At 44.2% G+C, this 116,602-nt stretch overlaps 2 protein-coding genes across 7 annotated transcripts; one reads left to right on the top strand and one right to left on the bottom strand.

Annotated features, from left to right (window-relative positions):
- Positions 1–4,657: 4,657 nt before the first annotated feature.
- Positions 4,658–19,964, top strand: FDX1 (ferredoxin 1). Of its 5 annotated transcripts, none has more exons than XR_015704997.1 (5): positions 4,658–4,964; positions 10,834–10,958; positions 13,797–13,926; positions 14,366–14,514; positions 17,763–17,899. XR_015704997.1 is itself a non-coding variant. In XM_087758636.1 (4 exons), exons 1-4 carry the CDS (start codon positions 4,792–4,794, stop codon positions 17,875–17,877), a joined length of 543 nt encoding a protein of 180 aa, XP_087614762.1. In that variant the 5' UTR covers positions 4,665–4,791; the 3' UTR covers positions 17,878–18,978. The 5 variants fall into 5 exon arrangements, 1 of the variants encoding a protein (XP_087614762.1); XR_015704996.1 differs by lacking the exon at positions 14,366–14,514 and adding an exon at positions 19,493–19,964 and having other exon boundaries at positions 4,665–4,964; positions 17,763–18,680; XR_015704995.1 differs by lacking the exon at positions 14,366–14,514 and adding an exon at positions 19,443–19,964 and having other exon boundaries at positions 4,665–4,964; positions 17,763–18,680.
- Positions 19,965–46,000: 26,036 nt separating this feature from the next.
- On the bottom strand, positions 46,001–108,916 carry ARHGAP20 (Rho GTPase activating protein 20). 2 transcript variants are annotated; one of them, XM_087757330.1, is made up of 15 exons: positions 108,740–108,916; positions 98,879–98,964; positions 79,584–79,754; positions 74,126–74,278; positions 72,178–72,219; positions 71,112–71,196; positions 68,190–68,267; positions 62,398–62,464; positions 60,268–60,450; positions 55,698–55,876; positions 52,610–52,771; positions 51,083–51,192; positions 49,907–50,096; positions 49,325–49,436; positions 46,001–48,065 (listed from the first exon to the last, which is right to left on the bottom strand). In XM_087757330.1, exons 1-15 carry the CDS (start codon positions 108,836–108,838, stop codon positions 47,005–47,007), a joined length of 2,778 nt encoding a protein of 925 aa, XP_087613456.1. In that variant the 5' UTR covers positions 108,839–108,916; the 3' UTR covers positions 46,001–47,004. The 2 variants fall into 2 exon arrangements, with proteins under 2 accessions (XP_087613456.1, XP_087613458.1); XM_087757332.1 differs by having other exon boundaries at positions 74,126–74,275.
- Between the last annotated feature and the right edge of the window lie 7,686 nt (positions 108,917–116,602).

Here is a 116,602-nt window from a genome sequence, read left to right as displayed (position 1 = left end):
CCAAGATGAAATAATGTGGCCCGCTGCTCTCCTGTCTTTTTGTGTGAGGGCTTAGTTGCACTCTTGTAATCAAAGAGAAACAGTAGCAAGAGGACTGAACTGAAAGAGTCATACCAAAAACCAGAGTGGGGAATCCTAGGATATCACAAATCATGCTACCTTAGAGAAGAAACTTCGGATGAGATGGTTCTGCTCCCATGCTGGCTAACAGGAGACGATCACAAAAGGAGAGCTCTCACGGACCACGGATCCTTTCCTTTCTCTGATCTCCTTGAGTATTTCAACTGAAAGGGATAATTTGACACAATTTGGCTTCCAAGAAAATCCAGGTTAAAACACATGTTCACACAGAACAGATAATGACCAGAAACGCTAACTGTACACATAAGTCTGATTACTTGGTGGATTTGTTATTTTAAAAATCTGTTTAAAACAGCTGGATTTGCATTTTGTAAATATGCATTCATGCCATGTCTCTCGTAGATAGAAAACCGGAACTCAGACAGATCATCTGTAGTAACTTATAGAAATTATCTGCTGATCATTGGTATACACATGCAATGTTTTTATCATCCTGAACCCTGGAATTGTACGCCTAGTAGAAGAATATGTGGTACCTTTGCTCAGCAGCATAAAACAATCCAAGCTGGGACTGCTGTTCTCCCAGAATACATTTTCTTGTTTTGCACAGGCAGCCTGTAGGCTGGTAGATGGAACTGAAACAGCTGAAAACCACTTACTTTCTTCTTTTTCCTTTCCTTTATTTTTCTTTTTTTTCCCCCAGGTGAGTTTTTGCATAGATCAGCTCTAGGAATCCACTCCACACCTGGGTCATGAACACTAGAACAGCAAAAGGGAGGGAGAAGCAGGGAGGAGCAGGACCATATCAGCTTCACTCCAGATTTCTATAAATTGCCATGGTACTACACTCCATGGCCTCAATGATGAAGCTGAGGACAGAAGATTGTGTGAATACCCGTGTATTATCTTGCTGAAATTGTTTGCCATCTAGTGGTTTGTTGGCTTCCTACAAATATAAACTTAAAAAATAGTAAAGCATTGGAGGACATAAGTATAAAAAAGGTTGTATTACATCTGTTCCCAATGTGCAAGAACCTATAGAAACACATAGGAAAGATGAAGCGCCTCTGGCAAAGTGTTTACCATTAGAATGAACATGCCATGGAGACAAGCAACAAAAACTTGCACACAACCAAGGTGAGATTCAGAGGGATGTTAGGTATGCGCTGTTTGTAATTTCTCTCTCTTTTATTTCACTCTGCTACTCTTATTTCATTGAGGTGTCCTGATCTAATTTGCTCTAATTCTTCAAGCATGCCCACCCAAACGCGTACATGATATAGAAATTATGAGGGAATTAGGAGGGTTCTGTGTTTGGGGATGGAGGATGTCAGGAAGCAGCAAGAGTTGGCTGCTCTGCAATGGAAGCTGTGCGGGGAGCCAAGGGCAATACCAAGGCGGGTGAAAGCAGTCACCTCACCAACAAGGAGCCAGGATGCAGAGCAGCAAGACAGGGTCAAGACTGGGTTGAGAGACAGTGGTCAGGGTCAGACATGGTCCAGTGGTTGGCCAGCAGGGCCGCAGTGAGGAGGCAGGTCCCAGGCCAAGCCAGGACGCCAAGTCAGCGACCCCGGGTCAGGGCCAGACTCACGGAGACGTGAGATGGTGCAAAGAGAGCTGCTGCCTCAGCTTAAACGTGGCTCTGAAGGGAAGGGAGAGGCAGGCCCTTGCTGCTAGCTTTTTTCATAACTGCTCTTATCAGTGAAGGAGCTGACCTTGGACTCTGCCAACTAAACTTCTGCAAGGGGGTAACGTGCTCAGGGCCATGGCAGTCTGAGGCCTGGAACAGAGCTATGGAACACATCCAACACAGGGATGAAGTTGGTTAACGGAAATGGCCATATTCATTAAAATGGTGTATGAATGAAAATCCCACATGAAAGTAGATCGAAGCAAAGTTCAAAGAGCTTACAGTGTTCAGTTTGGGGGAACCAAGAACTCTTGCTGTTAACAATGGCTTTGTCAATGAGAAGCAACAAGGGACATTTGGGTTATTAACTGATCACAAAATTATTTGAGGCTACTAATTTGATGTGTACATGAAAAAAAATCAAATGCAATCCTAGGATGTATCAGGGCCACGTATTTCCATTAGAGACACTGTAGTGAGTGTACTAACCAGTCACCCACGTTTAACAAGGATAAATTCAAACTAAAATACACACAAATGACTCAGTGGGATAATGAGGAGAATAGTTAGAGTTTCCTGTCTTATGAAAGGAGACTAGTAACAACAGAGGCTAAAATAAAAGGGCTGGAAAGGGTACAACAAATAATGGGTGAACATCACAAAGAACAAAACTATTTAAACTCATGGCCAACATTGGCCAAGGACAAATCGGTATAAATAATGCTATACTAAGAATTAAACTAATAAAATAAATTATTTAAAAATTAATAATTAGACCTTCTACCCTTCCTAGGAGTGGAATTTCGGGGCTGTTTTTTCAGTGCATTTAATACCAGCAAGAAAACTTCAAGAAAACTTCAAGAAATAGATAAATACTTCTATATTTAGTTACTTGAGTTGCATGTGACAGCAAAGGTTTACATTAGAAGGTCCAGAGGATCCCTTTCACATTTATTTCCTGCATTAACCATTAATTTATGACAAGCAGCCTTCTGGTTTTAAGGTCAGACTAGATTATCTGATGTGCTCTTTTGGCTTTACAATATAAAGCTGTATATATTTAGCTATATACTGCCTTGTGAGTATGCATATATGACCCTGTGCTGTAGTGACAATATTGAAATAAACTGTATTGTTTGTGGTAACATTCTCTTGTGTTGCAAAAGAGCGAAACCTAATGAAAGAGAGCTCAGCGTGGGTGAGGGGATACCAGTATACTAGGAGAGGATCTGGCCCTCAGAGTATTTATTTCAGTGACTGCTCTATGATATATCCACATGTTAACTGCATTTATATTAATATACGATTTAATAAACATATTGAGTGCATTGATTTCAGTTATATTTAAAAAATATTACTCTACGAACGGTATATTTGAACAAGTGCAATTATTTTGCTAGTAATCAAAGAACCACTGAAAGCTATTCTGCCTGTACTACAGAGTGGCGACCTGTGTAAAGTTACTGCAGCCTCTGTGACAGGTACAGCTTTTAAGGAAATTGCCTAGAAAAAATGGTCAACCTCATGTCAGCTGAAATTCAGAGATACACTGTGCATCTAGGTAATTGTAACGCTTTTAAAATCCTGTGCCAAATCTAGATGGACACAGCAGTAAATTTGTTTTTATGGAAAGAATACTGGATTGTAAAGGATAATGACATGAAATAAATTTGGTATAACAGGATTCATACAATGTAGGTGCTATAGAAGCTACTTTGACATAGCAATGATTGAAATAAAGCTTAAAAGACAAGATTCAGACTGTGTAAAATTTTACATTGGCCATATTTGTCACGGGTAAAGGGAATCCCTATAACGACATTGAGTCTAACTTAGAGGGTACGAGCTATATACCTGAAGCAGAGATAACTGGCACATGCAAGTCACTTTGTTTATGGCCAGACATTTTGGAGGCTCTTGACATTTCCACAACCTTCTCCTCTCCTTAAAGAAAATATACCAGTTTAAGTTACATAGTATAATGTTATCTCCCTCTTTGATCTTACTCTGATGCAACAAAACCACATTCCTAAAATCATAAGGCATCAGGAGTAATCTTAGCTACCTCAAGTGCATCAGAAGTAAACATGTCCTCCTTTTCCCCATTTATTTCCACTCCTGTTTGAATGAATTATTTTGAAGAAAATGCTCCATTTTTTCCTCATTCCCTCAGCACTCTCCAGTCTGGGTGTGGCAGAGTGAAGAGGATCTACATAACCATCTAATCAAAACTTGTAGAGCAATGCGTACATTGCAAAGAGCCAAATTAAGTCTACATATGCGGTCTGTAATTGCTCAGGAAATCTCAAAATTTCCTGTTGCACATACTGATATTTGAGCCATTGACCATGAATGCTCACCTCCTGTTAAAACCTCTGATAGCATCGCTGTCCCTTTGCTGATGCCTGAGCTTTAGAAGTTGATCTTCTGTCATGAGAAACAGTAATGAGGACCTGGGCATGTCTCGGTGGCCATGCCTGGACAGCCCGGCGGGCAGCCGAGACCCCCGAGCTGCCAGCGCCACTTCCCTGGGGCCGGGCTTCTTGCCCTGCCTGGAGCCAAGGAGCCCAGTCCCTCACAGGCCAGGCCTCCCAAAGGGGCCTTTGGGATGTAGTGCCGACTCCTTGGGCACAGCCTCCACAGCCTGTGTCAGGGACTCCACCGGGGCCCAGGCAGGCTGAGCAAGAAATCCCTCGCAGCCCCAGCCGGGGAGGGAGACGGGGCGTGCGGGGCTCCATGGGACCACCTTCCCGGGAAGACTAGGGATAAGGCTTGGATTTGGGAGCCACAGAGCTTTCACCGGCCTACAGCGTGGTCTGAGGGAGCAAGAGGGAAGCTGACGGGAGCCCCGCGAGCGAGCTGCGTCCTGCGCCTTTTCCGTAAGGCCCGGCCCCTTCCCTCAGCGCACCGCTGCGCACTTTGCGTAACCCCGCTCTTCCCGTCAGGGGGCGGGAAGTGCGCTACGTAGACGGCTGCGAGAATCGCCGCAGCTCGCGCCGGAGGCGTAAGCGCCGGGACTTTGCCCCCGCCCCTCGCCCGGTGCCGGCCCAGAGGCCCCGCGCTCCCGTGCCGCCGCCGCCATGGCCGCCCCGGGGCCGGCCCGGCTCCTCCGGGCCGCCGCCGCTTCCTCCCGCCGCTGGCTCTTCTCCGCCTCGCCGGCAGCCGGGACGAGGCCGGGCTGCGGCAGCGCCGCCGCCGTTGCTGCCGTGAGGGCAGCCCGGCTGTTCAGCCTCTCTGCCCGGGCGGTGCTCAGGTAAGAGGGTCGGAGCCGCGAGGCGCCGGGCGGGCGCCTCACGGCGGCGGCCGCCTTCCCGCCGCGGCAGCGCCGTGCCTTCCCGGGCCGCTGCCTGGGCCTCGGCGCTGAGGGCACCCGGGGCCAGCGGCCGCCTGTGGCACGGGCTGCCCGGGCGGGGGCGGCCGGGCCGGGCTGGCGCTGCCTGACCTTCCCCCGGTCGCTCGCCGTGCCGCGGCCCGCGGTGCCCCGTTGTCCCGGGCCCGCCCGGGGCAGGTCCCGGCCTTCTCGGCCCTCTCGCCGCCGCGCTTCGCCCCGGCTCTCGCCGTCCCGCCTGCGCCTGCCGTGGCGGTGGCACCGAAGCGCTCTGCGGGGGGACCTTCCACCCGCCTCCCCCCGGGGTGGCGCCGGGCGCCCTCGGCCGTGGGGCGGGCTCTGCCCCGCCGGGCTGTTCGCTGGCGGTGCCTGTGGGCCGGCCCGGGCTGGGCACCGCACCGACCCCGCGGCGTGGTTAAGCCACAGGGCCTATGCGATCTGGAACCCCGTTGACACAACTTAGAATCTTATGGAAAGCCAAACTAGGGTTCCTAACATTCAAACTAGTTTTCTAAAAGATTGTGACCTTATCAGTGTTGCTTTTTTGTGCAGTGCAGTGCTTGCCTTTTTTTTTTTTTTTCTTTTTTTCTTTTTTCCTTTTTGTGGAAGCCTGGCTAGGCTTGTGGTAGAAATACAGCACACCAGAGAGAGCCCAATACTGAAGATCTCACCTCCCTTTAGTATAGTTTTCCTTTACTGAAGAGCACTTGTGCATCTAAGTGCACAGAGTCTCTCCTCACCAGTATATATGAGTAGGTGTTTCAAAATGCATTACATCTGTAGACATTTAATATTCCACGGCCCACAACTATAGATTTGCAACTTAGTACACGTAGTCAAAGACTGTGTTTATGCATGACCTTCTGACTTGTAGCTTGTGTACGCAAAGATAGGTCAGAGCCTACAGTTAACTTTCAGTATTTAAAATACAGAAGTCTTAAAAGCCTGATTTACTTCGTTGCAAGAGAAGTTTCTTTGACTCAGAACAGGACCCATGATCAGCTGTCTGACATCAGTGGTGTAGCCTAGCCTGTTCCCAGAGGGTTCAGTAGTGCTCTTGCCATCAAAGCTGTTTCAATAGTTCACTTTTAAACTCTCCTCTAGGTGCTGTTTTACTTTGTTCCAGCAGATACTTTTAATATGGAGAGACGAACTAACTTTTTATTCTAGGGCTCCCATGTGAGACAGGTAAGTTCTAGTTTAGATCTCTCAGTGTCCCTGCTGAGTGTCTTAAAAATAAGTCTCCACTGAGTGAGTGCCCTGACCATCAGTTATTTTGAAGTCCCTGATTAGCAGTTTTTCATTCAAAAAATCAAAAAGTTTTTGTAAAGTATTGTCAAATTTTTAAAAGTTCCTAAAAATTATTTAACAGGGTATAATGGGAGGAAAAAGAATACTAAAAAGGGAAACATTTCATTACCTAATAGTAATGTAAAACTTGTAATCCCCCACTTCTTTCACAAACAGACTACAAGTTGGAATTTATCCGCATTCATTGCGCAAGCATACCAGCAAAAAAGCTCACGCAAGCAAGTATTTCAAATGCATTGTTTATATACTCTATGTCATAGCCTGGCTGAGTGAGACGGGAGAAAAGGAAAATCCTTGTTTCTTTCATATGTTAGTGTTTTCTCCACTTCTGTGCAAGTTATTTTCTTTAGTCCTACCATTTCTGGATGTCATATTATTTGAGACCCAGTTCCTGAACTTTATGCAGTCAGTCAGTGTTATTCCGGTAAAAAGATACATCATTGTTTGTGTATGTAAAATTAGCTGTATTTGTGCCTGGAGGATGAAGACCTAGCTGTATAAATCATCAGCTGAGGTGATTCTTATGAGTAGAAGTTACCAAGGGTTTTAGTGAAGCTTCAGGTGTTACGCTTTCATTTCCATTTCATTCTTTCTCTTGCTCCTTTTTTTTCCATTATCCTCCCTTCTGATTTCATGGTGAACAGTAGTTATCTCCGAATTCTTTTATACCAGCTTAGATAGCTGTACAATGTTTTTGGTGCACAACGTAATTACTACCTGTTTTAAAGATTAATTCAGATTTACAACTTCCATATTTTAATTGAGGCCTGTATAATAGTTTCATTCATTAAACTCTTCAGGCAATTAGGTAAGGCTGTTAGATTTACCGTTTAATAGAAGATCTGGAAATAATGGAGTTGGTCTCGCCATGTGCAACACCAGACTACAGTTGTTATCTTTATGCTTTCTTTGGAGGAATGCAAGAGGTGATTCTTAACTTGGAAGTAATAGCCAAAGATTCAAAAGGATGCTTCTTTTAAGGGGAAGAGGTAGCTGCCAGGATTGTTGCAGTACTTACTCTTTGTCCCTCCCATGGAAAAATGAGCAGCGTTTACAGTTCTCTGGTGCTCTTCTGTGCATTTGCAGTATGCTTAATTTAGGGTATCCTGGGGAAGCTTGATAACAAAGCTGATAGTACTGTGGCAACCATATGAAGAAATTAATTGTATTTTACATCTGGTGAAAAGGGTTCATTTGAGCGTGAATTGGGATATTTATGCTTTATGCATAAATATGTTTTGTTCTTCCTGATGATCCTGAGGCTAGCTATACTTGCATAGACCTGTCACGTGTTTCATACTAATTGCCTATGACTAGTTCACAGTATGGTGGTGTTTGTTTTTTGGTTTGTGTTGGTTGCTTTTTTTTTTTTCCTTCACGCAAACAATGTCTGGGTAGACAAAAGCCATGTTACTTCAAATTTATAAAGCCTAAATATTGTTTCATGCAGGTGTGATTATAATTATTTTTTTAATGGTATCTCCTAGTCATTGAAAAGATGTGCAAAGTGTGTGTTTCGAATGTCAGACTAGTCTGATTATTACGTACGTGCACTTCTGAAAGTATTTTCACTGCTCATGCTCATGCACAATAAAGCCCTGGTGATTTTTTTTAAATTAAACATTTTGGCTATGTGAAGAGTGGTAAAGATGGCAATAGCAGAAAAAAGGATCCTACTGGAAAGCTTAAGAAAGCTATCTCTAGCTTTATTCTGGAACTAAAATTTATTTATTTATTTATCAACCAGGGTGGATTAGGTCCCGTTAATTACTGTAGTGATCTTTAACAAAAGTCAGTGGCTTAGTGGTGGTACTTTGGTTTGTCCCCTTGCTGCATGACGCAGCAGTTAGGCACGCACAGCCACGGTGCAGTCCCACAACTGGCTGAAGCTAATGTAAGATTGTTACTACTGAAAACAGGATCCAACTCCTGTTTCCTCATTTTTGTTGTGGGCAGTGGCGCTTCTGTCAGTTTTGCTTGCTGGTTCAGCTGGGACTGGTTTTATGGTTGATTTTCAGCCAGACTAACAAAATGAGTTGACTTGTGGCAATACCAGTGTAAGGATGATGGCAGGGCGATTTGGAGTGGGGATCACCCAAAACCACATTCTTATATTAGAAATAGATTGGTTTAAGCTGACTGTGAAGCTTAGATTGTGTTATTGCATCAGAAAGTTGCAGTAACACAATTGTTTTAAACTGACGTAAATCTCCTATAACGGGCAGATCTGTGTACCGGTTCTGACATTCATATGGCCACTGACCTATGAAGGCTGGGTTTCAGCCAGTTTTGTTTGCAGACCTAGTTTACTGCGTGACAGTGTGAGTGCTGGAGATAGAAGGAACAAAGGAGGGAGGCCAGGACCGTTCTTTTTTTCCAGATTGAAGTGTAATCACACGTGAAGACAGTTTCAGGTGTGTTTTGAAAACTGGGAGGGAGATGACTTTGTCTTTTACAAAAGTTCTGGTGGTCTAATGGAGGGCCAGACATCTTGCTGTTTGGTCCATGTTACTTGTGATTGCCTCATCCTATAATAGAGGAAAAGGTATGGTTTGGATATTGAACAAATATTTAGTACTTGCTGTGTCTATGCCTTGAGCAGAGGATGCCCATAAATACAAGTACATCTTGTGTTGTGGCTCCTGTCAGGGTTGTGTTTGTCATGTTGACAGAAATATTTCACTAAATGAGAGTGTATTTTGGTGAGCTCTGGAAGGGCTTTTTGAAGCAGTTTAAAATTACACTGTCAGTGGTTTACTTTGGCTGTCAGAAAGTGAATCTATACCTTTCCAGATGCAATCTAAACCCATCGGTCTTAAACTTCCAGTGAAGGTGGTGAATTTTTTACTAGTATATCTAAGAAGTGGGTGCTTGTTCCCTTAGTTGTGCTGTGGGAGGTGTTAACACAGCAGAGGAGCAAAAAGAAGAGCCGAGTGGTAACTTAAACCCCTACAGAACGGTTTGCTGGAGGTGGTCCTTTGATATCACAGGTGACCGTGAAACATTAATTGTATTTTGTAAAGCTAGATCTTCAAGATTTCTGAATTTTATTGTAGTGCATGCTTCGGTTGCATTCTGCAGATCAGCAAGGTCAATCCTTCATTATCGATTATAATTTTGGAATGAATTTATAGTTAATAGTAGCTTGCGGCTGCCTTCTGGAGAATGGACTGGGGGATGATATGACAAGAATTGAACACGACATCATAATGAATCACGGCATGTACTGCTGCCAACTGAGCTTACAGTTGTGGCGAGTATATTAAGTGTACAGCAACAAACATTTGTTGTTTTTCAAAACAAGCTAGGACTCAGATTGCTAAAGCCACGTTTTCTTTTACAGCCAGTTCTAAGAATAAGCTGTTTACTGATGTTTCAGTATGGCCACTTGCAAATTTTTGCTGTAATATTCAGCTCTGCAGATTAGAGTTTTCCAGGGAGTGACTTGATTTTCAAGCTTGTATGCTTTCCATATGATAGATCACTGAAAGACCAAATTACGAAAAAGATTAAAGGTAATGTTAAGCATGCTGTTGTTAAACATGGATTTCACATTGAAACATAGATTTTTGCATTAGCTTCCAGTTGTTTTATTTGTATCTCTCATCTCTTGGCAGGTTTCTTTGCAGTCCATCCAACAAGTTTTTCTTGTTTTACTCACTTTCTATAGGAAAGAAAATAGTTTAAAAACAAACAAGCTGTATTTTAGTTATTAGTATTTTAACAGCTTTTCTTTAATTTGCATGTGAAATGACATAATATGGAACCATCAAAAAATATTTTTTCATAATAAAATATTAGGCTTAAGAAATTTTTATGCAGACTGCAAGAGAAATTTTTCTTAAGTAAACATAATTGTCTGAAAAGCAAAACCTTATTTCTTTGAAGCCAATGTCAAAACTTTGAACTTCACTGGAATTAATATTTACAAAGTAAATTCCTAAGAGAATCTGTGCTCAAAAAAAAAGCAGAATGCTTTTGGAGGATTTTCATTCTTGGGAGGAGAGGATAATCAAATTTTGGAACTAATAAAGTAAAATGCCTTAAACTCTAAGCAGAAATGGGAAAATTTTAAAATTTGTCCTAAATGACAACAATGAGAACAATTAAAATTTTATAAATACACAGGAAGAAAGGAGTGAAGCATTTAAAATGACCTCTTTTATTTGGTAAAAATACAAATATTGTGCCTAAATAAAATAGCTCCGAGTCTCTTCAGTGAAAAAGCAGCAGGATCCTATATAGCTTCTAGTGACAAAACACAAACCAAGTTGGTTTTTTTTTTTCTTATTTTTTTCATGGTCTCTGTTCAATGCAGAGCAGTAAATGCCTGTACCTGTTACAGCTTTTAAAAGCCAGTAACTGAGGTTTTTGTGCTCTTAGAGTTGATAGTGATTACTGGTTTAGTAGTATTCAATCAATTTTAAAGATTTAAAAAATTCTATAATTCTTTCTTTAATTCCATTATGTACTTTTTTTTCAGCTCAGAAGATAAAATAACTGTTCATTTCATAAATCGTGATGGTGACAAACTAACAGCCAAAGGAAAACCTGGGGATTCCCTGCTGGATGTGGTTGTTGATAATAATCTAGACATAGATGGTTTTGGTAAGTAGATTCACTGAATACTGTATTCAGTATCTAGAAATTATGTTCTATTACCAGTTTATTCATAAATATTTATAGAATCATAGAATCATTTAGATTCGAAGATCATCCTTAAGATCATCAAGTCAAATTCATAAATAAATATTCATTCACAGTTGATTTATAAAACCTAGTTGTACTTTATTTGGATTTTCTCTCCTTTTTTTTTTTTTTTTTTTTCCCCTGCAGGTGCATAGAATATTTTGGGTCAAGTTCTAAAAAAATATTTGGGGTGAGCCTTGCTTGAATGTTAAAGGAGGGGGATGTGGGAGTGCTGTCAAGGTGGAATCTGAAAGGTGCCACCTGCAGACGCTTCTGAGCTGAAAGGTTCTGGAGGCAACACAAAACTGGTGTATTTCTGGCAGTGTCTGGTTACTTCATTATTGCCATACTGTCTCAATTCGTTATCAGGCTTTTTGTAGCACAAATTGCTGTAGTACTTGAGTGCTAAGTGAAAGAAACAACCAAATCCATGTCAGTCAGCAGGGAAGAGCAAAAAGTTTAATTCTTATTAAAGGACTGGGGTAAAAGAGACCAATGTCCTAGTGAAATTCTAACTTGGTACAAGTTCTGTTTAAAATGAGAATAGGAGGAAGTTGTAACACCTCCCTATTCCTTCAAACTTTTGTACTTTCCATAGTTAGTTCCATTGAAGTTCTAGGATTCTGACCATGCAAAGCAGCGGTATTTGGTAATGGCAATTAAATACCTCCGGACAGGTATTTGCATGAACATGAGCTTAAGAATTAATAATACAAACTAAAGCAGAAGTGTAAGTACAATTTGCATGAGTGAATGCATACCATGGAGCGATTAGAGGGGAAAAAAAAAATAAGTAGGCTAGTGTAGCACAGTTTAAAATCTGAGGTGTGTTTTATTTAAATGCAAATAAATTTCACTGCTAGTAATAAAATGTTTCATAAGATTTTAAGTCTCAGACTTATGTCTGAGACAACTCTTATGTCTAGAGTTACATACATTTGGGGAAGAAAATTATCTCTTAAAAATCTGTAATGTGTTGGGATAAGTAGCTTTATGTATTACTTATTAAATGTGTCATATAGGCTTATGGCTAGTCTGCTTGTATTCCGCAGTAAATATTCTCTGTTTGTGTAAACATCAGCCACATTAAAGCATTGTGGTAAAGTAGGGGGGGAAAGGGGGAAGATAATGCTGTCAATAAACAGCAGCCAAACTAAAAATCGGAGTTACTGTAAATCTTTAATTACAATATATGCTAGTCCCATTTCAATAGTCATTTGCTAATGAAACATCATACTAGGGCAGAGAAATAATGCAGTATAAATAATGTAAAAATATATGTTCTGTGTTCAGAAAAAAAGTCATGAGGGAAAAACTGTAAAATGTAAATCTTACCTATTTACTTCTGTCACTAGGGGGCATCCCATGTGCAGTAGTAATAATAGAAATACCTTTGTGTAAGGACTTAAACTGTTGAATGATGCAGCTTCACTCAATTCGTTTGCTACTGCTAGCTTTACGGTTGCAGAAAGACCTTCCGCTGTTCAAATAGACTGGTCAGTGTTCTGTCTTCCTGCCCCCACCTCCCCCAACAATAAAACGCTTAAACTGCTGATACGACAAATTTTACATTTGGTACTTTATTTAAACTCTACTTTTTCACATGCATTTGTATGTACTAGAAGACTTCATATATTTTAAAAATCAAGTCTTTTAGTACAGTGTCATGCTCACTTTGCATATATGCTGTTGATACCATTACTACGTGTAATAGCACGGTGCTTTCAGTATGGTTCTTGTGGTCTGATGATGAATCCCACTGTTTCTTTTCATAGCAGTGGTTATACATGCAGCCTTGCTTCCCTTTGTTTCCATATGAGTACAAAGGTGATGTGGTCACAATAGTCTTGGTTCTGCTTTCCTGGAAATGAGTAAATAAATTAAACTTGGCTAATGTCTTACCTGCTTCTCTCTTAACAATTTAAATCAGAGGTGGGGGTTTGTGTGTCCCAACCCCGGTCTCCACACAAGTGTGAAGAGTTCAGCTTTCTCCTCCTCTTGAAGTTGCATGTTTCTTTTTCAGCAAAGTAGAGAACGTGGTGAAAGCCCTATACAGTGGCAGAGACGAATTTGTTAGTGTTCAAACTTTTGCTGTCCTGTGATGACCTGACTGCTCTAGCAGGTAGATGTAGTTGGTGGTTGTTCTGTTCAGCCCTAGCAAATTATTAGATCCTTGGCTCAGGCTGGATTGCCTAGTAGTACATGTAGGCCTCTAACACAGAGAAAACCATCTCTCTCTAGCCTCACTACCTTTGTTGCTGGGAATTAGTGTTCTGTTGAGTGAGAAGAAATACCAAGTATAAAACCCCACCTTCGTGTACTTCTGAGGAATTTTTTTGTATAGCAGGCATCTTCTGCTGAACTTCTTGAGGAGACCTTCTCAAAACCATGGGAAAAAGAGGGATAGAAGGATCAACCTTGGGAATAAATTAGTGTTGATTGACAGTGTTGTCTGCTTTTGCATTCTTATAGTGGAAAACTTTTCTCTCTTTAAATGGTAGAAAGGGAATTAGTTAAGTATTTTAAATAACTACAGCATTCAAGTAAACCTTAATGTTGTAGGAACTGTAGAAATACTATTGACAGTTGAATGCAGAGTTAGATATATGATTGAGGGAATATATGAAACATTTTATTAATCAGCAGAGATGGTTCTTGTATGAGACAAACACAGGATTTCTTCTGAAATTCTGCTGTAGTTCTGTAATTTGAAACTTGAATTTTCTGTTATCTTGATTTTTTTTTTTTTTTCTTTAGGTGCATGTGAAGGAACACTAGCCTGTTCAACTTGTCATTTAATCTTTGAAGACCATATATTTGAGAAACTAGATGCAATTACTGATGAAGAGATGGACATGCTGGACCTGGCATATGGCCTCACAGAAACGTAAGGCAATGTAACACTTCACTACCTCAAAGAATGGAAAGAAGGGTTTGCAGATGGGGCAGTCCAGTATTCTCAGAATGCCTTAATCAGCTTTTAAGGAATAGCTGGATTCTGTTACACAAATGGGACCGCCAAGTTTAAATATTGTTTATCTGAATTCATATTAAAAAGATGTCAGTACTGTTTTTGTAAACTGAAGAGTGGCACTTGCCATACTTGCTCTTCAGAGGTGTCCAACACAGAAGTGTCAGATACTGAAGTATGACCAAAAACAGAGTGCTTTCAACAATAACTTTGCCACTGCTGTCGTGTGTGAATTTTCTTGTTCTTGTTTACCTTTCCTTCTATTTTCTGTCTCCATTAGTCTGTAGCTAGTTAATGTATTTTACAAATGTGTTTACAATAGTATTTTAGTTTCGGTCAGATCTTCTTTTCACAGAATCACAGAAGGGTTGAGGTTGGAAGGGACCTCTTGAGGTCATCTGGTCCAACCCCCTGCTCAAGCAGGGCCACCTAGAGCCGATGCCCAGGACCATGTCCAGACGGCTTTTGAATATCTCCAAGGATGGAGACTCCACAACCTCTCTGGTATTTATGTATATAGATAAGATCCCCCTCCTGAGCCTTCTGTAGGATAAACAGTGTCCCCGCTTGTCATGCTTTGACTCATGTCAGAGTGCTCCTAGAGCACACAAGCCAGAGTCCCTTTGGGTGAAACTAATCCCAAAGTGTGCCCTAATGGGCATTTCGGTGCATAGGATTAGACTAGTGCTAGTCTAAAGTAACCCTCTGTTGTGCATCTCCCCCACCATCACACACATTGTAATTAGGGTGTCACATCCTCATCACAGACCCATTCTTAGTGGGCTGCACTACTTGCTGGTGTACACATAGCCTGCATCGTAGAACATACCCACATGAACAGTAGGCAGCTGTGCCTCACAAGGTTTCATAAGCCCTTTCCTTCATGCTTCAATAGAACTGCTTGTCAAAGTTTTTGAGAATCTTTCCAGTGATGTCAGAGGGCTTTATACCTGGCCTGTATAGCATAGGGTTTTTTATGTCTCTGCAAAGGAGTACACTGAATTAACTCGTTTATCTCCTTATACCAGTAATGGGAATCCTGTGCTAATCATTTCTACATGAGGGTACACTTTTTTCTCGCTTCAGCCAAATCTTAACTTTCCTGGGAGGTTGTAAAGGAAAAGAAGTCAAGCTATGAGAAACTTGTTTCAGCTGCTTTTGTTTTATCCTTTTTCCTGTCTCCCAAAAACATTTGCAATCTTGAAAAAAATCATAAGCCTACTAAGTGCGAATTTACTTCGCTCTTACCATCTGCCATGATTCTCCTACGAGTTTTTGGGTTCTGGGGCAAACCAGTTATCTGGTCTTCTGTGCTGATATAAACTTGTCTGATGGAGATGCACTACTAATGCTCTGTCATAAGTATAAGGATAAAAGCTCTTTCTTGTCAGTGACTCTTGATTTGGGAAGGTTTCAGCTACAGCTGCCATGAAAGTTAATGTTTTTTAAAATGAGGAGCTAATTAGAAAGGTTAAAACAAAATTGTTTTGAATAACTGCAGAATTGTTTTGAATAACTTTTTTATAGTGTCTATTAAATAATGGTAAGGAAAGAATTCAACAGAGCTTTTGTAGAGGGAAGTAACAGATATAGGAGTTCTTCAAAGGAGTCAAGGAGCATGAAGAAAGATCTTACAGTTCATATAGTACTTAGGCCCAGAAATCCTTTACTAAGTTTTGAATTGCAATGCGATAAGAGTAGAGGCCCTGTAAAGGATAAGTAATTGGTTAAAAAAAAAATCTTTTAACAAGGTAGAAGTATTTGGCTGTCTGTTAAGAGTATGCGATCAACAGTGTGATCTAAAAGTGATCGGTGCTAGGTTTTATGTAGAGAGCATATTTGTGAAAGACTTGGGAAAAGAGACTGAAGAGTAAGGTTTGTATATAGTGCTATGTTTCTCAGTGTGGTAAAATTGAAAACTCTCAGTGAAGACACGTGCAAGGATCTTGTGCCATTGAGTGATAGAAACGAAATTTGGTGTTAAAAGGAGCAGATAAATGCATATGGAGAGGTGAGTAGAACAGTGGTAACTTTGTATACTTGAAATAGGCTGTCAGCTAGCTAGTGTCTTTCCAGGAATGTCAGCGTAAGGTTTGGTGTAAAAAAACAAAACAAAACAAAAAAACCCACAACAACAACAAAAAAAACCTAAAAAAAAAAACCCTCAAAAAGGTAAATGGAACATTGGCAATATTAGGTAGGAACAGGTAGAAAACCAGAAAATACCATTATATGACAAAATGGGGATTCACCATATCTTTATGCTTGTGCAACTCTGACTTTCTGTTTTGTTGGTTTTTTTTAAAGTAGTAGAATTAGAGTAAATAAAGGGAAGGCCTATAAAAGTGGTTAAAGGTGGAATGGCTTTTATGCAGGGATTGATGAAGTCATCTTTTTTTGGGGTCCAAGCTTCTTCATCTTTAAGGGGTGGGGGAATCTGGTTAAATATCTATAAAATTGTAAATGCTGTGGCAGAATTTGAATAGGAGAAGGTAGTTTGTTTCTCGCAGTGCTATTCAGCGCTGCCTAGTTCTTTTTGTACTGCTGTGTAGCAGGCTTGAAACAAAGGCCAGTGTTATTTCACATGACGTGAATCCATTGCCACACTGCAGAGTACATATGCAATTAGCATTCGTCATTAGTGAAAAACAGACACTTCAGTCAAATTAAGCCTTACAGGCAATGCTACATATAAATATCAGCAATCACGTCTCTCTAATAGGTTTCATTTCTAAAGCTATTCTTACAGATTCATATTCATGAGATGAAATCTTCTGGTAGTGTATGTACTTACACATACATTCCAGTAATTTGAAGTTGATGTATACAGTCATTTACATAAAAGTATTACTTTCGGGTGTAGTACTGAATTGGAAGCTTTAACAACTGTTGATCACTACACGCTTGAAAAACTTCTGTATAGATATTAGTGTAGTACCGTTTTTTATAATATCTCTGCCTACGTTCCTGTACGTAGTAATTATTCAACTGGTGCTACAGAACATTGCCCATTCTTGCTGACGTTTAAGTATTCTATACTTAAGTACCAAGGCATGGACATTGAATTAAAGATATCCCAGCAATAAAAGCGGCTTGTGGTGTCGGCAGAATTTTGTGGTGGTATTAAATCTTTTGATTTTAATTGCTCACAGAAGATTTTTTCATGTTGAATGATAGGTAAAAAAATGAAGGGTTGCATCTCCTCAGGTGCCATGAGTATTTTGTCCTTCTCCTTCCTGTGTTTCTTGTCTCTTTACTCTTACCTTTCTGGCTTAATGACCTAATCTTGAGTTGTTTAGTTTGAAAACATTGGGCTGTCTTCAGGCCCTGGATGGGTTAGGCTATGCTTGCTCTGAGGCTTTCATTCAGATTCATTGCCTTCATCTCTTCAGAGATGCCAAATGTCCATTGGGAGATCGTGTCATTCCCTGCACTTGACTGAACTATTAGTGAACCACTGAAAATGAAAGAGCCACCCTTATTATATGTTACCTCAGCAAGTAGGAAGTACTCAGTGTACAACTTTCCAATGTACTGAGCTATGTTCCTTAACGTAAATCATGTTTATTGCCACTTACATCTTTGCATCGATGTGTGCAATTCACTACTGGTCTTGATTTAGACCATGCACAAGGATGGCTGTTTCTAGATCATAATGTGTTTGGGATGGCCAAACGTTGGCGGCATAAGGAGTAAATGCTGTTAGATATATGATTGGCTAGAACTAATGACAATGTTGTATTTCCCTACAGATCACGTTTAGGCTGCCAAATCTGCTTGAAGAAATCGATGGATGATATGACTGTTCGAGTACCAGAAGCTGTTGCTGATGCTAGACAATCAGTAGATATGAGTAAAAACTCCTAAAAGAAAATATCGTAGGGGTTTTAAAGAAGCTTAATTATTTTTATAACTTATTTTTAAATGTGTAATTAAATATGGAAACTTTACATAATTGTGAGTTATTTTATATGACTATCAATATTAGATTAATGCTATTTTAATTTTCTTTATAGAACCTCCTATATTTTTACGCTTAAAATGCAATAATACTTCTTATAACTGATCATTGGATTATAAACGTTAGCAAGTGTATTACAGATTTCATACAACATTATTCTGCCAAAACCTTTAATGAAAACTGGATCACTTCTACAAGACTTCTAAAAACCCCTGGTCATTTCTAGGTTTCAGACCTGGATATGTAAGAGAACAAAACTTGTAAGACTGTATAGGGTCTTCTTAAAGTGTTGTCATTAAAGATGGTATACATTCAAGAGCCAATTCACATTCTCGGGAAATATGATACTTCCTCAGCAAATAGTGGATTTTCAGGGTAAGGATTTTCCAAACGTTGGAATCTTAATGAGATGTGGCAAATTTTGTCTTGCAAAAATACTGTTAAAACCATGAAATCTAGGGGCCAATACAGAATGTTGGCACCTGCAGCTTAATTGCTGCAGTGCATCTCTGTTGCCTAAATCAGAAGTCAGTAAACCTCAACTGTATTCACGTTTGACTACACCACAAATACGGGGATACGCATGACTTGGAAGAGTAAAGCCTCGGAGCTGTCTAACGGGAGAGCATAACCACTGGAGGTAGATGTAAATCCTTGCCATTCTCTGAAGATGGCCGAGCTGGGATTGAAGAGGGCAATGTTTGTCAATGTAAGATTTGTTCTGAAATCTTTATCCCTTACTTTTTCAGTTTGCTCTTGTTCAGGAGGCAGCCTGATGTTAGCTAAGGCATTCAGCTTGAAGAGATTGCTGGATTCTGGGCCTTGCTCTCAGGATCATTTCAATAATGGTTGATGTGAAATGACCAAGTAATTTATTCCATAAAGAGGGTAGGGAAGACCCCCATGGTGGGATAGCGTGTGGACTGACGATGAAGAGCTTTCAGTTGGATCTTGTTTTAGTCTTTCTAAAGTAGACCAAAATAAAATAATGTCTCTAAGATTCTTTATTATTCTCTCCGGTTTTTGTTGCCTGAATACTTAAATGGTTGTCACTAATATAATAGTTATTACCCTTATAAGGTTATTTTAATACTTTGGGGCATATTTATATATATAACATGTTTATTTACATTTGAATGATCTAATGCATTCATGAATGCCTTATTTGAACGGGTGACAATGACATCTAGACATCTTTTCTTGCATTATTGTATTTATGGGAGAGGGGAAAAATATTATTTTTCCAGTGTTGAATATTGGGATTATTTTAAGCTTTATAAAGAGGAAAAAAAAAAGTCCCTCTTTGTAATAAAAAGAAATATTTTCTAGAACTGTATTGAAAATGGTTCTAGTTGAGATTCTTTGATTTCTTCTCTGAGTAGCTATTACTTTTGTTTCCTGGTATTCCCTTTGGACTTTCCCCTAAAACAAGATATGCCTAATGTGGTCTGCTCAGAACTTAATCATACAGGGTTTTCAGAATACACTTCCTATCTCATCTCATTCGAAATGTGACTTCAGAGCTGAAATTTCCTGGCTTTTTGAAAGACGGAGAGAGCAAGGCCAGGGAGAAGGGTGGAAATAAATTGAAGAAATGTTCTGAAGATACTGCTGTCTTTCTCTTCAACTGCTGTGACTCTAACCATAATTTAGAGGTTACCCTCCCACAATCAGGCGCTAAGGTAAATCAATTCTCCCTTTGCATTGCCTTGAGTTCATTTATATACACTAATTATTATTAAATCTTGAACTTCTATATTTTACATGAGATTCAGGTCTTTAGCTTCCAAGAGAGGGAACTCAGGTCATAACCAGATGTACTGTGCATTGTTACATAGGAAAGAAATTGGAGGTTTCAGTACAGCTGTGGGGTTTGGGGGTAGGTGTTGGTGTTTGTTAGGTTTTGGGGTTTTCTTGGTTTTTGCTTTGGGTTTCTTTTGTTGGGGTTTTTTTTGGTTGGGTTTTTTTTGGTGTGTTTTTTTTTTTTTTTTTTGCTTACAGCACCAGGCACTTCTCCCTGTGGGAGTCTTGAAGCGCTTCACACTGTTAAACAAATCTGAAATGGCTCTCATGCGGCATTTTTCTTTCTAAGCCAAGGCTGTTTCATTGTGCATTCCCTGTGACGGCTTGTCATTACAAAGACTTTGACTCTCCTGTAGTGTGCCTGTGGAAGGAATTATTTAGCACAGCAAGGCAAAAAAGGACACTTCAAAGTTCACTTCGAATTCTAGAGGTATCCCATATTGCATGCAAATGGAAATCTCGGAAGGTGAAGGAACTGACATGTAATCCCCAAAATGCACAGCTCAGAGATACTTGTTTCCTTATTGTCAAAATGATTTGCAAATAAATCTTATTTTATACCACTTTCTGACACACCTTGTTTGTATTGATTTTTCTTCCTTTTTTCTCCCAGTCATTGAACGTATTTCTGGGTGCAAAATGGAACTTAACAGTTAATGATGCACATTCAAAAATAAGTGTGAATTATTGTGCAATGACACAAAAAACTAATCAAAACTAATCAAATATAACATCAAACATCAAAACTAATTAAATATATATGTATTTGTTTACTTCCTTGTCCAAAGAAAGATTATAGGTAACTCATTTTCTAAAGGCATTTCCTTTTTCTGTCAAAACGTGGAGTCACTGGGTCTCTTCTGCCTCTCTCCCCTCAAAAATGAGGAGGAAAATGAGCATTGCCTCTGTCAGTGCTGTACTTGTTAGTGCGCGGCGTGATGTCTGAGGGGGAAGGCAGGCGCTGCCTCGCGCTCCAGTGTCGCTGTGCCTCCTCCTGCCCGGGGAAGCCTCCGTCAGCTGGCCTGCGGGCTCCCACCGGGGAGAGGAAGAGACGCGGTCTCCGGGCAGTTTGTTACTCCTCGGTCAGCAAAACTTCTGCATCTGAAGTTCACGGCTTTTGGTTACAGGGCTCCCAAAGATTTAAGGGAGATACGTCCAAGCTTAGTCCACATCCCGGCTGGGGGCAAGCTGAAAAGGCCACGTCCAAAAAAGCGGCAGTGGAAGTGGCAGTGCTTCCCCCACTCGCTGGTCTGGGCGTGGAGAGGGTTCCCTACAACCTGACTTTGTTTTGCCCTTGCGGAGGACAGCGTGGTATACAAAAAGGTAGGGCAGCCTAAAAAATCCTCATCCCTTGAGAGGATAAAGAAGTAAATCTTGGACTAGAAGAGATGCTCAAGCTGAGTGACTGAGGTATCAGACAGTAGAAGCTGTTGGAAAGGGGCTGCAAGCTGCTGTAGACGACTCAGTGATTTCTCCTCAAGTGATCTGAAGAGATGCGAAAGGGGAACGGGGGTCTCCTGCGTGGTGGGGTCTGTTGCCACCGGGGGTGCCCGTGTAGATCCCCACGCCGCTGCGGGCCGTCCTGCCTCAGCGCTCTCCCCGTTGTGCTGCCAGGAGAGCAACAAGCGGGCTGGTTCGCATCTAAAACTACAGGCATTAAAAGCAATCCTCAGATTTACTTTCTAATCTCCTGGCCACCTCTTCTTTTTTTATGAAGTTAAATGGTTTTAGTTTTTTTTTTTTAACGTGAACCAATCCAAATTCAAAAAGGTCTTGTTAAAGTAATTTCTGGCCAGCAGTGGTTTATCACTTGCAACAGGGGCAAACTCTTCATCGAAAGACATGGCCCCATTGTGCAGAGAGAAGTATCTCTGGGGTCCCCCTCCATGCTTCTGGAAGCTCCCTTGCCCTCAGCCCGGCAGCAGGAACGCAATTTCGAGCATCGTCTAGCTGCCCGCGTGCTTCCGCGAGCGGTGTTATCTCCGTGCGGCCAGTGCAATCCCCTTGTTCCTAACCCCTTCCGCATCACGGCGCCTTCTTCCCCCAGCGGGCAGGAGGGTGCGCCTCTTGCATCTGCTAGAGATGAGAAAGGATAAAAAGGGGTTGGGACGGACTTGGTACAACTTTCTTTACACCCGCTTAGATACAGGAGAGCTTTCGCCTCCCCATTTCTGGCTCTTCTAGAGCGTGTCTGTGCTAGGAAAGAGGATACGGTCTGAAATCCAGCTGGTGCTGACCCCAGGTGGTAAATCCCTGCAGCACAGCGCTGGTAGGGATTAAAATTTGGGAGTGGGAACTGCGCAGCACGTTAAAGCAGCCGTGCAGGTGAGCCCAGCTCGGCTACAGCTTTCGGATGACGCTGGTTACTATGGAGCCAGCTCGGGTGTCTATAGCTGTGAAAGAAACCTAGGTTTGGTGTTCTAGTGGAAAATTGCTATTGCTGGATCAGGCCAGGCTGCCACAGCTCCGGCTATCCGTGCCCAGCTGGCGGCGAGGCTGAGCGTGTAGTCCCATAGACAGACAGACGTACAGACACACCTGCATCAGCCGTGCTGATCAATGCAGACAGAAAACACGGCACCAGCCATCTGCCTCGTGAGCCCCAGGCCCCTGCTGGCAGCACCCCCCTGCATCTGTGAGCCGATGGGGAGCGACTCCCCTTGCCCGCGGGGCTGGTGGCTCCCCGTGACAGCCCTGGCAGCAGCCCCTTCAGGGGCTCAGCCAGCTCTGGTGAGGTTACGGGGTTCCCCTGCCTGTCACGGTGCCTCTGCTCCTTCGTGTTGGTGGGGATGAGCCGTCACTCATGTAACCTAACACTGTTCAATGATGGGACAGGACTTCTGTGCTCCTGGTTTCTCCAGCAGGCAACAGAGGACACGTTACACATGAGAGGTGATAATGACATGGGGCACGGGTGCCGAGTAAGTAACCGTTTCCAGATGCTCCGGAGAGCTCTGTGGGTGCCTGCGGCAGCTGTACCTGGGTTGCAGCTACGGCTGGGTCGGTTTTCTTCCCTCTGGCACCAAACTGCCGCTGGCAGCTGATGGGCTGAAATCTCTGGGTTTGGAGAGCTCTGTCCTATCTCACTGAAGGAAATGCCAGGCCATAGATGGCATTTCTCCTTCAGGCTGTCTTTGATCAAAAATGGCTCTCCTTAATCCAGTTTTGAATCAAACAAATACCCAGACAAGTTGGAGGTTCTTACTCCAGCCAAGTGCATCTGAGCAGGTTCAGAGGCGGGTTAGTGGCTCATTAACCCTTCCTCACCTAACAGCCTGGCTTTGCATAGGTAAGCCAGCCCTAGCTTTTGGTCTGTGAACGTTCACAAGCTTTACTGGTAATGGTTTTAGAAGAAGGGCCTTGCCTTCCTAGAAAACTCTCACTGGAGGGGAGAAAGGGAAACAGAGCGAGGTGACGCAAGATCACGGTGATGCAGCTGCAGCCTCTTGGATCCAGGAGAGAGGCAGACATATACCACCCAGGGAGCCAGCGATGGGTTTTGGCTGGGGATAAAGGTAGAAGGTCTCATCTCAGAGGAATGTTTAACAACAGATGAAAATAGCTGTAAAAGAAAACAAATGGTGTCATAGAGACAAGGCATATGGTAGCTCAGAGTGATGGGGAAGCTCATTCAGGCTGTGGTTCAGTTCCAGGGGACTGATGAGTGTCAGGAGGGAGCACAGCAGGGGATGGCCGAAGCAGGAGAGTTTCTGCTTCAGATTTCAGCACTATTTTTTTTTTCTTCCGGCCTAATTGAGTTGTTATGATCATCACAGCCATTGGATTATCGTCAGAAATTATGAAAAACACATTCTGTCTTGGCATGGAGAAGAAAAAACAATCCATGTCCACTGCCTTGAAGTTTCCTGCCCTTCTGGGCCTATCCTTCAAGGAGAAGGGCAGCACAGGAGCCTCCGAGGTGAAGGCCTGGGGAAGCGGAGCAGAGCTGCCCCAAGGGTGAATGTTGTCCTGGCAGGGAAGCTCGGGAGACTGGGATCTCCCTCCACTGAGTGATGCATGCAGCAAATGTTGTGCTTCCAGCTCAAACAGCCCGCGTTTGAGCAGCGCATGTGAGCTTCACGTGAAAAATGACCTTAGTTAAAGACCTCATCGCCGGTCTTTATCCTCTACCATGTTTGCATTTTATTAAGTATTTGTCTCTGGATAAGAAGGAAGGGAAATGTTTCTGATTTGCCTGTTATAGTACTTATTTCAGAGGTAAAAATGTCTAAAGGAGGCACAAGATATCAGAGACCTTTACAGCAGCACACAGAAATGAAGGGGGAAAACCAATTACCAGGGAACAGGAGTTAATTCTTAGAATAAAAGTACAGAGTAACCGCAGGGTATTTGCTATGGTATTTCATTGCTTATATAACCGGTTAATCAGTGCTGCCAAGTGCCCAGCACTGGGCTGCTGCTGGTTTACCATAAAGCCCTGCCTTCACCATAAATAATACATTTAATCCATTTCTGCTTCATTTCAGCTGAACCGCCTCTATAATGGCTCTAGATCCCGGGAATTTTGTAACATTAACTTTCCTCTGAGGGTCAGGTGCCAGAAATTCTTACTCTCTGGCAAAATAATTTCCCCAAATCTTTTTGCTAGTGAGTGAAAAATGAATCCCAGCTCCAAGCCCGAAGTGAGCCTGAGCTGCAGCATAGTCAGTGCAAATACAACTACCCCGGCACTTGCCGTATTGCACAAGGCAGATGCAGTCAGCAGCTCGTGGTTTCTGCAATGAGATATTATTTACCAGAACGACAGAGCTTTTTTTGCTCCTTCAAATCTGGAGTGCATTCAGAAATACACAAGAAGGTCCTCTTGCTGAAAACTCGTGGTCACCTTTAAGCCTGGAAGGAGACCCACGTCATTTAAGGAGTTTATTCCTGGCAGCAGATTTGGGTGGATGCTGCTCTGACAGCAGGTCTGAGTCTGTAAACACTTGACCCAAATCCAGTAAGGGAAGAAAAAGAACCTTTAGCCGATCCTTGCCACTTGCTCCCCATCTCTCCAAAATAAACAGACCCGTATATTTTGGATTAGCAAAAATGTTGAAACAAATTACATTTGACACAAGTCACAGCACTATTTCCGAACTGAAAACAGCAATATTCCTTCCATAGCACGCGGAATATTTAGACATAAAAATAAGCCGCCTAGCCAGGCCTTGCTGGTGCATGCACTGAGCTTCCAGCCCTCTCCTCTTTTACTTCCTACGCTGCTCCTGCCGGAGAGCCCCTGATTTATCGGCTTTTTCCCTCCTGCCCTGTCGCCTGCAGCTCCTCGCTCAGATCCCATGACTTCAACTCGCTCAGCGGGTACATCTGGTTTGGTTTTTTCCTGCTCAGCTTCTGTCCTGTTTATTGTGTTGCTTTGTCAGAGAAACATCTGCAAAATGCAAAAATTTCCTTCCTACCGCGCAAGTCAATATTTGCATTAAATGCTAACTCTGCTCATTTCAGTCATCATGAAATTTTTCAGCTTTCTCTTACTTTCTGAGTAACCGCGATGCCTGGCATCCTGACGGGGTAAACTGCTGGCAGAAATAAAAGCCCCTCCAGGAGCCCAGGGAAAGGACACAGGAGCTGCATCCTTGTGTTTCGGTACTGCCTTGGCCCCTCTTCAGTTCCTGGGAGCTGTAGGGGGAACTCAGGGCTTGACCCCGGCGTAACGCTGAGGCACGGCTCAGTGCACGGGGCCGTAGAGGAGCAGCCAAAAGGAATTTGTGGAGCACGTGTGCTCAGAGCCATGCAATGCCAGAAAACCTTGCGTTTCTGCTGCGTGGCTTTCACCAAAGCTCCTTCTGCAAAGTGCTGAAGGCATGTTGGATGGCTGAGTGTACAGCAAGGGACAATTTAATTAGTGACTACTTAGAAACCTCGTGTCTGAACAGCTTCATCCGCCACTGCGTCCTTCGTATGCTGTCTCTGCCAGGCACGGCTCTCTCTTCTATTGCTATTAACTTTGATAGCCTCCTTAAAAAAAATGATCATAATTACTTCTGAAGAGATGAAGCAGCAGCAATCTCGAGCCTGCTTCCTCTGTTTTTTCCCAGGTTATCCACGGCTCTGATGCCATCTGTAATGTCAATGTGCTCTTTGTCTAATTTCATAGCCTTGATATTAGTGCTTTTGAAAAAAATCCCCATTGCTGATAACTTCTCGAGGACCTGGCTAGGAACTTTTTGACTTCCAAACTTAATTCCAAGCTACACTGTTTTCCCAATGACCACTTTTATTTTCTCATGGAAAATATGAAATAAACTGCTGAATAAAACAATTCTTTTTTTCTTGAAAAAAGTGTGAAATTTGAATATTTTTGTATTGCTCTTCATATAGTGCAAGCTGTTCATTTAAAAGGCATGGGCAGAAAATACATTCCATTGGTTTGCACATGATACCATTTAATTCTGGTAAGCTTGTTCATAATGTTTTCCAAATCCAATAATTACTGAAATTGTCTTTAAGTCTGTCTATAGCACAGTCTCTAAAAGATCTTTTCTAACATTACATTGTTTTCCAAAATGACAGGCACAGGGTTATAAACACGGGATATTCAGTTGAATTTAAAAATTTAAAATTTCTAGTGTATCCAGTATGTTTATTGCAGAACTTGTCCAGATTTTTTGAGGAATTTGATTGTATTGAAATTTGGTGTGTTTTCACAGACTTCAGACTTAACAGTCCGCTAAATAATTCCTGGTACATTATAGAACAGTTACCTTCAACATTTTTTTTTTAACTCAGTATGATACCAGGAGTATTGCTCACATGTGACATTGTCTCTATTTGATCTATAGGGGAAAAAAATTACACTTTTTTCCATTAAAAAAACAACAAGCAAACAAGTAAAACAAAAAGAAGTAGAGGAGTGGATTCAGTCTTCCCAGCCAAGGGTTCATTGGGGCTGAAGAGCCAGGGCGGAGTGGTTGTGAGTCCATGGCAGGTGGCCACGGTGGCCATTTGCCAACCCTTGGCTTCTCTGTAGGGTGACAGAGATTTAGCAACACGTTGGATGGTGTCTCCAGTGCCCTTGAGGGCATGAGCCACCGTGGGGACTTCTTGGTACCCACAGTCTGGAAGGGGCTTCTTAATGGTGTTTGTTCATAAGGAGACAGCGTACCAAGAAATACAAAATTTACCCTAAACTGTAGTCAGTAATTTTGTCACTAACTGGTTGATAAACTTGAAGTACTTTAGGCTATGAAAGTGGTTTTGTTGCTGTTTTTTTTAAACATAGTTCCCAGGTGTAAGGATTTCGTCAAAGAGTTAGTTCAAGGGTTATTCTTAGTGTAGAGCTTCTGGTGTGACGTCTGTGAGCCCAGTGTGTCCTACCCTGATGTGAGCAGAGTGGCCGTCACAGGAACATGTTGCTTTAGGAGGAAACACTGCTGTCTTAGCAAAAGAAAAAAATTCTGAAAAAGCTTTTCAGAGATCAAGGCTGAGAAGGAGAAATATTTGTTAGCAGACCACCCAGCTGGAAAAATAACCATGTTCGTGGAGTCCATGATATCAGAAGCCAAGAGTGAGAAATGGAGTGCTGTGAAAGCATGTCTCTCACAGGTAGCGTCATACTTCTGGGTCCTTACCAGCTCTCCCAGTTAGTCAGTTTTGGTGACTAATGGTCATTTTGTTTTCACCCAAAAAATTTCCACGAAAGCATTTTGGTTGAGCATGACTATCATCCCTGGCTTTTGGTGTTTCTATCATGAGGACGCATTGTAGAGCTGTATCAGCCTGTTTTGTATGTGCTTTGGCAAGATCTGTCTCCATTTGGTGTTTGTTGGACAGAGCTATCTTGCTTCTGGTGATGAGATTGGAATGGGTGGGACATGCCTGGAGGGCTAGAGGGGTTGTGGGTAAAAAGGTAGTTCTAAGAAAAGTTATTTCAAGGTATGGTGTTTCAGCTAGGTTGCAATTATCCAAGACTTGTCAAGATACTCCCCGAAGGAGGAGAAAACTTATGATCTTGGGTGGGAAGATGGGTCTTTTTGTTTTCCTGTCAGTCTGCATGAAGTATGTACATACTCAGATGCTATCATTTGTCTTGGGAAATTAAGGAAATTGGAGTGGGAGGATTAGAGACATTTTTAATCACCTCTGGTGCTGCATCCAAGGATTTTTTCGATGATTCATCTTCATCATGGGCAAGGAACTTCTCCGCTGGGCCTCAGAGGGTGCAAACCTCTGTGGCCGCATCACTGCAACTACATCTGCTTGCCGCCACTGAAGAGCTGACTCTTAACCTCTTCATTTGGGGATCTTGGGCTCTTTTAGTTGTCTGCATGTAGAGAGTTTGACGTTGTGCACCTCTGCTCCCAGGGCTGTGTAACCCCTCCCTGCCTGCACTGCCCTGCCTTGCCCTGACCGTCGTGGCAGGCTGCAGCTCAGGGACGGTGCGAGGGCTTGGTGCGAGGGCTTGCTGCCAGCCTTGTCACCACTAAGGCACCTATGTAAGACATGGTACATAGGTCCCTCCAACACCTTCTGTCTGGCAAAGTCCATAATGGCCATGCAAGATGAGGGGTGATCTGAGGAGCCTTTATGGTTCATATCTTTCCCTGTAATCTCTGGTGGCTGCCTACTTTTTTCTTTATTTTTTAAGGGGGGCATTTACAAAGGGTGATAATTAATTTAGGTCCAGCCTAGCACCTCACAACAGATTTTTCTGCTCCCTGGGGCTTTGCTGTGCCTGGGAGTGGCTTACGGTGGTTTTACATCTTATATTTGATGGATATCCATGCTCAAGATATTTACTAATCCCAGCTTTATCAGGGACTACGCAACCAGGTGCCTTAATACATCCTCTCTGCTTAATCATCTTTGTTGTTCAAATGGAATTTGAAACTCCACCCAAATTGACCTATAATCTCTTATTTTGTACAGTGTGCATTTTCAATTAATTTGTGAGGTCAGTGTGTGTATGCTGCTTTCTTCTTTTACAGGTTAGGACAGTCCCCTTCACAACAGAGACGCTTTCTGTCCTGGGAAATGATCTTGGAAGATGTCGTGAGAATGTATAAATACAATAGAATTGGAAACAGAAATGTGGCATTTATTTGTTGGGCCAAACATTAAGCAGCAAGCAGTAAAAAGGAGTAAAAAGGGTAATACAGTAATTGTGTTATTTAAACGTATTTAGTCGGTAATGCTGATGAGTGGTGAGGACATTATTGGAAAGCTTTTGTTACAGGGAAGGATAAAAATAGAACTAATAGCTCCTGCAGGCAATTACTCTTAAAAATCACAGCTTGTTCCTTGTCTCAGAAGCTCAGTGGGACGATGGAGCTCTTGCATAAGGCCAGAACGGACAAATATGAGAAAACCTGACCCTTGCTCCATGCCAGGTTTCTCCCTGAGAAACTCCCCCCACCCACCCAGACCTTGCTCTTACCTCTACAAGACCGAGAGAAGGTCTCCCCTAGGCAGCTGGAGGGGTTCAAAGGGCACCTACGCACACAGTAGCCACCTCGGTAGTTCAAAGCAGGGTTTATGCTGGTCGGTGGTGGCTGCCACTGCCAAGGGGTGGGCTGCAGTGCCAAAGGGGTCTCTGGCTTTAGGCAGCCTCTGGGATGTGCAATGCACAAAACCCCTCCTACTCCACTCCACCACACCCAGGTCATGTCTAGAGGGTTTGTGACTGCCCTTCAGTGCTCCTCAGATGGTAAAACAGAGGTAACCGTGGCTAGAGCTGCTCCTTCCAAATCCCACCTAAAATGGGATTTAACCTAAATTCCACCAAAAGGCACCTAAATTTCCCCTAAATCCTAGAGACCCACTTAGTCTTCTCTCTACCCCTAGGTGGCATGACACCTAATTCAGGAGATGTCTCCCTGCTTGAACTTCAGGTTTTTTGTGCCTGAAGTCAGGAGTGGGTGAACACTGGGATGCCCTGCTCCAGGGTGTCCTCTCCTCTCTAAGCTTACTGCAGTCCAGAAGGTTGACTGTAACTCTGAAAAAAACTCTCATCTTTTTAACAGAAGTCAACTATTTCCCTTGAGCAGAAAGAGGAGTGAATCCCAAAGAGGTGTTTTGCTATTTGTTGCCTGCACAGTGAACGAGAAAAGGTAGCACATAACGTAGCTGGCCTAAACTGCTCTCTGGAGGCACCTGAGCTGTGTGTATGGTGAACAGAGAGCAGCAGAGGCTTAACTTCTTGTGTCCTGGATTAAAGCCTGGAAAGTCCTCACTGGCTGTGTGGGAGCCTTGGTGTCCTGTCTCTCTGGGGAGCCTTATTATGGCTTTTCAACACTTAAAGGAGACTTAAAAGAAAGATGGGGACAGACTTTTTAGTAGGGCCTGTTGTGATAGGACAAGGGGTAGTGGTTTTATATTAAAAGAGGGTAGATTCAGATGAGATATAAGGAAGAAATTTTTCACAGTGGGGGTGGTGAAACACTGGACCAGGTTGCCCAGAGAGGTGGTAGATGCCCCATCCCTGGGAGCATTCAAGGTCAGGCTGGATGGGGCTCTGAGCAACCTGATCTAGTTGTAGATGTCCCTGCTCATTGCAGGAGGGTTGGACTAGGTGATCTTTAAGGGTGCCTTCCAAATCAAACCATTCTATGATTCTATGATTCTATGGTACCAGTTGGTTCTACTTGGAGGTACCTTCTCATGTACCTCCATTCATCTGGCAGTCAGGTGGTGGGACTAAATCAGTGGCCAAGGCTCCTTTTTTTGGGGGGTGGAGAAGGGAGCACTCATTTCACTGCAAAGAACGGCTTGGGGATGGGAGAAGGCACCTCTGAATGATCCTTCAGCTGTAGGGGAAACCCAGCACTGATCTCACAGTAATTCTTGGATGGCTTCAATCTCACCCAGGCTTTAGGACAGTGGGTCATCCCCTTCTCCTTCAGTTAGTAGCCTAAAATCCAGGTACATATCGGTGTAAGGTAGATGCCCAATGACCTGGTTCTGCAGGAAGAAGAAAGCAACAGCTGCATTTGGAAATGCCCCGCTATGAGCCTGTTTTTTCTCTGATGCAGGCACAGTTAAAGAAAATGGATTTTTGCATGTTTACTGGTTAAATGTTAAGGATATAACTAGCTCTTCTTTGGGACTGTCTGTGATTGTCCCAAACAAAATGAGTAATCGTTAGGGAGTTGTGAGTAATCACTGAGGAATGGGAGTCTCCTGTACCATTAAGGCCCAGGGAGTTGTGAGTAATCACTGAGGAATGGGAGTCTCCTGTACCATTAAGGCCCGTTCCTGGGTAGTCCTGAATGTCCTGTCTCTGCACTGGGGTCCCTGAGGCTGTCAAGCCCCTGCTTTACAGCACTTCCTTAGGCAGGATTCTCAGTAAAAATGGTGCAGGGTGGTTCAGAAGGAAATCTGAGGTGGCCATGACTGGATGGTCTGAAAAATGTGGAAATTATAGATGCACATGTCCTCATTAAGTCTCCAACATGAAGTACCTTCAGCAGCTTTGGCTCGTTTGTGTTGCAGTTCATATCCTCTCTATCACACACACCTTGTACTGAGCTCTGGGTTCTCCTACCATTACTCTCTGGTCTGTTCTGCCTAATTTTCTTGCCCTACATGCAAGAATCCTCAGTGAGGCCTTTTCCTTTTTGTAAACGTCTAGTCTAGACAGATAATGAGCCATGTTAGGAAAGACCTCTCCGCTGATGGGTGAACATCACTTCTGTCCCACATGTGGTGGCTGACTGGCGTCAGCCCAAGTTTAAATTGAAAGGGGTTAAGAAAGTCTGACACCCACAAAATCAATGGAGCTGGGAGAGAGGCACCCACCCTCCTCGCTCACTGCCCCTGAACCCCTGAGCTGCTTCCCTGGGCGTTAACGAGCATAGAAAGCATTTGGGCTACAGAGAGTCCCGCAGCCACCCCTAGAGAGTGAAATGTGCTCTTGGCCTAATGAGGGGACAGGCCGAAAGAATAGCAGCTTAATTTATTGTTAGCCTACAGCAGAGAGAGAGAGAAAGCCAGAGGTTTGCTTGGCGAACTCTCCAGGCAGAAGCCAGCGCGGTTTTTCTGGAGGAAAGGATCGGAGAAATGTAAAAAAATCAGACCAATGTGGTTAGTTAAGGGCGTGCTGTAGAAGCATTTGACGCTTTCCCTGGAATTACCTTCCTTTAGAAAACAAGACCTTCAGCAGTTGCGAAGACTGGCAGGCAGAGGAGTAAGCGGCTGTGCCTCTGCTGCTGGCTGTTTCCTCTGGCACAGCCGGACCACAGCAGCTACGACGCCAGCTCTTCCTCCCCTTCCCCTTCCCCAAACAGCACATAACCCTGGGTGGGGAGCTGCTGAGTAAACCTTGCAATGGAAATGTCTTTCCTGACACCCTTCAACATGTCCCCTTTTAGGGACATGGTTTAGAGGTGGACCAGGCACTTGGGTTAACAGTTGGACTTGATGATCTCAGAGGTCCTTTCCAACCTTAATGATTCTATGATTCTATGAACATCTAAGCAAAGGAGCTCTGAAATAGAAAAGAAGAATAGCGCATCATCTCAAGAAGGAGTATTAAGAGGCAAGGTCCCTATTTCTGCTGTACGTTAGCATCAGTTCCCCCTTCACTGATGGCTGAGCACAGCCCTTGCAGCATGGTGAAGTGTTCTCTTTTGTCATGCCATGCTGGAGTCCAAAGCTGTGTAACAAACCGCTTTAAAGTAAATACTAGTTAGAGAAAAACGTAGACTGGAACCAGTCGTTCAACTCCTTCAGCTGCAAGGCAGCTTTGCCTTGAGCCAGCTCATGAATCAGGGCTGTGGGCATCATTCCTGAGAGGTCCTACGGCTCTGTGGGACGCGTGGGGTGGCTGGGACGGGTGCCCTGTGCGAGGTGGGACCTGGCACTCAGCACGCCACTTGCTCTGGAGCAGGAACCTGCTGGGAGCCTGTGGTGTCGCAGGAACAATGGAGGGGCCTGAAGACCCCTCAGGAGATAACCATGAGTGCAGCATGCGGGTGTGCTCAGTGTGAGAAGAGCTATCCTCCATCCTGAGCTGGGCTGTGGTTATCTGTTCTTCACGGTTAATGAGAACAACTCCTCCAATAATTATTGCTAAAGCTGAATGGAGAGCTCTGACCTCCATGTTTTAGAGTACTGCAACATCAGCTTGGTTTGCTCTCCTCATCTGAGCTAATTTCTCTGATGCAGAGAGATGCTTGCTCTTCTTGCCCTGCTAGATGCTGTTCAGTGCGTCACTGGATGCTGAGGGCACAGACTAATGGTCATTGTTGAAGCATTTCCTCAATGGCCTAATTAAGGAGTAAGAGTTCATTTGATTACACAGAAATAATTAATAAAGCCTGAGCCACTGTTGTGATGAAGGGAAGAGTAATGATGGTTTTAGGAGCAGAGCAGCTCTCCTTGACTGAGCCCAGCTGAGCTCTCCAGCCCCATATGCACACATGTGCTGGCCAGGAGCCTTTCCCTCTCCTGCTCAAACTTTGCCCAATTCAAACACAGATGGGTATTTGAAAAACAATATCATTTGATTCAGAAAAATCTATTGTAAAAAATGCTTCTTGTCTGGCTCTTCTGCCTTCTCCTTAATTTCTTACTCTGACAGTCACCTGGATAAAAGGAGGTGGAGGAGGCAGTAGACACTCTACGTCTTAACTTCAAATGCCGAACAGCATGGCATGCTTACTGCAAACAGCGGAAATATGGCATGGACAAATAGCTGCATTTGGAGAGCAGTCACCAGCAGATGAGAGGCCCCGGTGCTGTCTGCACTGGAAGGGGCTCCGCAGGGGTCTGTCCTTCCCCACTTGCTTCTGCACCTCCAGACCATTTGGAGATTGGAGCTGAGAAGAGGCTTTGCAGACAATGCTAACGTAAAAGGGGTGGCAGGCTGGGATGCAGGCTGAATGTGGGCTCTTCGGGTGCCCACCAAGGTTTAGGGGTATATACATGGGTGTCCACACGTGAGCTAAGTCCTGAGCTCCATGGTATCTACTGGGGATCCAGTCAACGTGGTCAGCGGAGTCCAGAGGGTGACTCAGGTCACCTAAAGGAAGCACCAGGGAAGGATCTGACTGCCAAAGCATAGGTGTCTATTGCCACGTTGGAGACAGGCGACGCTGCTTGGTCTCCAGGTGCTGTCCCAGAGGATGAGGGATCCTGCACCTCCTGTATGGCATCTGCCAGCCCTGCACAGCTGCAGCCACTGTCCTAGGACATTTTGAATAGCAGCAAGTGCCCATATTTGGACAACGTATCTCACCTGCCAAACAGCTCTGCATGCCATTAGTCATTGACCAAATTGCTGTCTATGCTCTACTGACCATACTAACTGCAGTGGGAGCTGGGTTGCCTGGCACATGTGTAGACACTTGAAATTAGGGGTCTAAATCTTGAAGTGAATCCCAACAGGAAAATCTAAATTCAAAATGACCTGATGACACTGGAGTAATAACAAGACATCAGGAAGATGAGGTTCAGCCACAAGAGGCTGTAGGACATCCAGGGCTGGATCACAGCGCAGGAGGACTAGGTGACCACCTTGGACTCAGGACAGAGAGTTAGGGCCTGTTCTCCAACTATATCCTAGCCAGATATTTCTTCAATTAAAAATGGCATTTTACATCTCCCTGTCCTGCCCTTTGTCAGGGGCACGCTTCCAGATTCAGGATGGGCTGGCAGGTATACACTGTGATCGCTGACAGCTCTGTTCCCACTCAGCCACCCCATGTCCTCCTCCCAGCAGGCTCAAGGCTGCAAAGCCTTGGAGGTTTCTCAACAGAGAAGTTGAAGGAAATCACATGGAATCAAATGGAGCATTTAATTCAACCTGAGATATTGAATTTCTGACTTTTTTCTTGACTTGTCTAAAAGTATGTCATGAACTGAAGCACGATCTGATGTAGAATTTAATTTTGCTTTTTTCATCTAAAATATCAGAAGAATAAAGGGAACAGGGCTTCAGCACCTTTTAAATGGAAACAATTAAGCAAAATTGATGTGTGTTTATGAAATGTTTCAATATAACTTAAACCCTTGTCTTCCAACAGAAAAATATTTTGGCCAAAAATCTCCACTCAGCTTTTTTTGTGATCTACAATGTCACCTGCAAAGAGCATGATGTCACTGCTGAAGAAAAGCTCTGTAACCACCCAACAGAAGCCTGGTATCTCCCTTTTTGCTTGCAAAGAGCTGCTCTCTAGTCACTGCAGCAGTAATAATAATTGCCGATATTGCCAAGAATTTGCATTTCTGATTGTCCTAAAGCTTGGTATTTCAAATGAGGGACTTCAGAGAACTAATTAGCACATTGGCTCATTAAATGCTAAAAAACGTTCTCGCTGCCTAGGTAGATGGAGCATCCAGGCCCTTGACCCATTTCCCAAAGGCAAACGCATCTCTGCTTCCTTTAGCTTTATTCACAGCAATCTGAATTCTTTAAGCTGCGTACGCTCAGGGAATGCCAGTTTATACCATGTACTAGTTTTTGCATCAGTACTGGCAAGCCTGGATGCTGCCCCATGGCCATCACCGTCCCAGCCCGGCGCCGTGGCGGTGTGGGGCAGGACCCCAGGCACAGCCCTGCCGCGAGCAGCAAGGAGGTGATGGGTTCAGTGGTGCATCCCTCCCCGCTACGAGCAACCTGCCTGCGCTCCAGCACAGGGACGGTGTTGCCAAAAATGCTGTAGTGAGCCAAGCTCAGCCTACAGCCAGTCTGTGTCTGCGGGGAGAGAAAAAAGAGAAGGGAAATTATAGCAGCTCTGTCCTCACGTTCTCCTCTTTCTTACTCTTTCTCAGAACCTAAAGAAATGGCTGTGGCTCTGTGTGAAAGTTAATTAATGACAGTAAATAATATTCCTTTGTGCTAGGAGTGAATAGTGCCCTTTATTTGGGGATCTCAGTGTGCTTAATGCTCTGTATTTAATTCAGCTTCACAACAAAAGCTAGCTGAATTATTCATTGCAAATAAATTATCTGAAGAATACAGTCCTTTTTTTTTGCTGTTTGCGAGCCCAGCCTGCTTTCTTTGATGCCCTTTTCCATAGCCAGCAGTGTCTCTGCAATGATTTGGGCAACGGACCCACAGCGCACAGCTTGTTGTGCTCTTGCTAATTGTGAGAGTGTGTGTGCACGTGTCAGGGAGGCGGGAGAAGGGCGGCAGCCTCCAGGTCTTGCTGATGGGATGAGCGAACCTTTGAACGGGGGAGAAAGCAATAAGCAATGCTGAGCATGTTCCTCATCTGTGCACATAGATGAATACACACACATGCATATGTATATGTAGCTTTTCATAGGCATGCTGGTGTTCATGGAGTGCCCAGACTCCAGTTAAGACCAATCGCACATTGTAAGCCTACAAATAAGGGATTCAAATGGCAGTCTTCTGGACTGGTTTTGATATAAGGCTCAATGTAACCTACAAAACACATCCATTTCCTGATATTCAGGCAAATAAAAACCTGTTCCCCATACCCTCAACAAGTAAGAAACTCTGTATTGAAAAGCAGAGAGATTTAATTCCTCAAAGTGAGCATGAACCCCATTGCTTCAGGAAAAGCATCAGGAGGCTGTATGCGACCCGGCCTCTCGAGGAGGACAAGGTCCTGCAGTATGTAGGTTCAGACATGTCCATGGCTGGATCCCAGGGCTTTTTGGATGCCTTGGCCCTGGGGACACTTTGGTTGCGATGCCAGCCAGCTCTTCATCAGCACTTTGGCATGGCTGGCAGGTGTCAGACAAAGCCCCAGGATGCCTTTTTCACCCAGGCAGAGCTCAGCAGTGGACTCACTGCTACCAGCAGGTTTGAGATGCCAAAAGCTGGCATGAACCCAGAAAGCTTTTTGCCTAATTCACCTACACAGAAATGCGCAGGCGTCACTTGTGCAAGGAGTCAAAGGCCACCGCAGCTGGTCCCTCTCGCCCACATCTGCCCCTGAGGAGGGAGAAGGGAGGCAGAGCCAGCGCCAGCTCCAGCCCCAATGCTGCAAGGTGGCTCTTCTTCCATGGGTGGTCCCATCACCGAGCAGGTACGTGGGACAGCCCTGTCCTCACCTTGCCACTGCCAGAAAGAGTTGCTGCTCCAGGCAATTTTGTCAAAAGCATCAGTTCTGTCAGCATTTGATGTATTTCTATGTGTTCATGAGCAATGAATCACCCAGATGTGATGGCCGTCAGGAGCATCTCAAGGATAGCTCCCCACTGGGGATGTTAGAGCTGGGCTGGACATGGAAATTCCCTGGCCAACAGCTGAAATGCTGGGCACATGGCAAGATGTCACTAAATCTCTAGTTTAAGCCTCATGGTAAATAAAGGCGTGATTGACAATCATGAATATTCCAAGATTTTAACACAAAATTTTTGCTTGCTGTTTGTCGCTGTTGTTTTGCCTGCTTATTTCTTCTAAAGAGTAAGGTCACCTTTATAAGAAGGGCCTGCCTGCCTTGAGGCCCTTTCCTGCCTCAAACCTGATGCGTTATCTTGGGTTCATTGGGTGTTCACCTGAACGCCCTCCGTGCCGGGTGAAGAAAGCACTCAGACACCTTGGCTGGCGTCCAGCAGGAACGTGATGCTCAGGAGACGGTGAGAGCTGTGTTTCTCCACCCTGGGAAGGAGCCTCCTAAACATGCTTCATTCCTGAGGTCCCTTTGCTTTACACCCCTGTAGGATGTGAGATATTTTCATTTCCATTTTGACTTGCAGATGTGTGGAAATTCATGGTAAAATGGCTGTGCTTCTCCCCATGGACTTGCCTGCTGGAACCAAAGACCAACCCACTGGGTCTGGCACACGCAGTCACGTTGTGGAGCTGAGTTATTCCAGTGTCACCTGGGTAGGAGACAAATGGATGAGAGACTGGCAGAAATAAACCCAGCAGGGTGCTTGTAACAACAAAAGGACAGTGAGCTCTTCCAGTGAAGGTGACAAGTGTGATACTGGAGCCACTTTGTCACTGGAAATACAAGAACCATCAGGGGCTGGTGGTTTACACCACTAGTAAGTGATGACTCCAGGTGTGATAGACACTCTCTTCTACAAGGTAGATGATTCACATGCCATGAGACTGGTTCTCCCTCCCAGGGGTGGGATCTAGTCCCTCCCATGGATTAGGCATATTCTTTATTCGTGATTTTGGGAGACTAATGAATCATTCCTCCTGTAGTCAGTGCCTGTGTTCCCTCTATAGGCGTGGAGAGACGAAAGTGGCCTCAAAGCTCCTTGGAGGGAGCCTGTGTCTGCTGAATGGAGATGTCTAAATATAGGTGGAGAGGACAGACCAGGGTAGGGCAGACCAGTTCCCCCTTACATCTTATGTGGACTGCACATCTAAAGTACGGCCAGGAAAAAGCTCCAGGGAAGGAAGGGGATTGAGCACTTGAAGTCTTGCAGCAGGGTCAGGCAGAGCTGTGGACACAGCCCACCTGTATGCCTGCTCCTGATCTGATGCTCTGGCCCAGAGGAACTGCAGCTTGCAGCGAGATTAATTCCTTTTTTTTCCAGAAAATAGTTCAGAAGAAGGTGCTTTTGAACTGTTTCTCTATTGCAAACAAGCAGTGAAATGTCTCCTGGGATGCCTCAAGGATGGAGCAGCAGATCAGTGTTCATTCTGGACGTGGATCCAGGCTTCAGGTGTCCCTGTCCTGCTCTGGAGGGCTGTCCTTTCCCTGTCCCTCCTCAGGAGGCATTTTGCTTCCCAGCTGGGGACCCAGACCTGAAGAGAGGTGCTATTCCCTGCATTTGGGAGCTCAGCAGCTGATCCCACCTCCTCCCCTTCTCTGTGGTGCCCGTGCTGCTCCAGGACACCCGTGGGGCACCATGGCCGCTTCCCCAGAGCCGGCCATCGCCCTGCCCCATTGCATGGCCTCAGCATCTTCTCACCTCGTGGACACACAGAGCATTTTTATGCCTTAGTCCATGCCCTGACCATGGGCATCTTTCAGCCCTCTATGCACCCCGCTCATCTCCCAGCACTGCCATACTTACCTGCTCAGTTCATTGCAATAAACCTCAGTAAAACAAATGTATTTTAAAATAAATAAGTTTCAGGGCCTGATTCTCCGCCAGCTATGTAAGAAAATCAGATTTGAGAGCATCCATCCCTTTATGAGATGAGAGCCTATACATTCCTAACAGAAAGCTAAGTGAATTCATATGGGGACTGTATTAAGACTATAAATGCCTCGGAGTGATGGGCCTGGACTAACAACCCATTTTATAATGGGACCTGCTCTGCACCCACATCATGTGGGTCCCCTGACCACAAGGCAGGGCTGGAATTTTGTTCACAGAGTCCTGTTTGCAGAGTTGTGGCTTTTATGGCCTTTCTGAAGGCGAGAAAAGTGAAGAATTTATACACAGTAAAAATTCTTGGCAAAGTTGGAGCCTCCAGTTTCTGTGTAATAAACCAATTACTATACTGTTGAATTTACACACCTCAGACAAGTATACTGTAAACTCGTATCCCAAGGTAAAAAAAAAATGCAAAAAAGTCAGACTTTGGCTTTGCCAAACATTTTATTGGATAAATTCTTCATTTTTTTTTAAATCTAGACAGGACGCATAAGTACTGAATACTTTTTCTTAGTTCTTACACAATGAAAAAATATTTCCAAAGTCTCTACTTTATAAAATACTAGATAGATGTCTGTAATAGAAATTAAAATTGTAAATGGAAATTTGATAGGGAGAAATTTTTCAAGCAGTGTGGGAACATCTGGTATGGTTTCTAATTTATTTAGAAAATAGGCACGTGGGCTCCAGCCCAGTAAGGAATTTAAGCACAAAAATGATCTTCTTAAACTTTTCTGGGGCTATTTATGCATTTAGGCTAAGCCCAAGCCCAGGCACTCTGCTGAAGTTGACCTTCCAGACTCTTCATGCTATCTCTGCATGAAAAGTATGACATTATTCAGATGCTGCACATTTCTGCAAGTATTTGGATATTTAGTAGAGGGACAACAATGCCATGGAAGTATTCAGATGGGCATGAGCAACAAAGAGCATCTTTCAATGCCAACCTGTCCTCACTGATCTGATCTGTGGAGACCAAGCCCTGCTTGCAAAGGTGACTTTGGGGCATGAACTTCCTCGGGTCCCTGGTCACCTCAGGTTCCTCGAGTCAAAGGCGCTTGTGGACATGGGATGGTGGTGTCAGACATCCCTTTCCCAAGCAGATGGGCCAATAAAGCACCTGACCGCAGCCCTGCCTCCCTCCTACCACCAGCTCTGCTGGGGGAATGGGTCGTCTTGGTGCTTGCAATGGTGTTTCAGATAAAAACGGATTGTTCAGGTAAAACATTTTAAGTAGGCTGCTCGCATTAGCAAAGCTGCTATTGACTGCTGTGAGGTTGGGGGTCCACATGAGCTGCTCCCTTGTAGCAATGGCGACTGGCCCCTTGGTGGCTCCAGCTGGATGTGGGAAGATCATCCCTCTCCCGCTCTAAGTACTTTCAATACATTTTACACCACATCTTTTGTGCAAGCTGTCCATGGGGAACTTGACATTTAAAAAAACCTTCTTGTTCAAAACTGTTTGCTGACAATGTTGTAAGGTAGCTGCACACACACAGTGCTTGCACACACGTGAACAGCACGGGTGGCAGGTACTGTTCCTCTCTGGTTGCTTACGATTAACGTCTGCTAGTGAAATGCGTACCCACACATGGAAAACGGGTCTCTCCGGCAGCTGGCATTAGCTCCTCAGTCCGCCCCAGAGCTGGCCTCAGGCCCCGGTTTCCCCAGGTGCCGGCACCGGCGCCCTCCAGCCTCTGGGGTTCGTGGTCCCGCTCCAGTTGCTGGCACTCGGCTCTCGCTGCTGCCCACCAGTCTGGCTTGGAGGCTGCTGGTGGCCTCTCACACAAGGTCAGATTAGACGGTGTGCCTGCACAGAATGTGGATGGAAAGAATGTAAGAGTAATTATTATTAGCAGTAAATAATTATTTACATCATTCTATAAGAATATTTAGTAGGACTGTAGGGCTGGCTGTGGTGATGGGGTGCAGGCCCCGGTCAGACAAGCGTACTGACCAGCCAGCTGTTACCCAGGACCAGTGCCTCTTATCCCCTTTTCCCTCTATTTTCTCACACTGGTTCCTTCCCAGTCCACCTTGTTCCCTCCCTTTCCCTGCCGTTGATCCTTCCCCTAAACATCCCATAACAAGTCTTGCACATTCCCACAACCCCCTTAATACACCTTACAAGAAGTTGTACAACGTCCCCAAATGCTTTTTCCCTGCAGCCCCCCGTGAGCCCCACACCCCCGTCAGCCTGGGGAGGGGGTGGCCCCGCTGGCTCCTCGGTGGGGTTCGCCCAGGGACCGTGGGCTGACCCCTCTCCTCCGACGGTCCTAGGGAGCTGGTTGGTGCTCCCCTGGCACAGGTGGGGTGCCTGGGATCCTGCACCCAGCACAGACCTCTGATCCCTGGAACATCCCTTACGTTCCCACGGCCAGGCTTGAACACCAGCGGGTGCCCTCCACAGGTCGCGCTTGCTTCATCAGCCCCTGCCATGGGGGCTCCCTCTCTAAGCCCTCTACTGGGATCGTGTAGCCCCAGCTGTGTATGTCAGCAGTGTGGTCCTGTCCCGTCCCTCCCCGGCTGGCAGACCGCTGGCCACCCCCTGCCCATCCTGGCCCCTGGGGCAGCAGGAAACCCTGCAGAAGCTCCGGCTACCCAGGAGGAGGAGGAGGAGGTGGAAGAGGAGGAGGAGAAGGAGGACAGCCTTGCCTTCAATGGTCACATCAGAATTAAGCTGCTTCTGAGAGCAGTTTTGTAGCAGGTTGACAAAAATAGTTTGTGACAAGAGAATCAAGTGCAGAGAAATCATTTCTGTATTGAATACACCTCTCCTATGTAGGGTCACTGAATAGCTAAATTCTGAAATATTTAACTTAATGCAACTGGCAGCAGCTACTGGAGTACTTGTCCTCAAGGAACTGCTGACATTTGCAGTGAAGCCACTACGAAACCCAGACAAAATAAGGCCTGGAGCAAACATAGTATCAAGGAAAAATCGTTACAGTGCATTGTACATATTTATAAAACACAAATGATGCCCAAAACCTTTAGGCCCTGTGTGGCAACCATGTCCTAACAGAAATATTCAACACCTTTAACCAAAGAGTCTTCCCCTGTGGACAGTAGCGGGTCACTTAGTTTAGCTTGACGGTGGCCTCAATACAGAGACGTTGGTAACTAATCTTGAGAGTAAGTGAAATCATGCAAGCCTTTCTGTGAATGGGAGAGCTGGCGCACTTCCCTTGATGTTTATGTAGGGCTCTGCTTAGCCGGCAGACATCATGCTCCACTGCCCCTTCCACTTGGTAGGAGCGAAGGACTCTTCCAAGGGGAAGCGGCCTTGCACAAAGGCCAAAGATGAGGCTAAACACGGCCGCTCGCTCAGCCTCTCCCCACAGCAGCCCCTGGCGAGGGAAAAGCCCCCAGTGTGGGCAGCACCTTGGGTCCTCCTCTAGATGATTCCTCAACATGCTGTAAGTGCATGAGGTTATCCAGTGGTGTCACCGAGGCTATCTCCTTACATGTATTCAGGTATTTCGGATCCAGGATATGGGGAGATGTTAAATACTGAGGGAAAATGTGTATCATATAGTCTCTGCTCCCAATATAAAATGTTATTGGATAACCTGAAGATTGGGTGTAAGACTACTGCTTTTGCTGGTTCCTTAGGCATTTTCTGGGTTCTTTAAAAAATCATCATCATCATCATCTGTTCCAAAAGATTTTATTTAGCTGTCTGAGCTAGCTACCTTTTGCTAAATTTCTCCAGCCATGATGAATAGCAGTGAATCGCTGGAGTATTGCTATCCTTCTTCCAGACATGAGCTACATGGACGTGTAAGCCTGTGTCAGGAGGCTGGACGAGAGACCTCCTGAGGTCTCTTCCAGCACTAATTATCCCACGTCCCTGTGTTTTTATAGATGAAAGTGAGAGGAGGTTGATAGGTCCAGCTCACTGAGGTTGTCTTGGAAATGCTGTAGATGCACAGGTCAGCCCGCAAGGCATGTGAGGCAGGTCTGTGTGCCTGGGTCACGGCAGCCGCACCACGTGCACATATGTGTGACTGCACATGTGTGTGTGGTTCCCAAAAGCACTGGCCACCTCCTGATCTCCCAATCTCCGTCACATCTGGTTATGCATGGATGAAAGTGAAAAAGTCAGAATCTGCAGTTCCCTTTCAAGAGAGAACTTCTCACCACCGCCCTCCTGGACTTTGCATCCGTGAAGGAGGTTAGTTGAATGGGCACGGGCATGGCTGTGGATGTGGTAGAAAGTTAAATAACAGCTCCGTGCTACCAAACAACTTGGTTAGCAAGTTCCCCATCTAACACAGAGGTCACCACAGTCATAATAAACTCAGGGCTGTCAGCAGGTTTCACCCTGCTCCTTGTGCAACAGCACCGTTGCCCAGGTCCCACACACGCAGCACCCTGCCCTGGGCTGGGCGCTGGGCAAACACCAGCGGCCACCAGCCTGTCCCAGCAAACCAGGATATTTAAAGACTAGCAGTGCAAAACAGGGAGCGGAGGAGGCAAATAAGTTTGCCAAATGTCACACAGCAGCTCAGGAGCAAAGCTGGAAATGAGATGTCGACCACCAGGGCCTGGAGCCACTTATGTCCCCAGAACAAGACAGGAGTTGGACCAGCAGGTAAGCAGGTATTAACAGAAATCTGGTGATCTGGAGGCATGGATAGATGGCCACCTTCAGTTTAAAGGTCATGCTTCAGCCCCAGGACCTATAATCTGTTTTGCTTGAACTCTACAAACTAGTTTAAGCAGAAAATAGATGGGACATGTCTTCCCGCTTCTTGAATTGGGCTGTGCTGGAGAGATAAAGCTTGCAGGGACGAAGCAATAGCATGTACGAGACCAATAGAGAGAAATGAAAAAGCCCACAGCCCCCCCGCCCCAAAAAACCAAACCTTGACATTTCAGGCACATAAACCCTTTAGAGGGCTAAAAAAAAAAGGCGAAAACTTTAAATGCAGACTGAGAACAAATTGCTCTAAATTTTCATTATATTAATCTCTGACATCACCTGAAAGGAATGATGGTTGGTACTTGTGAAGCAGAGGCAGGATGCTCATTAACGATGAGATCATGAACCCCTGTGGGACAGAAAGTCCAAGTGAGAGAGCTAATTTGTCAGTTTGGTTCATTTTGTGTGCTTGACAGCAGTGAACGAGGAGTCATTGCCACTGTTTCTTCCCTAAGTCAGTCTTTTTTTTTTTTTTTTTTCTGTGAAGCTTTGCTACTCCAGGAAAGAAGAAAACATTTTGGAAACATCTTACCTACCATTTGTCCCTAAAACTCAGGCACCTTCTCCAAAGCAGTCGAGGCAGGCAGGTGGCTGGGGAAGACGTGGTGCCCTGCAGTGCCCGGGACCTGGGCAGGACCTCGCCAGGGACCCCAGCCTTTGGGGCTCCCAGCTGGAGCCGGGGCAGAAGCGGGGCTCAGCCCTCGGGGCCACCCTTACCCCAACACCTTCTCACAGAGCAGCAGCAGAGCCAAAAAAAAAAAGTTCCAGAACTTTAATATTGCCTGAACCAGAGACCCCATCCCGGCCCGTGGGGGTGCCCAGGGGAAGAGAGCAGCAGGGACCCCGGTATATTAAATGTTGGCCTCCCAACAACAGCATACCTGAAGCTGCTGCTTACTGCAGTCTTCAGAGTCGCTTCTGACACTCTGAAAAGGTTCAGTATAATTCATTTTGGATCTTAATAGCACTTCATTCCTTCAGTGAGGAGTTGCAGACAGTGATCGTCTCCATTAGCGCTCTTTTTTGTGGTTGTCACAGAACATGCCTCGTGCGGCAGTGGGGTGCGTCTCTTGTAAGACAGGAGTGCATTTTAAATTGTACAGGGTCTACATCCAGCTTGTTCACCATATGTTTAAAACTGAAAGCACTCTAGCACAGCTACAGCTCAAAAGCAGACACATAATTTGTTTCACATCGAAGCATTCTTGGATATACCTTTACTTCAGACCAGCAGAGATAAATGACTTGCTGGAAGATACCATTTGTAGGACAGAACATTTATATTGCAGAGACTAGGGATTTTTCTAAAGCTTTATTATTGTTGCAATGAATCAGCATTTGCTACTTGATGTAATCTTGGCAGCACGGCAATATGCTTTTTACCGTTTTGAAAAGAAATGCAGAGTAGCTGTTTTATTTCAAAATAGCATTTTGTTTTGTTTTGGTTTAGAGGAAGTGCCTATGTAGGGCTTCTAAATGACAGGTCTCAAAACACATACAAAGGATTTTACCTTTGGAAGGTGACTATTACAGATCAGATTCTGCATATGACCATTTTTATTAAAATAGCTGAATTTGAGAAAGATGAAAAAGAACAAATTGCAGTGAAGTCTTCAAGCCTGTGCACAATCATACATGCTGGTATAGTTCTAAGTGCACGATGGCTTATTGCATTACGTGGGCCTCCACAAATGCAGCTCTGCTCACAGATATAACATTTGCAGGATTAGAACCCAAAATAATAACCCTCTGATTCTATATTTTCAATTAAGGATATTTCCAGCTTTGTTAACACACATCCCTCCCCCCCAAATCTGCTGGAGAGTATCCATTCTGTCTGATACAGAGCTAAAAACCTTTTCTGCTGGCAATACTTGGAAGTGGCTTAGAGCACTAGGCAATGTTTACATTTTTCTGAGATCCGTAGTGACTTAGGAGAGTAAGCGCCTTTCCAAGAGCATAGTTAAGCAGAACAGGATCTGAAACTCCATTACTGGCCAGTATTGACTGGAGTGGGGGAGGGCTTTTGAAAAGGGAAAGCTAATGAATGAATCAATGCAATTTCAGAAGCACTGTACGAATGCACACATGCCCAGATGGGTTTAGTTTAGCCCTGCCGTTCCTTCTTGCTTTCTCTATAACCCTCCCAATATTAAAGAATAAATCTTGCTCTCATCCAGTGTCTTGCTCCCCTCCTTTCCTTGCTCCCAACCCTAATATCTATTACCCAAAAAGATCTCTCTGTACCTCCATACTGTTAACTGCATCCCATTAGCTGAAAACACCCTCATCTCTCTAGGCGAAGAGCAAAAGGGTAGGAATTCTCGTCTGAATAGTACTAAAATTTACAAAAGTTAAGAGGATGATGGCATACAGTATGAACAATGCCACCCAAAGAGGGGGAAAAGTGCTGCAGTCCTTCCTCCCGCAAGATTTGCAGTGGCATCACTGGGACTTTGGCTTCAGCAATAGCTTGTAGAACTGACACCTAAAAAAAAATTACACAGAATATAAACTGAATTTATGACATAACAAATAATATTTAATATATAGCATTGAATGCATACACATCAATACCAGTGCTGTAACAACAAAACAGAACTCGTAAAATTAGCAGCAGTTTTTTGCAAGTACAAAAATACACATTTTTTTTTCAGAACATATATAATAGCAAAATTTATCAGGATATATTATACAAACTCAAAGCATTTAGATAATGCATTACTTTTAATATATTATATGATGTTTTAGATGCTGCATAATAAAATTACATGTGTTCTGCTTGCAATAATACATAATGCCATTTACAGCAATGTTAAGAAACTATTCACAACTTAAACACGAACAGAACAGCCAACGAAGCACAATAAATGAAACACACAGCGTTGCGAGGTGTCAGTTACAAGCTTCAGCGTTTCTCTTTACATATTTTTGAGCTTATTTTTTTTCTTTCTTTTGCAGTGTGAAAGAAATAACTACACCTATTGACCATACCTTATAAACATACAGAAAACAATACACTTATTCCTTGGAGGACAATGAAGGTAATACCTATCGGTTTCAGAACAGTAGTATAATACCACAGTTATGGAAGCTATGCTGACTTTCCACGCTACATCAAAACCACAAAGGACTGGGACTCACATCCGCAAGGCTCAACACATGAGTGGTGAAGGGGAGAGGCCCAGCAGGCAGCCTGCTGCCCTGGCAGGCTCAGAGAACAGGGCGCTTCTCTTAGTTACCTCCTGGGACCCCTCTGGATTTTCGAGAGATTTCCGTTTTCTTGCTTTTTAGCAATTTTTATTATTCTTAAAATGTTCTTGCAAAGCTTTATGTGGCAACATTACTCAGACAGTTTCCTAAAAAAAGAAAACCTGCAAATCTGGGGACTGCTCAATTAAATTTGAACAACCTGGATATTGAACTTAAAATGAACACACATTAACACCAAAGGCATTTTCTTTACGGTGTTTATTTTAAGTGTTAAGATTCCTCCGCAAAAAAGCTTTGGTCAGTCTCTTCAAACATTGGATTGCTGTAATGCTCTTCTAGACCTCCTCTTTGATCTTGGATCATGAAGTCTGTCTCTTCCTGTGACTTTCAGAGGTAATGGCTGAATGTCAGGCTTAATCAAATAGCCGTCAACTCCGTCAGTAGGTTTCAGGGGCACTGGCCTGCTGTTGGGCTCCACCAAGCCCCCCTCAGCCAAAGCATCGGTAGGTTGTGGAGATGGTGGCAGCCTGGTGGGTGTAACCAAATAGTCATCAGCCGCTTCAGCGGCAGTGTCTTCGTGTTTCTTTAGCGACTGAAAAGTGCTATCGAAAGGGGAGGAGGTTTCAGTTGGGGTAAACACAGATTGGTCTGAGAACTGGGAGAAAGCACTGTCCAGAGAGCTCATTGATGACACAGATGGAGACGTCCCAGGAGAAGACAGGCTAGAAGAGCTAAATCCTGAGCAAATATTTAATCCCTCTGGCGTTGGAGGCAGGAGGCAATGGGACAAGTCTTTCTTTTCGACATTTTGGTTTGTGTTGTCACTTTTACCAACATTAATCCCTATAATCAAGCTCTGATTGATAAGCTTTTGCCCCTCCATCTGCAATGACCGAAGCTGACGGAGATAGTCTTCGTCTTCGTGAGACAGGACAATGTCACAGCTGGCTTTGCGTGTTGCCTTCTCATGACTGTCACCAATGCGGGCGAAGCTGGGGGCGAGGAGGCCAATTGCCGGCTCTGAGGAGCGTCTGTGTCTCCTCAAGGTTTTGAGAGCGCCTGAGGTAGCTGCTGAAGTGAAGCCCAGTGCATTGGAGCAGAGAGACTCGTTCTCCGAGTTTTCTTGTGATGAAAATTTATGGTGTACATCAACAGAAATTGCCAACTGTTTCGATTTGGTTTTACTTTGGATTTCATCCACCTCCGTCTGCTCTGAATCACCATCACTCAGAGTGAAGACAGACTCCCTGCTCCTGTTATCCTGATCGCGATTCTTAATCCAGTCGCTGGAAGAGGAGTCAGCTTCATCGTTCGCCTCGTTTTCCAGGCTGTCGTAGGAAGAGTCATTCAGATGGAGAGAAGCAGCATCTGCAAGGACAAACCAAGTGTTAACACATCAGTGACAGAACCACCCTGCTGACAAGCAGCTGCATTTTTTTTTTTTTTTTGGCAAGTATCCTTTACTTTCAGAAGCATTTGCCCTTTAAAAATTCTTCAAGCAGAAATGCCAATAATTTCAGAAAAAATTGCTGTCTAATTTTGAAATGGAAAAACTGAAATGAGTGCTAAATTCAGTTCAGTCAAGAAATACAGGATAATGGCACAAATAAGGGTTAGGTTTTTTGTGTTGTTTTTTTTTTTTAAGTAGGGAACTTTAGTAGTAGGTAATACAGCCATAAACAACAACTTACATATAGTATATTGAATCAGTAATTTATTGAATTTTTCTGTTTGTTATTGAATATTGAAAGCAACATGTAACCTTTCTTTCCTTCTTTTAGGCAAATGAAGAAAACAGGGCATACTTGGTACTTTTATGGTCTTCCAGAAAATACAGTATTTTTAAGAGCAACACTATGAAGAAAGTTCTAGTCTCAGTTTAAACAGTCACCTCATTTCCACTGAGCAGTGCACACCTGGGCCCTATTCCATATATGTGATAATTGGAATTACATTAAATCTCTTTTGCTCTGGGCTATGCTAAGCTGACTTATCTCACATTTGCAGCAGACGGAGTTCACGCATGAGCAGTCACCATGCCTCACTGCGTGCCTGAAAACTTGTTCAGCTGCCGTAACCTACTGTGGGTCTGAGCTCTCAGTCCCAGCACATCCCAGCACATCCCTGCACAGCAGATCCCATGTGCTAGGAGCAAAATCTGGATGTCCCATTGAAACTCTGGAGATCTCTCTCTTTTGACAATGAAGAATATATGCTTTCAACCCTAATATAATGGTGTGACAGCTGTATTATAACCTTTGTTGGTCACTGACTTCCCGATATTCTGGGAAAACATAGGCTGGGACAAAAATTCTAGACTTGAGACGAAACCTTCCCCAGATTTTTGTCTTTCTTTTTCTTTGTTTCCCCTCCCCTCTTTTTTAGCATAGTGGCTCAGATGACTGGAATAGGAGCAAGGGATTCTTTGGGAGAGCATTTTGTGATACAGTCCAGGTCTATGATAAGTTGAATCAGTGATTATCACCAATACTTTGGGCAAAGGAAAGAGAACAGCAGTATCTGGGAACCCCACGTGAAGAGGGAACAGCATTCTTCCATGGAATATACTGCTCTTTTGCCTGTCTGAGTTTAGCTGTCTAACAGGATCAAAACATCATCGGTATTACCTGAGCCGTTCTCTCTCTTGCATGTCATCAGTATTTCTCCAAAGAGGGAGGTAATTTCCTCTCCAAAAATCCTGCAGCAATTCTCAGTGAGGAACTGTACCAGACTAGAAATCTGCAACAAAGCAATGAGAGAGCAGTGTCGTGTCACATCTTCCATTATTCCACTCAGGGCAAGCTCACCATACAGATGAGGAACGGGAGCAAACACCCCCCGACAGCCAGGAACTCCTCTCCCAATCTCCTGGCCCTGTGGAAAACAGCCAGGCCCAGCTAAAATGACCCAGTATATATCCTTGTATACACCTTTTCTGTTTCTACTCTGTGCTGATCCAAGGTCACCACAGCCAGAGATCTTTTTGATGAGAGAAGCACTTTGCTAATACACTGGGTATTGCTTTATGATCTCTCTCCCCTTCTTCCAGGCAGATTATGAGAATGGATCGATGAATGTTTCTGGAGCCCTGATAAGAGGACAAGTCCTGATCTGAAGAGGTACTGACTGTTTTCACATTTGTAACGAACAGCTCGGTTGAGCAGGATGAAGGTTAGTTTGTTTTTTTACTACGCTGCAGTGTCTCTTACCTTTTTTGTAAATTCACTTTCTATATCAGGAGTGGAGGAAACAGGAGGCCAGAGCAGGCTAGGTGCAATGCAAATAGCCAGATTAAATGCATTCATCTGGTTCTCTTTAGATCGCATTTCTATACCATGCAGTACTCCAAAGATGTAACGTAAGAGAACAACATTAGCTCTGGGGAGCTGCTCTATTAACCTGAAAACATATACAAATGTAATTCTTCAGATTAGTGACTGGACAAAATAAAACCGTTTTCCATAGATACACACAAGTCAAGATATGGAAATACAGAAACAGGGTAACATGGTCCACTAATTAAACCAGGGAGTGTGTCAAAGAGGTGTTCTTGCTCAGCTGCTTTCCCTCACTGTGACACATCTCTGAACAGTTTTGTGGGAGGACAGAAAACACCCTAACACAGAATTAAAATTACACTCTGTCAAACTAATGAACCAAGTATAATGTATGTCATGAAACTGTATTTCACCTAAGGTGCCTGATGATTCACTATTCACTTAACCGAACAGTTCAGTTGTCTCTCCATGCCATCTAGTTGCCGTAAGTATCTATGTACCTAAGTACGCGTGAGGTCAGCTAGTGTACAAAGCTTTGTTTCCCATGACATAAACTTTGCCCAGTTTCTGTTTTATATCACCTGCAAGGGTGGAGGCTTCCCTCGTCACTATGCTCCAGTATTTCATTCACAATTCCATCTTGGCTTCAAAATGGTCACTAAAATTTGAGATGAATGAGGGGGAATATATGAGGAACTGATTTCAGCCACCCTTTCACCCAGGACCCTGAAGTTCCCTGTGGATGATTTTGGGTTTGGTATCAGGCAGAAATCCAGGTCTTGGACAGTGTATTTATAAATACCATAAATCTCTTTTTTCATGAAAGGATATTGTATTTATTTACTGGTATCCACAAAAGGCAGAAAAGCAGGACAAAAGAAAGTCAGAAAATTGTCCCACACAGGCAATCGCTTAAGTATATATGTAAGTTTGAATGCTTTGTCATATACAAAGATTCTATGATTCTATGATTTTTAGCATATACAAAAGATATACAAATCTATTTTAAGAAAAATTAATTGTCAGTTGTAAGTTGAATATTTGGGATTCTGCATTCTGGGATATAAATTTATAGAAAAAGAATACAGAGAATATAAGTAACTCTACCTTTGGATGCTTTTTATCTTCTCTTCATTATTTCCTTGATCCATTACAGAGACCCACTTATCACAGAGCTGGGATGACAAAATGCTGCCTGGGATGTTGCGAAGAAAATCCTTATCAAGAGAAAAGAAGAACAAAACATGTGAACAGCTGTTCTGGAGCGTGGGAGGGAGTAGGAATAAGATAGGTAGATACAAGAGGATGTATCAGTGGGACAGCACTAGCTGACAAACATCTTGTTCTACACAGCAACCAAAACCAGCAGAAAATCATCTGAGATAAACATGTACTTTGGAGTATGCTTAAAGTGAATTTTTTCCTGCTCTTTCCTCACCCTTTCCTGTCAAAATATAGGTATTTGGATGCTTCATCCGCTATTGCTGAACTAAAAAATCTGCAGTGGTACCAGTTATTTTGATGCTGCATAATGTCTGCCTTTACTTATCACTTAACTTCATCTGTAGTTCCCATTTCGTCTCCTTAGCTGACAAGCTCTGATACCATCAGACCATAAGCACTCCAAGGCACCCCTACCTTCCTTTCCCTAATCAATCCCTTTTGGTAATGGAGTACTTACACTAGTCACGGATAGTCTTACTGCTCCTGTTTCATAATACCTCAACCACTGGCGGGCAAACTGTTGCAACTTGGGAAGAAGCCCAAATCCTAGCTTCCCAAACAAGCTAGGGTAAGGGAAGCTATGATGCACATGAATAACACATTTGCTCTTCACTGTTATAAATGCTAAGCAATTGCCCCTCAGGGAAACTGTTACCATGGGATGAATATTGCACACCAGCACGTTGCATGGTGCAGCTGTCCTGCCCTAAGTGCATGTCCTAAATCCACCAGTAGGAAAGTAATTGTGTAAATCTCACTCATGAAAACCTCTCACATGGCTGCAAGAGGAATGGCTTTCTGCAATAAAATTATTCCACCGAAGCAGTGATTGCTTGAGAATGGAGATTATTATTTCTTTTAAGCCAAAACTACACATAAACAGATTCACTGTACTAAAATGTGAAAAGAAATACGCCAGTCCTCCTCGTAGCTGAAATTCTACTGAAGGCTTGGGATGCTTTTTGCACAAGGAACATTGTTTTTAATGTACAAGTCTGTAAGAAAAGATAATGCATGGGAAAATTAATCCAAATATTTTGGGCAACACTATACGCTTGCTAGGGTCTGTAGTGTAAGGTATGACTGACGAGTAAGGAAACAGGTCTGCAAACCTGCCTTTCTAGTATTTCATTGACTTTGAGCAGAGATAAAGAGAGTAACAAGACCAGATTGTAGCTGAGACCTCAGGAAAGCTGGCAGCAAAACAAGCTGGCTAGTTCTCTTCTCCATCCTAATTCAGTGGTGGCCTCCTTTGTAGATCTTCACAATGTTAATGAGCCAGCCCGTTCTTCTTAATTCAGCCCACCAAGTCCTCTTTGGGGCTGTCCCTGGGGAAAAGTCCTACTTGTTTGTGCCCAGGATCTGCACTGCTCTCATCCAAAAAGGGGGAAAGGAACATTCTTCACAAACCTTAAACAAAGATGCTGTCACAAATATGGATTCGCAGGCTAGGTCCACTTCAGCACCTGAATCAAGCTTCTCCTTGAGCTCTTTGCAGGTTTTCGCACTTCCAGAGCGTCTAAAAATACCCTCGGTGGAAGGGCCCTCTTGGTAAAGGAGGGAAAGCATGTCCTAAACAAAATCAGAAGGCAGAGAGGCTTTCTCAGAAATATATTTTATTGTCTAGTGCCATTCAAATGTAGTTTTGCCACTTTTGCCACAGGTCAAAACCTTCGAGTCCTCAAAAAGCTCACAAATCAAACACAAGTCAAGGCGCACCCTCCAAGCCATGCCAAACTGCACAGCGAAGCTGTGGTCTGGGGCACTGATTTTGGAAAACATCCCCTCAGAAATACTGTGCTGCCACTGCTGAGCACTAACTTCCTATGTGATCTTCCAGGATCTCTGCAAGTTTTAGCCAAGTCATTTAAATATATGAACACTGTGGTATGGGAAAAGGAGAGTGGTCCTAATCCAAAGCTCTGCATCTGACAGTGGCCTCAGCCAGACACCACTTTGCAGGGAGATATGAGACCCTCACTGCTCACCAGTGTGCTCGATATTATCACCGACCAGAGACGAAGACTTCTGTTCCCTGCCTAACATCTGAAAAAAATGAGATTTTATCTAAGCTGGAAAGTGCTTTGTTTAATATCTATCTGCACTTCTACAGCAGATCGGAGTCAGATTTTTACCCCCTTTGCTTCTTGTGCGTGGTATCGTACTCGGCAAGCAGCTCAGGGCTGTTAGCAGGACCGCCTCTGGGGCAAGGTGGGCCTGGGAGGTCACCCAGAGGGGGCTAAAGCTTTGCTTATGGCTCTGATGAAGCCAATGAGGCTGCAAAGGAGTAAACAGGTAGGCAGCTCACTAAATGAGATATCTAAAAGGAAAGGGAAAACAAGCAGATCCCTGCCTAGCTTTTAAAATAACAGGAGGGCCTCATTTCTTCTGCTAAATAAGAGAGAAAAAAGAGCAGAAAAGGAAATGCTGAAATCAGAGACCTCTCCTGAGGTAACATGTACATGATATTTTCCAGCTGCTTAATTCTCTGCAGTCTCCTGTGGGCCATCTCTCAGACCTGCTGGTCACCTCTCCCCAGGCCTGCTCCAAGCGATGTGGAATTTGTCATGTTTGTCTCTTCCAAGGGGGAAACGCGTGCAGACAGTCTCTGGGATTAGTGCATGCACGCCGTGGTCTGAGGACCGAGTTATCATAAGAAATGGCAAGAAAATGGACACTGGGGGAGAGTCTGTCATCATTAAACTGAGTTACTGTAACAGTAATGGCTAAGCAGTGGGTTTTGGTGACTTTCCTAGTCTGGGCTGTAAGGCAGGTCTTCCTGACACACAGCGATGCAAATAAGTCTAATGGAAACTATTATTTTTACTTTTCTTCTTTAACGTTTCTTTCTCACTCTTGCAGAAGTTGAAAGCTAAACATTCATGTAAGTGCAGACACTTTGGAGGAGCACCTTTCATGGTAGCAGGACTCGCGTCAGCATTTCCAGTTTCTTTGCAGGGATTTAGAGCTCTGTTGTCAAAAAAGGCTAAGTCCCACAGCACAGGATCTTAGCACATGAACGAATGCTTTGGCAATATATTTTGAATAAAATACCCACAAGATAAATCTGGAAAGCCCCTCTTAAAGTGGTAAACCCAGACATAATTACATGAATGAAGCTAACCGTGTAAGACAATTCAGTGTGGCAATGGCTAAAAGAGAGCCCTTCAGCTGTGAAAGCACGTTTGAAGCTCTGAAGCAGAGCTATCAAACATGCCTGCAGCTTTCATCCCTGATATTTTCCTTCTCTAGCAGGTAAATCCCACACAGTCCCTCAGATGCAGTATTCCATTCTCCAGAGATGCTGCATGAAATCAAAAGTAAGTTATACTTTGTAGCATAAACACAGTGTTTAAGATTCAAAGCACAATGTCTACCAAGCTGTGATTCTATGCTCGGTAGCTTTGGGTTTTTTCAGACAAAATTTTACTAATATGTATGTTTTGGAGAAATTTCTGAAACGCAGCATTGGCTCATCTCTCAGAGAGAATGAGAGACCAGGTTCTTACAGAGTCCATCTCTGGAGGGCTTATTTAAATAACCTAAATTATAAAAATTTCTCAAAAGAAAATAATAAACCCACACTACTAAAAGACCTGAAAAGTCTTGGTATGATTCACTATTCAGGCAGTGATAAAGCAGCACATCAAGCACAAGCTTAGGAGACAAACCATCTCTTCCTGTAAACTGGTGTAACCCCACTGATCTCAGTGGGGTCCTGGCAAGTTGTTCCAGCTGAAAGTCGGGATGTTGGGATGAGGGGCCCAGTCCTGCGGGGCTCACTCCCACTCTGCAAACGTTTCACTTGCAGCTCTCAGTCCTGACCAAAAAGCCACACATTTGCCTTAATTATGCCTAGGAATGGGCTCTAGGACAACCTTTTTCATGTTCCTCGACTGGTTTTGAGAGCACCCACAGCGCTAGCGCTGCCTTGAGACAGGATGAAAAGATGCTCCTGCAGTCTCTGCCTTCCCACTTATTTTTGCAGTGGTGCTGTCAGATGAAAAATGAGGACCCAGAGTGCTTGCCTGCCCTGGGATGCCTTCAAGAAAGGCTCTGAAACTGTCTACTTAAGGCCAGGTAGCACCTGTATGCATGTGTGGGCTCTCTATATGGGACAGTAGATGCCACATTTATGGAGCTGGGGATTTTACAGAGATCCTGGGAGTGGTTTAAAAAGTGTGTCTGAACGTGGCATTTATTTACACTGTGTAAGTGAGGATTACGGAACCAGCCTTATAGTGTGGGCTACAAAGAAGAATTAGCCCAGAGCAGCACACTACTCACATGCATTTCTTAAGCTGTTTGTTATTAACCAGGCCTGACCACAGCATACATTAAAAACCAAAGTTCTTGCTGAGAACCACGAATGAGGTTTCCTTCTAGTTTCTCTACTTGGGTAATTTCAGTGTCCCGTTTACAAAGTGTCCCCATGCTCTCATTCACTACACAAAGAAATTCCACCACTGTAAGAGCTAGCCCTGAGCCTAGGACTCACCAAGAGGGGTTTGGGCAGGTTGTCATCCTCACAGATGGCTGTTAGCAAGAGGCCAAACAGCTTCCCAGGAGCAGCAGATGTTGAGGAGAGGGGTGCATTGTCCAAGTGAGTGCCTGGGCCACGCCAAAAAGCCCAATTTATGATAGATCTTTTCCTTTTAAATGACTTTTGGCTTAAGTCTGGGGAAAGAGAAAGGTGTTTATTAGAAGAAATGCATTTCAATTCTAATTCCAGTATTTGTTTTGTGGTGGTTGCTATGGTTTCAAAGGAAAAAATGTCATGAACTCAACCAACTTCTTGGCATCTGGCTCAGCCTAATCCACCATGCACACACCTGTGTGTGTGTGTGTGTGTGGAGAATGTGCTTACGCTCTTAAAAGGATCACCAGGATCTGCATTGCACTGCTGGACCACAGCGTCAGCACTTACCACTAAGTGCAGGATGGCAAACTTCAGCCCGCTGACTTCACACGGAGCTGGACTGTGCTAAGTAACTCATTTCCTACCCACACGTGCAAAACCACAGACCTTCTTTGGAAAAAAAAAAATCTGTAAACACCACTGCCCTCACCTTAGCTTGCTGTCTGGAGGCACCCTAGTTCCCCTGGCAATGCGGGAGAGCACCCGCTCTCTCCACAAGTAACACCAGAGAAACAACTAATGGGGTGAGACATTTTCAGACCAGGAAAAGTCGCCGCCTTTGCTCTCTTCTCCGCAAAGCAAGCGTATCATTAGTGGCATCGCTCCAAGTATTTGCTGACCGTGGCCCAGGGACGGTGCCTGCCCTTTAATCAACGCCTTCCAGATGGCATTTCAGCATGCTGCTAACACACTGATGGGTGCCATTTGTCTTCATTTATTTTAATGTATTTCATGAGATATCTAAAGAGTATCACTAATTGAAGCTCTTATTTGCAGTGCACAGAGAAGGAAATACCGGTATTAGGATACCAAAAGGGTTTTTTTTCATACGACCTTTCTCAACATCAGCCAGTGTAAATGCTTCTTAACAGCATGGGCTACTGCTAAGGGTGGGTTGAAACTGTTTATCATGAAAGTGCTAACGAGAAAAAACTTATTCGGATATATTTTTCCTTTTCTAGATATTGTCAAAGCCAGTCAGCTTTGATTTAGTAGCTTACCTACCCTGTGCACCTTTCTATTAGCTGGTTCTTCCACCTGGTCAAACAGTTTGCTTTCTGCTGTTGTGGAGGGCAGAGGGTAGAACCAAGGCTTGCAGAAGTAAGGATTATGGTATAATACCAGATTTTTCTCTCCTATACTTTACTACACTTGTTTTTTAGCCCAAATAGTGATTTCCGTTATACGTCATTCCATTCTAGATAATGCTCCCTTTGGGAATGGGTGGAAGTCTTTTCATTAGAGGCTTATAGGATGAAAAGTTACAGTTTAACTCAAAATGTGAACATATGAATGTGAAAGCCTAATGAAAAATTCTTTTAATGAAAAATAATAAGGAGGATATACATTTTAAGCCGTCCAAAGCTTCATGAAATATAAGCTTGGCAGTGTCTAAGGCTTTACTTGACACATCATGTTTTGGGAGAACATAACTAACCTATAACTTTCAAAACATCAATTTTTCTTTCAGATGAGCTGGATATTAGCACGTGAATATGGTTTGCTTCACTTGGAGTTCTATTCACACAATGGCAAGTACATATTGGTGTTTTTTTCTGGCAACCCTGTAGATCTCAGTGGAAGTAAAAATTAAGAAGAAATGTTATTTTGAAGAACAAGGAATAGCAGAAGTGGAAGAAATGGGTCTTAAAATCAGGAACTTTTCTTAGTCTCTCACTGTTTGCTCCACTCTTAAAAGCCATGGCCCAAACTGACAATGTGAGCAAGGGGTAATTGTGATTAACTGCAGCTCTCCCCTGGGACAGGAAGGAAATCTTAACCAGTGTTCTTCAACATACCAGGCCAGAAACCAACAACTGATGTACGGCAACGAAATGCCCTGCTGCTTACAAAACTAGCATTCACTGAACAACAGGAAAACTCATCCTTTTCATATCCCCTTTTCTAAGAGGGTTGAGAAGTCTTAAGGTAAAGAGCAGATGAGAAGGGGAGGATGCACACTTTCTTTTCTTGAACCTGTGAAAAATTACAACACAAGCCCAGCCTCCTCTCAGCCAAGACAGATGCCAATTATTGCTCTGCAGAAGTGCTTCCATACAAAAACATCAGAGCCTTGCTCTGGTGGATTATTCTAGGCCAGAATCAGAAAAGAAGCAGTACTTCTTTGGTTGCAGATCTTGCTGAGAGCTCACAGCAGCCGTCTATTCTGCTCATATTTTACATGAAGGGAATTTCTAGTCATAGGTAGTGTCCCAGCCATGCAAGTGGCATTTCCTCTTCTTGCAAACTAGCCAGAAACTTCTAAATAAAACCTCAGGTCTGTTTAGCAATGTAGCATGCTTTCTGATCAACCCCCTAACTGTCGAACAGTTTTCAAAGACCTCCTTTCTGTATTGAGACCAACTTGTTGAAATTTTGCTTTCTCTTTTAACAGACGATTAACTAATAATTTGGATTACAGACTAGCCACTGACAGCAGGCAGTTCTTTCAAGTTAAACTTTAAGCAAATCAGTATTTACAACAATTTTTAGACATGCGCTCATGAGCATTACTTAATGGCTTTGTTTAACTGGTAGATGACCATTCCTGTTACATGCTGAAAGGCTGCAGTGGAGGCAACAGAAACACTCCAGTTCCTTCACACAGTAAATTCTTCTGTACTTTTTTTAACCATCCTGCCAGGACAGCTGATGCAACTATACCACCACAGCTGATGTCCACACAGCTACTTATTTGACATGACAGTTGTCAGTCATGTCTGCCTGTCAAAACCGACAATGCTGCCTAACGATGGTGCATGCTGGTACAACTGGGCAGCTACCCCTTGCTGCCTCCAGAAGGGATAGCATGTCCAGCACAGCGGTATCAGTGCAGCGAAGTGATGGGAGGGAGGATAGCACAGCATGTGTGGCAGTGAAATGTGGGGTTACAGACTCCGTTCCCTGTAAATTTTCCCTGTATGTGGTGGTGTGCCTAGTGGTTACCTAACAACAACACAGATTTTGGCTTGCTGATCTGAAGATAAACCCAAAGGCAGATCATAGCCTTGGCTTGCACACAGCTACCCTTTGCCATTTTCCAAAACTGAAATAGGTGAGAAGAAAGAGTTAGGAAGAGCACAACGAACAGCTCTGTATGCAAGATAATCTGGTTTGCAAGCAGCCAGACCTATACATCACTTTAAAAGGTTTTGTCTGATGAAAGTAGGAAAGGTGAATGGACTAAAAGCCTCTTTCTCCCACTTAGCGCAGTCCCTGTGCATGACTTGCAGGCTGCCCCAGGCTTCTTCTGCCCCAAGGCCAGCCTCGCCTCCCCTCCTGCGGCTTGCACAGCACCACTGACAACACATCTGCATGAGAACTTTACAGGCCTGATTTGCATTTCTATTTTCTCTTGCCAGTCAACATCAGCTGCCAAGCGGGGCCTGTAAACCTAATTACACCCCTTTGCTAGATTGCCTCATTCTTAAAATATGCCATGAAGTAATATATGATAAAATTACTGGGGAAGGGGGGATGAAGGAGTGTGGAAAGGAAATTAATTTATACAAAATGCAATCAATTTCCGGAATAATTTGTAATAGACACTGGTATAGCCTCACTATATTTAATTTCTAAAAACATTTCAAATGGATTCTATTCACATATTGTGGAAGATCTTAGCTATTGGGGAGTGCACAGGATGACAGTGTGCATATCTTATTTTTATTATTATACGGTCCTTAATAGTGAAGTAAGGCAGAGTTTCTATTGAGCTGAGCATGCCAGTGTGTTAAGCACAATAAAAACACACCACGGGATGCATCCTTGCCCTACAGAGTTTTTAGTCTAATGCCCCAATCCTGTAAAGATCTCCTTGGTTTTTTTTACTCATGAGCAGTGAGCAGTCATTGCGTCATTGATGGCAGAGTACAAAACAGAGAGCAGGTGCTCGTATTTTTGCAGCATCAAGACCAAAGGCAGGAGAAAACATTACTGTCTTCATTTTACTCAAAGAAAACTGAAACAAAGAAGTTTTATTCGCTCACTTCATCTAGGTACTCAAGCACATGCCTAGGCTTTGCCATGTGAGGGTCCCAGTGAGGCAGGTGTGTAGTCCTAAGTACCTTGTTGAGATAAAGGATGCTGACAAACGCTGCATGGGAATTCTGGGCTGAAGTCAAGCCTTGACTCCTGAACCGTAAAACCACCCTGCTTTCCTACAGAGCACAGCAAGGGCTGCAAAGAGAAGCTCAGCTAATAGACTTATAAAAAATTGCACAGGAGAGATCTTGTCTTTCTTTCACTGGTTTTAGAACAACCATTTGACAGACATTGCAAAATCCCCCGTGCAGCTGGAAGGTACATCTGCGTACTGCTCTTCTTTTTCCACTCCCCCCCCCATTCCGGCACGTTTGCTTTCTATAGCAGAGCCAGGGAGGTAGCCGGGCTGTGGGTGGACGATGCTGGGGCGAGTGGGGCGACGTACCGTTCAGCTGCTGGCACACAGCCAGGCGGCTTGGCTTCAGCACAAACTGGCACTGCAGCTCCTGGGGCAGCTGCTCCGTCAAGAAGGACCCCTGAAGCTGCCTGGGGCAGGCACAGTGCTTTGATCCATGGGGCATAGCGTCGCGAATGTGGCTCATTTTAATTCCAAAGGGATATTCATGTCCTGTTCAAAGAGAAATCATAATAATCTGTGTTGGATTGACTGGAGACTTGCAAAACTTCATCTGCCTTGGAGGAAAAGCAGATTTTGCATGCTGGCCTGCAGCACTTTCTCTCTCAGTAATCTCAGAATTGATGCTTTTCTGCATATTTACACCGGCATAAATCATACGCTGGCAGATACAGAGTTACTGTGTTCAGTGTAGTTAAACAGACATAAAAGTAAAACCAGACCTATTACAGCTGTATCGCATAAAAGCCCATCAGAAAAAATACAAGTGACTATTTCTGAATTCAGTGTTTATTCTTTCTGCTGATTTACTCGTGACGCTGAAAGTTTAGGTGCTGGTTGCTCACATGATTCTGGCAAGAAAGGAGATTTTGGGAGCAGCCATCTAATGAATTTTTGCTGAGCGTGAAAAACCAAAAAATCCAGTGTGAAAGTGATCTTCCCTCCCTCACCATGCAACAGCCATCAACTCAGTCAAACGAGACACAATTACAGTTCCTGTCTGAGGCTGAAACAGGAAGGAAACGTTAATCACAGGGCAAACGCAAATGAGCTATGCTTGGCATTAACCAGCATCTTTGGGGACTACACAGAGGCAATTCATTTCTGGAGGAGCATTCAAAAATGCCACCAGAAAGATATTTTTCGGACTTGTATAAAGACCTGGCAGTTGAAATACATTAAATATGGGCACAATGTTAAGACGTTTTAGTTAACTTGCACTTAGACTTGAACACTGATAGTGGAAGAGATGTTATTTGAAATTATAGGTAGTGTGAAGCTGAAGCACAGTCAAACTCTGCTTCTGATGTCTGCCTATGATAAAAGCTGGCCTTATCTAATAAACCTTTGCATAAATATCAAGAACGGCATCAATTTTATATCAGATTCTTCTTTTCCAAGGATGGTAACTTGAATTTGCAGTGAGATAGAGTCAGTCAGTTAGAAAGGCCTTTCCCATCTCTCAGTTCTCTGGTTCTATGTTTAAAACCATGGCTGTGATTTTATCTGAAGAAGCTACACATAATAGTCAGAAAGACAAAGTCTGGTATGTTTCAAAGACAAAACAGTTTGCACTGTCTATAAGGTGCACAAGTTAGACATTTCATAAATATTAATGTTGTTTGACTCCAGCAAAGCATTTTGTACCTAAGGCTGCTTTAAGAAGGAATGCTAAGATTTACTGGGGTTAGATTTGCAGGAGGAAAACAGAAAATCCACAAATTTTTCTTGTTCTAATCATCTGTGAACTCATATAGCACAAGTAATGCCAGGCTTCCACAGGGAAAGGTTCTTAATAACAGGAAGGGATTTGTTCTCAGTGAATCATGGGCCAAAATCAAATCACTCCATCCAATCACTTCTGAGCTTTGGGTTGATTCTTGGGGAGGAAATGTTTCAAAAAGCATTTTAGAAAGTGAATAAGCAATAATTTGCCCCTAATCAGAGGGGAGCTGTCAGCCAGTAAGAGAAATATGGAATTGGAAAGGACCTCTTGAATCAGTTAACTTGAGTTGTGGGAGAAAAGAACATTTCTCAAAACTCTACTGAGTTTTGCTGAGGAGGGGAGTAAACAGTGCTATGGAAGTGTAGGAAGAAATATGGTAAAGCTGGACTGGCTCCAGGAGAGGAGGTGAGTGAGCGGAGAGGCTGAATCTGTAGAAAGACTGAGGCTCATGCAGCAAAATTGGGTCACAAATAAATGAACTTTTTCAACCTCTTAGTGACACAAGCAGACAAATGCTCTTCAAAACAAAGGATCAGCATCTGACTAGCTCCCCAAATAGGCCAACTTGTGTGACAGGGAAGTAAGAGAAAAAACGGGAATAACAAAACAAAACAAAAGAGGAAACTGTATTTCAGTCTTCTCTGTATTTTTTGCTTCCTTCAGCACTAAAAACTGAGTGAATGTTGAAAAACAAACCCATGTCAAGAACTTACCAATAAGAGGATAAGGAGCATCTTCTCTTCCTGAAATCACCCACAGTTTGTAGTCTTTTTCAGAGCCCTTTAAAATGAAAATTAAGAATAAGTTTGCCAGCCATTAAGAACAGGTTCGCGTTAGGTCTCTCACAATGTAAGGATAATCTGCACCTTGCCAGCAGGGTCAAAGGAACGCCCTTTACTTCTGCAGTGCCCGAATTTGCCACCAGCAAAGCTTCTGAATTATATCTGTCATAGAATTATAAAATCATGGAATCATTCAGGTTGGAAAAGACCTTTAAGATCATCAACTCCAACCATTAACCTAGCACTGCCAAGTCCACCACTAAACCATCTCCCTAAGCACCACAACAACACCTCTTTTAAATACCTCCAGGGATGGGGACTCAACCACTTCCCTGGGCAGCCTGGTCCAGTGCCTGACTACCCTTTCAGTGAAGAAATTTTTACTAATATCCAATCCAAACCTCCCCTGGTGCAGCTTGAGGCCATTTCCTCTTGTCCTATCACTTGTTACTCGGGAGAAGAGACTGACCCCTACCTCGCTACAACCTCCTTTCAGGCAGTTGTAGAAAGCAGTAAGGTCTCCCCTCAGCCTCCTCTTCTCCAGGCTAAACAACCCCAGCTCCCTCAGCTGCTCCTCATAAGACTTGTGCTCCAGACCCTTCACCAGCTTCGTTGCCCTGCTCTGGACACGCTCCAGCACCTCGATGTCCTTCTTGTAGTGAGGGGCCCAAAACTGAACACAGTATTTGAGGTGCAGCCTCACCAGTGCCAAGTACAGGGGCACTATCACTTCCCTGGTCCTGCTGGTCACACTATTCCTGATACAAGCCAGGATCCCATTGGCCCTCTTGGCCACCTGAGCACACTGCTGGTTCATATTCAGCTGGCTGTTGACCAGCATCCCCAGGTCCTTTTCTGCCAGGCAGCTCTCCAGCCACTCCTCCCCAAGCCTGTAGCATTGCATGGGGTTGTTGTGACCCAAGCACAGGACCCGGCACTGAGCCTTCTTGAACCTCATACAGTTGGCCTTGGCCCATCGATCCAGCCTGTCCAGGTCCCTCTGTAGAGCCTTCCTACCCTCCAGCAGATCAACACCTCTGCCCAACTGGGTGTTGTCTGCAAACGTACTGAGGGGGCACTCAATCCCCTCATCCAGATCACTGATAAAGATATTAAGCAGAACTGGCCCCAATACTGAGCCCTGGGGAACACCACTTGTGACCGGCCACAAACTGGATTTAACTCCATTCACCACAACTCTTTGGGCCTGGCCATCCAGCCAGTTTTTTTACCCAGCAAAGAGTATGCCTGTCCAAGCCATGAGCAGCCAGTTTCTCCAGGAGAATGCTGTGGGAAATGGTGTCCAAGGCTTTACTAAAGTCCAAGCAGACAACATCCACAGCCTTTCCCTCATCCACTGAGCGGGTCACCTTGTCATAGAAGGAGATCAGGTTAGTCAAGCAGGACCTGCCTTTCTTAAACCCATGCTGACTGGGCCTGATCCCCTGGTTGTCCCGTACGTGCCGCAGGATGGCACTCAGGATGATCTGCTCCATAACCTTCCTCAGCACCAAGGTCAGGCTGACAGGCCTGTAGTTCCCCGGATCCTCCTTCTGGCCCTTCTTGTAGATGGGCATCACACTTGCTGACCTCCAGTCAACTGGGACCTCCCCGGTTAGCCAGGGCTGCTGATAGATGATGGAAAGTGGCTTGGTGAGCACCTCTGCCAGCCCCCTCAGTGCCCTTGGGTGGATCCCATCCAGCCCCAGAGACTTGTGTGTGTCTGTGTGGCGTAGCAGGTTGCTAACCATTTCCCCTTGGATTATGGTGGCTTCATTCTCCTCCCTGTCCCTGTCTTCCAGCTCAGGGGGCTCGGTGCCTGGAGAACAACTGGTCTGACTGTTAAAGACTGAGGCACAGATGGCATTAAGTACCTCAGCCTTTTCCTCATCCTTTGTCACTATGTTTCCCCCCACATCCCATAAAGGATGGAGATGTCATGTGCAATGTGGTTTATGTGATCAGGATCCAGCTCTGAGCAGTGAGAGGGGCTGGAGCCCGTTATTTCTGAAGAAAAAGGGGGAGATTAGCCCCAGTTCCTTCAATGCTCCTGGAAGCAGGGGGATGTAGGTCACAGCCTGCTGGGACTCAGGATTGCTTTTGAGGTCAGAGCAAGACGTTAGTCATGCCAGACCCCTCCGCCATGTGGCTGAGTCAGTCTCCGGCCTGCGTGCCTCCCCACTGTCAGGAGGCTGTAAATGAGGCAGTCCCCAGCGTGGAGTGGACCTCTGTGCCACTCCTGGCTCCCAGCACCTCTGTGCCCCACGTCTCCCTGCTGGCACTGAGCAGCACCCAGCCCTGAGGAGAGACAGGTCTGATCCCCCAGAGGGATTACAGATAAGCAGCATGAAGCGGAGGCCTGCTGCAGAGCGTGTGGCAGACAGCGGGCAGTTCTTGTGAGCTAAGGTGACCCTTCAGCTCCGTCCTGAGTACCAGGGTAATCGCATCCTCCAGGACGTGCTCTGGCACACAGGCACGCCCAGCTTCACACCTGAGACCTCTGCTCCACCATCTCCGCAGCTCCTCTACGGAGCTCAGGCTCACTAGCCGACAGCATCCCGTGCCCTGCGCTGGACAGCAGGGCAGGAGCACCTGCAGGATGGCACCCAAGGGGCTCCTGGCACTCAACGCTGTCCAGAAATCTGCTCATAGGGCTGCCGTCAGCCCTTTTGTGCAGCCTTTTTGTGTGGAAGGACTGGGGAACGCTGGACAGTGCTTTAAGACTGCTGAGCTCTCTTTTAAAATTTACAGTGGAGAGGATAAATTTACATCAAAGGAGACAATTTCCAGAGGATTGGAAAATGTGAACATCTTTGCGAAAAGCTGTGTAAAACCGCTGATTTGAAAGCAAATTCTAAATATTGCCTTTAGCATAAATATACAAGTCAATATTGCAGTTTAACTGAAGAATAGTACATTATTTCAGGTATGATGGTGAGACGGTAGAGATAAAAAGAATGACATTTAATATAAAGCACTCTCAGGACAAAAGGTAATAGCAAGTGGATAAATACACTGCATGAGAAGTGATCTATTATACCTTAAATCCCTTTTCAGTGACACTGCTAAATCAGGATAATTAAGTCTAAAAGTTTTCTGGCTACAAAAATTTATCTGGTGATAAATACCTCATGACAGCATTTATTTAGCTCTAAAATTAAATCCTACCTCCTTTTAAAGAGATTTGCCTACTATCCTGCATTGTCTGGACCTTCATGAGTGTCCCCAAAGTTCTTGAGACTTTTTCTACTTGCTGCACACACCCGGTGTAATGCTGATACACCCAATAAAGTCTTCGCAGTTTGCTCTCTGACTCACAGAGCTTTCTGGCCCATATTAGCACTGCTGTTAAATTAGCTAGCAGGGGGCAGAAGGAAAATAAATAGGCTTTGGAGACATCTCTGATGCCTCAGGGCAAGCAGCCAGGAGCAAATAAATACAGCTGAGGAGCACAAGAAAGGGTATTTACTTTTCCTTTTAAATATATATATGAAAGGGTTCGTTGCTGTGAAGGGGAAGCAGGGGAAGGGGAAGAGCTAGTTAGAGCAGTTTCAGGAGGCAGACTGCTCATCTCTCGATTGCAAATGTTGTCCTTTATGGGCTTTATGAGGCCATTTGTCAGTACAAATGCGGCTGTCCCAGAAAAATCAGCAAGTGTACTTACGGAGCTGGGAAACCCAAGGCCCTTCTTTCTGCCCCACTTGGTAATTTGGAACAGATGATCAATGCCATTTCGCACGAACTAGTTGTCATTTTACCAGACAAACCACAGAGGGAAAAACCCTGATGCGTTAAACCAGAGTGAACTCAGCCAAAGTAATAGCCCCATTAATCACACAACATGTGAAATGTAGTTTTTATAATTGCCATTGAAAAGTCGTAGAGCTCCTTTCAAGTGGTTCTCTCTGGACATAAATAAAAACCCTCGAGACGGCGCATAAGGAAAAGCTTCCTCGCAGTCAGAACAGTCCTACGAGGGGGTTGGGTGTTTGATTGATATACAGACTATAGCTTCATTTATTTAGCTTGTTTGTTTTTATTGCTAATCTTATGATATGCCTCTAATGAAAAAGGCTTTATGCTATGAAGATGCAGTGAAAAAGTGTGGTATATTACTTGGGAAAATAATTCTGCAGGCAAGATTTTACATCTTTCAGATGGCTTTCATTCTTTTTCCACTTGAAATAAAAATGTAAAGAGGAGGAAAGGGTTGATCGTGATACATACAAAAGAACACAAAGCTGAAGCCTAACCAGCTCCTCCTCCTGCTCATTTAAAACAAAATATTCTCTTCCAATACTACCATTTTCCTGTTTTTTCTGTACGCAAAATGAGGAAGTGCAAATGACACCCATAAAATGGGTAAAAATGAAACACATCATAGTAAAGACTTGCAGTTGTAATACAGCACAGTCTTTTGATTTTTGGTGCAGACTGGGGTAGACAATGGGATGGATTTTAACTCACATCCTATCCTCTTCACCTTGCAGTCCCTTATCAACTCCAGAGCTACCCTAATTGGATAAACTGCTGGATCCGGAGCTCGGGCCAGAGCCGCAGCCCTGGTGTAAAAGGGATGCCTGAGCCATAACAAGACACTTAGATAGACAGAAATTGCTGTACCTAGGAAATACCAAGCTAGCAGAATAGGCCCCTGGATTCATTAAAAGCCTGTATAAATTAGGGATAATGAATGCTAGGGAAGGCAAATTCTGAGGTTACTCTAACTTTTTCTGGGGGTCTCCGGAAGCCCTGGGGAAGCACAAGAGTGGCATTTGGTCATATTTGACTCTTCGCACTCAGGGCTGTGGTACGGAAAGACTTGTCAGAGTCCATGCAATGAGCTCAACACATACATCAAGACTAAGACATTTAAAAAAATCTCATTACCCACACAGTAGACTGACAGGCCAGTTAAAAAGCTGTCATCCAGGGGCTTCTATAATCATCGGTGTTGGCTGGAGCCACAGTGTGAAACAATGAGAGAAACAGAATAAGGGAGCAGAATTCTTGTCCCTGGCACTGATGCATTAGTACACCTGAGGCACTACCTTGTCCGGTTTAGAGCAAAGGCAGCCAATTGAGGCAGTACTTGATCTACTAGGAGTCACTGCATCTACTCGGTGCACTACCCTGCATTATCCTAAGTCCTGCAAAAGCCTTTTTCCAAAACAGTTTCAGGCCATTGCTTAAATTGGGTGCATTCAGATTCTGTGCACTCAGCTACATTCATATCTCACATGACACTAAAGGTCCATGGATATTTAGAGTGTCTGTTTTGGACACTTGAGAACAGTGCTTGTACGTGTAATCTGGGAACACAGCTGATCATGCATGTTTGCACATTTTGAAACCAACTAACAAGCGGGTCAGTAGGTTTCCTGTTCATACTGAAGTATGCAAAAGGAGCTGTATCAAATTCTCACTTCTTGTGTGTCAAGATATCTCCTCTTAGGCATCAGCAAAACAGATTTAAAACAAACTTCAAACATGACGGATCCCTTACAGGCATGAAAGAATTATTCAAAATTTCTAAGGCACCAGATGATCTCCGGAGGTCTATATAATAGCTAGGCACTTTTGCTTCATTTCAACAACAGTGAATTGCTATGATAAAGGATTCAATTAATGTTCATATCCTAAAACTTGGAAGAAGTGCAAGAGAAGATTTGATTATTAAAATTACTACAAAAAGACTCATTAAAACTGGTGCAAGGACTTACATTAATTCCCAGCTGCTGCAGGGCCATGAGAATTACATCATTTGCTGTATCAACATTGGTTACACTCAGGGTTTTTGACTGTGAACAGAAAAAAGGGGAAGAGGAAAGTGGCATTAAAAATTTGGATTTGCAAAGAGTATCTGAAGTGCAATAGCTCTGCATAATTCATTGTTCAAAAATGGAGAGTATCCTGTTAAAATTTAATTGATAAATAAGTTATACTACATAGAGGAAGACTCAGTTGTCTGAGACTAAGGTTTGACTCTTCTGCTTTGTCACATACTTTCTGTATTTGCTCCCCGCTTCCCCATCTCCATCAGACGGGAGAGTGCCATGATTACTGGGTACAGACCTCCACATTAAAATATGCAAAAAGACACAGCCACTAACTGCACTTTAGACACTGCATGAGGGAAACTTAATGGTTTGATTAATTTAAAAGCATACCAGTTTTCTTTGAAAAAAATGAGTTTTTCAGTGAAATAAGAGGTTCTCGTACCAATTTTTAATCATTTCCGTCCTTTTCTATTGAAGGTCTCCCTGGTAAGAAAATACTGTACACAGGCTGTTCATCTTTATATCCTTTGCCACTTTCTATATAGACTTCTCAAAGATAGATTTGGCTTAATACCAGAAACGCTTCCTGTTGGTAATCTTCCATCCAGTTAAAATGCTACCTCTCTGGCATCCTCCAGAATCTGCTGATCAGCAGTATGGAAAAGCATGGATCTGCAGAAACACCGCTTTCTAAATAGCTACGGCCACCAGGACGAAGTGCTGAGCTTCCTGTCGGAGGAAGAGACGCTTTCCACAGGGCAGTCTTTCCAGAGTGAGATTTCAGCACCTGCTGCCTGGCACCAGCATTACTCCCGTACAGCTGGGCGATGCTCTGTACCTCCACACCATGGGTTGCTCTTATGCAGGGCAGTTCAAACGCACCAGGATTAACGACTCCATCCTCAGCCCCGCCAGGATGTGGCAGCACCGCTGCCATCCCCTTGCAGAGGCAGAAACAAGTGTCCAGAGTGGTTTTTGCTTGCACCATCACACCCACGCTGGCCTCACTTCCAAGCCGACAGGCAGCTCCCACACATCAAGCATAAGTTACTAAGCCCTCTTTAGAAGCATGCTAGTTTGGCTCTGCTAACAAGACTACACAGCTTTGGGATTGCAGCTGGTTCGTGGCCAGCCTAAAGCCCTGGCAGAACAAACGCATGCCCGCTGCAACAAACCGCCCAGCCGTATCCAATGGCCCAAGGAAGGGAAGGTGGCAGAGCTGGGATGCAAATGTTCACTGCCAGTCCCAAGACAGTTTGCTATACGCTGCTCCCCTGTGTAGCATATCAATTTTATACTGGCCATAGGGTGTTCAGGTGAAACAAACGCCTGACATTTTGCATTTAGAAAAGATCTGAGCTGTACATTTGTATAAGTCTCTGATGGTAACAAGCTGCCATGGCAATCAAAAGAAAGTAGTGAGAATACTGTATATCTTGCTTCAGGACATATCCGAATGCTCATACCATAAAAAATTTAACATTTGCCTGAAGCAATGACATCTGGCTCTCAGGAGTAGGTCAGCACATTTGCATAAGTTTTGCTCTTGGCTAGAATATAATAAAATGGTTTGTGTCTTGTGTTCAGCCTTCCTTACCATCCGAAAATGAAATAATTCTTGGGCATCTCCAGCTGCTGGAGCACAGGGACCACAGTGCCATAAGAACTACTTGCATCAGAAAGTTTCCATCTGCTCCTCCACTGTTTTATTACTGATAATAGCTGGACTACAGTGTGTTATTTCTAGGACTGTCAGGATCAGGAAACCATATTTGGCACATGAGCTAATTATAGCTAAGGAGAAAAGACATTTAAAAAAACCCCAAACAAACCCTGATACAAAGGTGCAACACCTGAGTGCGTGTATGATTTATAGACATTTACACCTGAGCACAGCTTGATCTGCAGTCCTGCATTTTAACTATCACAATTATTGTTATTGTTTATTAACACTTGTCTTAGCAACCTGGCAATTCTAACTATTATCCTTTACCTTATTAATGATTATCTGAAAAAAGATGAACTCCTTTATGCTTACGTTTATGCAAATACAGAATTCTAAGTGGAGATTCACTGTTGGGCAAAGACCTCCAATGAAGTCTAACTTCTGTAAAAATTTCTCGTGTCCTTGCAAATGCTATTTAGGCTTCTGAGCATGAAATACAGATCTTAAAAGTGCAGTTAGAAAGAAAGGACAAATGTATAAGAAGCAGAGGAAGAATAGATGGATTATCACTGAATGCTAGGGTATCCCTGGGGAACTGGCTACATAAAAGAATTTAGTTTAAATTGGTTAAAAATTACTTAGTAAAAAAGGTGCAAATCACCCTGTGGATGACCTTTCCTTACTAATTTACCTTGTGCCTATAAATCTACCAACATCAGTTAGCTGATGAAAAACATGCTTAAAGCAATTTCAGGGTGTTCACATACACAGCTTTACTGACTTACAATCGTTATAAACAATAAAGCACGTTGCAACTTTGCTGAATTGAATGAAGGCAGCTGTGGGTTTAGATCAGTTTTACAAGCAAAAAAAGGATGCATTGTACTGGCATTTCTGAAGATTCTTATGTGTAAGTTCCACTAAAGGTGTTTTCTTGGGACTTCACACTGTACAGTCTTTAGTTTGCGTGCCAGAACCAGTATTTCTTACCAAGCACACTGTCTTTAAAAAGGAACTCATGTATTAAACACAGGAAACAAACATTTCAGGGCTGCATATGCCAAGTCTTTTAAAGGGGCTGGATCTTTAAAGGAGGGTGCAACCCAAAGGAAGCCTCCCCAATATCCAAAGGATTTACAGGTGACTAGCATTCATAGGTGATGTGGATTTAGACCCCTATTTAGCTCAAGAGCACTTACATATGCACAAGTTCCCACGTCCTTTGCAATTATCTTCAGAGGAATGCTTTTAGGATAGTCTTTTTCCTTCTCTTCTCTTATTCGACTGACAAAACAAGTACAAAACAAGTAAATTTTTAATATCGTAAACATAAATAGCAAGATGGATATTTAAATAGCAATCAAGCAATGACTGGATAAGAAGCAGATTGTTTGCAGATGTACTGCAGTAGAAAGATCTCTGAGGACAAGAAAGCATCAAGCAGTATCTGGAAGGGATGCTGACCGTGGCCCCCAGTAATGCCCTGTTGTATTAAAGTTCATTGTAGAAATCAGTGTAAGCAGCAGAGAAACTGGATTTAAAAAATCAAGCTAAAACTACCCATCATTGTGATGCCTCAGTCTGCAGTACAGGTTCCTACTGGAATGTTACATCCATTGTAGAGACCAGCTCAAAGGACTGAACAGGAGAAGAGTGAATTAGAAATCATCCCCAGCAAGGACGATTTAAACAGCCCCAGGAACCCTGAAGAATCAGATAAAGACACAAACCTCAACCAGCAGAACTAGGTGACCAGAAAACAAAACCACCACTTTTTGTTTTCTGTCCAAACACTGACTGAAATAAGACAGCTCTTTTTACGCAAAGCCTCCCATCATACTCTCCAGCTTGGAGTCCATTTTGTAAGACCAAAATACAGCCAGCCATGAGCAGCCTTAGAGCAGAGGTTCCTGAGCTGGGCTTGCTTAGATGCCATCACCATGGGAAGAGCCCCAGGCTCAACTAGAGCGATGGTGCAGAGGCTCCTACAACTGCTTAGGGAAGGGACCACATATGATAGGAATCGCCCCAGTTTTGTGCTGAGCCATGTTCAGGCACAGGGAAGCATTTCCCTCCTTGCGCAGTGATCATTGCATGAACAGCACATACCACCTTCTGCAGGGAGAAGACGTGAGATTTCTTTTTCTTAATATCACTTTGAAAGAGGTTATCTATTATGATGGCATAGGTACCACAGCTTGGGAATCACTGGTCTAGATGACTGGGATTCTTTTCAGCGTCTTCAAAGACTGTATAATAAAGTACCTTTGCAAAAAAGACAGCCATGTTTCCTTTTGTTCTGCAGACCTGCAAGAATTATAGAAAAACAGGGACAAATCAGCCATCATTCTAATACCAAAATAGCCTGTGTACAAACCACGGTGGCACAGACTGCTTCTTGGTTGCAATTTCCATAAATACCTACAAAAACTAAAAAGTGTTTCCAGATTTGAATGAAAAATCTGTTTCCCCGCAAAATCAACTGAAAAGCCTGCCATGGAGATCAAAAGCCCCAGTTACCATTTTTTATCACAGAAGTTAAAGCTTTACCAGTGAATTCAGTAGGAAACAGGTTGAGTTCTTAAACTAATGTCCAAATAGAAGAGGAAGGCACTTTAAAATAAGAGCTTAATTCAGAAGTTTAAAGGTATTTCCTCAGGTGTATAGACTTCTTTCCACTTTCACTGTTCTAATTCTCTTCTTATTTATTACTTGGTTTATCACCACATTACAAAGTACACATAAGCCACAATCAAAAAAGGTCCCATTGTACTTAGTAGGGTTTAACTTTGGACACTTTAAGGCTTATCTCATTATCTTTATCTCATTTATACACTTTCAAGGATACAAACTGTCCAGTTAAATGTAGCTAATAATAGGACAGTGCAAGGAATCCAACCTAATTTTGCTTCAATTTTCTTGATTTAAATCCTGCCCCAGATGGAGTAACTGCTATTCTCACTGCTACTTCTGCAAATCAAGTTCTTCAAATTTTCAGAGCAGGCATTTAGGGAGCTACAAACCTACTGAATGATGTTGTGAGGGGAATGCACTTTGTAAACAGTAAAAATGTCATTCTGCTTTGGCTGCTTCAATTCTGTTGGATATGCACCTACGGACTCATGCGTGGTGTTTTAGATTTTTCTGTGTACTTCCAGACATAAAATAATTTCACTTCTACAAAATCTCTGACTCTGTTTTGATTGAAGCTATTGCTTTCCTATCCAACTACTTTCTGATAGCTATAAAGAACCACGTACTGTCTCTAGATCAGAGCTCATGTTTATTGGCAAGAGTTCAACTGAAAATCAATAGAAAATTTCAGCTTTGTTTCAGGACTATTAAGTGAAAAAAACATAAACAGCACAACCAGCTCAACAGAGAGCAGTTTGTGCACAGCATTCTCTTTGGATAGGGACAATGTGACATACAAATTAAGCTGCATGCATCAGCTTTTGCTCTCTGTTGGTAAAGAGGAAAATGCATTTTCCAAGACCCAGCCAAATTACTGTGGCTAAGCAGCTGGGATTTCAGGGGGACGATGCCCTCCCTTATCCAAACTGACGACAGAGCCCTCCCGCTGAGACTAAAATTAGCCTAATCACTAAAATTACCTCTACAGCCCTTATGTGTCCTACAGTCAATGCTGCAAAGACAGACGGAAAGTCTTTCTCTCTATTAAAATTCAGAGATTCTGCTTTAAGAGGAATTTTGATATTTTCTCTGGTGCAATTAAATTAAAAAGAGAAATAGGACAAGGTCACTATTTCACTGTATGTTTCCCACTATTTCCAATACAAGCTCTTCTGTTTAAAAGTGTCCTACGATGGTCTTTTTGATCCTTTCATTAGCTTGGCTGTTTACTATTTGTAGTTCATCTTATTAATTAGCCAAGGTGTTTGTCAAATTATACCCCCCAAAAAACAGAATTTCCACTGAGCGAGTTTGCAGCACAGACAATGCTTTGCCAAATCACATATTTTCTCAATTTTTTAAGTGATAAGCGAGTATCACCGCCACATTTGCAGAGACAGGAGATGAGGCATGGAGGGCAAGTGACTTGATCACAGCAGTAGAAGGAATTGGTTTAAGAATCAGTAAGTTCCTGCTTCCCACCTTCCCTGGTGCTGAAATGAATCCGTGATAGACTTGTTACCTGTCAGCCTAAAAACATTTAAGTAACTTGGTAAATAAAACAGATCTCAATTCTTACCTGAAATTCACCACACAGTTTGTGGTGGGCCAGCCCAAAACGAAGGACCTCTCTGGGTCTGTGCTGCCTTCGCAGACTTCTTCTGTACAAAATGCTGTCCACATCTCACAGAGACGTGCTTGGCACTTCAGTTTGAAATGAGAGTGTGACCTGCTGGCAGAAATTCACAGGTATGTATGTCACACACATGAAAACATAGCAAGGCAGGTTAAACAACTCAGAGTTTCTTCTTCCTTCAGGCACATGTGAAGCTTGCATTGGAGCTGATGGAAGAAGCACTTCTGCTTTAGTTAAAGAAAACAATGTTTTATTTGGGTTGCATATAAAAACATACCAATTTCTCATCTAAATAGGGCAACAGATATCTTAAGTGTGGGATAAATAGGTTGCTTGTGGCATCCCTGGACATCGCCCTTCTTGGGGGAAGACTTCTCCCCATGTCTAGAGCTCCCCTCCAAATCTCACCATAAGGCAAAGATTGCCACTTGCGTTGGACTCTCCTTTCAGTGACTTTAATGTCATTGAGGAGTTTACAGGATCATTGGATTGCTTAGCCCCAGGGTCAACCACTATGGTGAGTTTAAGTAGTGACAACTAGGCAATCTGGAAGAAAGAACAAGCAGAAAACTGCCATTTGTGTTAACTACAGCACAGGTCACATACAGCCTCCATGAACTAGCTGCATGGTAGCTTTAAGCCCACACCACCTGGAGAATGAGCCAGGACTTTGTGCATTCTCAAAATATCGAGTCACTGACATAATTACTTTTTAAAAATTTGGCCCTTCCTGTATTTTATCCTACTAAACATCAGAGTACAATAAAGGTCAAATTTACAGACTTGCACTTTTTTATTTCAACTCTTCTTCCACTTAATTTCTCATGATAAGTCTCCTTCCTTTGTAGGATTGGTGGGCACCAGTGCTATGCGAGAAACAAGTAAAATCTCATAAAGTCAGTCCAGCTGTGTAGCAATGCAACAGCCAGTCACTTCAAGGCAGGTTTGCACTAGAGGCCTCGCAGACTGAATTGGCGGAGCTACAGCTCTCCTGGGCCAGCAGGGAAAGGCTGGAGGAAACGTGTTCCCCCTCAAAAATGTTTTGCCCTTCTAATCCAAGGACTGCAAGCAAGACCATGTCAGCTCAACACCATGTTGCAAATGTGGATGGGGACAGTGCCAGGCACCATGGTGATTAGTGCTCTATAAATAAACATGTCAGGTAAGCAGTTTCTTAGAGCTTTTATACACATGGACTACCTTCTCTGAGATTAGTCTCATGTACAAGGTATTTATTTAGGAGAGACTGAACAAATACAGTATGAAACATGAAAGTACTTGAACCTTGTGGCTTTAAAGAGGACATAGATGAACTTGCAGTACCCTGACCGGTCTGAGGTTTCCAGCTGACATTATGCTAACAGGTGTAGTGGGGTAGAGCAACCCTAATAACCCAGCAGCGTTGACAGTGGTGGGCAAGAAAGGACCATCAGTGCATATCACACCTGGCAAAAAGGTGCACTTCAATTAGATTGCCATAAAATACTGTAAAATACCATCTCAAGTTCATGTATTCTTTAAACTATACCATAGTGTTTCCTGGTCAGCTGTATATTTCTCCTCTCTTTATTACGTTTTGTTACTCCATCAGAGAGAAACTTAAAGTACAGGAAAACATTTCAACGCCCTCGTCAACAAATCAGTTTGTGATGCAACAAGTAAGATCTGTCAAGAATACAGACATACCTGTAACTGACTGACCACAGGCTGAACTGTGAAAATGTAGGCTTTTAAAAATAAATAGAGCTGTGAATTCTCATGTGGATGTTCCTAAATGGATGCCCGGTCTGACGCCACCGAATCAATCATCTGTTGACCCTCCCTTTCTCCTCCATTTCTTTTTCCCCTTACCCAGTACAGTGAATTCTCTACATGCTGTTTCACTTTTTTAACATTTACAGTACATAAAGCCAGACCCCTACAGTGCCAGTAGCGGGTGTCAGCAGGGTGTTGGCAGAAGGACAAAGATGTTCTCCAGTCATGCTTGATGCATATTCTTACCCCGTTTGCCATGCCTAGTCACACCTCTCAGCTATCATCAGTATTCAAGTGGCCTGGTTTCCAGAGGCGCTGAAACAGTAGCCTCCATTAACATCTAAAGAGCCTGAAGTATAATTTCATCTCTATCTGCCATGTCCTTTATGCAATCCATGGGTTCTCATTGTTTGTGAAATGTGGGTCTTCTATTTAAGTGCCAAAGCATTACCTCTAGAAATGAACGTATCATCGCTGACTAAGGAAGCAGCGCAACTGAACATGTGAAAAATTGGAAGAGTAACAAGCTAATGAAGATTTTCTTTATTTTTTAAGGAACTAAGTTCCCCTGCAAGTGTTACGCTGTAAATATCAGGCCGATCCAGAGTCCACTGAATTCAACAGAAAAATCATGAACATCAGTGGTGTAGGTATTGACACACCCCAAATTGTACCAACTCTGCAGAGTAAACTCAGTTCCTTTTGCTTTCTGTAAGTGGCAATTGGATACTTTGTGGCTGTTAACAGATGGAAGATTAACTCCTCACTAGGTTTGCTAATCTCCTTAATAGGACCCTCTGACAAAAGCATTAATGTATCTACTGTGAGATTGCTACCGTAATTCCATGTATGTACGCAACCATCAATTTCTATGTCCAGCCACGTTGGGAAAATAACTTTAAAATGGATGTGTATATATGCATGTATGTATTACAACGGAGAAAGAGGAAGGCGTTTCTCTCTGCCTCCCACACAAAAACTTATGTAAGAAACCTTGATCATTGAACTCACAGATCCTTGAAATATTTACTCTGCCAAATTAAAACACACGCTCTCTGTAAGAAATCTAATCAATATATAGAAAACAGTATAACAGTCTATATATTTAACATTGATTTAGTGAGAAAAACTCTTTCAATCAATTTATGACTTATTCCTCACATGAGGACAGTAAAAGGTGGGGCAGCAGAGAGAGAAGCGCAGCATTTGAGTATTATTCTTATTTTTTATAAGCTGGGCTAATGCATGATCTGAAAAGATAACAGTCTGCATTTCAAAAATGATTAGACAGTAGCAGAAAACGAACCTACAGGCACCTTGTCCAAAGTCATACACAGACCGGTTGTAGAGAGGACTTACCCCCCCCAATTTCTATGGGAGCAATGCCAATTCGCTGCCTTTAAGCAGGAGCTCAGTGCTGTACAGGAGTTTAGTCAGCAAGCTCAGAGGACACAAGATACTTGTTGCTCTCTTTAGGAAAAACTTGTACCCATTTGCTGATCATATGAAGTCTAATTATACATGGGCTCCCTTTGTACAGTGACTGGCTACCGGCAGCTGAGCTGACACCAGTACAGCGCCGACCTGTACCTAAGATATCTTAAGTGTTCATATGCCCCAAGCTGAAAAACTACTTAACATAAAAGAGTATTACAAATTTTTAGCACCTTCACAAGGAATAATTCTGAAGTTAAGTCAGATTCAACTGTATCATTAATTCTGTCCTGGTGACCTGCTGTCTTCACTCTGCATCAGCTATTAAAAAGTCAATAACAATCAATAGTCATGGCTGCACAGCAATACACACCACTCAGGTTTTCCCTCTAGGAATCAGCAATGGTATTTTAGTGTGAGGCATCTTTAAAAATGCTGATTTTTAAGTAGTATTCATTAGTGACAGCTCTGATGCTTTAATTGCTGACAGGGAAGCTGTAGAGAGAACATCCCAATTAGTTCTTTAAAATACATGAAGTAATATCACTCAAAATACTATTTTTACCATTTCTAGCAAAGACTTGGTCCCCCTCCCCCTTCTTCACACGCAGAAGCACAATTTGTTCTGTTCTACCTTCTTCAAACATTGCAGAATCTTCACCACACTAAATCAAATGCCGTAAGAGCCGTTACTACTCCTAGGGGACCAGATTTTGGAGTGGTTACAAAGAGTAATGCTTTACTATGCAAATAGTCCCGCTGGGACCAAGCCAAACCTGTGGTAATGTGCAGCTCAGCCTGGGGTTGTAACATTGCTTCTGCTCAACGTGCTGACCGGGGAGGGAGGGCTTCATCTCACCTGACTTTAGTCTTCTACAATTTAGGAGCTTAGACCTAAACTAGTGAGATTATGCCTGCTGAATAGCCAGTGGACAGAGCGTGACTCCCCTCACCCACCGCCAGCAGTCTTTCAGCGTCAGGTGAGTTTGCTGCAGGAAGGTGCTGGTTTTCCCTCAGTGACTATAAAAGGAGCCTAGAAGCCTAGGTAAGTTGCAAATATTTAACATTTGAAAGCTTAAATTAGATGACACAAACCTACATAAATAGAGTAACAATGCTATTGCTGCTACTGCTGGTAGAATAGCAAGATTTCCCCTAAATATCCTTATGTTCACCACCTACTCGTAGTGGAACATGTTTTGGGTAAAATATCCTCTGTGTTGTCACACTACATCAAGTGAAGGAGTTCAGCTGGGGGGGGGTGTACATTTACTATGTGTGATTCAAACGGACACAGCTCAGATTTCTACAGGAAACACAGATTTATTCTGGCTTTTCCCAGCAGCCTCTGAAACAATTGCTTAAGCGAAAAGACACATTGCAAAAGCCCAGGATTCGCATTGCGATTACCCACCCTGTGAAACCACAAACGCACTGCCTAACACAGAATCAAGCTGCATCATGATTTTTTATTATTATTTCCCCATAACAACAAGTGAAAGAACCCTCTAAAATTGCCTTAAACCACAAATGCTGCATGAAGCTGGCATGCTAGACACAGCTTGTAAATCTGATTTAATTGTGAATGGTAGAGTGAATAATCAGAGCTCAGGAGCAAGCCTGATTACACATGAACACTACCCAGACTGCTCAGCATCGCTTCCTTTCTCCTTCCCCTTCCCCACACTCCTCCTGGCACAGCACAACCTACAGAGACAGACACTGCAATGCCGCTTGTAATCTCTATTTTTATACAGCTGCTCATCACTTGTGTGTATCAAAGCAGCTTCCAGGTAAGCGTTAAGACCTGTAGCTCTTCTGCGGCACCGTCAGTGGTGTTATGCACACCCCATAGGACTGTGTCGGAAACACAACAGTCAGTAGAAGGCAGTGCAATGGACACAGTCGAGCAGCAATGAGTCTTTTCTATGACACTGTGCTCCCAAGGCAGGGAAGATGATACAACACAAGCAATATATTCAAGAACATCTGATACTTCTTTAAAATGTTGCATCCTGGAATTCCTCTATGGCTATGGGGTTTTCAAAGGTACCTGAAGAGGTCAGGCACCTAAATTCCATCAACCAAATAAAAAGCTTCCTTATGATTTAGATAAGATTTGCTATTAAAAAGGCATTATGGAAATCCATGTTATGCTCTGCTGAGAAAAAGGGCTGCTCTGTAGGAGCAGCACCTGAGGTGCCGTACTCACTTGGACTTGGCAACAACCAGAAGGTCTGTGAAGAGGAACAGGTGTCGCTCCTGGGTTTGCAGCCCCGTCTTCAGCTGCACATGGCCATCCAGGATGAACGTTCGGTTGTGGCACATGAAAGACTGCACAAGGGGACATGCCTCTGGGCTGATGGGGGAGAAGCAGCCTTCCCTGCAAAAGGAAACAAAGGGCATAAAGGAAAGCAGATCAGCCGATTGCCTGTGAGTGAGAACCAGGCAGCGACTTCCCACACCCGTTGCCAAAAAGCAATTTATTTGACCACATTTCAGTGAAAGGTGAGAGGGACAAGAAGGTAATCCAGTCTGATTCTGCGACAAAATCTGTTAGGGACTGTCCTCACTGAATCTTTTACAGCCCAAGCACATGGATAGCATTTAGCAAAATTTAAATACAGCCCTCTCCATTTTGTCTATTTGTATTTGTCTCCCTCTGTATTGAAGTCTTACAGAAAATACCACACCTTCTGTAGCCTCTCCATAAAGAGGGTGGAGACATATACCTGACAAAGGGATAACTGCACACCCACCTTGGTCAGGAGACTCATACTTGGGGTCAAGAGCAATTTACAGAAATTATTCAGAACCAAAGACAAAGAAAAGGTGCAACTGAAGCTTGCTAGAGACAGACCACGTACTGGATGCAACATGAGAAGAGGCAGCTCGGCCTCCCTCCCAGCACACGACCCACATTGAAGTAAGCTCCCGTTGCAGGGTTTACTTATGTGACTGCAGCATGGCTATGCTGGTCTGTGGTGCATAGAGGCTGCTGGATAATCCAAACCCAGGTTTATGCGTGGCAGAGCAGGCTCCCTCCTGGAAGACACCGACCTTTTCTAAGGAGGTATTGAGTAGGTTGCAGTCCAAGGTTACTGATGGTGGAGGCATGACTCCCTCAACCCCTCCTGATTTAACTGTTCTGCATGACATAAAGTAGTTGAATAGTTATTGAAGCAGAAATGAGAGCTTCTCTAGCACGATGGTCAGCTCACTCACCCAGACAGGATATCCCTAGTTTCTGAGCCTTGCCCTAACAAATGTCTATTTATATGTTGCCAAACTGAATGAACGCGATGGTCTGACGGGAGGTCACTCCTCCTCTACGGCTCTCTAGAAGCTGGTTGCAGGTCAGGCTCTCCCTTGGAAAGCCAGAGACATGGCTTCAAATTCTCCCAGGCAGGTGAGAGAACTAAACCTGGGTCTCCTACATGCTGGTGTACCTTAAATAATTAATTTCTGGATTAAAACCAGGACCCATCAGCGTCTTTACTCATGATTTTTAAATGCAACTTTTCAATTATTTGCTTTCCCTTGAGGTGCCTCCAAATGAACAATTGCCCTTTGGTTTGATGAATCAGTTCAATTTTTATTCAAATGTATTTACTTATTTTTTCTTGTTAAAAAAAAAAAAGAAAAATTAAGCTAAAACTTGGCAGGATCAGCTTGGCAAGGAAAGGCTGGAGTGAGCAGCTTTGTGATTATAGTTTATTCCTGGTCCCACTGGAATAGATGCCAAACACCTAACGACTTTGCTGGGAGAAGAAATGGACCTTATACAGTGGAAGTCACAAAACAAATGGAAGAGATATGAAAGAAAATGAGAGTGAGCAGAGAAAACCTTCAAAAAAGGTCATAAACCATCTTGTACCTCTCTTAGAGCCTGGATGATTCCCGACCCTCCTCTCCTTGGTGCCCATGGCTGGATTACTCAGGAAATTATTTAGGAAATCCTGACAGCTGGGAGAGAAAGGATAAGCTCTGAGATTGGCCTACATTAGCAGGACACACTTTCACTGATCTGTAAGGAGCTGGTGAGGATCTCTACCTGCTGGGGAGAGCCCTGTTTGGCCTTGGTTTCCCCTTTCTGGCTGGGAGCCTGAGTTTTTGAAAGAATTCTTCAACGTAATTTGTCTTAAACTGTGCCTTAATCTTGTCTTTCATTACCTACCTCTTCAGGGAAGAGAGAAAGAAGAGGAATGACTGTCAGAATGAATAATGCAAACCTGAAGTTATTTGATCGTTCCTCAGCAGAAGGGGTGTCCAGGAGTGTGGAGTTAAAGCAGAGAGGAGTTTTGGTCCAATACAGCAGTGACACATGCCGTGTGGCCAGCAACAGGAGTCAGGGGAACAGCAAGCATCTCTCCTACCCTGCCGCTGCCGTGGGACTGGGAATTCACCAATTCACCAGTTCATCAGTGCCTGATAGGTTACTGGGACTCAATTTCATAAACTTCCTAGCAGCACTTGGCACAGAAACTTAAGCAGAAATCAGGAATGATGACCAGTCCACCTGCGTGAAAGCCATGCATGGTCTTTACCTCAAAGGTTAAGTCAGGGAAATACTCACTTATATTTGAACCCAGTAACAACAATAGTTAGAAAAAACCCTTTCATGTTACACTGCTGTAACCAAATCAGCAGAAACATTCATAAAATCATACTGAAGGGCCTGCCCCTACTGTCTTTCCTGTAGGTTCAGGCTCATATGTCTCCATATAGGCAACTCTATTTGATTATTCCCATTTGTACATTTTCTACATCCTGATTTGTAAGCCCAGGAACCTCCCAAGTCAAACGAAGCAAAATCTTTGTCATGCAGGTAAGCAAAGGAAGGTGCAGTAGGTTTATTAATGACAGCAGGGGTCAAGCAAATTGAACTTTGTTTTAGAACACGAAAATACAATAACATAAATCAGTTATTTTAACGAAATCTGCCTTTTGACCCAATGCCTTTCAAGCTTCTCTGTCATCTGAACGCTAACAAGCACTCTTGCATACTTTAATAGAGTTTACCTGACATGCCTTATCAAAAAAAAGTGAAAATATTTTCTTTCGTTGAAACAAAGTGGAAAAAATCAAAGCCATTAATTCAACGAGAACCTTCTAAAGCCTCAGGATGAAGGAATATAGAGGAAATTCACCAGCAGTGACAGAAAATGTCTTTTAGAAAGTATGCTTTTGATCCTCTCAATTAATGTTCCCTTGTTATACGACATGAATGAAACCCAAGTTTTGTTACATTGAAAAAAATGCAGATCAGCTATACCCTCAGGCACAGGCATTTATATAAGAGAAGTATTTTTGGAGTTCAGTTTTTAATGGCTCACTGATTTTTCTGGCCATTAAATGGGTCTAATTGTGAAAAAGCGCTAAGCACTTGAATACTGACTCTCTGAAAATTCCTTTTAATAGAATTATGCAAAAATCAGTACTTAAATCTACGTGATTTCTGATATAATTTTAAAAGTAAAATAAGTTATATAGAGCCTTCTGTGTGTTCCCCTAAGAGTTATTCTGTGACTAACACATGTAAAAATCCCACAATGTAACATCTTTCCAGTTGGGCAGAAAAAAACCCCATCATCCGAGTTTGTTAAGAAGGAACTGCGAACTGATTTCCAAAAGATGTGGATATCCTGCATGTTCCACTAGAAGCAAGGCTGATAGTGATGTTGAGATGGCATTGTCATTGTAACTCTAGTCTCAAGTGGACATTTCTTCCTAAAAGTACTATTTGGGGGGGATCTGAAATTTCCATGTGTGGTTTTAACCAAGGAGTAAATTCCGTAATTTGAGGATATCTACAGAGATATTCTTGAGTTACTCAGGAAAAGACTAAAGTCACTGTACTGGCTGAAATTATTAGAAAGATAATGGAAGATTTTTCTCCTGGCATTTCCAGAGCCTAAATTTTTACACTTATTATTTTTTTCAAATTAATCAAAATAGGCATTTTGTGCCTATTTAAAAGACACAATGATTTAAAAGAACTCTTCAGTTTTGTAGGTGTAATATATGAAGTTGAAATCCAAAGTAGTCAGCCAAATACTGAAAAATACATCCCCATTGCATTCAGTGTGAAAGCAAACACATCACTCCTCACTTCATCAATCCTGTGTTTACCAGAAACCACAAAAGCACAAAAAATACTTCTTCTTCCCCCTGCAGAGCTTCCTTGGGGTTTCTCAGTAAAACTGATACCCGAATAGCATGACCCCCAAAATGTTTATTCTTGGTGTAATGGAGATGTCAGCTTTATTCTCTATTTGTAGTGAAAAAAAGAAAGAAATTATACTTTCCAAAGGAGAGTTTAACAGCCCATGTCAAGCGGTTACTACATCCATGATCCAAACGTCATTTATGCCAATGGGAAGTTTTCCCTTGATTTCAGTCGATGATGACTTCAGCCTGTCTATGATTTAGATTAAGCTATAAGATGCCTCAGGGGAACAATCTGTTCCAATGTACCTAAGCTGGGATGAGCTATTGCAGGTATCTCAACTATATGACATCCCTCTCACAGACTGCTCATGCTCCACCCTAAGTCTCACTCTGTTCTTTTGGTTATCATCCTCTGCCAGAACTTCTCTCCACTGATGATATCTCTGCAGCAGCAGAAGTTGATTTCCTCTAATGATGTAGCACCAATGCTCTCTGCACGACTGATACCTATTGAAATAAAATATCACTTTGCTCTTTAACCTCTGAAGTCCTTCACAAGACGTAGGTGAGAAATGCATCTTTTCATTAGCAGAGCAGTAAAACAGCAGCTATTTAAAGGGCTGAAATCTGAGTCAGCCCAGTCACATGAGAGGCTGCACATGGTCTGTCCAATACTTACACATACGTATTACCTTTCCAAATTCCTCTCACAGTGAACGACTTAGCCTACGCTCATTTCACACATAGGTACGACAAGCAAAAATATTGCATGCTTGTGCCAGTGCTGAAGCCCAGGTAAGGACCAGAAGCTCCTTCCAGTTTTGTGCCTACACACATAGAGCTTACAGCTTACGGCATAAAGCTAACCTTGTTTTGGCTACAGGCTAGAGAGGCCACCAAGCAGAGCACCTGCCAACCCTCCTCACGGTGTTCAGAGACAACAGGCTTCTTTTGTGTATCTCAAAGGCCAGTTTTGGATGGCTCTAAGGAACCAGCAATTTATCTTTTAGGAAAAACAAAGCCAATGAATTTTCAACTTCAGTGTCTCTCAGTAAAGCATTTACTTTATCATCACCGAGTCACAGCATTGGGCTAGAGCAACCCACTGAGAGAAGCAGGAGCTATTCACACCCTTTCAAGACTAGTGAAAACAGTAGCTATCTGCTCAGTTAGAAACGTCTACAGCCCTGCCCACATTACGGATTTTTGCCAAAATGGATATATCAGTCAGGGATGACATGTGATTTGTGACCAGCAGAGATACCCCCAAAAAGCAAGCCTGATCTAGAAGTCAAGTTCCTTCATTTTCTTAATTGAGCTTATACTGGAAATCAGGTAAGAATATTTGCACTTTTTTCTGTGCCTCCTACTCAGACCCTTAAGCTCCTAAAACTTCCAGTGAGAAGGAACTTCAATAGCAGCTTAATAGATGCTTGCTTCCTATTTTTGCTAATGAGGCAGGCCCTGCTAACTGGAGCTTGGGAGCCAAGATGGTTTACTGATGGAAAACCTTTAGCACATATTACCCATGTTGTGTGGCTAGAGGGTGTTCTGCGCTCAAGATAATTAACTTAATAAGGTATACGGAACAATTCTTTAACCAACAAAAATAAAAGAGCGCTAATTTGGCATGCAAGCCCTGTCCCCCCTGAGATAAGGTGGAAAAAAAACCCCTCAAACCTGTAACACAGCAGTGAGTGCTGATCTGTACCACAGGGTTGCACTCAAGTGCAATATTAACATGTCAGGACTTCAACACATATCTAATTTCATCATAAATGATAGTTTGGACATGACGTGTACCGTAACCCGGCCAACTTGACAATATCATGATAACAGATCATCACGTTTTGTGTAAGAAAGAAGAAGAGTGAAAAACGAAGTGAAAGAACAACTTTTTTTGTACACTGAAACCAAATCCCATGCTTGGGACTGAACGCAAGACAACGGAGATGGTCCTGCCTACGCTCCTGATGAATTTAGCCTCTATCATACTGACAGCTCATTAAAGCGCATGGTTTGAAAAAAGCTGCTCGGCCCAGCCTGCCCTGTCCCCACTACCTGTTCGGCACAGTCACGCAAAGACCTGCTGGCTTCGGGGCCGAGCACTCACAGCTCTTCTCACCATGAACGAGGCTCCATGCAGACAAGGCTCACCCACACGGAGCAATCTGCAGCGCAGAGCCCTATTTAGACAGGCAGATTATATAAAAAAAATATCCTCTGCATTTTTAAAGGTGGTAACCACTCACTACTGTCACTGCCTTCCAGCCATGACCAGTGCCCTCGGGGAGTCACCCACGTGCTCAGGATCTTTGGTGCTTCTTCCCACTTTGACTCTGCATGATTCAGAATATGCTTTTCATCTAAATTTATGCAGCACTTTATTCTAATAAATAATAATTATACCTGGAGGGTGAAAGTAAGCACAAAAAGTATCAGCCTGGAGGGTAGGAGTGTTTTCCAGGAAGGTGGTGGGTAAGACATGGGCCAACACAAAGTTAGCATGCCGTTGCAATCTTACACTGACTATTTATAGAAGGGACTTGGAGAGACAAGCATAAAACTCTCTTAATCACATGGGCTGCCAACCCATTTCTGAAAATCTGCTGTCAACTTGATCCCTGCTATGCTAAGGGAGCTTCTTTTTGAGGATGCTGGGCATGTTTGCTTTCTGTTATCTATGGTAAATCTTATACAGTTGAAGCAGCACTTTGTGAAAACAGCGCAGCATTCCAGAAATAGCAACTCTATTTTCTGCACCACTCCGTTAAAGTCTCTTAGGCCATCACCATCGCGTAGAGTAGCTTTTGTACAATGAAACAAGTGAGATGTGCTCCGTTTTTCGTAGAGCGTTAGTTATTTTCTAAGTATTAAAACGCCTGCTCCTACTTGATAAGTGTGTTTCACTGGTTGCAACTCCTTTTTCACGAATAATTACTTGGAACAAATCCAAGGTGGTCACCTCTCACCCCTGTGTGTTCCCTCATGGACTGTGCCTGTGGATCTCACAGAAAGCGCTGTGCCACAGGCACGCATTGGCCTCGGTTCACAGCCCCTAGCACAGGGCTACCCTCACTCTGTCCGTGCAAGTGGCTGGACCTCAGCAAGCCGCAGCGGAAAGCACTGCACCCTGGATAAAACAGTGAGTCCCAACAGGGTCACAGAGCCTTCAGATCAAAATGCACTGCAACCCCCTCTCCAGCACAGGCAGGGCAAGCACAAGCCTGGACAACAGAAGGAAGATGAATATTAATAGAGATTGGGAGCAAGTTTTGCACAGATAGATAGATAAATTTACATTTTAGGGCAGAAATCAGGGCTTATGTTTAAGATATCAGGTACCACTCTTCTGCTTCTAAAACTCAGTGTACACATTTTAATTCTAAATACATTGAGAAAATATTCCAACTTTCATTATTCTAGGATTCTAAAAGTTGTTTTGTAAGTATCTGAAATCATCTTTGCATGATGTCAAAATCTTATTAGAAGTAATAACAATTATTATGATGAATAACATGGTTTACACTAAAAGTTCAAGGTGTTGAGGTATGCAACTGTATTATTTTTCTGTAGTCTTCCAAAAATCAGTAAACAATTAAGACTTGCAGTAAAATATCACATAGCTGTAGGGTAAAATGCATCATTAAAAAAGATCCTCACACATTTCAGGATGGAAGCTTGGCAGCTCAACTGAAAACAAGCTGCACTTAAGTAATTTCTACATAGCTAAAAGGACAATATTCTCTGCAGAGCAAATATGTACTACAGTGTGGTGGCTGGAGACAGGAAACATGCTTGTGGTTTGGTTTACTTCCAAGGTTTTTTGTTTTATTTTAACAAACAGCTGCAAGGTGTTTACTCTGAAAATTTGGCACAAGGGCAAAATTCTCTATTGGTATAAATTAGCACCACACGTTTCGGTCATATTTTGCCTATTTCTCCCAGAAAAGAATTCAGTGCAAGTTATTTAAATCCTATTGGAAAGCTCTTGCAGTGTGGGTGTCCTCCAGTCCTGCTATACAGCTCTGCTAGCAATCAACAAGTCCAAGGGGTTTTGGTCCAAGTCTCCCTGAGCAGGAGAGAAGTTTGGGGGAGGACATATTCACATGTAGAAGTCAATAAAACCTTTTTTGGCCTTTGGAAGAATTGATCCTCTGTTCCCCACTGCAGTTCCCACTCATTTTTACTGAGTGACATAGCACCACCACCTTGAGTTACTTTCCCATTCCAGTTGCACCAGGGAAATGGCATTCCAGGCATTGTCTACCCAGACAAAGATTTCGTTGTTCAGATGAAAAAAAGCCAGGGAAAAAGTGACCTTTGGGGGTAAAAAAAAAGAAAAAAAAAAAAAAAGAAAAAAACAGGATGAACAGAGGGCAAAGAAAAAGCCAGAACTTAACACCCCAGCACTGCAGTTCTGCACCATGGCTGTCTGGGCTTTTTGGAGCTTCTTGTGGCCTACAAGAAGTCTGGAGGCACAGGCCACCTTTGCCACTTCCACCGCGGCTCCTTCCTACCCATTCCAAGGAGGCATACAGGGGAGCGCTCTGGGATCTCAGTTTCACCCACGTTCCCCTCGGAGGATCCAGTATTATTTTAGTAGCCTGAAGGGATAAGGTTTCTGGTCTACCTTATTTTTTGGGGGAAGCAACAATCACAATTGGGACATTTAATCCCACTTAATCACAGCTGGGACATTTAAAAACCTAGCTCAACTCCATTGATTTTGAGTTACCTCATGGATGAAACGAACCTTTCCTTCAAAAGGGGGTTTCAAATATCTTCTTGCAAACTGTATTACAAGAGTTCAGCGCAGGTCATGTAACAGCCAGGAATTCTGGGCTACCAAAAATAGCCAGGACAGGCTGCAGACCTCTCCAGAAACAGGTCATTTCAAGCTGAGGTGAACATGAGGTGAAAAGATTGGTGTGGGCATCTTTAGAAATCCCTTCTGGACCATCGTGTATGGCTGTTAGTGGGCCTGTGTGTACCTGCCTACCCTGTCATCTGCAGCTACATGTTACACAGGCTGTAGATGGGCAAGAATTGTCTGACCATGTCCTTTTAACAGGGAAACAGCATTTTCTAGGTGACTGCCTAGGTTTATTGCCTGTCAGTCATATCACTCAATTATCAGGTAATACCGGGGGGGGGGCTGCTCACTGTCTCTCAAAGTCTCATTGCTCAACACTCATTCCCCCTTAGCCTCTGATTTTCCTATTCTTCAAGAAGTAATTCAGCTAGGCTGTTCCCCTCCTCGGCTCGTGCCACCTGGGTAGAGTCTGCAGTTCGGCAACAATGAATCTTAAGAAAAACAAATGCATTCAAAACAGTGCAAGACTTCAAATATGTGGCCAGGTAAAGCAAACCTGGAATCCACCAGCTGCTGTATCCTGATTGCCCTTTTTCAGGAGAAAACTTGCTGATTATAAACAAAGTAATCACATACAAAGTGACCTATAAATAGCTGCAAGTCTTGCCTTTGAAAGATAAGCCCCTTCACTACGCTTCATCCTCCCGCAAGCTGCAGCTCTCATTGAAGGTGCTGCTGCCTGGCCTTGCCCGTGTCCCCACAACTGTGGGACACTGTGGGGTGAACTCCACAAAGCTCCACCGCAGACGTGAAGGGAAGATCTGCCCAGCCCTTACATTGGCTTAAATTTTTAAGGGCCGCTTGCCTATGAGGGACGACCAATATGGATGCCGCATGGAAGACGGGATTGTCACTTCACTGCACCTGTCCCAGCCATAACAGGAGCAGATCTGGCTTTGGTTTGCCTCAAGGGCTTTAAACGATATTTTGATACTAGTACTACAGCACAGGAATTATCCTATTACAGTGAAGAGATTACTTGATATGCCTGCCGCTGCCAGGTATTGGAAGTGTAATGACCCAGATTCCTTATGAACAGCCAGCAGACAAATTAGTTGTAGCCACATGCACTGGTTTGCTTTCCTACAACTAACTGCCTACATATTCAGTGAGTTTTTTGCATAGCTACTCAGGCAGGTTAGTCAGAGGTTTCTGTTCCACCAGTGATCTGAGCTGGAGAAAAAGGCTGTTAGAGGATCCCCTGCATCCGTGCACCCGATGGTAATTACTTTACGTAAGGGAGAAGCAGGCACAGGCCAGTTACCTGCAAAGGACGGCAGCCTGGGGAAGGGGGAAACGCAAGAGCCTTTCCCATGATGACTTTTTTTTTCCCGTGTTTATTTGAGCCTTTGCTACAGCAGCAGAGCTTGCCTGTGTCTGATTAGTGACCTCCTTGTAGCAACGTATGTCACACTTGACACACCACCCATCAGGAAACCTGCCCTGCTCTTGGACAGCAAAACTGAGGGGAATGAGGGTGAGGTTGCTTAGCCGGAGGGCCTCAGCACCCAAATGTGTTTCAAGAGGAGCCTTGATAAAATGAGATGCCTTGCAAAATATTGGATATGGTTTTACTACCAGAACAAAATGCAGAAGGAAGGTAGATGAAAACACCTCAGCTCTGTTTATTCATTCAGGTGAAGGTCTTTTTACCAGTCTTTTCTGCATTTTCTGAATAATCCTGCCATGAAGAGCTAGGATGCACCTAGATGTACTGAGATACCTGCTCCCACTGAATGCACTCTGTGTTCAGTGCACAGGCTCCCTATAGAGCGCACGAGGGTCCAAACCAGCACACTCATCTCAGTACTTACAACCACTTTCAGCTAGGGCACAGGACAGGCTGAACATGGATGTGTCAATGGGTGACACGCAAAAATAATCATGGGAACAGACGTAGGCCTTTCCCCTCCCAGGTAAGTGCTTTCACCATTCATCTACAGAGCCGAGCTTCCTCCTGTGAACATAAGATTTTGGTCCCAGAACACTGCATGTCCTTCTGCACAGTGGCCCAGCTTCAACTGTGGGAGGAAGAAGGAAAGTCTCCACTCGCTTCAACTCCCCTCTGCTATAGTAGTTACATCTCTCTTCTGGGAAGGAGGCAGAGACCTGAACCTGGGTGATCCATCAAAAGCACACTGACTTCAAGGCTAGCAGTTTCACAAAGAGCAGTGGTGGTCTGCAGGGACCTGCCTAAGGAGCAGACTAGAAACGCCTAGCATAGCTTACATCAAGCTTGCTAGATGGCACGAACCTTGGCTGCCACATAGACCATGGTCTCTCCCTGCCAAAATACCCAATGAGCCAGACTCCTTCCCACTTCAACCCTGATACTGCATGTTTGGAAACCACTGCCTTAAACGATTATTAAAAAAACACTCCAGAAAAGCAGACTCGGCCAGAGGTTTAAAAGACAGCAACATTTGCAACTGCTTTTGTGAAGGCCTTGCTCTTGCCCGGGCAGGCTAAACAGGGTCTGTGGACTAATGGATGGAGCTTTTCGGGAGCCTCACACGAAGCAATGTTTAGTTCTTTGACACAGACCTGGTCATGCTGCCAACAGTCATGCCGTACTGGGATGTGCAAAAGCACAACTCCAGGTGTTTGGGGAGCTCTTTGGTCAGTAGGAGAGTGCCTAAAGAACAGAGGCACTTGGGAGGTCAGGAAGCCACTGAGATGATGTTTTTTAAGTCATGATTTTAGATTCAGGTACCTAAATTATTCCCGTGTCTTGCCCTTGAGGCTTATTATCCTTTATTGGATCTAGCCCCTGGTACTCAAACACTTAAGACATGGGCAAAGAAGAAATCTAAAGACAGACTGTTACTCCCATGGTGTGACTAAAAACTCCTTACCAGCAGTTTTGTGCACCATGAGGAAGGAACTGAAACAGGAGAAGCGATGCCATATCAGCCAGGAGGAGAGTTCAATGCGTATTTAACGCTGGCCCTTGTCAGAGGTGAGAGCACCAGAGGCTGCACGTCAGCCTGCACATCATTACAGGCTTTCTGCTTGTTTACACAAGATAAATGATCACAAAGCAGTCTGAGCGAGTCAGTCCGTGATTTCCTCAGGTATGCCGCTGCCCAAACTGCTTGGCCAGACTGTCATTTGGCAGAGATTTTATTGCCTAAAATCAGGGATACACAATGGCTGGACAACAGCTGCATTTTGCCAGACCTCAAGGCCTAATCCAAAAAGCCCCCAAAATGGGCTGCAGCCAAAAGCACATGTGGACAGTGAGACATCTGGACAAGCAGAGCCCTGCGCTCATCCCGATGAGCAGTGCCCCTTGCTGTCTTGTCTTAAAACTGTCACAACTCCATCCAAAGGGGAATCGGCTTAAAGCGCTAGTGTTAAACTATTAGTCATTTATTGTAAAATTAATCCCTCGCTTAAACTCCAATCCCTCCAAACCCCTTCTTCCAAGCCTTCCTTCTTTTTACCTCTAGTCCCTTTCTTTTAATAAAAAAGGCAGCATATCTCTGAGAGCCGCAGAGCATTTTGATCTCCAGATGTACAAACATCCCTATAAGCCAGTTTGTACATCATAAATAAAGACCTGATGGGTTTTATCAAAAACAAACATATGCACACATACACACACATGCTCACACACAAAACAAAACAGAAAAAACACAGCGGGGGGACAGGAATGCCAATCTCTGAGTTAAAAGGCCATTTGAGGCCTCAGAAAGTTCACTTTGTTCCTTGTTAACAGTTAATAAAATTTTATCCCCAGCTATTACTACATAAAAATAACTTTTGCGTTCAAGCACATGGTTTAAGGAAACAATACTCCAGTGTCATAATTAGCTTAAATCAAGCATGAATTAGAAATGCTATAAAAATGACAACTTGCACAATAGCAAGTTAGTTCAATTATGTGCAATTCCATTAAAAAGGAAGAGCCATTTGATACAAAATCGTGGGTTTTTTTTAAAAAAAAGCACTGTTTTTCTACAAATTCATGTATCCTTACGTTACATAGGGAAACATGACATACTGAGGGGAAATACCTGGGAAAGTTCTCATACAGACATTTCTGCCCATTCAGGTTAAGCATAGAATGTTAAAACATCAAAAGTTTTCATGAAATGGAAAATCTCAGAAAAAATCCTGATCAGAAGTTTTGAGGCTGAATTAAATCTAAAAACTAAACCCAGAAGCAAAGAACTTTTCATTTGCTTTGTTGACTGAGTCTTTAGGAACAGGATTTTCCTTCCGTCCTGATGACTAGAAACTTGAGTTCTAATGAAACTGTGATTTTTATAACCGCATGACTCCTGGAGCTGGAGCTTTATGGAAAAAGCTATGAAATATCACACGTCAACATGAAGTGAGCGGTGTCTGTACTTAATCTCTCACATTGGGAAACTCTGTGGGATTTTGCTCTTTTTCATCCTTTCTTTCATAAAATGGCTCTTCTGTATTTTTGAGTGTATTGGAGTCTCTCAGACAAAGGACTGTAAGACGAGGAGTGCAGGACACAGGGCTGCCTGCAGGGTGCTGCCACTTTGATTTTCACCTGGGGGAACCACTCTGACAATAGCAACAGCCCTTGTGCTTCCCAAAAGACCACGAGCCCAGCGGCTTCAGAAAGATTGCCTTGCAAGCGCTTCCTTCCACGGCATGCCTCTTCCTAAGGGTGAATGAAGGCGTTTTAAGAGCCCTCATCTCTCGTGACCACGCCATTTGGGTGGCCGAGGGCATGGCGGGGAGGCTTCAGAGATGTTGTTTCAGTTGTGCACGTGCATGCCTAGCGGTAGCTACCCGGCCTCCCGCCACCCACGTCTGCCTCTCACACGCCATGGGGCGGCGGGTGAGGGCCACGCCAGGGAGCAACCCCCAGGCAGGGCCCTGGCTTGCCTGACAGCAACACTGTAAATCTTCCCCTACTGCCCAAAGTGACTTGTTACCCTGTTAGCCCCTTCCCTCCCCTCCATTTTGCAGCCTTCAAGGGATGCCCTCCCTCCCAAACTGAGACACCTGCATTTGAAATGGAAGGAGGCTGGGACAGTATCCAGCCACGCTACCTCCTGTCCTGGTTCTGAGCCCTTCTCTCCCATCACCGCTGGTGGTGTGTCACAGCTTCGGAGGCAAAACCCCACACTGATCACACGTATGACACACGCAAGCACGCGTGGAAATGTGCACACATGCGATATGGCAGCCTTTGCCTCGCAAAGCCCCTCAGGCTGAGCTGCTAAGCGCCATTTGTCTCGCACCATCCCCAGGCTGTGCCCTGCAGCGGGGTGGCCCTAAGGCCGTGCCCTGCATGCTGCCGGCGATGGCACTATCGATGGGCCAGGCCATGGTGGCCACGGCCAACGGTCCTGCTACTCTACCCAACAAGTTTTGCTGAGCAACACCCGCCTCTGCCACGATGGCCGAAGGGACAGCAGCTGCTCGGGGCGTACCTGCCTGTAAAGGCCTCGCCCTGCGACAGACAGTAAATAAAATGGCTGTGGGGCACAACAGGGCGGCAGCCGCTCCCGCTTGATGTCCCCGAACGGTACCGAGGTGCTCAGCCTCACCAACCAAATGCGCCTCGCAGAGATTATTTTGCTAGGCGAAATTATTCGCTACCATGGAAACGAGTGAAGCATGAGCAAAATTATTACAACCGAAATACCTACTTAACAAGTTAGTTACTTGCAATGAACCTTTATTCCGTTCCTCCCCGCAACTGGATTTGCCTGAAACACCAAATACTCATCTTCCCCTTGAAAAAGAGACAGTTAAGGCCTTCTGGCAATTTACATTTATTAAAAGTCTCTATTTTTGTCTTCATCTAGTCACATAGCTTGGATCATCCACATATCTTCTGACTAAAACCCTGAAAACACAATGTCCAAGACTTTGGGAACACTCTGTATTTGACTAGCGCCAAGTGGAATGTATTACTAGATTACACATATGATCTTTGTTATCTGGGATATTTTGCATTTGGCACGGGACCCCTGGAAGATAACATGCCAGAATCACTTACTGTGCATTGGGAGAAGGAAGAGCAGCCTCTCCATGAATGGCACAATACTGCTTCCATGTTCAGAAGGGGAAAAAGCACCTTGGAAACTTGTGAAATCCTCAGTTTTTACCTTTAAGTTCTTTGACCATAAAATCCAAATAATAAAATCAGGTGGGGGTGACTTTTTAGGTAATTCCTTCTCAGGTTCTTTAAAGATTTGTTCATAAAACCTTTTTAAAATTACGCTTAATTTTTTAAAAAAACAACGCCTGCTTCTAGCTTACACCAAAATAATATCATAATCATGCTTCACGCTGTAATAAAGAGTAGCTTCATTAGTGATATTTTAACACCTTTAGTGTGTAGAGACACATATCTATAAACAGTCATGCAGACTCAGAAATTGTGAGATTATATTAATAAGTTTCAACATGTAAAAATATCACTTTCAGCAATCTGGTGAGGCATGCATTAGGAAAGGGGAAGCTGCCAGCAACTGCAACACAGAATTTGGCTGTCCCTGTGAAGTATCCGAGATGCGAGCAGAAGTCTGCCAACACAGAGCAGAAACTTGGTAGCTTGGGCTTTATCACATATGAAAATTGTTTTGAGGGACAGCAGAATGAAGGCTGAAAATTTGGCTTGAAACAAGTCTTTATTATTCTATATGAATTATTTTGAGATTACAAGACCTTAAATCCAGGCCTCAGACATTTCTCTTTCAAGCCCATAATTTGTGTTGCGCTGAAGTATATCATTAAGTAAGTTGTCCAGTTTTCATTAAAGGACACCAAGAAAAAGTAAGAGGAAAATTACAACTGCATAACAGGTCCAGAGCCAAATATAACTAACCCAAATCCTTTGCTGATTTCATACATGTTAATGGAGTTAACAATCAAACTTATTTTTTCTGCATCTGAGTATCAGCCAAGAAAAATATCAAAAGCTTACTTTTCCAATGTATTTTCTAGAATAACTTTGCTCAAAGTGCTTCCAAGGAGAACATCTGATGATGTGAAACAGTCCTTACATGCCTATTCATTACTATTTTGTGAGGAAAGAGGAACTGTATAGAAAAAAGGAAGAGAAGCAAGAACAGGAGGCAATGAATAATCTGCATATTTTAATCTCTTGGAAGCAAGGGCCCAAATTCCACTATCACATCTGTAGAATTTATTATGTTCCTCTGCTGCCTGCAGTTACAGTTGAGTGAGGCAGGGATTACAGCGTGGTTGCACATCTGTGCACCACCGTGCCATACATCAATCCCAGAATTCTTCTGTAGGCCAAATACCTTGTAACTCCTTTTACATGACTGACATGGCAAGGCAAGATTTGTAAGGAACGCTTAACTTTCATTAAACCAAATGATATAGCTGGAGAAAAGGAAGACAAGCTTTTAGGCGCACGAGACTTTCAGATTTGCTTCTCTTTCAGGACTGAAGAAGAGGACAACGGCACAAACAAGCACCTGTTTTTTCCAGTTAGATCATCTCGCCTCACTTACATCCTCGTGCCATCACAGCTACAACAACACTACCATTAAAAAACCTTAATCCTCTGAATGCTAAATAGCCATCTCCAGACGTCACAATGGTTTCCTTGAATAAATACCATTAATAAACTTTAATATGCCCCAAAGTAAGTCTGTCCAAACTGGGTGCCACCACATTTTATGAAAGTGCCCTGTATGTAAACCAAGGACACCTGACATATAAAGTGGGATAAAAATACAAACTGACTTGTGCTTCTAAGTATTTCCTGCCCTTTTAAACTTTGCACTTGTTCATTAATTTCAACAAATATTGAGGTGAGCCAGCTGCTGAGGTGAGAGGATTCATATAAATCCCTCACAGATGTTTGCCAACTTCAGATAGGAGCTTTATTATCTACAAGTCATTCATCAACCATTAACAAGTAAGTGTTATGGAGTCCCAGTATTAAGGATCACTGCCAGAGGAGAATAATGGATTTCGCAGGCTGGCTGTGTCTACAAGAAGGGGAACTAAGAGCTGAGAGAGGTCTGAGATAAAACATTTGGAGGAGATTAGAAAGCATGAGAAGTCATTTTGTTGCTCTTCAGCTCGCCTTAAGAGAAAGCACTTCAAAAGAGTTAAGCATTTACACAACAAACCGAGTGGAAAGTTCAAACTCATCCATCAGTTTGGTGATGAAGAGGAATGTGTTTTGCACAGCCAAACAAGGAAGTCAGGCACAGGTGAGACTTACTGCTCCTGTGAACAATAATAAACACCATCCAAAGTGTTACCCTCTAGCTGACAGACTCTGAAGCTACGAAATCACCTGCTCTGGCTCCAGGGTCCTCAGACTTCACCCGATACCTCTCACTACGGCTGCAGACTTCAGTTCAAAACAACAAGAGCAGCTAAATTGTTGCATGTCACAGGCAGAGGACAGACATGACTGAGGCAGCATCCATCAGTTGTGAAAGCGGCAGGGTCCATCGGCGAGGCAAAGCATTGCCCTTACTGCAGAACAAGGCAACATTTTCCCCTCTTCGGTCCTCTCCACCACAAAGTCTCCGCCAACTGGCCTTACAAAAAAATCCTCCACACACCAGATCTGGAAATAATTCTGATCCAGGCTATACAAGCAAGACATATTTACACTTAAGAAAGTGTAAAATTCTTAGGTAAAAATGTACATGCTGAGTATTATCCCACTCAGTGTCTCTCCATCTATGTCCAATTTCTGATATTTACGGAGCAGGCAATAAAACAAACAAAAAGTGGAATTGAAGAAAAATGTTCACATCTGAACCCTATCAAGCAAATGACAGAAGACTGAAATATAAGCATCAAATATAGTTCATTCTCTTAATATCAAGGAGCAAGTCTTAAGACAGCTTGAAGGTAAGGCATTATGGAGACATAAGTGTATAAGTGGCAGGAAACCCTAAAGTCCAAGGGCTGAGAGGTCCCATCTCTTGTCCCCTGCGCTCTCCACTTATTGCTACTCCCCATAGTAATAGTGCATCTCTAATTTAACCACCTCAGTTATGAACATGTCATCTATGCCCAAAAGGTGGTATCACTATTATGAACATAGCTACAAATACAATGAAGAAATAATAGTAAATGAAGAATAAATATGGTAGGACAGACAATCTAAACAATTTCAGTATTCTCATGAAGGGGTTAAAAAATATCCATTAATCTTATTTCAAGGACCTGGAAACAAAGTCAGAGAGAGGCCAGAGAAGAAATTTTACAGGCAGAACCAGAACACATGTTGGTGGCTCTCAGTCTTAGGCTCAGGCCACTAGACTACACGAAAAGGTGCAAATGCCTTTAAGACTTCATTTCTAAGTTTCCTCTTCTATGTCATAGCCAGCAAAAAGACCTGCAAGTACTTTCAACTCATTTTCCTTTCCTATTTTGCAACTCTGATGTTTTCATAGAATACTTTCACAGGTTTCTGAAATACTGTGGAATCCTCCATGATGACAAATATGAAACCAGGTATTAGTTAGATCAAACACAAAAAACTTTCCAAAGCTCACATACTGATTACTTAACACACCACAGAGTAGGAAAAAATATTCCTTACAAAGCCATACTTTAATTTTCCTGAATAATGTTTCTTCGCAAAGAGCTCTACACAGCTGGAAGCATTAAGAGACTACCAGATGGTTCCCTTCTCGATAAGCACTTATGTTTTTTAAGTTTAAAGTCTAATGAACTGTAATGCAGGAAGACAAAAGTTATGTATGCAGAGTGGTTCAAATGGCAGGTCAGGGCTGGGGCTGGACACTGCACTAGCTCCACAGAAACTCCCATTTCTATGGTAGCTTTACGTCAGGGTATGGAGGGAGGAGGAATGGCTGATCCTGGCAGAAGATCAAGACAAAAAATGCTGAATGCTTCACACCCGCACACCCCCACATACACAGCCCCGCAAGCTGCTAGTGCTGGATGGGAGAAGGCTGTGACCACCAGATCCTGGCCCACAGCATTGTCCTAAACCAGCAGGTGCTTCCAGAGCCCCAGAGAGCCTGTACCATGCAGCAGTCCATCACCGAAACTTAGCTCAAATTAAACCGTACAGTCCCACAATAACCACTCCTGAGTTATGCCTGGCGCTGTGTAAGTGTACAAGGCAGAAAGTAGGAAACGTTCATCTTCTTCTGCCCATGCCACCTCCCCAGCAGGCAATCATAGCCAGCCACAAATTAATTAGAACTGCGCAGGCCAAATGTTGCATGCCTGCTTGCAAACTGGGGAACAGCTCTGGTTGCCCTATTGGGTATAAAAAGCTGAGTTTGGCAGCGCTGGGGAAACCCCCTCTAGGAGATCAGCTGGCATCTGGGCTGGGTCTGTCACATCTTTCAGCAGGCTCTATCGTTGTGCAGCTACCGAGCAGCCCGAATTGTGGTTGACAACCTGGTATGGACAATAGCTCAAAAACATTTCAAGTTTTGGGCTGAGAAACTGCAAAACAGCACAGCCAGGCAAACTCACTGACTCACCTTGAGACCGATCGAGATCTGTTAAGTGCTTTGACAAAGATCAAAGATGGTGCAGACTGGCGTCTTTGGGCCAAACTCTTCATTTTCTGATTGAAAAGAGAAACAAAATGAAATCATAGGTGAGATTCGGAATAAAAACTGCATGCATACAGAGTTGTCACAGCCAGACTCGAATTTCAAACCATGGGAAAAAGGCTGAGTTATTGCCATCAGCAACCCTGGAGAGGGAAAATGGTTGTAAAATATCACATATTGAGAAAAACAGGAGCACGACCAGAAAGCCAGTGATAAAGAAAAGCTGATAATTAGTGTCTATACACAGATAGCTGAGGTACACTGCACACATGAAGTAAACGCCTAGAGCTTGCCCTGAACCGCTTTTTGTCCCTTAATAATGTATTGTACTTTAAATTTACCAAATATCCAGATGGTGGTTCAAATTTCAAATGCTTGATACATTTCTGTGTCAGGTCTGACATTTACCATTAATTAAGGTTTGGATTCTACCCACCTAACCTTATTTGCGACATTGGGCTACCTTTTTTTTCCAAATCCTTAGAGATGAAGGCATTTTCCTTCCCTACTACTCTAGCCGGAGCATTACATCTTGTCTCTCAGTAGTCAATAATGACATTTTTTTCATTCCTGATTATGGAAGGACAAAATAGGAAAGTGAGAGGCAGGGCAGTTCTTAGCACAGAACTAGGAAGGGAATGGGAAAAAGGAGACGCTCAAAGACAGAGAATGCAGCAGGAAAAAAAAAGGCAAAGCAGAGGGAAGGGATGAAAATGTCAGTAGCTATCAAGGGAGCATGGCTTCCCATTGAGTGAAGTTGAATACTACAATAAAAATACTGAGCAAATAAACAACACTCTTTTCCCCAGAGGTAGAAATTTTCAAAAGCACCCACAGGAGAGAAACCCACACGTTTCCCTGAACACAAATGTATTCACCACTGTATCCTCTCCCTCCTGCAGCCAGAAGCAGGACTAAGGAGCCCTGGCCCTAACTTTGGAGCTGCTCCCTAGAACCGGTTGTGCAGCCTGCTGCCAAGGGGCACGACCTCTCCTCTCACTGACCCTCCGCCAGAAGGGTGGTTGTTACCTTATTTAGCTCAAATATTTTTCAAAATAAACTGGTGAACAAAAGGACCGGGGTTGAACTCCTCCTGAGGCCCTGACAGGACAGTTTCCAGTGCTGGAGCAGTACCTTACACCAGCCAGGTAACCGCTGAGAGCCCTCAAACAGGTGAACCTTTGACAGTCATGAAGTCTCTGTTCTCAGCTACTCGCAAAGCAAGACTTTCTTCCTTTATACCAACAATAGCCACTGGCTACCAGGAAGAGATACGTTAGGAAACAACTGATTCTTCTGCCAAGATGTATTTGCTGGATGTGGCACCCATTTTGTTTGGGCAGGTGGACAGCGTGCTTCCCTTGGAAAAATGAAACTCTACAGTACTACTTGCTTTACTTGCTTTTGACAAGTGTATTTCTTGTACTCATCGCAGTGCATTTGTTATTGTGTCATTTTTTTGGTTCCTCCTTTATTTATGTAGCGCACGCTTGTTTGTTTTGTCAGATACTCAGTTACAGCTATTGTGCAGCAATTGTTATAAATTCAGCTGTGTCATTTCAATTCACCTTTAAAAATTATCCCCTCCTCCCTCTTTCTTTCATCAAAAAATAATCTTCTCAAAACCGATAAATTAAGCCTGGGAACATTTAGATGTCTTCTATCTGATCAGAAAATAACTGGGTAATAACTTAAGAGATCACTAACAACATAGATGCCCATTTTTGCTAGTTTTGGGCAAAAAAGAAAGAAAATACTTTGCTAAATTTGTCTACTGAATGAAACCAGTTTGTCTTACTGCTAGCAAATCTGAGAAGCTGTTAGCATTTTAAAAAGTAGCATATCTACAAATAATATGAAGGCAAAAGAGACCTGTACAATCATGCAGTCTAGCATCCTACAGAAGACAAGCCACAGATCTCCCCCAACCAGCATTTTTTGTAGGCGTTTATCGAAAGCATCAACTCCCAATTAGAAATTTACTGCAAGTCTGATTATTGGGCAGGTGGCTTTCAGGGGGCGGTTAAACCTAGAGCATCTCAGCTCCTGTGAGTGCAGTGGAGGTCTGCTTATCTTAAATCTGTCGGCTTCTCAGGTCTGAAAACGAAGTCACTGAAAAAATGCAGCATTTTAAAATCTCTCTCAATTATGGCAATTTTTTTCATGCTTGGGCTAGCAGCACTGAGTAGTGCCCGTGGCAGCGAGACTCCAGTCTTGACTTAAATATCTGAGGACCAAGGTAAAGATTAGGACTACAAGAAGTTTAATAAGAGCTAAAATCCCAGGAGGTCTCCAGTCCAGCCTCTCCGGACCTGCTGAGAGCAGGACCTGTTCAAGCAGGCTGCTCCGGGCCGCCTGCAGTCCAGGTCTGTGTTATCTCCGAGGATGAGACTCCACAGCCTCTCCGGGCAACATCTTAATACAGGTATTAAGCAAAGCTTAACAAAAAAGAGCCTTAAAACATAAAAAGATCACTGATGAGATTTGGAAAAGGAAAATTTTCACAGCAAAAGTGAAGTGAGTCAGGTCAGCTGTATGCAAATAAAAACATCACACAGAGACATTGACTACAGACAGAAAGGGGAGGTTTGTTTTTATTTTGCTATGTACAGAGTTTGAGAAAATAAAATAAGTGACCATCATGGTAACTTGAATTTATTTACTTTGAGAAGGAAGAGGACAAATTCGTTTTTGGCTAAGTTGGACCCAGATGCCTGCTCTCCTCGGTTTCACTGCATTTACATGTGCAAAGATGTCACCCTGGCAATGCGGAGAAGAGGAGATACATCCTGGACAGCTGTAGTGAGAGCAGATGTCTGGGAGCAAAAGGAGATGCAATGACCAATTATCTAAGCATGGGACACAGAGAAGCATTTCTCAACATGTGTCCCACATCATAACCTCCCATTTTTTCATGTAAATATTAGAAAGGTCAACACAGAGAAATCCTCATATTTGCTGGCTGAGTCACACCCATGTGAAATGTATCATAAAATCGGTATTCATAATGAATGTTTACAGTGTGCCAGATGCAAAGATGATAATCTTGTATCAGTCAGGACAAACTAGAGGTATTTTTGCCTTCCTCACGTTCAAAAGCTTGAGTTCCTGCCCCCCTCCCCTCCGATTCAGGTTTAACTTCATACTTTCTGCATTGCTGGTGGTGGTTGTCTTGACTGCTTTTTTAACAGAAACAAAAAGGGTTGCTTTTTCAGTTGTTGGACTGGTGGTATACGTTAGTATTTGGCTAGTTTCTCGTCTGATATAAACAGACATAGGGCTATATATTTCAAAAGAATTAATTTACACCAGATAATGATCAGACCTACACTCTGAAGCACTGTTTTGTAAATTATGATGGTAGGTGGTTTATACTATGATGGTAGGTGAGCAGATCAGCCCACCATGCTGAGGACAGTAACCTTGCAAGCCATCAGTGAAAATACGCTGTCTTTCCTCAGGAATCGGAACCCCTATGGATTACAGGATTACAGTAAAACTTTCACAAGTATCTCAAAAGTCATCATCTGGAGGAAAAATCTATTCCTGACTGCCAGTATTCAACTAATTTTGCCTCGCAGGTGAAGTGGATAATGGTATTATATGGAATTTACGTAAATTAACATATTGCCAAGTTATGGTATTAATTCCTGTTCTGTGAAAAAGGTAACATAGAGCAGCATCTGCATGCTGTCAGACGCGTGTGGGAGGACTCCTCTCACCCAACCTCAGACCTGCAGACCTGAGCTATTCGCTCTGTGCTCCTTTTGTAATCAACGGAGAGAAAAGGACATACGTAGCGCACAGTTCATCTTGTCCTAGAAGTGCTGTTTTCCTCCACTGACTGTAAAAGGAAACTAAGGCGACCAAGAAAATTGAGTTAAGCAGCTCAGCCTCCTTGCTATCTAAGCAAAGGACAGGGAACAGACAAATTCAGGAGCTCAATAACATAGGGAACAATTCATGTCTCAGAGAGTGGTTCGAGCTTAGGATGAGAAAATGATACTACTTGATGTCTGTTTAAGAGATTCATATACGAAAGAGTTGAAAAATGTATTCACCGACAGGTGAACGCAGCAGAAATGCCTCCTCAGCGATGTGCAGACACCCTTGTAAAAGCCTCCCCAGACATGAAAGGATTTCAGGCTCCTGATTTACAGGCTGGCTGCAGAAGTGGGTCAAGGCTGGGCCATGCACCTGGGTCATTTAACTGGGTGACAGGGACAACACTCAGATGTGCCCGTTCCTTGAGCTGAGGATTGCACTCAAGTGGCTAAGCTCTCCCTCTCACTGCTTTATTTTTCTAATAAAAGGAAGTCTGTTTTTAACAAAGCCTACTCTTTAAAATTATCTAAGTTAATAACTGTGAGGGATTTCACCCATGCAAACTCTGTTTTTCTTGTCTGAGCAACAAAACCTATCTGTGGCATACATTTCTGGTTTGAACCAAAGCCATGAACCGAAGCACAGAACACAAACCTTTACCAAAAACTGTAAGGCAAAGTTCAACGAGCTGCCCGACAATCAAAAAATCAAAACAAACCTCAGCACCTAGCAGTTAATTTTCCAGGACAATTGGGCATCACTCTTTCCCCTGTATCACCGGGCTGCTTACGAGAGGCAATAAATCTTTTTTCCTATATGCCATAATTCAGCATTTGTTAGACTTACAGCATATGGTTGTCTAAAAACACCAGAAATAACAAGAATCTCTTATACTTTGGTAAAGCAAGAAATGGCCCTATACTGACCTATAACAACCCCGAGGCCTTATAAACAGGGTGAGAAGATGACTGCATTGGAGCTGCTGGCTCAGGCAGCAGAGATGTCTAGGTCCCATGGAGAGCCCATTTACCATAAAGGCAGAGCAGGTGACGAAACTATGTGCTTTTGTTTATGCTGACAGAATACTTCTACTTACAAGGACCTTCCTAAAAAGAAAGCCATTTTTGGATGGATAACCAAGGAGAAAATAATTGCAGGGGCACAAGAGGAAAGAGCTATCAACACAGTGGAAGCAAAAGCACATCATCATGGAACAGCAGCTGCTAGAGAGCACAGCAAAGACGGAGACTAAAGACCATCTCAGAGTAGAAAGAAAAACTGATGAAAGCAACTGTAAGCAAAAGATGTCCTACCTCCCAAAGGATAACAGTCTTTGGAAGCACTGACCTGATGTGTTCAAAAGTGCTCAACCATCTACATCAAAAGCTGGAGGTGTGGAAGATTACTAAAAGTGTGCAGGAGAGGAGCGCCAAATATTTAGCCTATGGGTCCTATTGTCAGCTGCACTGCGCCCACAGTGCTCAGACCAGCGACTCTGGTTGTGGTGGCTTTGATGAAGCCCAAAGTTTCCTTTCAAGCCTGACACAAAGCAGGAAAGTTAACGCATGGACACGATTCTGCCCCGGTTTCTGCACAGCGAAGCTTTCTCAGGAGCAGTTTAAGGATGAGAGAGGGAGGAGATTCCCCCCTACTCCACATGGATACCTGAGCAGCATCAAGTAAACAGGCAATAATTCGATATACACAGTTCCTGGGTATTAGATCCCACATGACATGCCAAGTCCCTCTCTTTCCTACTGCCCCCATGAGGGACCAAAAAAAAAACAACAAACAACCAAGACTAGGAAACTCAAGAACTAGAACACGTTTTTTTATGCATAATTTTCGATTTCTCTTGTGGACAGACAGAGGAAGGATTGCTAATGCTAGTTCATAATTAAAGCAGCATCGGGAGGCACATCACAACAGTAAGCTATCATACACCAGCTCAGCCTGCCAAGGTGATTTCAACCTAAGGACCAACCACGTGGATGACTTCATTAAAACAGGGGCTTTTTTTAGTCCTCATCAGAGACAAAATTGCTACAGGAGATGTCTACGGGATGACAGGAATTGCCCATCACTTCACTAAGCAGTGCCAGAAGTGTTCCTGGACAGCTGAGACTCGCGGCACTACCAGGTGTGATTTTGACAGCAACCCCCCAGATCCTCAGATCACAGTAAAGAGGACAGAGACTCACAGGAAGAAGAAATCTCTGCTTAAGAAGCTTTATGTTAAAAAACATATACATAAGGGCGTGAGATCAAGGTATCATCAGGTATAAGGGCAAATACGTACTTGATTCATCTTTGCAGAGTAAGACAAGTAAAGGGATGAAGATTATGTATGGCCACCTTTACTCTTCCAATGCCGTTAATTTGCTTGAATTTTACCCACTTAGTACGCTGTTGGGGACCACTATAACTCTCCTTTCCCTGCGAGTAAACTATTGCTCTATTTGTGATCAGAATCACAAAGAAACACATTTTTATGGTGATGGGATACCATATTTCAAGCCTGCAACCGTAAGGACTATTTTGCTTAGTGTGCAAAATGGTTAATTTTTTGCACACATTGTATGAGTAAATATAAAAAATTGCTGAGCCTCTAAAAAATCATAAGTAGTCACTTGAAATCTTCAAGGAGGCAGCAAAAAATCCTAAGAGTGAATTCTTATCTTACCAAATATTGTCTTGTGTAAAATATTCAGGGTTGGTTGGAATCTATCCCTTCTAAGAAGAGAGCAGTGAAACATCAGGAATTTATAAATATGGTTAAATGACCGCAGCTGCTACTGCTGACACAGTTACACTGGCATAAAAGATGTCTCTGCTGCATAGTTTGTTTTGATAAATTTGTAGAAATAAGCTCTATCAGTATAATCGCTCTTACTCATGTTACTTCAATCCACTTCAGAGTTGCATCAATTTACTGGTATTGGTTACTAAACTAAACAGTCAGTACAAAACTTCTCTGTGGGTCAACCACACATAGTCCAGTGGCTCCGGTAAGTCCAGTAAGGAGGGAATCTGGTCCAGAATATTCCCAACGCATTCACTAAAACACTGCGCTTCAATGTCACCTTTTAGCGGGGCATCTTGAATGCCTTGTAAGCATTTAACAGAGAGAACCTCCCAGTGTCCGTGAGGTAGGTTAGCCGTTCAAACCACTTTGCATGTCAAGAAAAAGGAAAAGAAGTGTTTCCAGGAAAATAGTTTAAACGGTCACACAAAACACATGACAGAAAGTCCTAGACAATTTCTGTCTCTTGGTCCCATGATGTGATCATGCATGTGATACTTCAGCCAAGCAGAAGATGAAGTAGGAGTTCAGACAACCACAGAACAATGTAGCAAATCTCAGCTGAAGAAATTTAATTTGAGAAAGGTATAGTCACAATAATAAAAAGGCAGAAAGGTTCAGTGGTCACTTAGCATCCCATATTTGGGGGTATTTGTGCCAGAAATTAAAATAGTTGATGTTAAATACATATTTGCAACAAAATTGTTCAAGTTGACATGCTGTGTCACCAGTATCAAAACTGAGTTCTTGCCAACACATTCTTCCATCTAACTGTATGTAACCAACACAAGCAGTGTAATCTCCCCATTAGTAAGAAAGACTTTCTGCACAGTAAAAAAATACGATGCTTTGGCACTGAGTGGAAGACAAAACGGAGGTATACATAGAGTCCATAGGACCCAAGTAGTAAAAAAAATATTCGAACTGTCACTGAGATCCAGCTTCAGGTAAAATTAGGACTAGCCCACTGCTGCACAAGCATAAAGGTAGGAATCTTCTTCCCCAGACAGACACAAAGAGATGGCGTGCTAGTAGTCTCAAGGGAGCACCACGACCGTGGATGAGCAGCTGAGTGGCTGGCTGGATGTTGGTGGCTGCCTGCGTTGGCTGTGCCTGGTGTGCAAAGCTGCCATATGTTGCATGGCCCAGCCAGGGTCTCAAGCTGCTTCTCCGCAGGAGGATTTCCATCTGTACCCCCGCCGCATGTGCCTCCACGCTGAGGAATTCCAAAAGGGCTGCCAAGATCCGTAAAAAGTAATATCCCCGCTCCCTTGTCAGCACTGGCAAAAACAAGGTCTGTGTTCCTTCGACTGTGGGCTCTTTGGAGCAGGAATAGGAAACACAAGTACTACAATTAATATTTGTCTTCAGAATGCTGAATCATGAAGCAGAACTTGTAAGAAAAAAACGTTCATCTTCACAGTACTTGAGCAGCCCTTCTCATTTCAGGCAGGCGCCTGGCATCAGGGCTCTGCCAGGTTGGAAGGTACGTGGTACTCTGTCTTCAGCAAAAATGAAATAAATGATAGAAGAAAAATCAAAGCTGCATATTTAGCCATCTCAAATTAGATCGCAGTACTTGGAGAGGGTGAGTATCTACTCCATCACCTTGTCCAGCTGGGCAGCAGAAGGTACTCCACCACTTTGTGTAGGTGCATCACACTCTCTCTTCAGAAACCAGTCAGGTATTAACTGCAGCGAAGTGTGGTAGAAAACTTGGCCAAACTCTCTCCAGGCAACCATTTCACCATTGGCAGCAGCTGCCATGAGAAGAGGTCCCCAGGGCTGCAGCCAGGGCGGAGCGCTACGTGCCTTGGTGGGACACGGCACACACGGATACATCCCATGGAAATGCACAGCATCACTTCCCAGCCCAAAGAGATGCTTCAGCAGGACGCGAGGGATCAGGACTCCTCTCCGCACCGCTGTGCCACGGCCAGCAAAGCCCCAGCCACCGCTCAGCATCAGGACTGGACACAAGCTCAGCCTCTACTACCAGGCATCCTAAATTCATGTCACCAGGTGGACAGATTTAGTAAAGGACACTGTCACCTGGCCATTCTAATCCTGCCAGCGTATTTAGCAGTCAGTAGTATTGTGCACCTCTAACGACAAGGCAGTGCATAGATTGTCATTGTGAGGCAAAATTGGTAAGGCAGGAAGGTACCAGCTCTACTTTGGTAGAAAAACACTACAGCACTTGCTAAAGCAAGGAGAAAAAAAGAGTTCCTGTTTTACACAGTGGGAAGAATGTGGTTATTACAGCTCGCTCGTTACAGCGAAGTATAAGGCAGAAACAAGTACTTGGCTGTACACAGAAGTAGAGCATTTTGCACTTGATCGTGTCAGATGCTGAAAAGCAATTCGAGACATCAAACACATTTTACAACCAGTTTTGAAGGTGGGATGACGCTCTTCTGCTATCAATTGTGGTATACTTAAAGAGCGCAAGACGCTTCTTCGGGAAGGTGCTCTTACCTTTCTCTTGTACAAAGCATGTGTGAGAGCAGCCAGCAAACCCCCTCAGCTCTAGCAAACCCTTCCCTCGCTCCCCCCAGACACACATCTCAGCTCCCCCGGATAACCATTCTGCAAACCTCCCCCCAGCTCCCTCTGATACCCACCCAGCAAAACCTCCCCTTAGGTCTCCCCAGCACACCCATGCAGCACACACCCCCGCTCCAGCTCACCGAGAAATCCCTGCAGCAAAGCTCCTGGGCTCCCCCGGCCACCACCCAGCAAACCCTCCCCGAGCTCCCCGGACGCCTATGCAGCACCGCTCCGTGCCTACCCCAGACACCCGGGCAGCAGCCGCCCTTGGCTCCCGGGACATCCGTGCAGCAACCCCCCTTAGGTCCCCGGCGTTATCCACCCGGCAGGGCCCCCTGAGCTCCACCGGGCGCCGCCGCACCCCCAGCCCACCGGGGCACCCGCGCAGCAAGCCCTTCCCGCGGACACCCCCAGTCCCGGCTCCCCCGACGGCTCCCCCCGGCCCCGGTCCCGGTTCCGATGGCGGCGGCGGCGCAGGGCCCGGTGCGGCGGGGCCGCGGGGTGTCCCGTGGGGACGCGCTGACCCGCCGTGGCCCCGCGGGGGGCGCCGGGACCGGGGCGGGGGCCGCGGGGCGCCTTCCCGCGGGGTCTCCCGGGGGCGGCCTCACCTTCTTGCTGTCGGCGGCGGCGAAGACCCTGCTCTCGCCGCTCACCGAGGACGAGCGGCCCGGCCCCAGGTGCTCCTGTTGCGGGGACATCACGTCCATGCAGCCCCGCGCCGCCGCCCTCCCGCCGCGGGGACACCCGCGCCGCCGCCGCCGCCGCCCGCACCATGGACAGGGCGCGCCGCGCCGCGCCACGCCCCCCTGCCACGCCCCCGCCCGCGGGACACGCCCCGGAGGGACATGCCCCTCACGAGACCACGCCCCCCGCGCAGGTTCGCGCCCCGCTCTCTGGAGAAGCGGGGGGGGGGGGAGGAGGCGACGCGCATGCGCCGCCCCTGGGAGCCGGGGCGGGGGGAGTGCGCTCGTGCCGGGGAGGGGGCGCGCGCCCTCGCCCTGCGCCTGCGCGCGCGCTGCAGGGGCGGGGGGCGGCGGGGACGCGGAGCCACCGGGGAGCTGGGGGGGCCCGGGGCGGTGCGGGGTGGCAGGGCTGGGGTGGGTGTTGTGGGGTGCCAGGGCTGGGGCGGTGGGGCGGGGTGGCAGGGCTGGGGAGCTGTTGCCGCGGTCCCAGGGGTGGGGCGGTGGGGCGGGGTGGCAGGGCTGGGGTGGGTGTTGCAGTGCCCCAGAAGTATCCCCCCCACGCCCCCCTGCAGACGGCAGGTGAGCGCAAGACGTGGCCCTCCTCAGAGCCCTCCCGAGGGGTGGTCCCCGTTTGGGGAGCAAGCGGCAGGTTGGGTGCAGGTGTGGGTGCAGGTGCGGGGGTCCCTGGTGTGAGAGGTGACAGCACAGGCTGCCAGTCCGCTGGGCCCCCCCGGGGGGGCTGGGGGGATGCCATTGCGCTCCAGAAAGCCTGAGCAATAAGGAGGAGGAACCCCTAGTTGAGCTAATGGACGGCGTTGGCTCAAGAACAAATGGGTGTAAATAGGCTATAAATGAATCTGGGCTGGAGATGGGAAGAAATCCTGCTGATGGTGAGAAGAGGAGGTTGTGGAGGAGCCCTGCCAGCCAGGAGCGAAAGGCGTAGCTGCGGCAGCGGTTTGATACGGCTGTCGTGTTTGTACGTTGTCGTATACCCTCATTAAATACTGTGTCTTCAACAGCAAGGGGCTGCTCCTGATCACCCAGGAGGTTCTTTCTAATCCTGTCTTCCTACACGTCGCGAGGAATATTTTTATCTGCAGCCTTTCCAGCTGTCACAGGCTCTACATGCATTTTCCCCTGTGTTGATCAGAAAAATAGCAGAAAAAAGGGAGATCCTGCCATCTCACATGCAGCTTTTCATATCTACCGCTTTTCTTCTGCCGGAAGAAGAGTTTCCATCTCCCTGTGATGAACTGGATTGGGAATTGATCCAGCTTTTATAGGGTTACTTTTCATTTGGAGAGCCCAGGCTGATTCTTCTCCTGGATGCAGAAATGTCTGTGCTGTTTCCATAACTTGGTGGCAGCTGCTCTTGCCACATATGACTGAAATAGCAGTAAACAGTGCTATTTGGTTCCATGCTATGCGGCCACCTTGGCAGGTTATTTAGGCCCAGCACGTCCATGTGATAGTGCTTCAGTGATCTCTTTGTTGAGATTGATGTGGGCACCTGCCCTCTCCTTGCACCCTCGTTTCTGCAAGTCAGTGGAATCAGGTAAGTGCAAGTAAAGGCAAGATAAAATATTAAAGCCTAGGATGCAGTATGAGTGCTTCTGCCTCCTCATGCAGAAGCACTGGGTTTTCCTGGATCCAACTGTTTAATTTTTCCTCTTTTCCTCCTAACTTTTCTTCTATGACCGTTGGGCCACCAGGATAGCACTTGGTAACACCATGCCTGCGTGTCCGATCTCAGAAAGCCCACAGGCTGCCCCTGATACCCTTGAGAAAGAGAAATGGATGGTTAGGGCAGAGGTTTGTATGCATTATGTATGTTAACGTGTCATGAGTTGCACCATTTCCTCTTCATTGAATTTGTACGGTCGTTCAGCCGAAGTGTAAAAACCTTGAAATGATGCATTCTTGGTATCTGTGGTAATTTACAGACAGATGGCCATACATCACTAAAGCAAACCAGCGTATAAAACCCCTGAATTTTTAAAGCGTGAGTCTCCAAAAGCCATGATGTCAGCTAATTTTTGCACCCGGGGGCCTTGGCGCGAGCTATGCGTCAGGCCAGGCGGCGAGCAGGCGTCCCTGCGCACCGTGTAGACCTTGTCCCGGTGCTCTCGCGGGTTCTCCTGTCCCTCTACTCCCGGCCCCTTGGTTGTGTCCCTGTTCCACTCCTTCCACCATGGCGCTGGTCCTGGGGGGTGGTTCATAGCAAGTGGAGGAAAAGCAGAGTCGTAGCTTCCCCTGGCACAGCGCCCACATCTATAAAATTGGGAGGCAAGTCTCCGATGACTACTGCACAGCACCCAACCCAGTGGGATGCAGTCCCCAGGCAGGTCTCTGAGCTTCTGTGAGAGGGCTAAGAAAAGATTTATCAGGGTAGAAAGGAAATGGTATAAAACGTCTATTTGAAGCCTGGAATATATTTAGCAATTTGGCAACCTCCTCCCCAGAAATGTTTGCAAGTGATGATATTCGTGGTGACATTTTGGAAATGGGGATATAAGTATACGTTTATTTTGCAAAGGAAACGTTACATAAGCTTTCCGAAATGCTCACACGTGCTTAGAGGTGTTCTTTTATCTACTACCATGAGCGCATTTCCTACAGTCTTCATTGAATACTGACTCTTTCACCTACTCACTGGGATAAATAGATTAAAATATTGCCATTTGGTAAGCAAGATTGGAGAAGCAGCTTTCTTCTCTGCGCAGCACAAATACATTTGTGTGCATATGTGAACATGCGGCCGTGAAGTTTTTGTTAGCTGCAGTACTTCCCTGGTGCTAACTTTCCCATACTTTCATTAGAGCAGAAAATGCGGACGGCAAGTTCAGTGCCGGAGACGTGAGCTGGCCGGAGTGACTCGGAGGGAGCAGGGCTTCACAAGCCTGGCTTCCCTTGCTGCAGCACGAGCAGCGCGGCGGCCGGACGATGGAGGCAGGGAGGGAGCGCACGAGGTACAGCAGCGATGTGCAGGCAGCCTGGAGCACCCTGCCTGTAAAAAGACTTCTGGGGTACAGCTGGCAGCAAGCGGGTCCCACACCTTACAGTGATTAATCTCAAAGGGTAAAAATAAATAAACAAACCCGCTAAGAACTGCCAAAACCAGGCAACAGGAAAAATAGGTTTTCCCAAAGAACTGTTCAGAGCTTAACCAACAGTTTCTTTCTGGCAGATCAGGACTTTGTTTATTGATTTTAGTTTGGATTTTGAGAGCCCCTTGGAAATTGGTGTCGTGATGGAGGCTGTGGACAGGATGCAATCGCAGCCTGTGCGGCATCCCCAGTGCTGCGTCTACCTGACCATTACCCACCTCTGTGCAGAGATTCCCAATGGGAAAACCAGTGGATGCAGAAACTCCCGCGCGGGCTGGTGCGGAGCCAGCCACAGGGACAGGGCTGCTGCTGCCCAGACCACCCCGGTCCCTGCCACCCCACAGCGCAGGCTGTGACTTTGGCCAGCACACGGGGCTCCTGCGGGGGGTCTCTTCGCTTCCTCTCACAACACCAGCGCTACCTGGGTTTTGACATCAGCCTGGGTATTTCTGACCCGTGTTGGGCTGAACAATGAAAAGCTGAGGTGTATAATTGCACCAAACCATCCTTAAACTGCATCAGCTGCCATCACCACCAACTAAAATCCTGCTTGAGCCCTGCCCTAAAAAAAGACGTACAAAGCTCAGAAAATAACATGCATGTTCACAGAAAGATTTTCTTTCTGTTACCTTGGCCACAGTGTTGTGTGAAGAAAAATACTGGGGAGACAGAGGGGGGATTGGGACAGAGAAATATATGGGTGTTGTAGGAAAATCACGTTTGTGCACAAGACACAGGAGAATTATTCACAGGCAAACCCATCCAGATGGAAATATGACCCTTGTAAATCTGCCACATTAGGGAAACCCACAGTGAACTGTTAGCAAATGCTAGATATACACAGGCTGCAGCTACCTCCAGTTTTTATGAGCTTTCCAAACACGTTAGCACTAGCAGACATTCCCTTCCAGGAAAATCATGATATCTGAGGAACTCTGTGAGGCTAGAAATGAGTGAGCTGTACTTAACTTGCACTGAATAAATGTGATTCCACCAAATCTGCCCCAAAAGGGTACGTTTACCTGAACACTAACTGTATGAACCTCGCAAGTGCCGCATGCAATTAAAGCCATGCAGTAGATCCGCATTGGAAGCTCCAGAGGCAGTTGTATTTCAATGAGATCTGATGCAACGGCTTTCTGTTTTAATATCCCAATACCTAGAATCTCATGCTGCTCATACATTATGAGCAGCTAAAAATAGGGCCATATCCTGGTACAGATTGGAGCTACTCAGATGGAGAAAAGCTGAGTTGAAAGGAAAGGTTGGAGAACAGGATGGATGACTTAACAGCTCCACGTCACCCTCAACTTGCAGTTATCATCTGGCTGATTCCTAGCATAAATTAGAGCATCCCTTGGGAATGCTGACTAGAAGGCATCCTCTTTTTTTCTGGAATTCAGCTGAGGAGCTTTAGTGGCAGGTATTTACCCTACAGTATGAATCCTCCATTGCTCATCTTGACAGCATTTGCTGCTGCTCCGCGCAAAAAAGGCTGTGGTAAGCTGAGAGCATCCTCCACCTTCTGTGGTCCCAGAGGGTCTGGACAGAAGAAAGCCCAGGTGCCAAGCCCTGCCCTTCTGTTTTGATAGCAGATTGCTAATAAAATTGCCAAATGCTGTGTGAGTAATTGCTAAGTGGAATTCACAAAGGTCCTGGCATTCAGGCCACAGCAGTTCTTAATGCTTTGTGCAGATCGGTTCACATTAACAGGAAATACCCCATTCTGTCTCTTCCCATGCTCTAAAGTTTGCAGGGCCTTTTGTGCCAGATGCTCTGCCTCACAGACTCCATAAGCACTGAGAAACACCTCACTTTCTGCCAAAGCTTGTCAAATAACCAAAGATCTACCTGCTCTCTCTACCCCAACAATACCGGGTGGCCCCGTGTGAAGGCGGAGCGCGAGTTTGCAGCAGCAGGGACGAGTGTGCACATTGAATGGGGACCCCAGGTGACAGCTCTGCTGTAGAACCGGGGACAGCACAAGCCCTGGGAGAGTCCGAGCATTGGGTGCACCACAAGTATCACTGCTATGGCCAGCCAGAGCTGCTGCCCAGATATGAGGAAAGACTGTCACGACCCAGCCCTACAGAGGGACCTACCAACGATCCTACCAATTCTTAATATTCCCTTCAGCCTTATTACATATGCTGTGTGAAATTCAGTCCAGTGCATCAAAGGGAAGTTTGCCTTTGAAGGGCTGAATGCTTCCTGCATACAAACATTGCTCTGATTTAATTAAGCTTGATTTTATAATCAGTGTAGTTAAACCAGTACGATGCTTGTGAGCAAATACGGCTGGTGTAAGCGCCTCAATGTGCATATGGCCTGATATCAACACCGCCCATAAAAAAGTGACATTTAGATTTTCCTACTGTTCACATTTTCCTTGTTTTTCCTACATCTTACTTCTGATTTTTATGCATTATTTCCTTTGTTCACATTATTACACTCATGAGATATTGTTTATTTTTAGTTTCTCTGTGCCGAAGATTTTTTTACGGTCATTGTCCAGAGTTCAACCTTTCAATTGCAAATTGTGAGGCAAAGTTAAAAGTCAGTGACTGGATATTCATCCATGAGAGACCTTGCATAGGAGCTAAGTATTAGACATGAAAGGATAGCATTTAATTTAAGGCCTGATCTCTTCTCTTTGTAAGCAACATTTCTGGACTATATCTGAGCACTTGCACCTGGAGCTGTTTAACTTTGCTCTCAGCTAGGTGGGTAGTGATGGAAATATATAGAACTGAATCTGCAGTGTAATCCTGAGTACAAAATGCAGGTGCCATCGAGAGAAGGGAGGTTGACTTTAGGAAACACCTCCTAAGTGTTCAGGTATGTGCAGGACACACACCTCTTCAGTACAAGCTCGAACTTTCTTAGATCTCACTGTACCCATCACACTACTTGACTCCTGCAAAACCCACAGTCCACAGCACTCACAGTGAGGCTCAGCACCAGGGTTGGTTTCTATTCATCAACATAGTCTTGAGAAAAGACATCCTATCACCTAAAATTTGATGGGGGGGTGTTTTCAGATGCTTGCCCCAAAATTACAGTTCAGAAGCATGGTCATCAGCATACAGATCATAAATAACCTACACTATTTTTTGTGTTATAGCCAGGTGTTGCTGACGGACTCCCTGGAGTTCCACAAAGCATTGGCCACGCAGACAGTGAATTCCCATTTCAGTGGGTTGAGGCACGGAGTGATAAATTAGGTAACATGAGTCAGGTTGGCATATATGTGCCCAGTGAGAATTATACATTCATAACAGGAACGTTTATAGTAACTAGAATGGGAAGTTATTGGGGTTGCATTAAGAATAGAGCATCTTTGTTTTATAGCTGGTGGGACTTAAATTTATTGCAAGCAGAAAGTGGACTGTTGACATTGGCTCTTCAGGAAACATGAAGGAAGCTCCCATGAACAGGAGACCCTTTCGAGTGTAACATGCACTCATCCATAAAAGTTATCACATTATCATCCTCGCTCTGGATTCATTTCAGGCATCACTTTCTCTCTCTCTAATTCACAACCTAGACAGTTTTTACTGCGAGTGTGTTTAAGAACCCAGAGGGCCATATTTTTTGTTAGTGTTTTTAGCACACTGATGGATTGCATTGCACTTCTGATCTCTCCCTGGATTTACTATTTTCCATTCACCGTAGAGAACTCCCTTTTCCTAACAACCTGTAGGACTGTCAAGCTGTGAATGACAGACATCATTAAAAAAATGATGGGCAAGATTTTTAGTTGCCCTTTCATAACACACTGCAAAATTTTTAACTGCAAGAGTGGGATGCTTTCAAAACTGACTCAGAGGAATAAAATATGAGCTAGACATCCTCCCGCTGACTGGGGCTCCAAGAGGAAACAGCTCTATTTTTCTTGTACACAGTGTCAAATTACTCAGTAAAATCTGATGTACATATCTTCAGCTTCTGTAAGCCAAGGTGGGAGCCCAAGCTTCACTGCACTCCACTGAGCGAGGGTTTGGCTCTCCTGCCTGCCTTAGCCTCTAACCACACCACTAGTGGTTTACAGCTTAAATGGTCCATGATACGAGGGCTGAAATTCCTGGATCTTCTGGCTGATGTGGACAATGAGGACTGTCGACCTCCAAATGGAGTTTGGCTTTTGCTGCAAGGCAAGAGAGTTTAATCGCCAGAAAGGGGCGGCCAGCAGGACAAGGGCAGAGGAGTGCTCGTGGTCCCTGCCAGGCTCCCACCACCGCCCCTCTGCCTCTCAGGTGCTACTTCCAGCATCCTAACATTTTAAGGGAAAAAGCGATGGTTTTGGAGTGTATCCAAGCTATTCCTGACTCCAACATGGTAATCATAAGAAGCAGATTTAGGAGGACCTCAGAAGATCACCTAATCTCATCATCAAGCAGCTTTACCTAGGTCCTTCCTAAAGGCCTCCTGGATAGCTTGTTCTTAGAAAGGAGCGGTGATGGGCATGTGCAGGGTATGTTCCCACAACTGGGAACTGTTTTCCCTGATGCCTGACTGAAACTGCTTCCTCTTCACTTAAGCCTATGACAACTTGTCCTAAGCCCAGGGGATATGAAAAGAGTTTATTCTTTCCTCCTGAGAACTACCTTCTACATATTTGGACACTATGTCCCCACAATCCTCTTTTCTAGACTAAACAATACCAAATCCTTCAGCTTTT

This window comes from Nipponia nippon, unplaced genomic scaffold (genome assembly GCF_047370975.1).
Source record: "Nipponia nippon isolate SJK-2023a ecotype South Korea unplaced genomic scaffold, ASM4737097v1 scaffold_2, whole genome shotgun sequence".
Classification (NCBI taxonomy): Eukaryota; Metazoa; Chordata; class Aves; order Pelecaniformes; family Threskiornithidae; genus Nipponia; species Nipponia nippon.
The sequence above is the reverse complement of the archived record's forward strand: the minus strand, read 5'-3'. Positions and strand labels throughout refer to the sequence as shown.

What these genes read in the sequence shown, in the direction of transcription:
- FDX1 (XM_087758636.1), top strand. Translation starts at nt 4,792, where the DNA reads ATGGCCGCCCCGGGGCCGGCCCGGCTCCTCCGGGCCGCCGCCGCTTCC. An exon ending in TCTGCCCGGGCGGTGCTCAG is followed by an intron (nt 4,965 to 10,833) that starts GTAAGAGGGTCG and finishes CTTTTTTTTCAG; the next exon opens with CTCAGAAGATAAAATAACTG. An exon ending in TCTAGACATAGATGGTTTTG is followed by an intron (nt 10,959 to 13,796) that starts GTAAGTAGATTC and finishes TTTTTTCTTTAG; the next exon opens with GTGCATGTGAAGGAACACTA.
- ARHGAP20 (XM_087757330.1), bottom strand. Translation starts at nt 108,838, where the DNA reads ATGGACGTGATGTCCCCGCAACAGGAGCACCTGGGGCCGGGCCGCTCG. An exon ending in AACTGTGTGGTGAATTTCAG is followed by an intron (nt 72,220 to 74,125) that starts GTAAGAATTGAG and finishes TAATTCTTGCAG; the next exon opens with GTCTGCAGAACAAAAGGAAA. An exon ending in ACGTGGGAACTTGTGCATAT is followed by an intron (nt 68,268 to 71,111) that starts GTAAGTGCTCTT and finishes TTCTGTTCACAG; the next exon opens with TCAAAAACCCTGAGTGTAAC.